The 114,953-nt window shown below is 51.5% G+C and overlaps 4 protein-coding genes across 4 annotated transcripts; 2 read left to right on the forward strand and 2 right to left on the reverse strand.

Moving 5' to 3' along the window:
* Positions 1–12,696: 12,696 nt before the first annotated feature.
* Positions 12,697–35,035, reverse strand: DUOX2 (dual oxidase 2). Its single transcript, XM_038750679.1, has 33 exons — positions 34,960–35,035; positions 33,273–33,359; positions 33,009–33,173; positions 32,508–32,695; positions 32,137–32,338; positions 31,788–31,954; positions 31,188–31,248; positions 30,879–30,975; positions 30,597–30,687; positions 30,288–30,390; positions 28,985–29,148; positions 28,616–28,791; positions 28,312–28,430; positions 26,622–26,759; positions 25,284–25,397; positions 24,109–24,311; positions 22,902–23,087; positions 22,522–22,747; positions 22,313–22,406; positions 21,872–22,071; positions 21,706–21,775; positions 21,245–21,328; positions 20,844–21,016; positions 19,847–20,077; positions 19,452–19,551; positions 18,182–18,231; positions 16,436–16,563; positions 15,980–16,133; positions 14,436–14,668; positions 14,105–14,263; positions 13,570–13,725; positions 13,085–13,213; positions 12,697–12,819 (listed from the first exon to the last, which is right to left on the reverse strand). The coding sequence occupies exons 1-33, from the start codon at positions 35,033–35,035 to the stop codon at positions 12,697–12,699; spliced, it is 4,647 nt and encodes a 1,548-aa protein (XP_038606607.1).
* Positions 35,036–37,245: 2,210 nt separating this feature from the next.
* On the forward strand, positions 37,246–66,271 carry DUOXA2 (dual oxidase maturation factor 2). The gene is made up of 6 exons (XM_038750680.1): positions 37,246–37,392; positions 47,491–47,548; positions 50,618–50,752; positions 56,875–57,088; positions 59,910–60,118; positions 66,057–66,271. Exons 1-6 carry the CDS (start codon positions 37,246–37,248, stop codon positions 66,269–66,271), a joined length of 978 nt encoding a protein of 325 aa, XP_038606608.1.
* An 824-nt stretch (positions 66,272–67,095) lies between these two features.
* LOC119931780 (dual oxidase maturation factor 1-like) lies at positions 67,096–74,054 on the reverse strand. The gene is made up of 6 exons (XM_038750681.1): positions 73,908–74,054; positions 72,557–72,614; positions 72,010–72,144; positions 67,971–68,184; positions 67,546–67,763; positions 67,096–67,358 (listed from the first exon to the last, which is right to left on the reverse strand). Exons 1-6 carry the CDS (start codon positions 74,052–74,054, stop codon positions 67,096–67,098), a joined length of 1,035 nt encoding a protein of 344 aa, XP_038606609.1.
* A 54-nt stretch (positions 74,055–74,108) lies between these two features.
* On the forward strand, positions 74,109–114,213 carry LOC119931781 (dual oxidase 1-like). The gene is made up of 35 exons (XM_038750682.1): positions 74,109–74,124; positions 76,934–77,005; positions 78,262–78,396; positions 81,158–81,241; positions 81,412–81,576; positions 82,015–82,202; positions 82,372–82,573; positions 82,756–82,922; positions 84,052–84,112; positions 84,252–84,348; positions 84,514–84,604; positions 84,864–84,966; positions 86,235–86,407; positions 87,615–87,790; positions 87,960–88,078; positions 90,339–90,476; positions 91,456–91,569; positions 92,551–92,750; positions 97,044–97,229; positions 98,578–98,803; positions 99,046–99,139; positions 99,362–99,537; positions 101,617–101,686; positions 101,902–101,991; positions 102,130–102,308; positions 102,982–103,212; positions 105,268–105,367; positions 105,556–105,605; positions 106,053–106,180; positions 109,612–109,765; positions 110,051–110,283; positions 110,432–110,590; positions 112,050–112,205; positions 112,486–112,614; positions 113,918–114,213. Exons 1-35 carry the CDS (start codon positions 74,109–74,111, stop codon positions 114,038–114,040), a joined length of 4,785 nt encoding a protein of 1,594 aa, XP_038606610.1. The 3' UTR covers positions 114,041–114,213.
* The last annotated feature ends 740 nt before the right edge of the window (positions 114,214–114,953 follow it).

Here is a 114,953-nt window from a genome sequence, read left to right on the forward strand (position 1 = left end):
TTAAGACTGTGAGCCCCCCGTGGGACAACCTGATCACCTTGTAACCTCCCCAGTGCTTAGAACAGTGCTTTGCACATAGTAAGTGCTTAATAAATGTCAGTATTATTATTATTATTCAATCTGTTGCCAAATCCTATCAGTTCTATCTTCACCACATCACTAAAATCCATCCTTTCCTCTTCATCCCAACTGCTCCCATGTCAATCCAAGCATTTATCTTATCCCGCTCTGAATACTGCAGCAGCCTCCCTGCTGACCTCCCTGCCTCCTCTCTCTCCCCAAGCCAATCCATACTTCACTCTGCCGCCTGGGTCATTTTTCTGAAAAAAATCATTCAGTCCATGTTTCCCCGCCCATCAAGAACCTCCAGTGTTTGCCCATCCACCTCCGTATCAAACAGAAACACCTTATGGTCGGCTTTAAAGTTCTCAATCACCTTGCCCCCTCACTGCTCTATTACAATCCAGTCCACACACTTTTCTCCTCTATTTTCAACCTACTCATTGTACCTCGATCTCATCTATCCCTCTGCCAACCTCTCTCCCACGTCCTGCCTCTGGTCTGAAACTCCCCCCACCCACTCTCAAAGTTTTATTAAAATCCCATCTCCTCCAAAAGGCCTTCCCTGACTAAACCCTCATTTCCCCTACTCTTTCTACTTCTGCATCACCCTTACACTTAATAATAATAATAATAATAATAATGGCATTTATTAAGCGCTGACTATGTGCCCAGCATTGTTCTAAGCACTGGGGAGGTTACAAGGTGATCAGGTTGCCCCATGTGGGGCTCACAGTCTTCATCCCCATTTTACAGATGAGGGAAGTTAAGTGACTTGCCCAAAGTCACACAGCTGACAATTGGCGGAGCCGGGATTTGAACCCATGACCTCTGACTCCAAAGCCCGGGCTCTTTCCACCGAGCCATGCTGCTTCTCACTTGTACCCTTTTTCCCACTACACCCAGCTCTTTCCATCGAGCCACGCTGCTTCTCACTTGTACCCTTTTTCCCCCTACACCCAGCCCTGCAACACTGAAGAGAAGCAGCGTGGCTCAGTGGAAAGAGCCCGGGCTTGGGAGTCAGAGGTCATGGGTTCAAATCCCAGCTCTGCCACTTGTCGGTTGTGTGACTTTGGGCAAGTCACTTAACTTCTCTCAGCCTCAGTTACCTCATCTGTTAAATGGGGATTAAGATTGTGAGCCCCACATGGGGCAACCTGACCACCTTGTATCCTCCCCAGTGCTTAGAACAGTGCTTGGCACATAGTAAGCGCTTAACAAATATCAACATTATTATTATTATTCATGTACATTTATTCATATTAATATCTGTTTCCCCCTCTAGACTATAGGCTCCTGTGGCCAGGGAACGTGTCTACTAACTCTGTTGTATTGTACTCTCCTAAATGTTTAGTACAGTGCTCTGCACACAGTAAGTGCTCAATAAATTCATACATTCATTCATTCAATCATATTTATTGAGCACTTACTGTGTGCAGAACACTGTACTAAGCGCTTGGGAAGTACAAGTTGGCAACATATAGACATGGTTCCTACCCAACAGTGGGCTCCAATAAATATGATTGATTGATGGATCCAAGGTCAGGTGTCAACTTATTGCCCCGTGTCCACTCGCCCTCCTCCCATCAATGGGAGTTGACTGAAGGGACCCAGATTTTTTCCAGGAACCAATTAAGGGCGGAGGGATGTTGTCATTTTCAGTGTATTGGGGCATTGGGAGGATCATCCACATGTTTTGTTGTCTGTCTCCCCCTTCTAAACTGTGAGCCCGTTGTTGGTTAGGGACCGTCTTTACATGTTGCCAACTTGTACTTCCCAAGCGCTTAGTACAGTGCTTTGCACACAGTAAGCGCTCAACAAATACGAATGAATGAATGAATGAATGAATGAATCAGGAGCCTTTAAGGTCCCCAGTTGAGGTTGGGATTGAGCTGGGCCTGAGTACTCCCAATCCACAGGGGAGTCAAAGTCCCAGATCAGATTTGGGTCCATCAATGACTCTGTGAAATCTGCCCCTCCCAGTGCTCCTCCCACCTCCCAGGAATCCTGACGGGGCAGTTGTCCCGACAGGCAGGTAGTCTGCGAAGGCCTCCCCTGGGATGATCCTTAGAGGAAGGGAACTCTAGGCTACACTCCGGGGCTTCCTCCAGGCCAGGGGAAAGGAAGCCGCGGTAACCCATCGTACTCTTCCAAGAGCTTTGAACAGTGCTCTGCACAGAGTAAGCACTCAATAAATGCCACTGATTGATTGAGCTGGTGTGTGTGTTTTACTTCAGCCTCCTTTTCCTCTTCACCAATCTCCGGAGCCTTGGGCAGGGCCAATCGATGATCAGTAAGTATTTCCGGAAGCAGGCTAGAAGGAGATGTGCCCATCAACCTTTGCCTCCTGTGAAAAATCAGAACAAATTTTCCTCCCACAAAGGTGGACAGGCCAACTGGCTCCAAACCACCCCGGGCAGTGATTTTGTCCTCAGAACAATGGGTTCTCCCACTTACCAGGCTCCTGGGTCTCTTTCTGGAGATAAGATGGCTGATAATTGCCCACACACCATCACACTTTTCTTTTTCCCTGACAGAAAGGGGCAAGAGTACAGTCAATATGCAAATAGCTTCCTCTCCCCTGCAATCCCCTGGGGTTTTCCAGGAGATCATGGGAGGCCTTAATGCCACAGCTGAGGGGAGAAACACCATGGTCTAGCGGGAAGAACGTGGGCCTGGGAACCAAAAAGACCTGGGATCTAGTCCTGGCATTTGCTGCACGACCTTGGGCAAGTTACTTCACTCCTCTGGGACTCAGTTACCTCATCTGGAAGATGAGGATTAAGACCGTAAGCTCCATGTAGGACATGGACTGTGTCCAACCTTCTTTCTGCCTCAGCACTTGGAACGGTGTCTGGCACGTGGTAATTGCTTAACAAATCAATCAATCAATCAATCGTATTTATTGAGCGCTTACTATGTGCAGAGCACTGCACTAAGCGCTTGGGAAGTACAAATTGGCAACATATAGAGACAGTCCCTACCCAACAGTGGGCTCACAGTCTCAAAGGGGGAGACAGAGAACGAAACCAAACATACTAACAAAGTAAAATAAATAGAATAGATATGTACAAGTAAAATAAATAAATAAATAGAGTAATAAATATGTACAAACATATATACAGGTGCTGAGGGGAAGGGAAGGAGGTAAGATGGGGGGGATGGAGAGGGGGACGAGGGGGAGAGGAAGGAAGGGGCTCAAATGCCATAAGAAAGGAGAACCTTTCCCTTCCCAACCAGGCTGGGATCCTGGAGAGCCAAGCCAGGGAGTCCTCCTTCGATCTTCCAGGAATTTTGACTGGATCCAGGGGCTGAGTTCTCTCTTGGCCTCAGAGATGGGGCACGGCCAGAATAAAACTGAGCTCTCCAGGGGTTCCTCTAATCTTTGGGTCATTGGTCCAGCCACACAACTCCTGGACACCACTTTCAGGCCTTGCCAACAAGTTTTAGCCTGCCCTCTGCCCTCTGTCCCTGCCCAGCCGGAGCAGCAGGAGCCTGGGGATGGACAGGTCAGGAGCTGGGCTTAGAATTTTCTTTAGGCTTACTCGTGGAAAGGGAATGCGTCTGTTACTGTTGAATTGTACTTCTTCAAGTGCTTAGTACGGTGCTCTGCACACAGTAAGCACCCAATAAATTTGATTGAGCGATTATTAAATTTGGAATCACAGCCGGGCCTGTGGACCGGTGCCCGGAGGAGGCGTGGCCTGGAGAGGGGAAGGAGGGAAAACTTCCTGCTGGAATTCATCATCAATCATATTTATTGAGCGCTTACTGTGTGCAGAGCACTGTACTAAGCGCTTGGGAAGTACAAGTTTGCAACACATAGAGACAGTCCCTACCCAACAGTGGGCTCACAGTCTAAAAGAATTAAGTGCTGCTCAGCACAACATCACCTGGGTTCATTTGGGAAAAAACGGCCAACGAGTTTTCCGGTTTGCCCCGTCACCACCCAAAGGTCCCCACCCCGGTTTCAGGCCAGCCCTTACCGCTTGCCCGCCTCCCTGTCCCCGGTTGACCTCATCCTCTTCCCTATCTCCCGTAAGCAGCCATAAGTAGCAGGATGAAATGGGGGTTAATAAAGTACCAGGAAGGGTGATCTGAACCCTGCAGATGATAAGGATGGCGGGCGGGTGGTTGGGATGGGGCTGGCTATGTGCAAAGCTGCACTTCCAGTGAAACCCGGGGGACCAGGGAGGGGCTGGGAGAGGAGAGCCACCTAAGTCCCAGGGAATTCCCAGCTCCTTGCATCTGGCAAGGCCCCAAAACATGTATATATGTTTGTCCATATTTATTACTCTATTTATTTATTTTACTTGTACATTTCTATTCTATGTATTTTATTTTGTTAATATGTTTGGTTTTGTTCTCTGTCTCCCCCTTCTAGACTGTGAGCCCACTGTTGGGTAGGGACCGTCTCTATATGTTGCTAACTTGTACTTCGCAAGCGCTTAGTACAGTGCTCTGCACACAGTAAGCGCTCAATAAATATGATTGATTGATTGATTGATTGAGAAGGGAGGGCAGGAGGTGGCTCAGAGCTGAGGCAAGTTCCCAGGCTAACCCCACAGAGAAGATCAGGGACGTGGTTAATGCGTGGTTAACCTGGAGACTCTCCGGTGGGAATCAACCAGCCAAGACCCCCTTGGGGCCAGAGCCCCAGGGTCCAGGGAGACCAAAGCAGGAGCTACGAAGTCCGCACACAGTAATCGCTCAATTAATACCATCGATTGATTGAGCTGCGGAAACCTTTTTTTCTTTCCAGCATCCTTTCTGTATTTTCTGACAACTTTCTCCTTGGACACAAAGTTGGGTCTTCCCCTTGTCCACCCTCTCCTCATAGGTTGGCTCCAAGCAGGGTGGGACCACAGGGGCCACTGGCACAGGGCCAGAATATTCTCGTCTCGTAACCTGGCCCCGATTCCGCCCCCTCCCCTTCTCCTTCTCCAGCCTGCTGCAGTCAGTGGGATGGGCAGGGTTAAAGTTGTGGAGGCAGGGTTGCTGCTTAGTACAGTGCTCTGCACACAGTAAGCGCTCAATAAATACGATTGAATGAATGAATGAAGTGAATCGTGTTTTGCTCTGCCTCTCTCCTATCAATCAATCAATCATATTTATTGAACATTCACTGTGTGCAGAGCATTGTACTAAGTTCTTGGGAGAGTACATTATATGGAGTTGGAAGGCACATTCCCTGCCCAAAAGGAGCTTACAGTTTGAAGAGGGAGTGAGGCACTAATATAAATAAAGACATTATAGATATGTACATAAGTGCTGTGAGGCTGAGGGAGGAGTGAATAAAGGGTACAAATCCAAGTACAAGAGCAACACAGAAGGGAGAGGGAGAAGAGGAAGTGAGGGCTTAGTGGGGGAAGGCCTCTTGGAGGAGATATGATTTTAATATGACTTTGAAAGTGGTCTGTAGGATACGAAGAGGGATTCAACCCACACATTCAATCCATCACTAAATCCTGTCAATTCCATCTTCACAACATCGCTAAAATCTGCCTTTTCTTCTCCATCCAAACTGCTACCACATTAATCTAATCACTTACCCTATCCTGCCTTGATTACCATTTCAGCCTCCTTGCTGACCTCCCTGCCTCCTGTCTTTCCCCAACGCAGTCCACACTTCACTCTGCTGCCCGGATCATTTTTCTACAAAAACGTTCAGGGCTCGTTTCCCCACTCCTCAAGAAACTCCAGTGGTTGCCCATCTACCTCCGCAGCAAACAAAAACTCCTCACCATTGGCTTTAAAGCACTCAATCACCATGCCCCACCACCTCACCTCGCTACTCTCCAACTATAAACCCTGCCCGCACATTTGGCTCCCCTGTTGCTAAACTTCTCAATGTACCTCGATCTCATCTGCCTCGCCATTGACCTCCCACCCACTTCCTACCTCTGGCCTTCCCTGACAAAGCCCTCCTTTCCTTTTCTCCCTCTCCCTTCTGAGTTGCCCTGGTTTGCCCCCTTCATTCATCCCCTCTCCCAGCCCCGTCGCACTCATGTACATATCCTTATTTTGTTTTGTTGTCTGTCTCCCCCTTCTAGACTGTGAGCCCATTGTCGGGTAGGATCTGTCTCTATATGTTGCCGATTTGTACTTCCCAAGTGCTTAGTCCAGTGCTCTGCACACAGTATGTGCTCAATAAATACGATTGAATGAATGAATCTGCAATTTATTCATTTATACTAATGCCTGTCTCCCCCTCTAGACTGTAAGCTCCTTGTGTGCAGGAATATGTCTGTTTATTGTTGTATTGTACTCTCCCAAACTCTAAGTACAGTGCTCCGCACACAGTAAGTGCTTGATAAATAGGATTGAATGAATGAAAGAATGTATTCACAGTCTTCTAGACGGTGAGTCCACTGTTGGGTAGGGACCGTCTCTATATGTTGCCGACTTGTACTTCCCAAGCGTTTAGTACAGTGCTCTGCACACAGTAAGCGCTCAATAAATACGTTTGAATGAATGAATATAAGGGAGGGCATTCCAGGTCAGAGGCGGATGTGGTTCAGGGTTCAGTGGCAAGATAAACAAGATTGAGGTACAGTGAATAGGTTGACCTTAGAGAAGTGAAGTGAGTGGCTGAGTTGTAGTAGAGAATCAGCAGAGATAAGATAGGAGAGGGCAAGGTGATTTAGTGCTTTAAAGTCAACTGTAAGGAGATTCTGTTGTGGATCGGAAACCACTGGAGGTTCTTGAGGGGTGGGGAAGCATGGACTGAATTTTTTTTTAGAAAAATGATCTGGGCAATGAAGTGAAGAATGGAGTGGAGAGAGACAGGAGACTGGGAGGTCAGCAAGAAGGCTGATTATTATTATTATCATTTTATTAATGGCATTTATTAAGCGCTTACTATGTGCAAAGCACTATTTTAAGCGCTGGGGAGGTTACAAGGCGATCAGGTTGCCCGACCAGGGGCTCACAGTCTTCATCCCCATTGTACAGATGAGGGAACTGAGACACAGAGAAATCAAGTGACTGGCCCAAAGTCACACAGCTGACAATCGGCAGAGCCGACATTCGAACCCATGACCCCTGAGTCCAAAGCCTGGTCTCTTTCCACTCACCCACACTGCCTGGCTGATGCAGTAGTGGAGGCAGAATAGGATAAGTGCTTGGATCAGCATGGTAGCAGTTTGGATGGAAGGGAAAGAGCTGATTTTAATGATGTCGTGAAGGTACAACCGATAGAATTTGGCAACAGATTGACAATGTGGGTTGAATGAGAGGGATGAGTATAGGATAACACTAAAGGTGACGGACTTGTGAGTCAGGGAGGAGGTCTGCAATGATGGGAAAGTCGGGGGAGGACGGGGTCTTGGTAGAAAGATAAGGAGTTCTGTTTTGGACATGTTAAGTTTGAGGTGTCAGTGAGACAAGTAGAGATGTCCTGAAGGCAGGAGGCAATATGAGAAGGGCAAACATCGGGGTTTGGGGATGTAGATTCAAGGACCTTACAGTCTAGTGAGGGAGGCTGACTTTAAAATACATTTTGGGGAAAGTGACAGGGTATAACAAGATGTACATAAATGCTGTGGGGCTGGGGGGAGTATCAAAGTGCTTAAGGGGTACAGACCCAAAAGCATAGGTGACACAAAAGAGAGGGAATATTGGGTAGGGAAATGAGAGGTTGGTAAGGAAAGGTTTCTTGGAGTAGAGGAGGAGAATGGCCTAGTGAGAAGCAGCATGGCTCAGTGGAAAGAGCCCGGGCTTGGGAGTCAGAAGGTCAGGGGTTCAAATCCCGGCTCCGCCGCTTGTCAACTGTGTGACTTTGGTCAAGACACTTCACTTCTCTGGGCCTCAGTTCCCTCATCTGTAAAATGGGGATTAAGACTGTGAGCCCCACGTGGGACAACCTGATCACCTTGTATCCCCCCGCCCCCCAGCCCTTAGAACAGTGCTTTGCACATAGTAAGCACTTAACAAATACCATCCTTATTATTATTATTATTAGTGGATAGAGCACCCAGGTTCTAAACCTGATTCTGCCATTTGCCTGCTGTGTAGCCTTGGGCAAGTCACTTCACTCCTCTGTGCCTCAGTTTCCTCATCGGTAACATGGGAATTCAATAGCTATGCTCCCTCTCCTTTCGACTGCTCCATATGTGTCCAACCTGAATATCTTGTATCTACTCCAATACTTAGTTCAGTGCTTGGCACACTGTAAGTGCTTAACGAGTAGCGTTATCATCATCATCATCATGTTTTAGTAGGTGATGACGGGAAGAGCGGTGGTCTTTAGGATATGAAGGGGGAGAGAGTTTCAGGCCAGAAGATGTGAGCAAAGGATCAAAGGCAAGAGATAGGAGATCAGGGTAGGGGAAGTATGTTGGCATTAGTGGAGCCAAGTGTGCCAACGACTGAGTATTTATTTATTTATTTTATTTGTACATATCTATTCTATTTATTTTATTTTGTTAGTATGTTTGGTTTTGTTCTCTGTCTCCCCCTTTTAGACTGTGAGCCCACTGTTGGGTAGGGACTGTCTCTATATGTTGCCAATTTGTACTTCCCAAGCGCTTAGTACAGTGCTCTGCACATAGTAAGCGCTCAATAAATACGATTGATGATGATGATGATGAGTAGTGGGAAGGGAGTGAGGTGAAATTGGAGAGGGAGAGCTGATTGAGTGGTTCAAACTGTCTGTCCTCTCTCCACAAAGGTTGGGTCCTGACTATTGATGAGTAGGGAAGCAGTGTGGCTCAGTGGAAAGAGCACAGGCTTTGGAGTCAGAGGTCATGGGTTCAAATCCCGGCTCCGCCAATTCTCAGCTGTGTGACTTTGGGCAAGTCACTTAACTTCTCTGTGCCTCAGTTCCCTCATCTGTAAAAGGGGATTAAAGCTGTGAGTCCCCCATGGGACAACCTGATCGCCTTATAACTCCCCCAGCGCTTAGAACAGTGCTTTGCACATAGTAAGTGCTTAATAAATGCCATTATTATTATTAGGGGAACTTTGGGGTTTTGCGTTCTCTTTTTTAAATGACATTTTTAAGCTCTTATTATTTACCAGGCACTGGGGTAGATATCAACTAACCAAGTTAGACACCTTCCATGTCCCACATGGAGCTCACAGCCTTAACCCCCGTTTTACAGATGAGGTAACTGAGGCAGAGAGAAGTTAAGTGACTTGCCCAAGGGCACGCAGCAGATAAGTGATGGAGCCAGGAATTAGAACCCAAGTCCTTCTGATTTCCAGACCCAAGTTCCTTGCATTAGGCCAAGTGCTCTTATCTGCCCATTCCCTTGGCCCGGCTCCCTGGACAGTGTCAGTCTGCAACCTCCTTGGATCTTAGAAACAGCGTGGCGTAGTAGAAAGAGCACGGGCTTGGGAATCAGAGGTCATGGGTTCTAATCCCAGCTCTGCCACTTGTCAGCTGTGTACCTTTGGGCAAATCACTTCACTTCTCTGTGCCTCAGTTACCTCATCTGTAAAATGGGGATTAAGACTGTGAGCCCCACATGGGACAGCCTAATTACCTTGTATCTACCCCAGTGCTAAAAACAGTACTTGGCACATAGTAAGCGCTTAACAAGTACCTTCATTATTCTCTACCCCTGTCCCCTTGCCAAAACACTTGTGTATTTTTGTACGTATTTATTATTCTATTTATTTTATTAATGATGTGTATGTATCTATAATTCTATTTATCCATTTTGATGTTATTGATGCCTGTCTACTTGTTTTGTTTTGTGGTCTGTCTCCCCACTTCTAGACTGTGAGCCTGTTGTTGGGTAGGGATTGTCTCTATCTGTTTCTGAATTGTACTTTCCAAGCACTTAGTACAGTGCTCTGCACACAGTAAGTGCTCAATAAATACGATTGAATGAATGAATGAATCTTAGAGGCTAATCTCTCAAGAAGCACACCCACCTCTGGGGAGATGAGGCTCTTCTAAAGGAAGAACTGAGCTCTCCTCAGAAAGACTTGGGTGTGCTCAACTCTGATAGTCGAGGATGTGACATTCCAGGAGGTCATTTCCTTCCCTTGGCTTCTTTCTCAGAGCCCACAAGAGGTGGCGGATGATCAGGCCCGGCCCGGGAGATTCATTCATTCATTCAATCGTATTTATTGAGCGCTTACTGTGTGCAGAGCACTGTATTAATCACTTGGGAAGTACAAATTGGCAACATATAGAGACGGTCCCTACCCAACAATGGGCTCGGAGAAAGATCTACGGATCTGTGCAGCCAGCCGGACACCCATCCCGGAGAGCAATCCCACAGAAGTTGTCAGAGGTGGAATTCCCAGCCTCCAATTCCAGCCCCTCGGTCCTCTCCCTCCAGTGGGGTCCACTGACCCCACTGCCCAGTCCACAGCTGAACTGTTGCTTGCCCCTAGGGCCAGCCTGGAGGTGGTTGGAGGGTGAGGAGTAGGAGCTGGGGCTGGGGAATTTGCTAAATTCAATAATTGGGCACCCTGATGAAGGGGAGAGGAGCTGGAGAGGGAAGGGGCAGTTCTCTGGGGCTGGGAGGGAGAGACTGAGTCCCCCACACCATACAGAGAGTCGCTGGTAGCCCCTCTGCTCTGCTTCCCGTTGTCCTGACCTCCACCAGGGCTGTGAAATCTCCAGATTCTGCAGAACAACTAGTGGGGTACGGGGATAGAGTGCTGGGGTCCCACCTGCAGAGCGGCCTGGGGGAGCTTGAGTTTATGTAGACGGTAATTCTGCGGCCCATGGCTCCAGCCCCGGCCCCAAGAGGGTGGGTGGGCTGCCCCGGGAAGGCTCCCCTGGCTCCCAAGGGGATGGGTTCAAGAGTGAAGGAGAAAGGAAGATGGAGGGGGAGAGAGGGTGGGAGCTTGGGGAAGCCGCACATTGCTTATATCTATTTTCTCAGTCAATCGTATTTATTGAGCGCTTACTGTGTGCAGAGCACTGTGCTAAGAGCCTGGGAGAGTACGATTCCCTGCCCACAACAAGCTTACAGTCAATTCTAATATATTTCTATTAATGTCTGTTTCCCCCTCTAGACTGTAAGCTCACTGTGGGCAGGGAATACATCTACCAACTCTGTTATATTGTACTCTCCCAAGCGTTTAGCACAGTGCTCTGCACACTGTAAGCGCTCAATAAATACGATTGTCGGAGAAAATAAATATAAGCAATGTTGAGAAGCAGCGTGGCTCAGTGGAAAGAGCACGGGCTTTGGAGTCAGAGGTCATGGGTTCGAATCCCAGCTCTGCCACATGTCTGCTGTGTGACAATGGGCAAGTCACTTAAACTCTCAGCCTCAGTTACCTCATCTGTAAAATGGGGATTAAGACTGTGAGCCCCACGTGGGACAATCTGATCACCTTGTATCCCCCCAGTGCTTAGAATGGTGCTTTGCACATAGTAAGTGCTTAACAAATGCCATCACAAATGCCATTGATTGCTCATGAAGATGTGTGTCCTCGTGTGTGGCTGTGGGTGTGTGTTTCAGGGAGGCCAGCACATCCTCGGGGAGTCTGCCTGACATCTGCAAGTGCAGGTCAAAGGGAGCCTGGGAGTGATTGGCTAAGTGGAGTTTGGGATGGAGGTTGCGGGCTGGGGTCTCCAGGTTGAGGCTATCATCCGAGCGGCATAGAGAGGGTTGGGGAGGGGATTCGTGGAAGGGGTCCCCATCGCTCCTGATGGAGGGAGGTGGCCGCGGGATCCGAGCAGAGTCCAAGATCAGCCCGCCCTTCCCCAGCCCCAGCCCCCCACCTATGGATTCTCTTCCCTCCCGCCTCCCTCCCGCCCTCCCCCCTTCCCCACGCCAGCCGTTCTGGAAGGTAGTGACCACTGCAAAGCCATGGAGTCTAATTGAACTTTATTTCATCCTCTTTTTCCTCCTATTCCTCCCTGTCCAGCTTTCTCTTGGTCCCTTTTGTCCTTCTTCCTTTTCTTTTCTTCCTCCCCTTCACCATTATTGTGGAGACAAAGATGGCCGATCTAGGGGGGTTAGCCCTTACTCCATCCCACCCTACGACTGGACACGGGTTGTCTCCTCCGCAAACTATCAGCAGGAGTTCCGGGGGGCCGGGTGAGGGGCGAGGCTGGGCAGGGCAAGGCCTCTGGAGAGCTTAGTACAGTGCTCTGCACACAGTAAGCGCTCAATAAATATGATTGAATGAATGATCCAGCCCAGCTTCTCCCCCTCCTCTGATGACTGAGAATCAGCATGCCCTAATGGAAAGAGCACGGGCCTGGGAGTTGGAGGACCTGGGTTCTAATCCCGGCTCTGCCAATTACTTGCCATGTGACCTCGGGCAAGTCTTCTCTTTGCCTCAGTTTCCTCAAGTGTAAAATGGGGATTCAATACCTGCTCTCCCTCCTGCTTCAGACTGTGAGCCCATGCAGGACAGGACTGTTTCTAACCTAATTGACTTGTAGCCACCCTACTGCGCAGAACAGTGTTTGGCACATAGTATGCACTTCCACGTCTTGTCTTATGCTGTCAAGTCGTTTCCGACCCATAGAGACTCCCCTTAAAAAGTACCATAAAAAAAACAAACAATGATTGCCCTTGAGTCCCTTCCCCACTGCAAGTCCAGGGCAATGCCCAGCAGAAGAGTCCCTGGGAGGGGGATGCAGGGTGCATGCCCTCCTCCCTTTCCTCGAGGATGTGGGAGGGTCAGCGGGAGCAGCCAGGGTGGGCGGGAAGCTCAGAAATTCTCGTAGTGGTGCACGAAGTGGGCTTGATCCTGCCGGTTGATGAGCCGACAGGCCTTCTCCACGTTCTTGGTCATGCCGGGGGGGCCACAGCTGAACACCCCGATCTTCGGCACCTGGAGGAATTGTGTGTTTATGTGTGTGAGGGAGGTTCCCAGACCTCCCCCATGCCAGAGGAACCCCGGTGCCCAGATGGTGGTGATAAGGAGGTGGGCAGGTCACGGGGTCAGGGCCCGAACTGAGGGAGGGGGCTGTGGCTGGGGGATGAGGATGAGAATCATGGAAGCTCGAGGATGGAAGGGGACCTGAGCGGAGCAGGGAGCCCAAGCCCCAACTCATCCCCTTCCTTTGGGGACCAGGGTGGGGGTATTGAATTCTGACCTGAGGGTGAACTTCTTGTAGGGAGCTGAAGAAGCGGTCAAAAGGCGGGCGGCCGAAGTGGGTGACGGAGCGGAGGCCCGTAAACAGGCTTCTGTTCAGCACCTTCTGGAAGTGGCGCTCACAGATGTACTGAGGAGAGGGGGAAGAAGTCAGGCCCGGGCCCGGGGCCAGAGGGCAGATGAGGACCAGGCTGGGAATGGGCCTGGGGGGTTGGGGTGGGGGTCAGAGGCTGAGCGCAGCCTCAGGGACAGAACGGGGGGTCAGACACGGGGACAAGGCCAGGAGCCAAAGATGGAGGGACAGAGGTGGGGGGGTGACAGATGAAGGGTCACAGCGGTGGGAACGGAGTTGGAGATCAAGTGGAGAGACAGAGCTGAGGAGGGGGGCGGACTGGGACAGAGAAGAGGGGAGAGACACAGGGATGGGGCTTGCGGGGTGGGGGGATCTGATCCTCTCAGACTCGGTGTCTCCCTGCCCAGCCTCACCAGCATGGTGGTCCTGAGGTCGAACTTCTCGGCCAGCTGGGTGATGTAGATGTGGATGGACACCAGCTCCTGCCGGTCGTTCTCCTCCACCTCGCGGATGATGTCGGCCAGCCACTCGAACTGCTTCTGCGTCCGCGTCACCCAGATAAAGTAGATCTGGAAGCACCGGTTCCCGCTCAGGCTCAGCTCGGGACTCCCACCCCAGGCCAAGTTCCCCCGTCCCCTCACCAGATCCCCCTTCCCGGCCCCCAGGAGAACAGAACCGACAGGCCCCAACAGGAGGACTGCCCTTCCCCTCACACCTCCAAATTTTCTCCCCCTTTCTGAGGTGCTCCAAGTCGCTTAGAACAGTGCTTTGCACATAGTAAGCGCTTAATAAATGCCATCATTATTATTATTATTATTAAGTCCGGGGTCATCAGCTCTGATTGACCAGTTGATACCCTGGCCAGAGGGGACGGGGGCACGTCTCTGCACCCCACGTATGTGTGTGTGTCTGTGTGTGTGATGGTGGCGGGGGGAGAGGAGGTCTTACCTTCTTACAGAGCATTTGGTTTCTGACTGATGACTTGAAGACCAGGTCTTTGAGGATGGAGGCGAAGGGGGTGACCCCGATGCCCCCGCCAACCAGCACTGACACCTCAAATTTGTGCCACTCCTGGTGGCCCTCTCCGAACGGCCCGTCCAGGTAGAGCTGAGGGAGAAGGACCCAGTCTGGTGCCCGGCCCGGCTGTCTCCCACCCAGAGAGGGGGTGGGAGACACGGAGGGGAAGGGGCCCTGTTACGCCCCGGGGCTGTTGGCCACACTGACCCCATCTATGGTCTTGCCTCCCCCCATCCCCATCCAGCCCCAGCTGTGGGGGCACCTTGGGGTATCTGGCACGATCGACCCCCTGGGGCGGAGTGTAGATCTCCCGCAGGCGGGTGGTCCAGGGCCCCGCGGCGCGGATGTGCAGGCTGAGTGTGTCCTCGTGGGGGGCGGAGGTCAGCGTGAAGGGGTGGTACTCCGTGGTGCCCAGCTCCAGGCAGGCGATCCGCACCCACTGCCCGGATTTGTACTCAAAGTCCTGGGGGCGCTGGAACTGTAGATGGGTCACACCTGGGGGTGGGCGAGAGGGACAGGGTAACAAGGAGAAGGAGACAGGCAGCAGGGGAGACCTTGGTACTGTGTGCTGGCTTAGCTCAGAGTAGGGACCGCCCACCCATATGCACACTTTTTTTCTTCAATCGTACTTGTTAAGCACTTACTACGTGCCAAGCATTGAACTAGAGAAGCAGCATGGCTCAGTGGAAAGAGCACGGGCTTTGGAGTCAAATCCCGGCTCTGCCAGTTGTCAGCAGTGTGACTTTGGGCAAGTCACTTAACTTCTCTGTGCCTCAGTTGCCTCATCTGTAAAATGGGGATTAAGACTGTGAGCCCCCCGTGGGACAACCTGATCACCTTGTAACCTCCCCAGCGCTTAGAACAGTGCTTTGCACATAGTAAGCGCTTAATAAATGCCATTAAAAAGAAAAAAACTGAGAGCTGTGATAGATACAAGAGAATGAGGTTGGATACAGTCCCTGTCCCATGAGGGCCTCACAGATTAAGTAGGGGGAATAGGATTTAATCCCCATTTTACAGAGGAGGAAACAGGCCCAGAGAAGTGAAATAACTTGCCCAGGGTCACACAGTGGCGGAGCTGGGATTAGAAGCCGGGTCCTTCTGACTCTCAGGCCCAAGCTCTGTCCACTAAGCCATGCTACTTCTCCCCCTTCCCCATTGAATCCTGCCTCTGAATCCCCTGGACTTTGAGAGGAAATAGGGATGGGGCAGAGGGAGATCCCGGGCTCCCTTCCAGAATCAGGTGGGCCGGTGACTCTCCCAGCCCCATGGCCAGGACAGATCCAGGCTCCTGCTTTAGGAGGTCATCTTATCTGACCCATGCCTTAAGGCAAAGGGGGGCCCTTGTTCTGCTCATGTGTTCTGAGTTCTTCAGAGAAGGCCAATCGAGCCTTCTCCTGCCTTCTGCTCCAGGGTTTCACAATTTATGACTAGAATGTCCTTCCAGGTGTCCAGTCCAAATCTGTCCTTCTACACCAGAGCCCAGTTCCTGCTGGGTAGAAACTTTGGGGAGGACCCTGCCAATTCCAGCCACTCAACCCAGGGAAGGGTTGTCACCAGGGAAACTCTCGTGGCTCACAGGCTCCAGGCAGGTGGAAGAGGGTACTTGGACAGGGACCCGATTTTTCCCCTTAGACCAGAAACTCTTTGAGGGCTGGGATTATAGTCTCCCGAGTGCTTGGTATAGTGCCCTGCTCCCAGGAAGCATTTAATAAATAGCACTGGCGAATCCCTCTCCTCTCTTGCAACAGCCGCCGCTCCTTCTCCTCTTCCTGCCACTGCCCGGTGCCCCCTCAGAGCCCGTACCCGAGGGCAGCAGCTCGGCCTTCACCACGCCAATCTCCACCTTCTTCCGGCTCAGGCTCACCAACTTGTCCCCACTGTAGATAAGCGCAGGGACCAGGAAGTAGATGTAGAAACGCGGCTGCTGGATCAGGGCGTAGCTGCCGTGGATGATGAGCTGGGAGACATGGTGCAGCCCAGAGTCACCCACTGCTGACCCCTGCCCTGGCCCAGACCCAGCCGCCCTCCAGCCCGGGACACAGGCAGTCCCCTGTGGGGGGTTCCAAGGGACCGTCCAGAATCCTCGGAGGGGACTCAGCTCAGGGAGGAATTAGAGCTGGAGGGCACTGGATCCCCAGGAGCTAATCCCCTGCAGTGGCTGGAGCCCGAAAGACATCCCTCAGCTCCCTCTCCTCACTTGGTCCCGGCCACCACACACTGCCACCCTGCTGCCCCTCATGCCCACGGGCGGGCACTCACCAGGACGTAGAGCAGGATGTAGAGGTGGTGGGTCAGCCAGAAGCCCCGGAAGCTGCGGCGACGGAAGTGGCGGGAGGCGAAGACGTACATGATGGCGAGGACAACGAGCAGGAGCACCCCGGTCATACCTGGGCCACAGGGGCCAGGGGAAAGGAGCCCTGAGCCAGGCGCCCGCACCCTGGAGCTCGACCTAGCCTCCCCCGCATCCTTCCCCTCACCGGTCCTGATGCTTAGGGCCGGGGACACCCTAACGGGAAGCTGGCTAACAGCTCTTCTGGTCCCGCTCTCCCTTCTCCCTGATCCCATCCCCGGCTCACTTCTTCCCTCTGATTTAATCCCCACAACCCTCGCTCGCCTCAACTCCCTTCCCCAGCCCTGCTTTCCTTCCCCTTTAAACCCAAACTGGTCTCCCCCCATGCCCTCCACACAGGAAGCTGAGGGGCAGGGAGCAAAGTGCTGGGGGGAGGCAACAGATAATTTAGGGGTATGGATCAGAGAGTTGCGGGGCAATGGTCAGAGAGCAGAGAGGGGCAGAGAGCGGGAGAAAAGGAACAGAGGGCTGAGGGGTAGGGAGCAGAGAGCTAAGGGGCAGGGAGCGGAGATATGACTTGGGGGGCCCAGAGGGATGGAAGTGGGTGGTAATCCAGGACTGGAGTGGGGCCTGGTCAGAGGCTATGGGGGTTGAGGTGGAGATGGGAGAAGATCTTGGGCAGGGAAGGATAATAATAATAATAATAACAATGGCATTTATTAAGTGCTTACTATGTGCAAAGAACTGTTCTAAGCGCTGGGGTGGTTACAAGGTGATCAGGTTGTCCCACGGGGGGCTCACAGTCTTAATCCCCATTTTACAGATGAGGGAACTGAGGCCCAGAGAAGTGAAGTGACTTGCCCAAGGTCACACAGCAGATGTGGAGGAGTCGGAATTCGAGCCCGTGACCTGACTCCAAAGCCCGGGCTCTTTCCACTGAGCCACGCTGCTTCTCTACGGCAACCGGAGGGACTGAGGCTGTAGAAGCTGTCTGGGCGTGGTTGAGCCCCCCGACCCCACAGAGGATTCATTCATTCAATCGTATTTATTGAGCGCTTACTGTGTGCAGAGCACTGTAGTAAGCACTTGGGAAGTCCAAGTCGGCAACATAGAGAGACGGTCCCTACCCAACAGTGGGCTCACAGTCTAGAAGGGGGAGACGGAGAACTAAACAAAACATATTAACAAAGTAAAATAAATAGAATAAATGTTTACAAATAAAATAAATAGAGTAATAAATACATACAAACATATATACAGGTGCTGTGGGGAGGGGAAGGAGGTAAGGCGGTGGGGAGGGGGAGGAGAGGATGAATGGCAACCAGAGGGACTGAGTCTTTTAGACTGTGAGCCCACTGTTGGGTAGGGACTGTCTCTATATGTTGCCAACTTGGACTTCCCAAGCGCTTAGTCCAGTGCTCTGCACACAGTAAGTGCTCAATAAATACGATTGACTGATTGATTGATTGAGGCTGTAGAAGCTGTCTGGGTGTGGTTGAGCTCCCTCCCAGCCCCCTGGCCCCCCAAGCTCACAGAGCCAGACCGCTGGGGAGTCCTGGGGGAGCCATTCAGAGTGGAAATTGCAGGTGGGAGCAGCGAGTCCCAGCCGTGCCCCCGACAGAATCTCGCTACGATTCCGGGTTAGGAAGAAACAGCGCTGCCGAGCCAGGGCCACTGGGCCAGTTGCCACCCCAGCCCCCGGCATGGCCTGTTACCTGGGACGGTTTGGAAGAACCACCAGTAGAACTTCTGGGGCAGCTGGGACCTGGAGAAACAATCATCATCATCGTCATCATCATCAGTCGTATTTATTGAGCGCTTACTGCGTGCAGAGCACTGGACTAAGCGCTTGGGAAGTCCAAGTTGGCGACATATAGAGACGGTCCCTACCCAACAGTGGGCTCACAGTCTAAAACAATCATAGCGACTGAGCCCTCGCTCGCACAGGAGAAGCGGGCCACCGCTGAACCCCACTCCAGGGGAGAGGGAATGGCCCGCAAGGGACACGTCCGAGGACAGAGAGCACGGGCTTGGGAGTGAGGAGGGTTTAATCCCAGCTTTGCCATTAACCTGCTGGGTGACTTTAATAATAATAATAATAATAACGATGGCATTTGTTAAGCACTTGCTTACTATATGCGAAGCACTGTTCTAAGCGCTGGGGGGGATACAAGGTGATCAGGTTGTCCCACGTGGGGCTCACAGTCTTAATCCCCATTTTACAGATGAGGGAACTGAGGCTCAGAGAATAATGATAATGATGGCATTTATTAAGCGCTTACTATCAATCAAGCAATCAATCGTATTTATTGAGCGCTTACTGTGTGCAGAGCACTGTACTAAGCACTTGGGGAGTACAAGTTGGCAACATATAGAGACAGTCCCTACCCAACAGTGGGCTCACAGTCTAGAAGGGGGAGACAGAGAACAAAACCAAACATACTAACAAAATAAAATAAATAGAACCGATATGTGCAAAGCACTGTTCTAAGCACTGGGGAGGTTACAAGGTAATCAGTTTGTCCCACGGGGGGCTCACACTCTTAATCCCCATTTTACAGATGAGGGAACTGAGGCTCAGAAAAGTTAAGTGACATGCGCAAGGTCACACAGCTGACAAGTGGCAGAGCCGGGATTCGAACCCATGACCTCTAGCTCCCAAGCCCGTGCTCTTTCCACTGAGACACGCTGCTTCTCTGTAGACTTTGAGCAGGGGAGTCTGGGCCTCCGTTTCCTCGTCTGTAAAATGGGCGGGGGGAAATGCCTGCTATGTGGAACAAGGACAGTGTCCTGCCAGGTAATCTTAAGCGCGGAGTAAGCACTTAAATATTATCATTATTAGGGGCTAGGAACTGGCTTTTTCCCAGGGCCCCCACCACCTCAAGTCCTTCCCTGGGGGCGGAAAGGGGTGCTGCCTTACAACGCCGGGAGCTAGGGAGTAAGGTGCGAGTCGCTCCTCCCTCCCATCTCCCTCCTCAGACTGACCCGTCGTTGAAGAAGACGTTGGGGAAGATACAGGCCAGCAGACTGAGTGGGCTGACGGAGAAGATGTACACGTTGACCACGTGGCCAGCACTGTGTAGGACTGCGGGGACAAAGAGAGGCGGCCGGCATCAGGGAGAGACGATGGAGACTAGAGTTAGAGACGGAGAGGTGGCAGAGCTCCTTGCCTCAAGCAGCAAGGGTTCAGGAGTGGGCCTTGACCCTCTCTCTGGGAACGGACATAGCTCGGGTCAAAGCAGCCCTCATCTCTGCACTCCCTCCCTCAGGGGCGGGTGACACCAGCCACCTGCCACCTCCCCGAGAAGAGAGGGAAGGGACGGGAAGAGGAAGGGAGGGAAGGGACGCGGAGAGGAGGGGACGGGAGGGTAGAGCCCTACTAGCCAGCACGACGGCCGCCATGGCGATCCAGCGGTGGAAGTCGACGGCGGCGTCGAAGGGCACGTAGAGGTTTAAGAAGGTCTCGCGCAGGAAGGTGATGAGGTTGCGGCACATGGTGAGCAGGATGTAGGAGAACATGAAGGACACGCTGGCCGCCGTGCCCCGCGACAGGATGATGCCCACGAACGTTGTGTCGGCGATACCCGAGGATGGCGAGGCGAACGCGTAGTCTGGGAATGGGGAACAAGAAGGGGGAGGTGGAGGGGTCAATCAATCAATCAATCAATCAATCGTATTTATTGAGCGCTTACTGTGTGCAGAGCATTGTACTAAGCGCTTGGGAAGGACAAGTTGGCAACATATAGACGGTCCCTACCCAACAGTGGGCTCACAGTCTAGAAGGGGGAGAAGGGTCAAAACACAGAAGGAAGTGGGGAGGGGTCAGAACAGAAATGGGAAGGGAAGGGGAGTGGGCTGGATGGCAATGAGAGGTAAACTCGGGGGCTTCTCTGGGACAAAAGCCAGCCCTCTCCAGCCTCTCCTCTTCCTCCTTTCCAAGGAGGGTGACCCAGGATGCCCTCTCACCTCAGTCCCTCACACCCACCCTGACTCAGCCTGTGCATCCCCCCCAATAATAATAGTAATAATAATTTTGGTATTTGTTAAGCACTTATTATGGGCCAGTCTACTAAATGGTGGGATGGATACAAGCAAATCGGGTTGGACACAGTTCCTGTCCCGCATGGAGCTCACGGTCTTAATCCCCATTTTATAGATGACATAGTGAGGCACAGAGATCTGAAGTGACTTGCCCAAGGCCACACAGCAGACAAGTGGCGGCATCAGAATTAGAACCCATGACCTACTGATTCCCAGGCCTGTGCTCTAGTCACTACTCCAAGCTGCTTCTATGCCAGCCCAGTTCCCTACACTGCTCCCGGCCCAGCCCATCCCACCGGTCCCGGCCTAGTCCACCCCACCCCTCCAGGGCCTCACAGTAAGCTCGCTCAACAAACAGGCCACAGCAGATGGCGGAGAAGATGGCCACACAGACGATGTGACGCCTGTAGTTCTCCACAAAGCGCTTGAACTGCTGGAGTCGCTGGTGTAGGCGGCCACGATGCAGTTTCTCCCGCCGTGCCTCGGTGTACAGCCGTGGAAGTGGAGGCCTGGATCCCAGGTGAGAAGGGAGGATGTTGGGAGGGTGGTCCCAGCCCCTTCCCCCATTCCCCTGCCCAGTGAGTCTCCCATGGCTGACCCCCACCCCATTACTTCCCAACTCACCAAGCCACCCTGGACCTGGTAGTTGAACCGGCCCCTTCCCCACTCTTCCCCGCCTCCCCTGCTACCCCAGAAGCTACCGCGCCCAGGGGAAGGAGGTGAGGCCAAGGACTCACTTTTTGCCAAACCTCTTCCTGAGCTCAGAACCACCAGTCTCCAGGCCCTTGGACGGCAGGAGGTCCTCCTCGGTGGGGGCAGTGCTGTCCATAAGGCAGATAAGTTTAATCCCCATCCCGGCTCCCCACTGAGGGATAGGGGAGGAAGAAGGGGCAGAATCCCCAGGAGCTGCATTGTGCCAGCCCACAGGGGCCTTGAACCCGGCAGAGAGAAATGAGGCATGGGGGAAATAGAGGTGGAAGTGGCCCCAGGTCCAGACCCTGTCCATCTCCAGCTTGGAGGGGTTGGGAGGGTGATCCCAACCCAGGGACTCTGGAGAGATGAGGGCATATTTGGCTGCTGTCTTGGGAACAAGTTGACTGTTTCCCCTTACCCGTAGGGGATCGAGGGGGGCTCAGGACCCTGAAGGAAAGACCCTCCCCTGCTCTTTCCCCTGCCCTCAGCCCCAGCAGACGCTCACCTTCCAAGCCTTCTGTGGGTGAGGAAGGAGATGCGGTTGTTAATGTTCTGCCTGAAGATGTCAGGATCACCTGGGGAGGGGACGGGAGGAGAGGCCCGTGAGTAGGAGAGAGGAGGATATAACCCCGGTCCCCGGCTCCCCAGCCCCCCAACCCCTCACAACAGGCCTCCAGCCCCCGACCTCCTGACACCTTTGATGCAGAGCTTGGTGAAGCGGAGTGCGCTGTCGTGGTCACGCAGCATGAAGTGGAAATTCTCCCAGGTCAGCTCCGTCCGGTCCTGGAAGCCGGACTCCCGGAACATGGACTCCACCACCTCCGCCAGCTGAGCCTTGGACAGGCAGTTATTGGAGATCTCGATGAAGGACCTGAGCCCGGGACGGGAGATCAGAGAGGTCATGGGGGTTAAGCGCTTGAGGGGCCAAGCAGGGGGACAGAAGAGACGTGGGGGCAGGTGAACATTGGGGCATTTTGGGAGGGGCAGCCTGGGTATGAAGGGGTCGTTTGTGGGTGAGGAGGAGCAAGGGGGGGCGGCTTGGGAGGGGAGGGGCAGGGAGGGGCAGACAGGGCAGGGAAAGGCCAGACAGGGGGTGATCAGGGCGCTCCGACCTCAGCATCCGGATGAACTCATCCTTGGAGATGAGTCCGTTCCCATCAAAATCGTACATCCGGAACATGAGCCGGGACTTCTCTTCCGGGGAGCCTGGATCGGGGTTGGGGGAAGGGGTCATCAGGAGAGGAGAGGTGTGCCTCCACCCCTGGGGCCATCCAAGGTTCTCCCCCACAGAGCCAGGATTGGTGAGTCCCGCCCCTCCCACCTTTCATGAAGACCGCCAGGATGTCCAAGAACTCGCGGAAGGAGATGTAGCCGTTGCCGTCCTTGTCGGCCAGAGAGAACATGGACTCCACAAACATGTCCTGGGGCTTGAGGCCCAGAGACTCGGCGAACTCGGCCCGGCTCAGCTCGCAGGCCAGCGCCTCCCTCACCTTCTGCGACGAGTCCTGGGGCAGGACCCCCGCGTCCGCCTGGTCAATGTCCAACACCTGGGGCCAAGGGAGCAGGCCCAGTCAGGTGCGGGGGGCAGGCTATCTGGGAGCGGGGGTCAGATGGGGAAGGAGACAGAGAACGGGAAAGGTGGGAGTGGGAGGAGGAGGCGCCTCAGCCGGGATCTAAGGCAGGCGACTGGACCCTGCCAACCTGAGCGAACAGGTGCCTGAAGAAGGTCTCCAGGAGGATGCCGCGCTGCTGCTTGGAGACGGCGGTCTGCAGCAGCTCCTGCTCCCGCATCTCCTGCAGCTGGTGGTGCAGGCCCCAGCGCTCGCAGTAGCCTTGTACATGCCGGAGGAAGATGCCCCGGTCCGTCTCCGAGTTAAACATCAGCACCTGAAGGCGGGGCGGAGCAAGTCCTGAGTGAGTGTGAGGGCCGGCTACCCTCCCAAGAGTGAGCGGTGGGGGCCCGGGGGTCTGGGGACCAACTGCTGTGGTGCCAACATGCCCCTCCCCGCATCACCTCGTTCTCGCCTGTCCCTCTGTCAACCCCTGGCCCACGTCCTCCCCCTTGGCCTGGAAATCCCTCCCTCCACACTACCGCCAAGCTCGCTCTCTTCCTCCCTTCAAAGCCCTACTGCGAGCTCACCTCCTCCAAGAGGCCTTCCCAGACTGAGCCCCCTTTATCCTCTCCTCCTCCCCAACACCCCACCTCTGCCCTACCTCCTTCCCCTCCCCACAGCACCTGTATATATGTTTGTACAGATCTACTACTCTATTTATTTTACTTGTACATATTTAATATTCTATTTATTTTGTTAATGATCAATCAATCAATCGTATGTATTGAGCGCTTACCGTGTGCAGAGCACTGTACTAAGCACTTGGGAAGTACAAGTTGGCAACATATAGAGACAGTCCCTACCCAACAGTGGGCTCACAGTCTAAGATCAATCAATCGTATTTATTGAGCGCTTACCGTGTGCAGAGCACTGTACTAAGCACTTGGGAAGTACAAGTTGGCAACATATAGAGACAGTCCTTACCCAACAGTGGGCTCACAGTCTAAAAGTCTAAATGATGTGCATCTAGCTTTAATTCTATTTGTTCTGTCGACTTGACACCCGGCCACATGTTTTGTTTTGTTGTCTGCCTCCCCCTTCTAGACTGTGAGCCCGTTGTTGGGTAGGGACCGTCTCTATATGTTGTCGACTTGGACTTCCCAAGCGCTTAGTCCAGTGCTCTGCACACAGTAAGCGCTTGATAAATACGATTGAATGAATGAAAGAATGAATGAATCACTCACTGGCTGGACTTTCCAGGGTAGGGGAAGGCTCAGGATGGGACCAAGGGCAGGGGTCAACTCCCGGAGTCCGGGATGGGGACAACAAGGGGGGGCAAGGCCGACTGCCCTTACCAGGTCGTATTCCTTGGGGATCTTGAGCAGCAGGGTCCGGCAACCCCGGTTGTTGGACTGGATGAGGTTGAGCTGCTGGGGCAGCCGGAGCTGGACGGACCGGAGCACGGCCAGCCGCTCATCCAGCACGCGCAGGCAGAGCTCCGGGAGGAACTGCAGGTACACGGGGTAGGTCCCCAGGCCCGGGCCGGGCCACTCCAGGGCTGTGGAGGTGGGAAGAGGAGGTGTGAGGGGCTGGGGGTGGCCCCACCAACGCTGCCCCCCACTCTGGGCTCTCTTCATATTTATACTCTATTTTATTTGTCATCATCATCATCATCAATCGTATTTATTGAGCGCTTACTATGTGCAGAGCACTGGACTAAGCGCTTGGGAAGTCCAAGTCGGCAACATATAGAGACGGTCCCTACCCAACAATATTTATTCCATTTATTTCATTTTATTAATATGTTTTGTCTTGTTCTCTGTCTCCCCCTTCTAGACTGTGAGCCCGCTGTTGGGTAGGAACCGTCTCTAGATGTTGCCAACTTGGACTTCCCAAGCGCTTAGTCCAGTGCTCTGCACACAGTAAGCGCTCAATAAATACGATCGAGTGAATAATAATAATGATGGCATTTATTAAGCGCTTACTATGTGCAAAGCACCGTTCTAAGCACTGGGGAGATTACAAGGCGATCAAGTTGTCCCACGGAGGGGCTCACAGTCTTCACCCCCATTTTACAGATGAGGTAATTGAAGCACAGAGAAGTGCTCTGCACACAGTAAGCGCTCAATAGATACGATTGACGATGAAGTGACTGGCCCAAAGCCACACAACTGACACAACTGACAATGGCAGAGCCGGGGTTTGAACCCATGACCTCTGACTCCGAAGCCCGGGCTCTTTCCGCTGAGCCACGCTGCTTCACCCGTTTTACAGAGGAGGTCACTGAGGCCCAGAGAAGTGACTGGCCCGAAGTCACCCAGCTGACAAGTGGCGGAGCCGGGATTCGAACCCATGACCTCTGACTCCAAAGCCCGGGCTCTTTCCACTAAGCCACGCTGCTTCTTTCTTTTGGGGACAACCTCCAGTTGCTCCACTCACTGGCCTCCCTGCATGGCCCCCCGTCACCATCCGCCCCCACCATCACCTGACTTTCCCCTCCAGCGATGCCGCCAGATGCCCCCTCCCTCACCTGGCACCTCATCTGAGGAAAGCTCCTTCTTCACGCTCAGCTTCCTCTCCTCCTGCAGTTTCCGGAACTCCCGGCTGCGGAAACGGGCCACTACCCAGGCGATGAGCAAGCTCACTGGTGGCAAGCAGAAAGGTGAGCCGTGGGAAGTCCGCTCCCTCTCCCCTCACCTCTGCCCACCGCACCTTCAGAGATGCCCCGAAAGCTCGAAGTAGCTCCAGCGTGCAGGCAGGGGACCAGCTGGGGAAGGGGCAAGTCTGGGAGTTGGCGTAGAATTGCACCTGTACATATGCTTGCACAGATTTTTTATTCTATTTATTTTACTCGTACATATTTACTCTCCTATTTATTTTGTCAATGATGTGCATGTATGTTGCCAACTTGTACTTCCCAAGCGCTTGGTGCAGTGCTTTACACGCAGTAAGCGCTCAATAAATACGATCGATTGATTGATTGATTGATTGAATAAATATGATTGAATGAATGAACGAATGAATTAAGCTTTAATTCTGTCGGTTCTGACGACTTGACACCCGTCCACGTGTTTTGTTGTCTGTCTCCCCCTTCTCGACTGTGAGCCCGTTGTTGGGTAGGGACCGTCTTTACATGTTGCCAACTTGGACTTCCCAAGCGCTTAGTACAGTGCTTTGCACCCAGTAAGCGCTCAACAAATACGAATGAATGAATGAATTTAGCTTTAATGCTGTGTGTTCTGACTTGACATCCGTCCACGTGTTTTGTTGTCTGTCTTCCCCTTCTCAACTGTGAGCCCATTGTTGGGTAGGGACCATCTTTACATGTTGCCAACTTGGACTTCCCAAGCGCTTAGTACAGTGCTTTGCACCCAGTAAGCGCTCAACAAATACGAATGAATGAATTTAGCTTTAATTCTGTCTGTTCTGACGACTTGACATCCGTCCACATGTTTTGTTGTCTGTCTCCCCCTTCTCAACTGTGAGCCCATTGTTGGGTAGGGACTGTCTTTACATGTCGCCAACTTGTACTTCCCAAGTGCTTAGTACAGTGCTTTTCACCCAGTAAGTGCTCAACAAATACGAATGAATGAATGAATTTAGCTTTAATTCTGTCGGTTCTGACGACTTGACACCCGTCCACGTGTTTTGTTGTCTGTCTCCCCCTTCTAGACTGTGAGCCCGTTGTTGGGTAGGGACCATCTTTACGTGTTGCCAACTTGTACTTCCCAAGTGCTTAGTACAGTGCTTTGCACCCAGTAAACGCTCAACGAATATGAATGAATGAATGAATGAATGAATGAATGAATGAATTGCCAGCCAAGCGCCCGGGCATGGAAGAGTGGGAAGCAGGGAGGAGAGGACGCACCTAACGGGAGACAGCAGAGGGCCACGATGGTGATTCCAAAACCAGGGCCGCTCCCCTCGAAGTAGTCGAACACCGTGAGGGGCGTGCACGGAGATTGGGTCGCGTTGGTGAGCTGCTGAGGCTGTGGGCAAGGGTCACCTGTGGGGAAGGGAGAGAAAGCGCTTAGTACAGTGTTCTGCACACAGTAAGTGCTCAATAAATACGATTGATTGATTGATTGAAAGGGACGTGGGGTCAGACCAGAGGCTTGGCCAGAGACCCTGACCCAGGATAAGCCACCCCGGCCCCTGGAGGATGCTCGGGGCCAATCCGTGAACTAAGGACAATTCTCGGCGCCCGGGCTCTTTCCGCTGAGCCACGCTGCTTCTCAATTACCAACCAAATCGAATACCGATCAAATACTGAGAAGCAGCGTGGCTCAGTGGAAAAAGCCCGGGCTTGGGAGTCAGAGGTCATGAGTTCAAATCCCAGCTCCGCCAATTGTCACCTGTGTGACTTCAAGTCACTTCTCTGGGCCTCAGTTCCCTCATCTGTAAAACGGGGATTAAGAGTGTGAGCCCCTTCTAGACTGTGAGCCCACTCTTGGGTAGGGACCGTCTCTATATGTTGCCAACTTGTACTTCCCAAGCGCTTAGTACAGTGCTCTGCACACAGTAAGCGCTCAATAAATACGATTGATTGATTAGAGAAGCAGCGTGGCTCAGTGGAAAACAGCCCGGGCTTTGGAGTCAGAGGCCGTGGGTTCAAACCCCGGCTCCACCAATTGTCAGCTGTGTGACTTTGGGCAAGTCACTTCACTTCTCTGTGCCTCAATGACCTCATCTGTAAAATGGGGATGAAGACTGTGAGCCCCACGTGGGACACCTGATCACCTTGTAACCTCCCCAGCGCTTAGAACAGTGCTTTGCACATAGTAAGCGCTTAATAAATGCCATCATTATTATTATTATTATTATTATTGATTGATGTGGGACAACCTGATCACCTTGTATCCTCCCGAGCGCTAAGAACAGTGCTTTGCACATAGTAAGCGCTTAACAAATGCCATCATTATTATTATTATTATTCCTGCAACCCCAACCTGCCCAGTGGGATAACCCTGAGGGAGGTTGCGGGAAGTCAGCCCCAGTTGGACTCTCCGGGCCCGCTGGTTGTGCAACAACTGGACCAAGAGGAGCCTTTGGAAAGGAGGAGAGGGATTAGGGTTAGAGTTGGCCCAAATCCCATCCTTGTGCCCACTAGAAAGCCTGCCGGGGATCCCGCACATCCTGAGCCGGGGCCCACTGCCTGGCTGGGCTCAAGTTGCCATCATCAATCATCATCATCAATCGTATTTATTGAGCGCTTACTATGTGCAGAGCACTGTACTAAGCGCTTGGGAAGTACAAACTGGCAACATATAGAGACAGTCCCTACCCAACAGTGGGCTCACAGTCTAAAAGGGGAAGACAGAGAACAAAACCAAACATACTAACAAAATGAAATAAATAGAATAGATATGTACAAGTAAAATAAATAAATAAATAAATAGAGTAATAAATATACACAAACATATATACATATATACAGGTGCTGTGGGGAAGGGAAGGAGGTAAGAAGGGGGGGATGGAGAGGGGTACGAGGGGAAGAGGATAGGCAGGATAGAGGACCCGGCTTCCCTGTCTCCCTCTCTCCTCATGCAATCATTCACCCTCGTGCCAGAAGAAGACGTTGGGTTGCAGGGCTCCGGGATCCACGCCGGTGACTGCCACGAGGACGTCGTGAAGGGATGTGTTCCTGATCTCGGCAATCTGTGCCTCGGAGAACAGCCTGGGGGGCAGGAGGCTCTGAGTGAGGAGCCCGGCTCCTCCGGAGGATGGAGGGCAGGGCCCGGGCACTGGGCAGAGCAGGGAGGGCACCGTGGCTGAGAGAGGGGCACAGCACTGGGGACACTCGGCAGAAGGCAGGAGGTCCGGGGCTGAGACAGGGTTGGGGGTCACCACGCCAGGACTCACCCGTTCCTTATGTTCTCAAACCAGTAGCGGTCCCCGTCCCGCAGCCGCACAAACTGGTCAAGGACGATGGCACTGAAGAGGGGCCCGGGGTCGCCCTGGCTCTCCAGCAGGCCCCCGGGCAGCAGCTCCAGCCGGGACAGGTCGTGGCCGTACAGGGCAAGCGTGGCATTCAGGACCTGGGCCCGGGGATAGAGTTAAAGAGGAGAAAGGGTGGTGCGGGGGGCTTGTACCCGGTGCCCTCCATGATCCTTAGGCCGGTCAACCCCTATCCTAGACTCCTCGACTCCACTCGGTGGAATGAGGGACCCTTTTGCACCCTCCCACCCAGCTCAGGGGTGTGGAGAGGAGAGAGAAGTTGGGAGGCCTGACCTCGGGGTCCACATTGGAGTTGAAGTCTTTCCAGGAGGTGAGAGTCTTCAACCCCATGGCTTCCAGGGCCTGATTGTAGCTGGGCAGCCCCAGGTCACGGCCTCGCTGGATGCTGCTGGCCACGTAGTCTGTGCGGGAGAACTTCTCAGGGCCAGGCCAGTAATCTAGAGACAAGTGCGGGAAGTTCAGCCTGGAGGGGGGCCGGGGCTGCAGTTCCCCTATTTATTTTATTTGGTTTATATGTTTTGTTTTGTTGTCTGTCTCCCCCTTCTAGACTGTGAGCCTGCTGTTGGGTAGGGAACATCTCTATATGTTGCTAATGTGTACTTCCCAAGCGCTTAGTACAGTGCTCTGCACACAGTAAGCGCTCAATAAATACGATTGAATGAATGAATGAATGAATCTAATTGGCCGGCCCTGATCTCCTCCTCAGGCTGGCCCCACTCTCCCTACAGATCTCCCCTCTGGTATTCAACTCCTCCTCTAACCCTTGCGACACTCTGCTTCCTCCACCTCACCCAAATAATAATAATAATAATAATAATAATAATGGCATTTATTAAGCGCTTACAATGTGCAAAGCACTGTTCTAAGCGCTGGGGAGGTTACAGGGTGATCAGGTTGTCATTCATTCATTCATTCATTTAATCGTATTTATTGAGCGCTTACTGTGTGCAGAGCACTGTACTAAGGTTGTCCCACATGGGGCTCACAGTCTTAATCCCCATTTTACAGATGAGGTAACTGAGGCACAGAGAAGTTAAGTGACTTGCCCAAAGTCACACAGCTGACAGTTGCGTTCTTCAAGCCACTGTCTTTCTCCCCCTCTAGACTGTAAACTCGCTGTGGGCCGGGAATGTGTCTGTTATATTGTTGTATTGTCCCAAGCTCTTAGTACAGTGCTCTGCACACAGTAGGTGCTCAATAACTACGACTGACTGACTCCTGCAGGAAGGCCTCCCTGATTAACTTCCCTTCCCACCGGCCTGGAGTGGCCCAGCCTTGCAGCTCTCAGGCCCATGGGACAAAGCAGGAACTTTGTGGACTGCTGTCTCACCCAGGAGCTAATTGTGTGTTCAAGTCCTATTCAGCCCCACAAACTGAAAGCTCCCAGAGGCCAGGGCCTTGTATTTCCTCTCCATGTCTGCCTTTGGAGCCAGTCCTGTGCCTGCACAGAGAAGTGCTCAGACCCCATGCGCTGGGAAAGCAAGGGCGGGAAAGGAAAAGTTCGGAGGCTGTACAGGGAAGTCAAAGCATGGGAGCCGTGCCCCCAGCCCTCCCCTCCGCAGGGAACACCACTCACCTCTCAGATCCTCAACCACGATGTTGTCCTCGCGCTCGGCGATCTGGGAGGACATGCCCAGCAGCAGCGCATCCACGGCCTTGGCACTGGGCAGGTTGGGGTTCTGGGTGGGACAGTGGCCTCAGGACTCTGGAGCCCCACATCCCAAAATCCCCTCCATCCCCATGGCCCCTTTTCCCTGCCAGAGGGAATGCTGTCTGCCAGGGTCTGCAACCCCAACCCCAGGTCTGTCGGGTGCAGCCCCAAGCCCACCCCGTCCACCCACCCGATCGTCCTCATCCTCCCCCAGCCAGCATCCCCGCCCCGGACCTGTCGGCTCCAGAAGCTGTTGCAGACACGCAGGGCTGGAGAGACGCTCCCGTCCTGGTTGGTGACTTCCTGGAAATGGCAGCTGACGTTTCTGAAATGGTGGGAGAGGGCAATGTACAGACTCACAAGCCTCTGCCCCAGCCCCTCACCCAAGTCCCACCCAGACTGGGGGCGGCCTCCCTGCCCACGGCACTTCTCTAGTCTGCTTCCTTGGAGTCCACAGAGGCTTTTTGGTACCCTGAGACTGGCCAGAGACGGCAACCCTCCTCACTCTTCCCCTACCTCATGTAGACCCCCGAGGGCACCATGGTGGAGGAGAACTGAGTCGCAGCTGCCAGGAACTCGGGGGAAATACTGGGATCCAGAAACGGCCGGTACCCTGGAGGCAGGAGGGGGTCATCCTGAGCCTCCAGGCGCCAGATGCCCCCAACCTCCCTGTTTCCCAAGCCCCACTCCCACCCCTCAGTTCCCTGACTTCCCTCTCCCATAATAATGATAATAATAATAATAATAATGGTATTTGTTAAGCGCTTAGTAAGTCCATCCCTTGCCCCCACCCTCAGCTTTTCATGAGTCCTCATTCCCCCTCACCTCCATATGGGGGTGGGCTTTTCTGCAGGAAGCTGGGCAGCCACTCATACAGAGCGATGTTCTGCAGTGGGGAGAAGGGAATCAATCAATCAATCGTATTTATTGAGCACTTACTGTGTGCAGAGCACTGTACTAAGCGCTTGGGAAGTACAAGTTGGCAACATATAGAGACAGTCCCTACCCAACAGTGGGCTCACAGTCTAAGGGAACAGTCTAAGTCTAAGGGAGTCACAGTCTAAGGGAAGGGAGGGGCTATGAGGGTTCGGGTCATAGGGTTTGATCGGGGGCTCAGGGTTACTGGAGGTGGTAGGGAACCCCGCCTGTTCCCTACCACCCTGTTCACGTAGCTGTGGAGCAGGAGGGTTGGGTTCCCTGGGATGGCCATGTTTTGAGGGAGGGGACCACCCCGGGGCTGGGTACATGTTTGGGATTCCTGTCCTGTGAGGCCATTCCCTGAGGTTGGGAGATTATGTCTGGGGGTCTCTGTACAGCGTGGGGTAATCTCTGGGCTTGGAAGGGCTGTGTCCAGGAGTCTCTGTCTGGTGGGGGTCACTCTTCTGGGCTGTGTCCAGGGGTCTGGGTGTCCAGGGCAGGGCTAACCTGGTAAGTGGCGATGACCCTCTTGCGGGCATGCTGGAACAGGTCCTCGTCCCCCCACTGAGGGTGGTCGCGTGCCAGCCGCTCTGCCCACCAGTTGTGGTAGCGGAACCAGAGGAGGCCGAGCGCCTGCAGGAACAGGTCCTCGTTCCCCCTTTTGGCCCCAAAGGCTGCCGGGAAAGAGGCCACAACTTACCCTGATCCGGCCCCAACCTGGCCACCACCCAGCCCCTCCCCGGCCGCCACGGTGACCTTTCCCAGCCCATGGCTGATTCTTAGCCCTCAACTGTCCTTCCCGCTCCGGCCCTCCTCATGACCCCCCTCCGGCCCCTTCTGCCCCACGTCCCCGCACCATAGATGCCCCGCGGCCCGCGCTGGCCCGTGGAGGGGTCGGGGGCTGTCCACATGAGGAGGGGTCCTTGCGTGTCCCTGGGGAAGTCCGGGTCCGGCCCGGCCGCCAGCTGGCCCCCAGAGAAGCTCCTCAGGGCGTCGCTCCAGGAGTGCGAGGAGCCGTAGATAGCGCTGCCGTCCAGCCAGCCGGTCACCTCGTTCACCTGGCCGGGGTGGGCGGGGGTCACCACCCGAGTGACACCCGCGCCTCCCCCGGCCCTAGGAGCCCCTGGCCCCAGCTCCACCCGGGATTTGTGAGGGAATGTGGTGGGGTGGGGAATAGGGGCGGTGGGTTGGGGGGAAGGCCTGGGGAAGCCCGGCCCCGGCCTCCACCTGGTCGCGGGGGTTGCTGGGACTCTGGCCGGTGTCCGGGTCCCACTGGCTCCGCTGGAAGGGCAGCACCACATCCCCGCTGCCGTCGGGGTCAAACACGGGGTCCCCGGCCGGGATGGGAATGTTGAGGAATTCGGCGGGGCAGCCGGGCTGCTCCACGCTCACCACCTCCGACAGCACGTGGTAACCTGGGGACGGGAGTCAGGCGGGGGTCAGCCACCGGCAGGGAGGAGGGGACGGAGCGCTGGGGCACCTCGCCGGCTGGCACTGCCCGGCCTCAACGCCGCCCCACGCTCCCAAGGAAGGCGGGTGGGTCAATCGTATTTAGTGAGCACTTTCTGTGTGCAGAGCACTGTACTGAGTGCTTGGTTGGTCCTACCTCTCAACCTTTCCCAGCCACACATGCATGCACACACACCCTCGGCTCCTGTCCATCTCCGGCCCCGGCAACTGGCCCTGCCCCTGCCCACCCAGGCTTGAGCCCCCGGCCCCGGTGCTCACCGAAGAAGACCCCCAGCACGGTGCGGTTGCGGAGCGAGGGCTGGCCGGAGGGGCCCCGCGTGACCGTGAGGCTGAGGTTGCGGGGGTTGGGCAGGAGCGGCTCCCCCAGGGCCTGGTAGACGCCATCCGCGTAGTTGGCGGGGACCAGGCGCTGCAGCCTGGAGCCTGCGGGGATGGGGAGGGTCGCCGGTGGGCCTGGCACGTCCACCCACCCTCCAGGACCCCGGAGACCCCCACCCACCCCTCAGCGCCAGCGCCCCTTACCCGCTTTTCCCCGCTCGTGGTGTCGCAGGTTGTTGTACCAGCCGTCGAAGCGCTGCACCTCCCACCTCGGGGCTGGGGCCTGGTCGCCTGTGGACACCACCACGGTCAGGGCGGGGAGCCCCGCCTGACCTACCCGACCTTAATCCCCCCCAAAGTTGGAAGGGCTCAGCCCCGCCGCCCGCCACGAGCCCACATAATAATAATAATGGCATTTGTTAAGCGCTTACTATGTGCCAAGCACTGTTCTAAGCGCTGGGGGGGTTACAAGGTGATCAGGTTGTCCCACTTGGGGCTCACAGTCCTAATCCCCATTTTGCAGATGAAGTAACTTAGAGAAGCAGCATGGCTCAGTGGAAAGAGCATGGGCTTTGGAGTCAGAGGTCATGGGTTCAAATCCCGGCTCTTGTCAGCTGTGTGACTTTGGGCAAGTCACTTCACTTCTCTGGGCCTCAGTTACCTTATCTGTAAAATGGGGACTGTGAGCCCCCCGTGGGACAACCTGATCACCTTGTAACCTCCCCAGTGCTTAGAACAGTGCTTTGCACATAGTAAGTGCTTAATAAATGCCATCATCATTATTATTATTAACTGAGGCTCAGAGAAGTGAAGTGACTTGCCCAAGCAGATATGTGGGGGGGCCAGGATTAGAACCCATGACCTCTGACTCCCAAGCCCGTGCTCTTTCCACTGACAGCAGGCCACCAGGCTGCCTAATAATAATAAACTCAACCTCCCCGCAAACACCTGCCTCAACAGGCTGGGCTGGGAAGGGAGACCCACCTGGGGATCCCAAGGGGGTGGACCGCTCCATGTCCTCCCATAAATAATAATGATGGCATTTATTAAGCGCTTACTATGTGCAAAGCACTGTTCTAAGCGCTGGGGAGGTTACAAGGTGATGAGGTTGTCCCACGGGGGGCTCACAGGCTTCATCCCCATTTTCCAGATGAGGTAACTGAGGCCCAGAGAAGTTAAGTGACCTGCCCAAAGTCACACAGCTGACAATTGGCGGAGTCGGGATTTGAACCCATGACCTCTGACTCCAAAGCCCGTGCTCTTTCCACTGAGCCACGCTGCTTCTCCCATCTTCCCGGCCTCCTGGCTTCCAGGCCTCCCAGTCTCCCAGCATCCCGGCCTCCCACTTTCCAGACCTCCCATCCTCCCGGCTTCCAGGCCTCCCATCCTCCCGGCTTCCAGGCCTCCCATCCTTCCAGCCTCCCATCCTCTGATCCTCCCGGCCTCCCGCTTTCCAGACCTCCCATCCTCCGGGCTTCCAGACCTCCCATCCTCCTGGCTTCCAGGCCACCCATCCTCCTGGCTTCCAGGCCACCCATCCTCCCAGCCTCCCAGCCTTCCAGCCTTCCGCTTTCCAGACCTCCCATCCTTCCGGCTTCCAGGCCTCCCATCCTCCCAGCCTCCCATCCTCCCGGCCTCCTGCTTTCTAGACCTCCCATCATCTGGGCTTCCAGTCCTCCCATCCTCCTGGCTTCCAGGCCTCCCATCCTCCTGCTTTCCAGACCTCCCATCATCCGGGCTTCCAGGCCTCCCATCCTCCCGGCCTCCCGCTTTCCAGACCTCCCGTCCTCCCGGCTTCCAGTCCTCCCATCCTCCCGGCCTCCAGTCCTCCTCCCCCATGGCCACGGTTCCCACGGGAAAGGGGCGCCCCCATCCGGCTCGCCCTACTCACTCGCCAGGCCCCGGCTGAGGCTCAGCAGCCCGCCTGCCAACGCCAGCATCAGCACCCCTGGTCCCCCGCGGAGCATCCTTAACCATAATAATAATAATAACAATTAATTGTGGCATTTGTTAAGCGCTTATTACGTTCCACGCACTGTACTAAGCGCTGGGGTGGATACAAGCAAATCAGGTCAGACCCAGTCCCCGTCCCACATGGGGCTCAAAGTCTTAATCCCCATTTTACAGGTGAGGGGACTGAGGCACAGAGAAGCGAAGTGACTTGCCCAAGGTCACACAGCAGACCAGTGGGGGAGGAGGGATTAGAACCCAGGTCCTTTTGACTTCCAGGCCCGTGGGCTATCTGCTAGACTACACTGCCTCTCTTGCCTCCGCCCCACCGAGGAAAGGAAATAATAAGAGGGTCCCTCCTGGGGGCGCCCGCTTGCCTTCCCTCCGGAGGGAAACTGAGGCAGAACTCAGGCGTCCGGGTCCCTTCCCTCCCTTTACGTCCCGAATAGTAATAACAATTATGGTATTTGTTAAGCGCTCGCTATGTGCCAAAGCACTGTTCTAAGCGCTGGGGTAGATGCGAGATAAATTGGACACAATCCCTGTGTCACATAGGGTTTACACTCTTAATCCCCATTTTGCAGAAGAGGGAACTGAGGCACGGAGAAGTGAAGTGACTCGACCAAGGTCACACAGCAGACAAGTGGCAGAGCCGAACGGTCCCAGCTGCTGAGGAGGGGACCACTGTTCCTGTGGATCGGGGTCCCCCGGAGGCCGATCAAGATCCGGCCTCATCTCCTTCCACATGAAACCCCCACCCTCCACTGTTGGGGGTCTCCTCTCTGTCACCTGTTCGACCTTTCCCTGTTCTAACAATAATAATAATAATAATAATAATAATAAATCAATCGTATTTATTGAGCGCTTACTGTGTGCAGAGCACTGTACTAAGCGCTTGGGAAGTACAAGTTGGCAACATATAGAGACAGTCCCTACCCAACAGTGGGCTCACAGTCTAAAAGGGGGAGAAAGAGAACAAAACCATACTAACAGAATAGAATAGAATAGATATGTACAAGTAAAATAAATAAAACAGTGCCCAGCGCTTAGAACAGTGCTTTGCACATAGTAAGCGCTTAATAAATGCCATTATCAATCAATCAATCAATCCATCGTATTTACCGAGGGCTTACTGCGTGCAGAGCACTGTACTAAGCGCTTGGGAAGTCCAAGTTGGCAACATATAGAGACAGTCCCTACCCAACAGTGGGCTCACAGTCTAAAACGGGGAGACAGAGAACAAAGCCATACTAATAGAATAGAATAGAATAGAATAGAATAGAATAGAATAGAATAGATATGTACAAGTAAAATAAATAAAACAGTGCCCAGCGCTTAGAACAGTGCTTTGCACATAGTAAGCGCTTAATAAATGCCATTATCAATCAATCAATCAATCAATCAATCGTATTCATTGAGCGCTTACTGTGTGCAGAGCACTGTACTAAGCGCTTGGGAAGTCCAAGTTGGCAACATATAGAGACAGTCCCTACCCAACAGGGGGCTCACATTATTATTATATCTGGAAAATGGGGATTAAGACTGTGAGCCCCGCGCGGGACAACCTGATCACCTCGTAGTGCGCGAAGAACAGTGCTTCGCACATAGTAAGCGCTTAACAAATACCACCATTATTATTATTATTCTGTCCGGATTTCGGTCTCTCCCGTCTCTGGGCCTCGAAATGCGCATTTCCTTCTCCCGGGACTGACTGACCTCCCTTGCCTCCGGCCTCCCTCCGTCTCGGGCCGGCGTCCGTCGCCTCCGGAGTCCAGTGCAGGTGCTGACTACTTGCTGGGTGGCACCTGCTAGCCACCCCTGGGGCGGGGCCCTCATTAGCCCACAGGCCCCTCCCTGTTCCCTGTCGCCCAACGAGGCCCGTCCCCCTTAATTATTCCCTTCCCCCTTCTTATTCCCTCTTGCAGACCCTGGGATTGGCCCAGTCGCGCTATAAAAGGAAAGAGTGGCGTTAGAAGGAGACTAGAGGCCCGACGCCTTCAACAGTGAAGGGGAGAGAGGGCAGAGTGTCCGGAGGTCTTAGTGCCAGGGAAGAGGGTCTCCCAACTGTGGCCTTTGTGCCCAAGGAGCCCCCCACCCCCGGCCGAAGAGGGGTTAGAGAGGCCAGAAAGGGAGGCCTCAAGTCTCTGGTCACTCCGCAGGTGTCCCCGGGGCCTCGACCTCCCTCATCAGTGCCTCGATTTCCCCGGTGCCTCGAGTTGGGACCAGTATGACCCTGTGGGATGGAGTCCTGCCCTTCTACCCGCAGCCGCGCCACCCGGCCGGTGTCCCCGTGTCCCTGCTCGTGGTCATCATCGTGTTTCTGGCCTTGGGTACCAGCATCCTGCTCATCCTTCCAGGCGTCCGAGGACGCGCGGTAAGAGACCCCCCTCCAACCCCTCCAACTCTCCGGGGGCTGGGAAGAGCGGGGGCTTTGAAGTCAGAGGGTCCTGGGTTCGAATCCCGGCTCTGCCAGTTGTCAGCTGTGTGATTTGGGGCGAGACACTTCGCTTCTTGTAGACTGTGAGCCCACTGTTGGGTAGGGACTGTCTCTATATGGACTTCCCAAGCTCTTAGTACAGTGCTCTGCACACAGTAAGCGCTCAATAAATACGATTGATTGATTGATTCTCTGGGCCTCAGTTACTTCGTCTGGAAAATGGGGATTAATGATAATAATAATAATGATGATGATGATATCTATTCTATTTATTTTATTTTGTTAGGACGTTTGGTTTTGTTCTCTGTCTCCCCCTTCTAGACTGTGAGCCCACTGTTGGGTAGGGACTGTCTCTAGATGTTGCCAATTTGTACTTCCCAAGCGCTTAGTACAGTGCTCTGCACACAGTAAGCGCTCAATAAATGCGATTGATTGATTGATTGATTGATTCTCTGGGCCTCAGTTACTTCATCTGGAAAACGGGGATTAATAATAATAATAATGATGATGATGATGATATCTATTCTATTTATTTTATTTTGTTAGGACGTTTGGTTTTGTTCTCTGTCTCCCCCTTCTAGACTGTGAGCCCACTGTTGGGTAGGGACTGTCTCTAGATGTTGCCAATTTGTACTTCCAAAGCGCTTAGTACAGTGCTCTGCACACAGTAAGCGCTCAATAAATGCGATTGATTGATTGATTGATTGATTCTCTGGGCCTCAGTTACTTCATCTGGAAAACGGGGATTAATAATAATAATGATGATGATGATGATGATATCTATTCTATTTATTTTATTTTGTTAGGACATTTGGTTTTGTTCTCTGTCTCCCCCTTCTAGACTGTGAGCCCACTGTTGGGTAGGGACTGTCTCTATATGTTGCCAATTTGTACTTCCCAAGAGCTTAGTACAGTGCTCTGCACACAGTAAGCGCTCAATAAATGCGATTGATTGATTGATTGATTGATTGATTCTCTGGGCCTCAGTTACTTCGTCTGGAAAATGGGGATTAATGATAATAATAATGATGATGATGATGATATCTATTCTATTTATTTTATTTTGTTAGGACGTTTGGTTTTGTTCTCTGTCTCCCCCTTCTAGACTGTGAGCCCACTGTTGGGTAGGGACTGTCTCTATATGTTGCCAATTTGTACTTCCCAAGCGCTTAGTACAGTGCTCTGCACACAGTAAGTGCTCAATAAATACGATTGATGATGATGATGATGATGGCATTTGTTAAGCTCTTACTATGCGCAAAGCACTGTTCTAAAGGTGATCAGGTTGTCCCACTTGGGGCTCACAGTCTTAATCCCCATTTTACAGATGAGGGAACTGAGGCCCAGAGAAGTGAAGTGACTTGAAGTGGAGTGAAGTGATTAAGACCGTGAGCCCCCCGTGGGATAACCTGATCACTCTGTAACCTCCCCAGCGCTTAGAACAGTGCTCTGCACATAGTAAGCGCTCAATAAATACGATTGATGATGATGATGATTGATTGATTCATTGATTGATTGATTCTCTGGGCTTCAGTTACCTCCTCTGGAAAATGGGGATTAATAATAATAATAATGATGGCATTTGTTAAGCGCTTACTATGTGCAAAGCACTGTTGTAATAATAATAATGGCATTCGTTAAGCGCTTACTATGTGCAAAGCACTGTTCTAATAATAATAATGGCATTTGTTAAGCGCTTACTATGTGTAAAACACTGTTCTAATAATAATGGCATTTGTTAAGCACTTACTATGTGCAAAACACTGTTCTAATAATAATAATGGCATTTGTTAAGCGCTTACTATGTGCAAAGCACTGTTCTAATAATAATAATGGCATTTGTTAAGCGCTTACTATGTGCAAAACACTGTTCTAATAATAATAATGGCACTTGTTAAGCGCTTACTATGTGCAAAACACTGTTCTAATAATAATAATGGCATTTGTTAAGCGCTTACTATGTGCAAAACACTGTTCTAATAATAATAATGATGGCATTTGTTAAGCGCTTACTATGTGCAAAGCACTGTTCCAATAATAATAACGGCATTTGTTAAGCGCTTACTATGTGCAAAGCACTGTTCTAATAATAATAATGGCATTTGTTAAGTGCTTACTATGTGCAAAGCACTGTTCTAAGCGCTGGATAATGGCATTTGTTAAGCACTTACTATGTGCGAAGCACTGTTCTAAGCGCTGGGGGGATACAAGGTGATCAGGTTGTCCCACGTGGGGCTCACAGTCTTCACCCCCATTTTACAGAGGGGGTAACTGAGGCACAAAGAAGTTAAGTGGCTTGCCCAAGGTCACACAGCAGACGTGCTCTGCACACAGTAAGCGCTCAATAAATACGATTGATTGATTGAGGCAGCGTGGCTCAGTGGAAAGAGCCCGGGCTTTGGAGTCAGAGGTCATGGGTTCAAATCCCGACTCCACCAATTGTCAGCTGTGTGACTTGGGGCAAGTCACTTAACTTCTCTTTGCCTCAGCTCCCTCATCTGTAAAATGGGGATTAAGACTGTGAGCCCCCCCGTGGGACAACCTGATCACCTTGTAACCTCCCCAGCGCTTAGAACAGTGCTTTGCACATAGAAAGCGCTTAATAAATGCCATAAAAAAGTGGCAGAGTCGGGATTCGAACCCTTGACCTTTGACTCCCAAGCCCGGGCTCTTTCCACTGAGCCACGCTGCTTCTCAGCGCTGGGGATTCCAAGGTGATCAGGTTGTCCCACGGGGGGCTCACAGTCTTCACCCCCATTTTCCAGATGAGGGAACTGAGGCCCAGAGAAGTGAAGACTGAGCCCAGACTGAGCCCCTTCCTTCCTCTCCCCCTCGTCCCCCTCTCCATCCCCCTCATCTTACCTCCTTCCCTTCCCCATAGCACCTGTATATATGTATATATGTTTGTACATATTTATTACTCAATTTATTTATTTTACTTGTACATATCTAATCTATTTATTTTATTTTGTTAGTATGTTTGCTTTTGTTCTCTGTCTCCCCCTTTTAGACTGTGAGCCCACTGTTGGGTAGGGACCCTCTCTATATGTTGCCAACTTGTACCTCCCAAGCGCTTAGTACGGTGCTCTGCACACAGTAAGTGCTCAATAAATACGATTGATTGATTGATTGATTGATTGAGGTAACTTGCCCAAAGTCACACAGCTGACAACTGGCAGAGCGGGACTTGAACCCATGACCTCTGACTCCAAAGCCCGGGCTCTTTCCACTGAGCCACGCTGCTTCTCATATTTATTACTCTATTTATTTTATTAATGATGTGCATATAGCTACAATTCAATTTATCCTGACGGTTTTGACACCTGTCTACGTGTTTTGTTGGGTTGCCTGTCTCCCCCTTCTAGACTGCGAGCCCGTTATTCTTTATACGTTGCCGACTTGTACTTCCCAAGCGCTTAGTACAGTGCTCTGCACACAGTAAGCGCTCAATAAATACGACTGAATGAACGAGTGAAACGGAGGCCCAGAGCTGAGCGGTGGGGTGCGTTTGTGCAAATCATCCCATCCCTGACGATCTCCCTTCAACGCGTGCGTGTGTACGTGTGCAAGTCACTTCACTTCTCCGTGCCTCAGTTTCCTCATCTGTAAAATGGAGATTGAGACTGCGAGCCCCGCAAGGGACAAAGAATGCGTCCAACTCTATTTGCCCCAGCGCTTAGTACAGTGCCTGCACACTGTAAGCGCTTAATATATGCCATCATTATTATTACATGTGTGCGTGTGTATGTGTTTGTGTGTCCCCGAGCACCCCGGAGTCGAGGACCCGGTCCATCCCAGCGCTTAGCATTTGTCTGTTGTGTGACCTTGGGCAAGTCACTTCACTCCTCTGGGCCTCAGTTTCCTCATCTGTAAAATGGAGATTGAGACTGCGAGCCCCACAAGGGACGGGGACTGCGTCCAACTCGATTTGCTTGTATCCACCCCAGCGCTTAGTACAGTGCCTGGCACATCGTAAGCGCCTAATAAATACCATCATTATTATTATATGTGTGCGTGTGTGTGTCCTCGAGCACCCCGGAGTCGAGGACCCGGTTCATCCCAGCGCTTAGTATTTGTCTGTTGTGTGACCTTGGGCAAGTCACTTCACTTCTCTGGGCCTCAGTTTCCTCATCTGTAAAATGGAGATTGAGACTGAGAGCCCCACAAGGGACAGGGAATGCGTTCAATTCGATTTGCTTATATCCACCCCAGCGCTTAGTACAGTGCCTGGCACATCGTAAGCGCTTAATACATGTCATGATTATTATTACATGTGTGTGTGTGTCCCCGAGCACTCCGGAGTCGAGGACCGTGTCCAGCCCGATTTGCCCGGTCCATCCAAGCGCTTAGTATTTGTCTGTTGTGTGACCTTGGGCAAGTCACTTCACTCCTCTGGGCCTCAGTTTCCTCATCTGTAAAATGGAGATTGAGACTGCGAGCCCCACAAGGGACGGGGACTGCGTCCAACTCGATTTGCTTGTATCCACCCCAGCGCTTAGTACAGTGCCTGGCACATCGTAAGCGCCTAATAAATACCATCATTATTATTATATGTGTGCGTGTGTGTGTCCTCGAGCACCCCGGAGTCGAGGACCCGGTCCATCCCAGCGCTTAGTATTTGTCTGTTGTGTGACCTTGGGCAAGTCACTTCACTTCTCTGGGCCTCAGTTTCCTCATCTGTAAAATGGAGATTGAGACTGAGAGCCCCACAAGGGACAGGGAATGCGTTCAATTCGATTTGCTTATATCCACCCCAGCGCTTAGTACAGTGCCTGGCACATCGTAAGCGCTTAATACATGTCATGATTATTATTACATGTGTGTGTGTGTCCCCGAGCACTCCGGAGTCGAGAACCGTGTCCAGCCCGATTTGCCCGGTCCATCCAAGCGCTTAGTATTTGTCTGTTGTGTGACCTTGGGCAAGTCACTTCACTTCTCTGGGCCTCAGTTTCCTCATCTGTAAAATGGAGATTGAGACTGCGAACCCCACAAGGGACAGGGATTGCGTCTCACTCGAATTGCTTGTATCCTCCCCATCGCTTAGTACAGTGCCTGGCACATAGAGAAGCAGCGTGGCTCAGTGAGAAGAGCCCGGGCTTGGGAGTCAGAGGTCGTGGGTTCTAACCCTGCCTCCGCCACTTGTCAACTGTGTGACTTTGGGCAAGTCACTTCACTTCTCTGGGCCTCAGTTACCTCATCTGGAAAATGGGGATTAAGTCTAGAAGTCCCCCTTCTAGACTGTCTCCCCCTTCTAGACTGTGAGCCCACTGTTGGGTAGGGACCGTCTCTAGATGTTGCCAACCTGCACTTCCCAAGCGTTTAGTCCAGTGCTCTGTACACAGTAAGCGCTCAATAAATACAATTGAATGGATGAATGAATAAAAGTGTGAGCCCCACGTGGAACAACCTGACTACCTTGTACCCCCGGCCCCCAGCGCTTAGAACAGTGCTAGGAACATAGTAAGCGCTTAACAAATGCCATCATGATTATTATTATTAACGAATGCCGTAATTATTACAATCAATCAATCAATCGTATTTATTGAGCGCTTACCGTGTGCAGAGCACTGGACTAAGCGCTTAGTGTCTGGCATAAAAGAGAAGCAGCGTGGCTCAGTGGAAAGAGCCCGGGCTTTGGAGTCAGAGGTCATAGGTTCAAATCCCGGCTCTGCCACTTGTCAGCTGTGTGACTTTGGGCAAGTCACTTCACTTCTCTGGGCCTCAGTTCCCTCATCTGGCAAATGAGAATGAAGACTGTGAGCCCCACGTGGGACAACCTGATCACCTTGTAACCTCCCCAGCGCTTAGAACAGTGCTTGGCACATAGTAAGCGCTTAATAAAGGCCATCATTAGTATTATTATTATGTAGTAAGCGCTTAACAAATGCCACAATTAACCTGCCTCGCCCTCCCGGCCCTTGAGGGACATGATCCCACGGACCAGTGGCTTGAGAAGAGGAGGGGAATGGGGGGTCCCACAGGCCAGGCCTCATCAAGCCGTGACCGAGGGCTGGGGCCGGTTGGGCGGACAGGCCCCGGACCGGCCGCGGGGCCGAAAAGTGCAAATAATAATAATATTGTTGGTATTTGTTAAGCGTTTACTATGTGCCAAGCACTGTTCTAAGCACTGAGGGCGATACAAGGTGATCAGGTTGTCCCACGTGGGGCTCACAGTCTTAATCCCCATTTTACAGATGAGGGAACTGAGGCACGGAGAAGTGAAGCGACTTGCCCAAGGTCACACAGCAGACATTCATTCATTTATTCTATTCTATTTATTTTATTTTGTTAATATCTTTTGTTTTGTTCTCTGTCTCCCCCTTCTAGACTGTGAGCCAACTGTTGGGTAGGGACCGTCTCTATATGTTGCCAACTTGGACTTCCCAAGCGCTTAGTACAGTGCTCTGCACACAGTAAGCACTCAATAAAGACGATTGAATGAATTACTCTATTTTATTTGTACGTATTTATTTTATTGTACATATTTATTTTATTTTGTTAATATGTTTTGTTTTGTTGTCTGTCTCCCCCTTCTAGACTGTGAGCCCACTGTTGGGTAGGGACCGTCTCTATATGCTGCCAACTTGTCCTTCCCAAGCGCTTAGTACAGTGCTCTGCACACAGTAAGCGCTCAATAAATACGATTGAATGAATTACTCTATTTATTTATTTATTTTATTTGTACATATTTATTTTATTGTGTATATTTATTTTATTTTGTTAATATGTTTTGTTTTGTTCTCTGTCTCCCCCTTCTAGACTGTGAGCTCGCTGTTGGGTAGGGACCGTCTCTCTATGTTGCCAACTTGGACTTCCCAAGCGCTTAGTACAGTGCCCTGCACACAGTAAGCGCTCAATAAATACGATTGAATGAATTACTCTATTTATTTTATTTGTACATATTTATTTTATTGTGCATATTTATTTTATTTTATTAATATGTTTTATTCTCTGTCTCCCCCTTCTAGACTGTGAGCCCGCTGTTGGGTAGGGACCGTCTCTAGATGTTGCCAACTTGGACTTCCCAAGCACTTAATACAGTGCTCTGCACACAGTAAGCGCTCAATAAATACGATTGATTGATTTATTCAACCGTATCCATTCATTCAGTCGTATTTATTGAGCGCTTACTGTGTGCGGAGCGCTTGGGAAGTCCAAGTTGGCAACATCTAGAGACTGTCCCTACCCAACAGCGGGCTCACAGTCTAGAAGGGGGAGACGGACAACAAAACAAAACATATTAACTAAATAGAATAAATATGTACAAGTAAAATAAATAGAGTAATAAATCTGTACAAACATATATACATATATACAGGTGCTGTGGGGAGGGGAAGGAGGTAAGGTGGGGGGATGGGGAGGGGGAGGAGGGGGAGAGGAAGGAGGGGGCTCAGTCTGGGAAGGCCTCCTGGAGGAGGGGAGCTCTTTGAGCGCTTACTGTGTACTAAGCGCTTGGGAAGTACAACTTGGCAACATATTGAGACGGTCCCAACCCAACAACGGGCTCACAGCCTAGAAGGGGGAGGCAGACAACAAAACAAAACATGTAGACAGGTGTCAAGTCATCAGAACAAATAGAATAAAAGCTAAATTCATTCATTCAATCGTATTTATTGAGCGCTTACTGTGTGCAGAGCACTGGACTAAGCGCTTGGGAAGGACAAGCGCAGATCATTAACAAACTGAATAGAATAGTAAATATGTACAAGTAAAATAGAGTGATAAATCTGTAGATTTATCTTCTAGATAGAGAAGCAGCGTGGCTCAGTGGAAAGAGCACGGACTTTGGAGTCAGTGGTCATGGGTTCAAATTCCGACTCCGCCACTTGTCAGCTGTGTGACTTTGGGCGAGTCACTTCACTTCTCTGGGCCTCAGTTCCCTCATCTGTAAAATGGGGATGAAGACTGTGAGCCCCATGTGGGACAACCTGATTACCGCGTGTCCTCCCAGCGCTTAGAACAGTACTTGGCACATAGTAAGCGCTTAATAAATGCCATTATTATTATTATTATTATTACAAACATATAGACAGGTGCTGTGGGGAGGGGAAGGAGGAAGGGCGGGGGGATGGGGAGGAAAAAGGGGACAGAGGCGGGATTAGAACCCACGACCTCTGACTCCCAAGCGCGGGCTCTTTCCACTGAACAACACTGCTTCTTTAGAGTAATAAGATTTATTGAGTAATAAGATTTATTGAGCGCTTACTGTGTGCAGAGCACTGTACTAAGCGCTTGGGAGGTACAAGTTGGCAACATCTACAGACAGTTCCTACCCAACAACGGGCTCACAGGCTAGAAGGGGGAGACGGACAACAAAACAAAACATATTAACGAAAATAAAATAAATAGAATAAATCTGCACAAATAAAATAAATAAACAAGTAAAATAGAGTAAACATATGGACAAAATAAAATAAATAGAATAAATCTGTACAAATAAAATAAACAAGTAAAATAGAGTAAATGTATTAACAAAATAAAATAGAGTAAATCTGTACAAATAAAATAATAAACAAGTAAAATAGAGTAAACATATTAACAAATAAAATAAATAGAATAAATCTGTGCAAATAAAATAAACAAGTAAAATAGAGTAAACATATTAACAAATAAAATAAATAGAATAAATCTGTAATAAAATAAATAAACAAGTAAAATAGAGTAAACATATGAACAAAATAAAATAAAGAGAATAAGTCTGTACAAATAAAATAAATAAACAAGTAAAATAGAGTAAACATATGAACAAAATAAAATAAATCTGTACAAATAAAATAAACAAGTAATATAGAATGAAAATATTAACAAAATAAAATAAATCTGTACAAATAAAATAAATAAACAAGTAAAATAGAGTAAACATATGAACAAAATAAAATAAATAGAATAAATCTGTGCAAATAAAATAAATAAACAAGTAAAATAGAGTAAACATATGAACAAAATAAAATAAATAGAATAGATCTGTACAAATAAAATAAACAAGTAAAATAGAGTAAACATATTAACAAAATAAAATAAATCTGCACAGTTAAAATAAATAAACATGTAAAATAGAGTAAACATATTAACAAAATAAAATAAATCTGTACAAATAAAATAAACAAGTAAAATAGATTAAACATATTAACAAAATGAAATAAATCTGCACAAGTAAAATAAATAAACAAGTAAAACAGAGTAAACATATTAACAAAATAAAATAAATAGAATAAATCTGTACAAATAAAATAAATAAACAAGTAAAATAGAGTAATAAGATTTATTGAGTGCTTACTGTGTGCAGAGCACTGTACTAAGCAGCGAAGCAGTGTGGCTCAATGGAAAGAGCCTGGGCTTTGGAGTCAGAGGTCATGGGTTCAAATTATTTCTGCTTAATTATTTAATTATGTATTATTAATTATTAACTAATAATTAATATTAATTATTGTTACTAATTGATTATTAATTATTTTAATAGTTTCTTATTATTTAATTATTATTAAAGAGCACGGGCTTTGGAGCTTTCATTCATTCACTCAGTTACATTTATTGAGCATTTCTTGTGTGCAGAGCACTGTACTAAGCGCTTGGGAAGTACAAGCTGGCGACATAGACGGTCCCCACCCAAGAGGTCATGGGTTCAAATCCCGGCTCTGCCAACTGTCAGCTGTGTGACTTTGGGCAAGCCACTTCACTTCTCTGGGCCTCAGTTCCCTCATCTGGAAAATGGGGATTAATGTGAGCCCCCCTGTGGGACAACCGGATCACCTTGTTATTTCCCCAGCGCTTAGAGCAGTGCTTGGCACATAGTAAGCGCCCAATAAATGCCATTTTATTCATATCTATTCTATTTATTTTATTTTGTTAGTATGTTTGGTTTTGTTCTCTGTCTTCCCCTTTTAGACTGTGAGCCCACTGTTGGGTAGGGACTGTCTCTATATGTTGCCAATTTGTACTTCCCAAGCGCTTAGTACAGTGCCCTGCACATAGTAAGCGCTCAATAAATACGATTGATGATGATGATGATGATGATGATCCCGCTCTTTCCCGCAGCGCTGGTTCTGGTTGGTGCGGATCCTCCTCAGCCTGTTCATCGGCGCCGAGATTGTAGGTGAGTGAACGGGTTGGCCTTCCCAAGCGCTTAGTACAGTGCTGTGCACACAGTGAGCGCTCAATAGATACGATTGGTTGATTGATTGATTGATGAGAGCGCCAGAGGGACGGCTAGAACGCGTGTGAGGTTTCATGCGAGTGTGAGAGGCCCTCTGAGTTAGACCTGGGTTCTAATAATAATAATGGCCTTTATAATAATAATAATAATAATAATAATGGCATTTATTAAGCGCTTACTATGTGCAAAGCACTGTTCTAAGCGCTGGGGAGGTTTCACGGTGATCAGGTTGTCCCACGTGGGGCCCACAGTCTCAATCCCCATTTTCCAGATGAGGTCACTGAGGCCCAGAGAAGTTAAGTGACTTGCCCAAAGCCACACAGCTGACAAAAGCGCTTACTATGTGCCAAGCACTGTTCTAAGCGCCGGGGAGGCTACAAGGTGATCAGGTTGTCCCACGGGGGGCTCATAGTTTTAATCCCCGTTTTATTAAGGTCACTGAGGCACAGAGAAGTGAAGTGACTTGCCCAAAGTCACACAGCTGACAGTTGGCGGAGCCGGGATTTGAACCCATGACCTCTTGGGTGGGACCGTCTATGTCGCCAATTTGTACTTCCCAAGCGCTTAGTACAGTGCTGTAAACACAGTAAGCGCTCAATAAATACAACTGAATGAATGAAAGCTCCAAAGCCCATGCTCTTTAATAATAATAATAATAATAATAATAATAATAATGACCTTTATTAAGTGCTTACTATAATAATAATAATAGCATTTATTAAGCGCTTACTATGTGCAAAGCACTGTTCTAAGCTGCTGGGGAGGCTACAGGGTGATCAGGTTGTCCCACGGGGGGCTCACAATTTTAATCCCCGTTTTACAGATGGGGTCACTGAGGCACAGAGAAGTGAAGTGACTTGCCCAAAGTCACACATCTGACAGTTGGCGGAGCCGGGATTTGAACCCATGACCTCTTGGGTGGGGACCGTCTCTCTATGTTGCCAGCTTGTACTTTCCAAGCGCTTAGTACAGTGCTCTGCACACAGTAAATGCTCAAAAAATACAATTGAATGAATGAAAGCTCCAAAGCCCGTGCTCTTTAATAATAATAGTGGCATTTATTAAGCGCTTACTATAATAATAATAATGATAGCATTTATTAAGTGCTTACTATGTGCAAAGCACTGTTCTAAGCGCTGGGGAGGTTACAAGGTGATCAGGTTGTCCCACGGGGGGCTCAGTCTTCACCCCCATTTTACAGATAAGGGAACTGAGGCCCAGCGAAGTGAAGTGACTTGCCCAAAGCCACACAGGTGACAAGTGGCGGAGCCGGGATTTGAACCCATGACCTCTGACTCCAAAGCCCAGGCTCTTTCCACTGAGCCACCCTGTTAACGCGGTTCCGCCGTTTGGCTGCTGGATGGCCTTGGACAAGTCACTTGTCCGTGCCTCATTCATTCATTCAATCAATCAATCGTATTTATTGAGCGTTTACTGTGTGCAGAGCACTGTACTAAGCGCTCGGGAAGTCCAAGTCGGCAACATATAGAGACGGTCCCTACCCAACAACGGGCTCACAGTCTAGAAAGGGGCAACAAAACAAGTAGACAGGTGTCAATACCATCAGAATAAATAGAATTATAGCTATATACACATCATTACAGCGAAGCAGCGTAGCTCAGTGGAAAGAGCCCGGGTTTTGGAGTCAGAGGTTATGGGTTCAAATTCCTACTTGTCCCACTTGTCAAATCTATTCTATTTATTTTATTTTGTTAGTATGTTTGGTTTTGTTCTCTGTCTCCCCCTTTTAGACTGTGAGCCCACCGTTGGGTAGGGACTGTCTCTATATGTTGCCAACTTGGATTCCCAAGCGCTTAGTCCAGTGCTCTGCACACAGTAAGCGCTCAATAAATACGATTGATTGATTGACTGACTTCACCAACTGTCAGCTGTGTGACTTTGGGCAAGTCACTTAACTTCTCTGTGCCTCAGTGACCTCATCTGTAAAATGGGGGTGAAGACTGTGTGCCCTCCGTGGGACAACCTGATAATAATAATAATAACAATAATAATAATAATAATAATGGCATTTATTAAGCGCTTATTATGAACCTGATCACCTTGTATTCATCATCAATCGTATTTATTGAGTGCTTACTGTGTGCAGAGCACTGTACTAAGCGCTTGGGAAGTACAAATTGGCAACATATAGAGACAGTCCGTACCCAACAGTGGGCTCACAGTCTAGAAGGGGGAGACAGAGAACAAAACACATTAACAAAATAAAATAAATAGAATAAATATGTACAAATAAAATAAATAAATAGAGTAATAAATCCGTACAAACATATATACAGGTGCTGTGGGGAGGGGAAGGAGGTAAGTCGGGGGGGGATGGGGAGTGCTTTGCACATAGCAAGCTCTTAATAAATGCCATCATTATTATTATCATTAATAAAATAGAGTAATAAATATGTACAAATATACACACTCAGTTTCCCCATCGGTAAAATGGGGGTTTAATACCTGTTCTCCCTCCTACTTTGATCGTGAGCCGTATGTGGGGCCGGGACTGAGTTCAACGGGACTTAATAATTATAATTAATTAAGCGCTTACTATGTGCCAAGCGCTGGGGTGGCTACTGGCAAATCGGGTTGGACACAGTCTCTACCTCAGCGCTTAGTACACTGCTTTTAGACTGTGAGCCCACTGTTGGGTAGGGACTGTCTCTCTATGTTGCCAATTTGTACTTCCCAAGCGCTTAGTACAGTGCTCTGCACACAGTAAGCGCTCAATAAATACGATTGATGATGATGATGCTTAGCACGGAGTAAGCGCCAAACAAATACCACCATTATCGACTTGTATTATCGACAAGTACCGACTTGTACGTCCCAAGCGCTTAGTCCAGTGCTCTGCACACAGTAAGCGCTCAATAAATAGGATTGATTGATTGATTGATTGATTGTGAGGGTGTGAGTGTGAATCTTGCGGGAGGATGAAGGGATCTGTTGGTATAGGAGGGACAGGCCTGTTCGGTTAACGCCATATATCCTGTCCCCCCACAGCGGTGAATTTCAGCGCGGAGTGGGCCGTGGGCCGGGTCAGCGCCAACACTACGTACAAGGCGTTCAGTACAGCACGGGTGAGCGTGGACGTCGGGCTGCAGGTCGGACTGGGAGGCGTCAACATCACCCTGAAAGGTGAGGGGGTGGCAGGGGCCTGGGGACAGTGGGATGTAGAGGGGCGACCATTCATTCAATCAATCGTCTTTACTGAGCGCTTACTGTGCGCACAGCACTGTACTGAGCGCTTGGGAGAGTGAGGTCACTGAGGCCCAGAGAATAATAATAATAATGATGGTATGTGTTAAACGCTTCCTATGTGCCGAGCACTGTTCTAAACCCTGGAGTAATCAGGTTGTCCCACATGGGGCTCACAGTCTTAGTCCCCATTTTACAAATGAGGTAACTGAGGCACAGAGAATGATAATAATGATGATCATCATCATCAATCGTATTTATTGAGCGCTTACTATGTGCAGAGCACTGTACTAAGCGCTTGGGAAGTACAAATTGGCAACACATAGAGACAGTCCCTACCCAACAGTGGGCTCACAGTCTAAAAGGGGGAGACAGAGACCAAACATACTAACAAATTAAGCGCTTATTATGTGCCAAGCACTGTTCTAAGCGCTGGAGTAATCAGGTTGGCCCACGTGGGGCTCACAGTCTTAATCCCCATTTTACAGATGGCATAACTGAGGCCCAGAGAATAATAATAATGATGACGGCATTTGTTAAGTGCTTATTATGTGTCAAGCACTGTTCTAAACCGCTGGGGTAATCAGACTGTCCCACGTGGGGCTCACAGTCTTAATCCCCATTTTACAGATGGCATAACTGAGGCACAGAGAATAATAATAATGATGTTGGTATGTGTTAAATGCTTCCTATGTGCCAAGCACTGTTCTAAACGCTGGAGTAATCAGTTTGTCCCACGTGGGGCTCACAGTCTTAATCCCCATTTTACAGATGACATAACTGAGGCACAGAGAATAATAATAATGATGACGGCATTTGTTAAGCGCTTACTACGTGCCAAGCACTGTTCTAACCGCTGGAGTGATCAGGTTGTCCCACGTGGGGCTCACAGTCTTAATCCCCATTTTACAGATGACATAACTGAGGCACAGAGAATAATAATAATAATGACGGCATTTGTTAAGCGCTTACTACGTGCCAAGCACTGTTCTAAGCGCTGGGGTAATCAGACTGCCCCACGTGGGGCTCACAGTCTTAATCCCCATTTTACAGATGACATAGCTGAGGCACAAAGAATAACAATAATTATGACGGTATGTGTTAAGCACTTACTATGTGCCAAGCACTGTTCTAAGCGCTGGAGTGATCAGGTTGTCCCACGTGGGGCTCACAGTCTTAATCCCCATTTTACAGATGACATAGCTTAGGCACAGAGAATAATAATAATGACGACGGCATTTGTTAAGCGCTTACTATGTGTCAAGCACTGTTCTAAGCGCTGGAGTAATCAGGTTGTCCCACGTGGGGCTCACAGTCTTAATCCCCATTTTACAGATGAGGTAACTGAGGCACAGAGAATAATAATAATAATGATGGCATGTGTTAAGCTCTTACTATGTGCCAAACACTATTCTAAGCCCTGGGGTAATCAGACTGTCCCATGTGGGGCTCACAGTCTTAATCCCCATTTTACAGATGACATAACTGAGGCACAGAGAATAATAATAATGATGACGGCATTTGTTAAACGCTTCCTATGTGCCAAGCACTGTTCTAACCGCTGGGGTAATCAGACTGTCCCACGTGGGGCTCGCAGTCTTAATCCCCATTTTACAGATGACATAGCTGAGGCACAGAGAATAATAATAATGACGACGGCATTTGTTAAGCGCTTACTATGTGTCAAGCACTGTTCTAAGCGCTGGAGTAATCAGGTTGTCCCACGTGGGGCTCACAGTCTTAATCCCCATTTTACAGATGACATAACTGAGGCACAGAGAATAATAATAATAATGATGGCATGTGTTAAGCTCTTACTATGTGCCAAACACTGTTCTAAGCCCTGGGGTAATCAGACTGTCCCACGTGGGGCTCACAGTCTTAATCCCCATTTTACAGATGACATAACTGAGGCACAGAGAATAATAATAATGATGACGGCATTTGTTAAACGCTTCCTATGTGCCAAGCACTGTTCTAACCGCTGGGGTAATCAGACTGTCCCACGTGGGGCTCGCAGTCTTAATCCCCATTTTACAGATGACATAGCTGAGGCACAGAGAATAATAATAATGACGACGGCATTTGTTAAGCGCTTACTATGTGTCAAGCACTGTTCTAAGAGCTGGAGTAATCAGGTTGTCCCACGTGGGGCTCACAGTCTTAATCCCCATTTTACAGATGACATAACTGAGGCACAGAGAATAATAATAATAATGATGGCATGTGTTAAGCTCTTACTATGTGCCAAACACTGTTCTAAGCCCTGGGGTAATCAGACTGTCCCACGTGGGGCTCACAGTCTTAATCCCCATTTTACAGATGACATAACTGAGGCACAGAGAATAATAATAATGATGACGGCATTTGTTAAGCCCTTCCTATGTGCCAAGCACTGTTCTAAGCGCTGGAGTGATCAGGTTGTCCCACGTGGGGCTCACAGTCTTAATCCCCATTTTACAGATGACATAACTGAGGCACAGAGAATAATAATAATAATGATGGCATGTGTTAAGCTCTTACTATGTGCCAAACACTGTTCTAAGCCCTGGGGTAATCAGACTGTCCCACGTGGGGCTCACAGTCTTAATCCCCATTTTACAGATGACATAACTGAGGCACAGAGAATAATAATAATGATGACGGCATTTGTTAAGCCCTTCCTATGTGCCAAGCACTGTTCTAAGCGCTGGAGTGATCAGGTTGTCCCACGTGGGGCTCACAGTCTTAATCCCCATTTTACAGATGACATAACTGAGGCACAGAGAATAATAATAATGATGACGGCATTTGTTAAGCGCTTACTACGTGCCAAGCACTGTTCTAAGCGCTGGGGTAATCAGACTGTCCCACGGGGGGCTCACAGTCTTAATCCCCATTTTACAGATGAGGTAAATAAATAAATAAATAGAATAATATGTACAAATAAAATAAATAAATAGAATAATAAATCCGTACAAACATGCATACATATATACAGGTGCTGTGGGGAGGGGAAGGAGGTAAGGCGGGGGGGATGGAGGGGTCAACGGTTAGGCTGAGAGAAACAGCATGGTTTAGTGGAAAGAGCACAGTCTTGGGAGTCAGAGGTCGTGGGTTCTAATCCCGCCTCCGCCAGCCGTCAGCTGTGTGACTTTGGGCAAGTCACTTCACTTCTCTGGGCCTCAGTTCCCTCATCTGGAAAATGGGGATTAAGACTGTGAGCCCCGCGTGGGACAACCTGATTACCCCAGCGCTTAGAACAGTGCTTGGCACATAGGAAGTGCTTAACACATACCATCATTATTATAATTATTCTCTGTGCCTCATTTACCTCATCTGTAAAATGGGAATTAAGACTATGAGCCCCACGTGGGACAACCTGATTACCCCAGCGCTTAGAACAGTGCTTGGCACATAGTAAGCGCTTAACACATACCATCATCATTATTATTATTCTCTGTGCCTCAGTTACGTCATCTGTAAAATGGGGATTAAGACTGTGAGCCCCACGTGGGACAACCTGATTACCCCAGCGCTTAGAACAGTGCTTGGCACATAGTAAGCGCTTAACACATACCATCATCATTATTATTATTCTCTGTGCCTCAGTTACGTCATCTGTAAAATGGGGATTAAGACTGTGAGCCCCACGTGGGGCAACCTGATTACCCCAGCGCTTAGAACAGTGCTTGGCACATAGTCAGCGCTTAACACGTACCATCATCATCATTATTATTATTATTATTATGTATATATGGTTGTACATATTTATTACTCTATTTATTTATTTATTTATTTATCTTACTTGTACATTTCTATCCTATTTATTTTATTTTGTTGGTATGTTTGGTTCTGTTCTCTGTCTCCCCCTTTTAGACTGTGAGCCCACTGTTGGGTAGGGACTGTCTCTATGTGTTGCCAATTTGTACTTCCCAAGCGCTTAGTACAGTGCTCTGCACATAGTAAGCGCTCAATAAATACGATTGATTGATTGATTATCATTCTCTGTGCCTCAGTTACCTCATCTGTAAAATGGGGACTAAGACTGTGAGCCCCACGTGGGGCAACCTGATTACCCCAGCGCTTAGAACAGTGCTTGGCACATAGTAAGCGCTTAACACATGCCATCCTTATTATTATTATTCTCAGTGCCTCAGTTACCTCATCTGTAAAATGGGGATTAAGACTGTGAGCCCCATGTGGGACAACCTGATTACCCCAGCACTTAAAACAGTGCTTGGCACATAGTAAGCACTTAACAAATGTCATTATTGTTATTATTATTATTATTATTATTATTATTATTAATGGTTTATCCATCAAACAAGTTGATCCCATCAGTTATTCTTTGCCAGGCCGGTTCTCTGTGTCTCCCAATGCTGCTCTGCTCCCTGCTGACAGGTTTGTTCCTTTCAGGGAGCATCACCTGCCGCCAACCTTGACCTTTCCCCCCGGTCTCTGATGAATAAGATAATAATAATAATAATAATAATAATAATAATAATAATAATAATAATAACATTTATTAAGCGCTTACTATGTGCAAAGCACTGTTCTAAGGGCTGGGGAGGTTACAAGCAGCGTGACTCAGTGGAAAGAGCCCGGGCTTTGGAGTCAGAGGTCATGGGTTCCAACCCCAGCTCCGCCAGTTGTCAGCTGGGTGACTTTGGGCAAGTCACTTCACTTCTCTGGGCCTCAGTTATCTCATCCGTAAAATGGGGATTAAGACTGTGAGCCCCCCCCCACCGAGGGACAACCTGATCACCTTGTAACCTCCCCAGCGCTTAGAACAACGCTTTGCACAGAGTAAGCGCTTAATAAGTGCCTTTGGGCAAGTCACTTCACTTCTCTGCACCTCAGTTATCTCATCTGTAAAATGGGGATTAAGACTGTGAGCCCCCCCGAGGGACAACCTGATCACCTTGTAACCTCCCCAGCGCTTAGAACAGCGCTTTGCACACAGTAAGCGCTTAATAAATGCCTTTGGGCAAGTCACTTCACTTCTCTGCGCCTCAGTTATCTCATCCGTAAAATGGGGATTAAGACTGTGAGCCCCCCCGAGGGACAACCTGATCACCTTGTAACCTCCCCAGCGCTTAGAACAGCGCTTTGCACACAGTAAGCGCTTAATAAATGCCTTTGGACAAGTCACTTCACTTCTCTGCGCCTCAGTTATCTCATCTGTAAAATGGGGATTAAGACTGAGTCACGCATGGGACAACCTGATTACCTTGTATCTACCCTACCGCAGCGCTTAGAACCATGATTTGCACATAGTAAGCACTTAATAAATGCCATTATTGTTATTATTATAAGGTGATCAGGTTGTCTTAGTAAGTACTTAATAATAATGGCATTTATTAAGCGCTTACTTAAGGGCTTACTATTGAGCCCCTTCCTTCCTCTCCCCCTCGTCCCCCTCTCCATCCCCCCATCTTACCTCCTTCCCTTCCCCACAGCACCTGTATATATGTATATACGGTTGTACATATTTATTACTCTATTTATTTATTTATTTATTTTACTTGTACATTTCTATCCTATTTATTTTATTTTGTTGGTATGTTTGGTTCTGTTCTCTGTCTCCCCCTTTTAGACTGTGAGCCCACTGTTGGGTAGGGACTGTCTCTATGTGTTACCAATTTGTACTTCCCAAGCGCTTAGTACAGTGCTCTGCACATAGTAAGCGCTCAATAAATACGATTGATTGATTGATTGATTGATTGCAAAGCACTGTACTAAGCACTGGGGAGATTACAAGGAGATCAGGTTGTCCCACGGGGGGCTCACAGTCTTAATCCCCATTTCCCAAATGAGGTATCTGAGGCCCAGAGAAGTGACTTGTCCAAAGTCACACAGCTGGCAAGTGGCAGTGCCGGGATTTGAACCCACGACCTGTGACTCCAAAGCCCGGGCTCTGTCCGCTGAGCCACGCTGCTTCTCCATGGAAGCCGGCCGTGCTCGGCTGAGCTCCTTCAACCCCCTCACACTCACCCAAATGCAACCCCGTGCTTACAGTGCGAAAGAGGCAGCGCCAGGCCCCCACACCCCGTCACCCAAGCTCTTCGCTCCCGCCGCAGGGACCCCCGTGCACCAGCTGAACGAGACCATCGACTACAACGAGCGGTTCGACTGGAGTTTCGGGGAGAACTACGAGGAGGCCTACGAGGCCGGGCTGGAGAAGGGGCTGCCGGACCCGGTGCTCTACCTGGCCGAGAAGTTCTCGCCGCCCAGCCCCTGTGGCCTGCACCGACAATACCGCCTGGCCGGACACTACGCCTCGGCCACCCTCTGGTGAGCCCCCGGGGTGGGGGGCCCAAGGGCGAGGGTCCGCAGACACGTGGCCATGGCTCGTCTCCACGTCCACCACCCCTGGTGGAGCTGGGGTCATCATCATCATCATCATCAATCGCATTTATTGACCGCTTACTGTGTGCAGAGCACTGGACTCAGCGCTTGGGAAGTACAAGTTGGCCACATATAGAGAAGCGGCGTCCGGGCTTTGGAGTCAGAGGTCACGGGTTCAAACCCCGGCTCTGCCGATTGTCAGCTGTGTGACTTTGGGCCAGTCACTTCACTTTTCTGGGCCTCCGTGACCTCATCTGTAAAATGGGGATTAAGACTGTGAGCCCCCCCCACCGTGGGACAACCTGATCACCTTGTAACCTCCCCAGTGCTTAGAACGGTGCTTTGCACGTAGTAAGCACTTAATAAATGCCACCATTATATAGAGACAGTCCCTACCCAAGGGACTCACGGACAGTCATCATCATCAATCGTATTTATTGAGCGCTTACTGTGTGCAGAGCACTGGACTAAGCGCTTGGGAAGTACAAGTTGGCAACATATAGAGACGGTCCCTACCCAACAGCGGGCTCACAGTCTAAAAGAGGGAGACAGAGAACAAAACCAAATGTACTAACACAATAAAATCAATAGAATAGATATGTACAAGTAAAATAAATAAATAAACAGAGTAATAAATATGTACAAACATATATACATCATCATCATCATCATCAATCGTATTTATTGAGCGCTTACTATGTGCAGAGCACTGTACTAAGCGCTTGGGAAGTCCAAATTGGCAACATCTAGAGACAGTTCCTACCCAACAGCGGGCTCACAGTCTAAAAGGGGGAGACAGAGAACAAAACCAGACTAACACAATAAAATCAATAGAATAGATATGTACAAGTAAAATAAATAAATAAATAAATAAATAGAATAATAAATATGTACAAACATATATACATCATCATCATCATCATCATCAATCGTATTTATTGAGCGCTTACTATGTGCAGAGCACTGGACTAAGCGCTTGGGAAGTCCAAATTGGCAACATATCCAACAGTGGGCTCACAGTCTAAAAGGGGGAGACAGAGAACAAAACCAAACGTACTAACACAATAAAATCAATAGAATAGATATGTACAAGTAAAATAAATAAATAAATATGTACAAACATATATACATCATCATCATCATCAATCGTATTTATTGAGCGCTTACTATGTGCAGAGCACTGGAGTAAGCGCTTGGGAAGTCCAAATTGGCAACATCTAGAGACAGTCCCTACCCAACAGCGGGCTCACAGTCTAAAAGGGGAGACAGAGAACAAAACCAAACATACTAAAATAAAATAAATAGAATAGATATGTACAAGTAAAATAAATAAATAAATATGTACAAACATATATACGTCCTCATCATCATCATCAATCGTATTTATTGAGCGCTTACTATGTGCAGAGCACTGGACTAAGCTCTTGGGAAGTCCAAATTGGCAACATCTAGAGACAGTCCCTACCCAACAGCGGGCTCACAGTCTAAAAGGGGGAGACGGAGAACAAAACCAAACAAACACAATAAAATCAATAGAATAGATATGTCCTAGTAAAATAAATAAATAAATAAATATGTACAAACATATATACATCCTCCTCATCATCATCATCATCAGTCATATTTATTGAGCGCTTACTATGTGCAGAGCACTGGAGTAAGCACTTGGGAAGTCCAAATTGGCAACATCTAGAGACAGTCCCTACCCAACAGCGGGCTCACGGTCTAAAAGGGGGAGACAGAAAACAAAACCAAAGAGACTAACACAATAAAATCAATAGAATAGATATGTCCAAGTAAAATAAATAAATAAATAAATATGTACAAACATATATACATCCTCATCATCATCATCAATTGCATTTATTGAGCGCTTACTATGTGCAGAGCACTGGACTAAGCGCTTGGGAAGTCCAAATTGGCAACATCTAGAGACAGTCCCTACCCAACAGCGGGCTCACAGTCTAAAAGGGGGAGACGGAGAACAAAACCAAACAAACACAATAAAATCAATAGAATAGATATGTCCAAGTAAAATAAATAAATAAATAAATATGTACAAACATATATACATCCTCCTCATCATCATCAATCGTATTTATTGAGCACTTACTATGTGCAGAGCACTGGACTAAGCGCTTGGGAAGTCCAAATTGGCAACATCTAGAGACGGTCCCTACCCAACGGCGGGCTCACAGTCTAAAAGGGGGAGACGGAGAACAAAACCAAACAAACACAATAAAATCAATAGAATAGATATGTACAAGTAAAACGCTTAGCACAAGCGCATACATACAAGTACATACAAATATATTACTCTATTTATTTATTTATTTTACTTGTACATTTCTATCCTATTTATTTTATTTCGTTAGTATGTTTGGTTTTGTCTCCCCCTTTTAGACTGTGAGCCCGCTGTTGGGTAGGGACCGTCTCTAGACGTTGCCAATTTGGACTTCCCAAGCGCTTAGTCCAGTGCCCTGCACACAGTAAGCGCTCAATAAATACAATTGATGATGATGAGGAGGATGTATATATGTTTGTACATATTTATTTATTTATTTTACTTGGACATATCTATTCTATTGATTTTATCGTGTTAGTACGTTTGGTTTTGCGTAGTAAGCGCTCAATAAATACGATTGATTGATTGATTGATGATGATAAAATAAAGAAAGAAATGGAGTAATAAATCTGTACAAACATATATACGTATATATACAGTCCTCACGGCCCGACCCTCTTTTTCCGGCCTTTCCCCCCGTAGGGTGGCATTCTGCTTCTGGCTCCTGTCCAATGTGCTGCTGGCCATGCCGGCCCCCCACTACGGCGGCTTCACCTTGCTGGGGGCGGCCACCTTCCTCATCTTCGCCATCCTCGCCTTCGTCTCGGCCTCGGCCACCTGCCCGCTGCGCCTGGGCCCCGCCGCCCTCACCACCGGCTACGGGGTCGCCTTCTGGGTCACGCTGGCCACCGGTGAGGGCCGGGTGGCCGGGGGGGGGGCTCTTTTTTTAAAAAAAAATAAGATATTTTTTAAGTAAGGTAAGTAAGGTTAAGCGCTTACTACGGGCCAGAGTCTGTACTAAGCGCTGGGGGAGCCAATCGTATTTATTGAGCCCATATTTAGACTGTGAGCCCACTGTCGGGTAGGGACTGGCTCTATACGTTGCCAATTTGGACTTCCCAAGCGCTTAGTCCAGTGCTCTGCACATAGTAAGCGCTCAATAAATACGATTGATTGATTGTGTGGCTCACTGGAGAGAGCCCAGGCTTGGGAGTCAGAGGTTGTGAGTTCTAATCCCGGCTCCACCACTTCTCAGCTGTGTGGCCTTGGGCAAGTCGCTGCGCTTCTCTGGGCCTCAGTTACCTCATCCGTAAAATGGGGGTGAAGACTGTGAGCCCCATGTGGGACAACTCTATTTATTCTTCTCTTAGACTGTGAGCCCACTGTTGGGTAGGGACTGTCTCTCTATGTTGCCAACTTGTACTTCCCAAGTGCTTAGTACAGTGCTCTGCACATAGTAAGTGCTCAATAAATAGGATTGATTGATTGATTGATTGATTGAGCGCTCAGTAAATACGAGTGAATGAATGAATGAATGGTATTTATTTTACCTGTACATATTTACCATTCTATTTATTTTCTTTTGTTAATTTTTGTTGGCCATCGCCCCCTTCTAGCCTGTGAGCCCGCTGTTGGGTAGGGACCAGCACTAGATGTTGCCAACTTGGACTTCCCAAGCGCTTAGTACAGTGTATTTATTTTATTTTGTTAGTATGTTTGGTTTTGTCTCCCCCTTTTAGACTGTGAGCCCACTGTTGGGTAGGGACTGTCTCTATATGTTGCCAACTTGGACTTCCCAAGCGCTTAGTACAGTGCTCTGCACACAGTAAGCGCTCAATAAATACGATTGATGATGATGATGATGATGCTCCGCACACATAAATATGATTGAATGAATGAATGAATGGTATTTATTTTACTTGTACATATTTCCTATTCTATTTATTTTATTTTGTTAATATGTGTTGTTTTGTCGTCCGTCTCCCCCTTCTAGCCTGTGAGCCCGCTGTTGGGTAGTCACCGTCTCTATATGTTGCCGACTTGGACTTCCCAAGCGCTTAGTACAGTGCTTTGCGCACACAAATTTATTTTATTTTGTTAGTCTGTTTGGTTTTGTTCTCTGTCTCCCCCTTTTAGACTGTGAGCCCACTGTTGGGTAGGGACTGTCTCTATATGTTGCAAACTTGTACTTCCCAAGCGCTTAGTCCAGTGCTCTGCACACAGTAAGCGCTCAATAAATACGATTGATGATGATGATGATGATGATTGAGCACTTCCTGTGTGCAGCGCACTGTACTAAGCACTTGGGTCTCTATATGTTGCCAACTTGTACTTCCCAAGCGCTTAGTACAGTGCTCGGCACACAGGAAGCGCTCAATAAATACGATTGATTGATTGATTGATTGGGAAGTACAGGTTGGCAACATACGAGATGGGTAGATACGAGACCATTGAAGAAGCAGCATGGCAGAGTGGATAAAGCACAGGCCTGGGTGTCAGAAAGTTATGGGTTCTATTCCTCACTCCCCCACTGGTCTGCTGTGTGACCTTGGGCAAGTCATTTCACCTCTGTGCCTCAGTTTCCTCATCTGTAAAGTGGGGATCATTCATTCATTCATTCAATCGTATTTATTGAGTGCTTACTGTGTGCAGAGCACTGGACTGAGCCCCTTCTTTCCTCTCCCCCCTCTCCATCCCCCCGTCTTACCTCCTTCCCTTCCCCACAGCACCTGTATATATGTATATATGGTTGTACATATTTATTACTCTATTTATTTATTTATTTATTTTATTTATTTTACTTGTACATTTCTATCCTACTTATTTTATTTTGTTGGTATGTTTGGTTCTGTTCTCTGTCTCCCCCTTTTAGACTGTGAGCCCACTGTTGGGTAGGGACTGTCTCTATGTGATGCCAATTTGTACTTCCCAAGCGCTTAGTACAGTGCTCTGCACATAGTAAGCACTCAATAAATACGATTGATTGATTGATTGGACTAAGCGCTAGACTGTTAGCCCTGGGACTTTGTCCAGCCTGAAGATTTGCTGGTAGCCATCCTAGCGCTTAGTACAGTGCCTGGCACTTAGTAAGCACTTAACAAATACCATAATTATTATTAGTGGTTTAATCGGGTTGGACACAGTCCATGTCCATACAGCGTGGCTCAGTGGAAAGAGCCCGGGCTTTGGAGTCAGAGGTCATGGGTTTGAATGCCGGCTCCGCCACATGTCTGCTGTGTGACCTTGGGCAAGTCACTTTTAACTTCTCGGAGCCTCAGTTTCCTCATCTGTACAGTGGGGATCATTCATTCATTCATTCGTTCAATCGTATTTATTGAGCGCTTACTGTGTGCGGAGCACTGGACTAAGCGCTAGACTGTTAGCCCTGGGACTTTGTCCAGCCTGAAGATTTGCTGGTAGCCATCCCAGCGCTTAGTACAGTGCCTGGCACATAGTAAGCACTTAACAAATACCATAATTATTATTAGTGGTTTAATCGGGTTGGACACAGTCCATGTCCATACAGCATGGCTCAGTGGAAAGAGCCCGGGCTTTGGAGTCAGAGGTCATGGGTTCAAATGCCGGCTCCGCTACGTGTCTGCTGTGTGACCTTAGGCAAGTCACTTAACTTCTCGGAGCCTCAGTTCCCTCATCTGTAAAATGGGGATGATGACTGTGAGCCCTGTGCGGGACAACCTGATCACCTTGTATCCCCCCCAGCGCTTAGAACAGTGCTTTGCACGTAGTAAGCGCTTAACAAATGCTATTATTATTATTATTATTAGCATAATCAGGTTGGACACAGTCCATGTCCCACATGGGGCTCACAGTCTTGATCCCCATTTTACAGATCAATCAATCGTATTTATTGAGCGCTTACTGTGTGCAGAGCACTGGACTAAGCGCTTGGGAAGTCCAAGTTGGCAACACATAGAGACGGTCCCTACCCAACAGTGGGCTCACAGTCTAGAAGGGGGAGACTGAGAACAAAACAAAACGTACTAACAAAATAAAATAAATAGATATCAATCAATCAATCAATCAATCAATCGTATTTATTGAGCGCTTACTGTGTGCAGAGCACTGTACTAAGCGCTTGGGAAGTACAAGTTGGCAACATATAGAGATAGTCCCTGCCCAACAGTGGGCTCACAGTTTAGAAGGGGGAGACAGAGAACAAAACAAAATGTACTAACAAAATAAAATAAATAGAATAGATATCAATCAATCAATCAATCGTATTTATTGAGCGCTTACTGTGTGCAGAGCACTGTACTAAGCACTTGGGATGTCTGCTGTGTGACCTTGGGCAAGTGACTTCACTTCTCTGTGCCTCAGTTCCCTCATCTGTAAAATGGGAATTAAGACTGTGGGCCCCACACGGGACAACCTCATCTCCTTGTGTTCCTCCCAGCGCTTAGAACAGCGCTTTGCACATAGTAAGCGCTTAACAAATACCAACATTATCATTATTATTATTACAAGTTGGCAACATATAGAGACAGTCCCTGCCCAACTGTGGGCTCACAGTCTAGAAGGGGGAGGCAGAGAACAAAACAAAACGTACTAACAAAATAAAATAAATAGAATAGATATCAATCAATCAATCAATCGTATTTATTGAGCGCTTACTGTGTGCAGAGCACTGTACTAAGCGCTTGGGAAGTCCAAGTTGGCAACACATAGAGACGGTCCCTACCCAACAGTGGGCTCACAGTCTAGAAGGGGGAGGCAGAGAACAAAACAAAACGTACTAACAAAATAAAATAAATAGAATAGATAATCAATCAATCAATCGTATTTATTGAGCGCTTACTGTGTGCAGAGCACTGTACTAAGCACTTGGGATGTCTGCTGTGTGACCTTGGGCAAGTGACTTCACTTCTCTGTGCCTCAGTTCCCTCATCTGTAAAATGGGGATTAAGACTGTGGGCCCCACACGGGACAACCCCATCTCCTTGTGTTCCCCCCCCAGCGCTTAGAACAGCACTTTGCACATAGTAAGCGCTTAACAAATACCAACATTTTTATTATTATTATTACAAGTTGGCAACATATAGAGACAGTCCCTGCCCAACTGTGGGCTCACAGTCTAGAAGGGGGAGGCAGAGAACAAAACAAAACGTACTAACAAAATAAAATAAATAGAATAGATATCAATCAATCAACCAATCATATTTATTGAGCGCTTACTGTGTGCAGAGCACTGGACTAAGCGCTTGGGAAGTCCAAGTTGGCAGCACATAGAGACAGTCCCTACCCAACAGTGGGCTCACAGTCTAGAAGGGGGAGGCAGAGAACAAAACAAAACGTACTAACAAAATAAAATAAATAGAATAGATATCAATCAATCAATCAATCGTATTTATTGAGCGCTTACTGTGTGCAGAGCACTGTACTAAGCACTTGGGATGTCTGCTGTGTGACCTTGGGCAAGTGACTTCACTTCTCTGTGCCTCAGTTCCCTCATCTGTAAAATGGGGATTAAGACTGTGGGCCCCACACGGGACAACCCCATCTCCTTGTGTTCCCCCCCCCAGCGCTTAGAACAGCACTTTGCACATAGTAAGCGCTTAACAAATACCAACATTATTATTATTATTATTACAAGTTGGCAACATATAGAGACAGTCCCTGCCCAACTGTGGGCTCACAGTCTAGAAGGGGGAGGCAGAGAACAAAACAAAACGTACTAACAAAATAAAATAAATAGAATAGATATCAATCAATCAACCAATCGTATTTATTGAGCGCTTACTGTGTGCAGAGCACTGGACTAAGCGCTTGGGAAGTCCAAGTTGGCAGCACATAGAGACAGTCCCTACCCAACAGTGGGCTCACAGTCTAGAAGGGGGAGGCAGAGAACAAAACAAAACGTACTAACAAAATAAAATAAATAGAATAGATATCGATCAATCAATCAATTGTATTTATTGAGCGCTTACTGTGTGCAGAGCACTGTACTATGCATTTGGGATGTCTGCTGTGTGACCTTGGGCAAGTCACTTCACTTCTCTGTGCCTCAGTTCCCTCATCTGTAAAATGGGGATTAAGACTGTGGGCCCCACACGGGACAACCTCATCTCCTTGTGTTCCCCCCTCCCCCAGCGCTTAGAACAGCACTTTGCACATAGTAAGCGCTTAACAAATACCAACATTATCATTATTATTATTACAAGTTGGCAACATATAGAGACAGTCCCTGCCCAACAGTGGGCTCACAGTCTAGCTACGTACAAGTGTAACTGAGGCTCCTTTGGAGAAGCCGTTTAACTTCTCTGTGCCCCATTTTGCAGTCGAGGCGACCGAGGCACGGCGAAGTTAAGTGACTTCTCCGAAGCCCCGCAGCAGACTGGCGGTAGAATCTGTAGGGGAACCCAGCTCCTCATCAATCGTAGTTATTGAGTGCTTACTATGTGCAGAGCACTGTACTAAGCGCTTGGGAAGTACAAGTTGGCAACATATAGAGACGGTCCCTGCCCAACAGTGGGCTCACGTTCTAGCTACGTACAAGTATAACTGAGGCTCCTTTGGAGAAGCCATTTAACTTCTCTGTGCCCCATTTTGCAGTCGAGGCGACCGAGGCACGGCGAAGTTAAGTGACTTCTCCGAAGCCCCGCAGCAGACTGGCGGTAGAATCTGTAGGGGAACCCAGCTCCTCATCAATCGTAGTTATTGAGCGCTTACTATGTGCAGAGCACTGTACTAAGCGCTTGACTGATTTCCAGGCCCGTGCTCTAACCGGTAGGCCTCGCCGCTCTGCACGGGGGGTGCCGCGGGGGACCACCGTCGCGGACTAGGCGGTTCTGCCCGTGCCACCGACCCTCTCTCCGCCACCCCCTTCCCCAGGGCTCCTGTGCTTCCTGCTGGGAGGAGCCGTGTTGGGTCTCCACTGGGCACAACCTCGCACCCTGCGCACCTTACTGGACCTGAGCAGCGAGGACCAAGGGGGGGAGGCCGAGGCGCCGCTGCCCCGCACCTACAGCAACCCGCTCTTCGTGCCCGACCGGACGGGCGGCGGTGGGGCCGCCACTCCCGACATACGGCTCGACGTGCGCCTGTAGAGGATGCCCCGAGCGGGGACTTGCACCCACCTGCGGGGCCCGACGGGAACGGGATTGGACGTGTATGGGACGCGGCCCCCTCCCAAACCACCGCTGGTCGGGGGTCCTGCTCCCTGCCTGGGCAGACGGGGGCTGCCCGGAGGGGTTGTGTCATGGGGGGAGTGTGGTAATAAAAAATATTTTTGTACTTCTCAACCCCGGTTGAGCTCGGCCGGTTTGGAGGGGAAGGGAGGGTGGGAGAAAGCGGAGAGGGAGAAGGGGGACAGGGCGAGAGGGAGCGAGGGAAGACCCGAGCCCGCCTGAACCCTGACCCCTGACCCCGTCTCTCTAGGAAGCAACGCCTAGGCCTTCTTTAGCTCATGGGGCGGCTCCGGAGGGTCGGCCTTTCTCTGAGCCGGCCCGGTGGGGTGGGCTGAGCCCCCCTGCTCCACCTGTCCTCGACCCTCCTCCGCCACGCAGAGATGTACAGCGCCAGGATGAGGGCCCTCGTGCCTGCCTTTATTGTCATTGACCCCATCCGCCCGATTTCTCTTCCACCAGGTGCTGGGGTCCGGGCTGGAGAAAAGGGGGAGCCTTAATAATAATAATAATAATAATGACATTTATTAAGCGCTTACTATGTGCCAAGCACTGTTCTAAGCGCTGGGGAGGTTACGAGGTGATCAGGTTGTCCCAGAGGGGGCTCACAGTCTTCATCCCCATTTTCCAGGTGAGGGAACGGAGGCCCAGAGAAGGGAAGTGACTTGTCCGAAGTCACACAGCTGACCTGAACCCGTGACCTCTGCCTGATCCCAGGGGTTGGCGGATGGGCCCGGTCCGAGACGCTAAGGGGAACTGCCAGGGGCGAGGGAAGGGCCGGGACTGGGAGCCGGGCCGGGCGAGGAGCTGGGGGAGGAGCTGGCGGTGGGCTCGTCCTCCTCCAGGAGGGCCTCCGACAGGGCGATGTCCAGCACGGGCCGGTAGCGAGGGCTGGGCCTTCCCACCTCGGGTCGCCCCACCTCGCTCTGGTTGAAGAAAATCTTGAGTCTGTCCGGCCTTGTCCGGTTGAGGACCATCACCGCCAGGCCCAGCCCCAGGCAGAGCAGCCCTGGGCGGGACAAAGGGCACAGGCCTCACCCTCAGGGCCTTCGCCCCCTCATGCGACCCCCCAACCGGCTGGGTCCCTCCCGCCTCCCCGCGGGCCCAACGACCTGGTCCTTGCCAGGGTGGGGAAAGAGGGCACCGGCTGGGCGGCCCGCAACACCCCCACTCCCCTCGCCCGGCCGGTCTCTCACCCGTGAACAGCGTGAGCCAGAAGGCGGTGCCCTGGTGGGTTTGCAGCGTGGCAGGGCCCAGGCGGAGGAGGCATGGGGGTGTCAGGGCGGTGGCCGTGGAAAAGAAGAGCAGCGACAGGAGCAGGAAGAGGCCCGTGGCCAGGAGCATGTGGCCACCGTAGACCAGCGCGGGCATGCACAGCAGGACGTTGGCCAGCAGCCAGCACAGAAATGCCATCCTGGAGGAGGGAGGGACCGGTGTACGGCGGCGTGGTAAGAAACACTTAAACCGGATCCCCTCTTCACTTGAGGCCAAGGTTCAGTGGTGGCCTTGTTTCGGAGAAATGGTCAGCACGGCCCCGACGACCCCAAACGCGGCTGGGCAGACCTGAGAGGCCGGACCCCTCGCCCCCCAGGTCCCCCCAGCCCCCTCCCCAGGGTCTCACCAGAGTGTGGCCGAGGCGTAGTGTCCGGCCAGGCGGTACTGTCGGTGCAGGCCGCAGGGGCTGGGCGGGGAGAACTTCTCGGCCAGGTAGAGCACCGGGTCCGGCAGCCCCTTCTCCAGCCCGGCCTCGTAGGCCTCCTCGTAGTTCTTCCCGAACCGCCAGTCGAACCGCTCGTTGTAGTCGATGGTCTCGTTCAGCTGGTGCACGGGGGTCCCTGCGGGAGCGGGGAGGGCGAGTGAGGGGTTATGGGGTTTGGCTCTGCACGTTTCCTCCGGCCCACGTCATCCCCCTGGCCTGGAATGCCCCCTCTCTGCCCATCCGCCAAGCTAGCTCTCTTCCTCCCTTCAAGGCCCTACTGAGAGCTCACCTCCTCCAGAAGGCCTTCCCAGACTGAGCCCCCTCCTTCCTCCCCCTCTCCATCCCCTCCCGCTTTACCTCCTTCCCTTCCCCACAGCACCTGTATATATGTTTGTACGGATTTATTACTCTATTTATTGTACTTGTACAGATCTATTCTATTTATTTTATTTTGTTAATATGTTTGGTTTTGTTCTCTGTCTCCCCCTTCTAGACTGTGAGCCCACTGTTGGGTAGGGACCGTCTCTATATGTTGCCAACTTGGACTTCCCAAGCGCTTAGTCCAGTGCTCTGCACACAGTAAGCGCTCAATAAATACGATTGATTGATTGATTGATTCACGGTGTTCGACTGGGGATGTGTCTGGGGGTGTATGGTGTGTTTGTGTCGCGGAGCTCAGCCAACTCAGCCTCTTCCCATCTATCTCAACGGGGAAGCAACATGGCCCTGTGGATAGAACACAGTCCTGGGAGCCAGAAGGACCTGGGTTCTAATCCCGGCTCCGCCACTTGTCTGCTGTTTGACCTTGGGCAACTCACTTCGCTTCTCGTGACCTCATCTGTAAAATGGGGATTAAGACTGTGAGCCCCATGGGGGAGAGGGACTGTGTCCAACGCAGACTGAGCCCCCTTTGTCCTCTCCTCCTTCCCCTCCCCACAGCACCTGTATATATGTTTGTGCAGATTTATCATTCATTCATTCATTCATTCAATCGTATTTATTGAGCGTATTTATTGAACAAATACCATAATTATTATTATTATTTTTAGAGACCAGGGCAAAGCTCAAAGCTGGCGGCAGGTGATGTTCCCTGTAATGAACAAACCTGTCGGCAGGGGGCAGAGCGGCACTGGGAGACGCAGAGAACTGGTGTGGCGGCAGGGGGCGACAAAGAGCAGCAGGTGACGTCATGTTTGTCGGATTAACGCATGCTCATTCATTCAATCGTATTTATTCAGCGTTTACTGTGTGCAGAGCTTATTTACTTGTATCGATAGTTTGTCTTCCCCACTCTAGACTGCGAGCTTGTTGTGGGCAGGGAAAGTCACTGTTTTTGTTGTATTGTAATAATAATAATGATTATGGCATTTATTAAGCGCTTACTCTGTGCAAAGCACTGTTCTAAGCGCTGGGGGATACAAGGTGATAATAATAATAATAATAATGGCATTTGTTAAGCGCTTACTATGTGCAAAGCACTGTTCTAAGCGCTGGGGGGGGATACAAGGTGATTAAGTTGTCCCTCATGGGGCTCACAGTCTTAATCCCCATTTTACAGATGAGGTAACTGAGGCTCAGAGAAGTTAAGTGACTTGCCCAAGGTCACACAACAGACATGTGGTGGAGCTGGGATTCGAACCCATGACCTCTGACTCCAAAGCCCAAGCTCTTTCCACTGAGGATGGGGTTGTCTATCTATCAATCGTATTTATTGAGCGCTTACTGTGTGCAGAGCACTGTACTCAGCGCTTGGGAAGTACAAGTTGGCAACATATAGAGACAGTCCCTACCCAACAGTGGGCTCACAGTCTAGAAGACTGTAGAAGAAGAAGAAGAAGAAGAAGAAGAAGAAGAAGAAGAAGAAGAAGAAGAAGAAGCGTGGCTCAGTGAAAAGAGCCCGGGCTTTGGAGTCAGAGGTCATGGGTTTGAATCCCAGCTCCACCACATGTCTGTTGTGTGACCTTGGGTAAGTCACTTAACTTCTCTGAGCCTCAGTTACCTCATCTGTAAAATGGGGATTGATTGTGAGCCCCACGTGGGGCAACTTGATCACCTTGTATCCCCCCCAGCGCTTAGTACAGTGCTCTGCACATAGTAAGCGCTTAACAAATGCCATCATTATTATTATTATTATTATTGTTAAAAAGGCTGTAGAAGAAGGTTGTCCTACGGGGGGCTGACAGTCGTAATCCCCATTTTACAGATGAGGTAACTGAGGCTCAGAGAAGCTAAGTGATTTGCCCAAGGTCACACAGCAGACATGTGGCAAGCGCATAACAAATACCATAATTATTATTATTTCTTTTTTAGAGACCAGAGCAAAGCTCAAAGTTGGCGGCAGGGGATGCTCACTGTAATGAACAAACCGGTCGGCAGGGGGCAGAGCGGCACTGGGAGACGCAGAGAACTGGTGTGGTGACAGGGGGCGACAAAGAGCAGCAGGTGACGTCATGTTTGTCGGATTAACGCGTGTTCATTCATTCAATCGTATTTATTCATTCATTCATTTAATCGATCAATCGTATTTATTGAGCGCTTACTGTGTGCAGAGCACTGTACTAAGCGCTTGGGAAGTACACGTTGGCAACATAGAGAGACAGTCCCTACCCAACAGTGGGATCACAGTCTAAAAGGGGGAGACAGAGAACAAAACCAGACATACTAACAAAATAAAATAAATAGCATAGATATGTACAAGTAAAATAAATAGAGAAATAAATATGTACAAACATATATACATATATACAGGTGCTGTGGGGAAGGGAAGGAGGTAAGGCGGGGGGATGGAGAGGGGGAGGAGGGGGCGAGGAAGGAGGGGGCTCAGTCTGGGAAGGCCTCCTGGAGGAGGTGTGCTTTGCACACAGTAAGCGCTCAATAAATGCCATTATTATTATTATTATTATTATTATTATTATTATTATGTGCTGAGCACTGTTCTAAGTGCTGGGATAGATACAAGGTGATCAGGTTGTCCCACGTGGGCCTCACAGTCTTAATCCCCGTTTTGCAATTGAGGTAACTGAGGCACAGAGAAGTTAAGTGACTTGCCCGAAGTCACACAGCGGACAAGTGGCAGAGCCGGGATTAGAACCCACGACATCTGACTCCCAAACTCAGGCTCTTTCCACTGAGCCACGCTGCTTCCCCTAATCAGGTAATCAGGTCATCCCACGTGGGACTCACAGATGAGGTCCAGATGAGGTACCTGAGGCACAGAGAAGTTAAGCAGCTTGCCCAACGTCACCCAGGAGACAAGTGGATTAGAACCCACATCCTGTGACTCTCAAACCCGTGCTCTTTCCGCTAAGCCACGCTGCTTCCCAAGGGCTTAGTGTAATGCTCTGTAATAATAATAATAATAATAATAATAATAATAATAATAATGGCATTTAAGCGCTTACTATGTGCAAAGCACTGTTCTAATCAATCAATCAATCATATTTACTGAGCACTTGCTGTGTGCAGAGCACTGTACTAAGCGCTTGGGAAGTACAAGTTGGCAACATATAGAGACAATCCCTACCCAACAGTGGGCTCCCAGTCTAGTTCTAAGCGCTGGGGAGGATACGAGGTGATCAGGTTGTCCCACGGGGGGCTCACAGTCTTCATCCCCATTTTCCAGATGAGGGAACTGAGGCCCAGAGAAGTGAAGTGACTCGCCCAAAGTCACCCAGCTGACAGTTGGCGGAGCCGGGATGCATGCAGTAAGCGCTCAATAAATACGACTGAATGAAAGGATGAACACTGTGTATTCATTCATTCAATCGTATTTATTGAGCGCTTTCTGTGTGCAGAGCGCTGGACTACGCGCTTGGGAAGTCCAAGTCGGCAACGTGTGGAGGCGGTCCCTACCCAACAACCGGGCTCACAGTCAAGAAAGGGGCGACCAAACAAGTAGACAGGTGTCAAAATCATCAAAACACACACACCAACAATTGCCAGGCCCCCGCCGCCCCCTCACCTTTCAGGGTGATGTTGACGCCTCTCAGCCCGACCTGCAGCCCGACGTCCACACTCACCCGTGCTGTACTGAACGCCTTGTACGTAGTGTTGGCGCTGATTCGGCCCACGGCCCACTCCGCGCTGAAATTCACCGCTGCGGGGGACAGGTAAGGTGAGGGGCAGGTGGGAGCGCAGCGAGGGGAGGGAAGAATAACAATAATGATAATGATGGCATTTATTAAGTGCTTACTCTGTGCAAAGCACTGTTCTACGCGCTGGGGTAGAAACAAGGTAATCAAGTTGTCCCGCGTGGGGCTCACAGACTTAATCCCCATTTTGCAGATGAGGTAACGGAGGCACAGAGAAGTGAAGCGACTTGCCCAAAGTCACACAGCTGCCAAGTGGCGGAGGCGGGATTTGAACCCATGACCTGTGACTCCAAAGCCCGGGCTCTTTCCACTGAGCAATGCTGAGAAGCAGCAAGGATGCGTGTTACGGGAGAGAAGGTGCGGAAGAAGGCCCGGATCGCGGCCCGTTGGTCCCCGGCCTGCTCCGTCCCTACTCACCCAATGTGGCGGCTCCAATGTAGAGGCTGATCACGACACGCAGCAGCCAGAACAGCCTCTGAGGATGGGGATGAGGGATAGGAGGGAGAGAGGGCGGGGAATCAATCAATCAATCAATCAATCGATCAATCGTATTTATTGAGCGCTTACTGTGTGCAGAGCACGCGCTTGGGAAGTCCAAGTCGGCAACATATAGAAACAGTCCCCACCCAACAGCGGGCTCGCAGTCTAAAAGGGGGAGACAGAGAACAAAACCAAACATACTAACGAAATAAAATAAATAGAATAGATATGTACAAGTAAAATAAATAAATAGGGGAAGCCCGGGGTGGTCAGAAAGTAGCCTATTCCCAGATTGCCCCCTCTCCCAGAGTCGCCCCCCACTCTCGGCCTGCTCCCTCCTCCTCAAGCTGCTTGTTCCCTTCAGGTCCCACATGTCCCGGGATTGATCCGGGATGTCTTTGGCTCAGAAAAGCAGTGTGGCTCATTCATTCAATCGTATTTATTGAGCGCTTACGGTGGGCAGAGCACTGTACTAGGCGCTTGGGAAGTACAAGTTGGCAACATACAGAGACAGTCCCTACCCAACAGTGGGCTCGCAGTCTTGAAGGGGGAGACAGAGAACAAAACAAAACATGTTAACAAAATAAAATAAGTAGAATAAATATGTACCAGTAAAATCAATCAATCAATCGTATTTATTGAGCGCTTACTGTGTGCAGAGCACTGGACTAAGCGCTTGGGAAGTACAAGTTGGCAACATATAGAGACAGTCCCTACTCAACAGTGGGCTCACAGTCTAGAAGGGGGAGACAGACAACAAAACCAAACATATTAACAAAATAAAATAAATAGAATAGATATGTACAAGTAAAATAAATAGAGTAATAAATCCGTACAAACATATATACATATATACAGTGTTGTGGGGAAGGGAAGGAGGTAAGGTGAGGGGGGTGAAGAGGGGGAGAGGAAGGAGGGGCTCAGTCTGGGAAGGCCTCCTGGAGGAGGTGAGCTCTCAGTAGGGCCTTGAAAGAGCCCGGGCTTTGGAGTCAGAAGTCATGGGTTCGAATCCTGGCTCTGCCAACTGTCAGCTGGGTGACTTTGGGCAAGTCACTTCACTTCTCTGGGCCTCAGTTCCCTCATCTGTAAAATGGGGATGAAGACTGTGAGCCCCCCGTGGGACAACCTGATCACCTTGTAACCTCCCCAGTGCTTAGAACAGTGCTTTGCACATAGTAAGCGCCATTATTATTATTATTATGTCTTATACTCCACAGGGATGCCCCACACTGCCCCGTGATGCCCCACAGTGCCCCGGCCTTGCCCGAGCTGACCAGGCGGCTCTCACCGACTTGCCCCGGATGCCCGGCAGGATAGTGATGAAGGTGACCAGCGCGGTCAGGAAGACGGCGGCGGTGACGGCCCAGGTAGTGTCCACGGGAAAGACCGGCTTGGGGCCCGTGTAGAAGGGGAAGGTGTTTCCGAAGGCGGGCATCGTGGCACCTGGGAAGAGCTGCACCCCGGGGACCCCGGATCAGCCTCCAGGCCGATGCCAACCCACCTTGGTCTTGCCCACCTGTCCCCTCCTCCCTTGCCCCCTCTCTCCGGTGTCAGCCGTCGGGGGCACCGGGCTCCCCCATTCCCGCTCTCCGGGCCTCAGCCATCACACCTCCCCTCCTCTCCCCGACACAGTCCGACCCACACACAGCTCTCTCTCTCCCTTTCACACACGCAAACACACACATATATTCACACAAACACACACTCACACACGCACCCCTACAGAATCACCTAGGGAGCTGATGCACCCGCAGACACAGATTGCTAAATTACGGATACACAACTAATTCACGTGCGGACCACTAGAAGGCTGATCCAGGGTAAACCAGGCTGCTGCTATTTATTTATTTCACTTGTACATATCTATTCTATTTATTTTATTTTGTTAGTATGTTCGGTTTTGTTCTCTGTCTCCCTCTTTTAGACTGTGAGACCACTGTTGGGTAGGGACTGTCTCTAGATGTTGCCAACTTGGACTTTCCAAGCGCTTAGTCCAGTGCTCTGCACACAGTAAGCGCTCAATAAATACGATTGATTGATTGATACACAAACACACACATCTAGAGAGCTCTCACACACACAGAGTCACCAAGAGAGCTGACACACGACAACTAGGCTGCTGATGCACACAAGAAAAGCTAGAGACTGCTCTGGGAGCGCACACACCTAGGGTTCTAATCCCGGCTCTGCTACCTGTCTGCTGTGTCACCTTGGGCAAGTCACTTCACTTCTCTGTGCCTCGGTTACCTCATCTGTAAAATGGGGATTAAGACTGTAAGCCCCAAGTGGGACAGCGACTACGTCCAACCTGATCACCTTGTATCTGCCTCAGCACATGGAACAGGGCTCGGCACGTAGTAAGCGCTTAACAAATACCGTCATTATTATTATTTGAGAGAGCACTGATACACCCAGTCAGCTTCAGGGCTGATACACACACAGGCACAGAGGGTTAAACTGTTGATACACATGTACTTATATATTATTATATATAATTATATAATATATAATACATATAATACATGCATAATATATATAATATTTTATAGCATATTAAATATTTAAATATATTTGTATTATATAAATATAATATATAAATATAATATGATATAATAATTATTATAATGTATAATATAATATAGTATATTATATAGTCTATGTATATGTAATATATAATATGATATATGGTATATAATATATGATATATAATATAATATGTAATGATATATAATATAATATAATATAATATAATATAATATGATCATATATATAAAATAACAATATAATATATTATGATGTATTATAATGTGCACATATAATTATAATTATTATTATATAACAATAATAATAATAATGGCATTTATTAAGCGCTTACTATGTGCAAAGCACTGTTCTAAGCACTGGAGAGGTTACAAGATTATCAGGATGTCCCATGGGGGGGGGCTCATAGTCTTAATCCCCATTTTACAGGTGAGGTAACTGAGGCACAGAGAAGTGAAGTGACTTGCCCAAAGTCACACAGCTGACAATTGGCGGAGCCGGGATTTGAACCCATGACCTCTGACTCCAAAGCCCGGTCTCTTTCCACTGAACCGCGCTGCTTCTATAGGTAGCTAGACTGCTGATAGAGACACATAAACACATACAGAGCTAGAGCGCACGTACACAGTAGAAAGCGGATACACACAGACACATTCATTCAATCGTATTTATTGAGCACTTACTGTGTGCAGAGCACTGTACTAAGCGCTTGGGAGGTACAAGTCGGCAACGTACAGAGACGGTCCCTACCCAACAGCGGGCTCACAGTCTAGAAGGGGGAGACAGACAACAAAACAAAACATGGAGACAGATGTCATATAGATAGCTAAACTGCTGATACACACATATATAATTAGGCTGCTAGTCCAGGGGAAACTAGAAAAACTGCTGATAGAACGCACACACACACACACACTCACACAGACACCTAGTGATGACTGATAAATGCCTGGTTATCTAGAAAACTCTTTCATGTGCAGACACAGACCTCACACTCAGAATCACTGAGAGAGTTGACACACCTATACATGCACCTCCAGCGCTTAGAACAGTGCTTTGCACATAGTAAGCGCTTAATAAATGCCATTATTATTATTATTATTATCATTTTAAACACAGTCAAATAAGTTGCCACGAACACTCAGTCATCCACCCATGCATGGATTCAGGAAGACAGGCGTACATAGGCACACGGCCCACACTGCACCCTCTCTTGAGGCTCTCCTGTTTTCACTCAAATTTCTGCCCACCCAACCCCGGGGGAGGAGGGTTCCCTCCCGTATCTGCTGGGAAACTGAGTCTGAAGCCCCCTCCCCTGGGTTCGCCCCGGATTCTTCCCCCGTCGCCAAGTTTCTTCCCAGTTCCGAGAGCCTACACCTTCCGTCCCCTCTGGATCTTGCCATCCCAGTAAGGGGTGCCAAGGGTGGGGAAGGGGATTCCCCGGATCCCAGCTTGGGCAGAGGATGGGGGGGCCGGGGCTTGGAGCATTCCCTCCCCAACCACCTCCCGTTCCCTTCCACGCCAAACAGTAGAGATCCAAATCTGGGCCTGGATGGGGAGAGCCAGGGTGGGGAGTGGGGTTTGCACCCAAGACAGGCTCTGGCCTAGCCCCCTCCCCAGCCCTCGTGTGTCCGCAACCTCACCTCCCGCGCTCCGGGCCCTTGTGTGCCTCGCCGGGCTTCCCACGGCCCGGTTCCGCCCGGGTTGGTTCCACCCCTGATCCAGGCCGCGCCCTCCCCTCCCCACCCTCTTTATGCCCCCACCTCCCCACAGGAGCTCAGAGCCGGAGCCAGGCCGGAGCAGGAGCCGGAGCCGCCGTCGGGGCCCGGGACTGGGCGGCCAGAGGTCAGTGCCTGGGCCATTCCCAAGGAGGCGACCACCCTTCGGCCCCTTCCCTTGCCCAGGGGCTTTTCTCCTTCCCTCCCCCAGCCCTGCTCTCCCAAGGAAAGTCTCTCCTGGGACCCTGGGGTGCCCCCCACTCTGAGGGCAGAATCTAGAACTCAAGAGAGCCACGGGGAAACGCCTGTAGACCCCCTGTCGACCCCTCTAACTGACCACCCCAACCTGGCCCAGCCCCTGGGCTCACTTCCAGTTGGGCCAGTCTGACCAGTGCCTATCCTTTTTCTCACCATCCCCGGACCTCACCCCCCCCAACAGCCCTGAAAAGCTTCAGCTCCTCCCCGCCCCCTGAATCAGAAGGGCTGGTGGGGGGCAGTGAATAATAATAATTATGGTATTTGTTAAGGGCTTACTATGTGCCAGGCACCGTACTAAGAGCTGGGGTGGATACAAGCAAATCCGGTTGGACGCAGTCCCTGTCCCACGTGGGGCTCACAGTCTTAATCCCCATTTTCCAGATGAGGTAACTGAGGCACAGAGAAGCGGAATGACTTGTCCAAGGCCAAACAGTAGACGAGTGGCGGAGGCGGAATTAAAACCCAGGGCCTCCTGATTCCAAGGCCCCAGCTCTTTCCACTAGGTCACGCTGCTGTGTGAAGGAGCAGGGCATCCTCGGGTGCGGGGTGGGGAGAGACGACCCCATCCCTCCCAGCCCCCGTCTGCCAATTGGTTCTCTCCCATCCCCTTATCCATCCCTCCTCCACCCACCTTCCCCGGGTTGAAAAAAGGAAGGGCCAGGCCCGTGGAGAAGGGCTTATCTCCGAGCCCGCCTGCCAACCCTGGCTCAGAAGGAGGAGGGCAGAGCCCCTCTGCTCCTCCCTCTGCGGTTGACCACCCTGGACTCTGGCCTCGGACTACTTGCTGCCTCAGTTTCCCCTCTGCCCCGCTTGGTTTGCTCTGCTAGGCAAAGTAGGCAGGAGTCACAAAGGAGGAGTCAGTACCTCACCCCCGAGGAGCCTGAACCCCCAGGATTATAGCACTCCCCCCGCTCCATGGAAGTGGAGCCAGAGGGGATGCTAGTAGAAGGGAAGGAGCCCGGGAAGGAGTGGGAGAGGGGTAACAGAGGGGTAAATGCCATTATAAGTAAAACAGGCTTACTTCTGTCCCCATCCGAGTTATAGCTAGCTAAGGATAGACAGCTTTCTGATACAGTAAATACCCACAGGAGCCCCAGCCCCTAGCTCTCCTCCTGCCTCCGCTAGGACCCTCTTCTTTGACCCTCTACTTCCAGGTTCTCCACGGTGAATCACACAACCAGAGTGAAGTCATGGTCCGCGGAGGTGGCTGGAACCTGCTGCTAGCATGGATCTTCTGGGCTGGCCTTGCTAGCCCTGGGGGTGAGTGCTTACTATTGTGGGGCAGGAAGACGAGGGGATCCCAGAATTCAGAGATTCCCTCCTCTCCCTACCCCTCATAATAATAATAATAATTATAATGGTATTTGTTAAGTGCTTGCTATGTGCAAAGCACTGTTCTAAGTGCTGGGAGGTTACAAGGTGATCAGGTTGTCCCGTGGGGGGCTCACAGTCTTAACCCCATTTTACAGGTGAGGGAACTGAGGCACAGAGAAGTTAAATGACTTGCCCAAAGTCACACAGCTGACAATTGGCGGAGCCGGGATTTGAACCCATGACCACTGACTCCAAAGCCCGGGCTCTTTTCCACTGAGCCATGCTCATCCAACCTGGCATCTCCCCCTGCCAGGCCCCCCTACCATTCCTGCCCCTCCATTCATTCATTCATTCAGTCGTATTTATTGAGCGCTTACTGTGTGCAGAGCACTGTAATAAGCTCTTGGGAAGTACAACTTGGCAACGTATAGAGACGGTCCCTACCCAACAGTGGGCTCACAGTCTAGAAGGGGGAGACAGAGAACAAAACAAAACATATTAACAGAATAAAATAAATAGAATAAATATGTACAAGTAAAATAAATAGAGTAATAAATACATACAAACATATATACATATATACAGGTGCTGTGGGGAAGGGAAGGAGGTAAGGCGGGGGGGATGGAGAGGGAAATGGGGTTATCCATCTCCTTTCCCCACTGGATTCACCTAGCCCTGAGCCATGCAGCCAAGCAGGCAATGGGAAGAAGAGGATCTGGGGATCAGAGTGTGCTCTGCACACAGTAAGCGCTCAATAAATACGATTGATTGATTGATTGATTGATCAGAGTGTCTGGGTCCTGATGAGTTGGCCCTGGGGTACAGAAGTGAGCCCCAGCCTGGGTTGGAGGAACACGTATGTGAGACCCACCAGACCAGGTCTCACCAACCCCCTGGGTCTCCCTGGCCTGGTGGGAAAGGCCTGGCTTCCCACCCTAGGGGTCCCAGGTGTAGCCTAGGTTGGGAGGTGTCCAAGAGGGCACATAAAGGCAGCTGGTGGGACTGGGCTGGCCTAGGCAGTGCCAGGGAGACTTAGAGGGGCCTGTTAGAGCCACGATGGCTAGGCCTCCCTTGCTCCCTTCCCCAGACATCTGTTAGGACAGAAGATGTCCATCTGTCAAACCTGGAGGCGGGAGGTTGGACCAGATAACCCCTGGACTTCCAAAGCATCAGGAATTTCAGCTCCTCATTATTCACCCCTTTCTGATGCTCTGCTGCTCCTTCCCCTCAACCTGCTCCCTGGGACCCTTCCCTATCACCTTGAGCTGCCTCTGCATCCATCACCTGTCCCCCCACCCCACGTCCCCATCCACTGGTCTGCAGGAATCGCTGGGGAGCCAAGGCCTGAGGAATCAATCGATCAATCAGGGTTTTTTATTGAGCACTTACTGTGTGCGGAGCACGGCACTGTTTGAGAGAGTATACTGCAACAGAGGTGGTAGACACCTTCCCTGCCCACAAGGAGCTTATGGTCTAGAGGGGATGGGGGTGGGAGGAAGGATCCTGTAGCCTAGAGGAGGTACCCATATGCGGTGGGGAGAAATCCTCTCCTTTGCTATCAGTTAAAACCCAGCACTGGTCCTGCCAGGCACAACCCAGATCGGCGGCCCGTCATTTATTCATTCAATTGTATTTATTGAGGGCTTACTGTGTGCAGAGCACTGTACTAAGCGCTTGGGAAGTACAAATTGGCAACATATAGAAACGGTCCCTACCCAACAACGGGCCTGCAGTCTAGAAAGGCCCCAGGCCCGCCTGGGAACTGGGAGAAAAGTCAGACTAGGGGCAGAGGTGTTTCCGTGCCTTTCACTCCCCCCAACCCCACTTTTTTTTTGATGGCATTTGTTAAGTGCTTACTATGTGCAAAGCACTGTTCTAATCGCTGGGGAGGTTACAAGGTGATCAGGTTGTCCCGGGGGGGGCTCACACTCTTCATGCCCATTTTACAGATGAGAGAACTGAGGCACAGAGAAGTCAAGTGACTCGCCCAAAGTCACACAGCTGACAATTGGCAGAGCCGGGATTCAAGCCCATGACCTCTGACTCCAAAGCCCGGGCTCTTTCAACTGAGCCACGCTGCTTCTCTAGCACTTCCCGGGGTTCTAGACTGTGAGCCCACTGTTGGGTAGGGACTGTCTCTATATGTTGCCAGCTTGTACTTCCCAAGCGCTTAGTACAGTGCTCTGCACACAGTAAGCGCTCAATAAATACGATTGATTGATTGATTGATTGATTGGGGGACTGCCTCGGCTCGGCCCCAGAAGGAGAGTTTCTCCGTCCCTACCCTAGGCAGAGTTGGGCCTACGGTATCATTTCCCAGGGAGGGTACAGTTTCTGTTTCACTGCGGGTGCGGTGGAGGGGACGGGCCCTGCCCTCAACCCTTCCCCAGTCCCCTGCTCCTTGGTCCCTCTGTTCTTTCATCATCAATCGTATTTATTGAGCGCTTACTGTGTGCAGAGCACTGTACTAAGCGCTTGGGAAGTACAAATTACCTGTCTTTCCTGTCAGAGACCCCCTGTCTTGGTGCCAGCCCCTTCCCTTACCTCGTTCTCCCTGCCTCACTCTTCCCCACCCCTCCTCTCCTCCAAAGCACCCTCAGAAGCGTGATTTTGGAGTGGAGGGAAGCCCTCACCTCCCTGGGCCCTGGCTTTCCGGCTTGGTGCCCATCTGCCGCGACCTTGCCCTGATCCCATCCTGTCCCCACAGGTTCCGGGGACCCCATCTCCTGGGAGGTGCAGCGCTACGACGGCTGGTTCAATAACTTGGGCCAGCACCGCTGGGGTGCACGGGGTATGTAGGCCGGGCCGGGCCGGGCCGGGCCAGACCAGGTGGACCGACCGAGGCAGCCGAGGAGGGGAAGGGGGAATGCAGGGCACTGCTATGGTAGCCGGGGGTCTCCAGGGGTCCTGGAGGGTGGGTGGATGTGCCAGGCCCACCGGTGACCCTCCCCATCCCCACAGGCTCCAGGCTGCAGCGTCTGGTCCCCGCCAACTACGCGGATGGCGTCTACCAGGCCCTGGGGGAGCCGCTCCTGCCCAACCCCCGCAACCTCAGCCTCACGGTCACTCGAGGCCCCTCCGGCCAGCCCTCGCTCCGCAACCGCACCGTGCTGGGGGTCTTCTTCGGTGAGCGCCGGGGCCAGGGGCTCAAGCCCGGGTGGGCAGGGGCAGGGCCAGATGCCGGGGCCGGAGATGGACGAGGCAGCTGCAGGAGCCGAGGGTGTGTGTTTGTGCGTGTGTGTGTGTGTTTGTGCGGGAGGAGACGGGTGCGGGAAGCCGGGAAAGGCTGAAGGGGTTAGCCGGACCTGCCTTCTGGGGCATGGGACGGCATCGAGGCCAGGCGCTCGGCCCCCGGGCGGTACCACCTGGCGTGTCAGAGCCCGCGAGATGCCCCGCGCCCCAACACTCCCCGGCTCCTCCCCGGTTGCCAAGGAGGTGAGCAAACCAGGAGCAAAACAGTGCAGTCATGGGGTGGAGTGGAGGGGACCCTGGTCATGGTTCCTACGTCGCAACCCCAGGCTGACCACCCCCTCCTCACTGCCCCCGCCTGACCCCCGTCCCCAGGTTACCACGTGCTGTCGGAGGTGGTGAGCGTGGAGCAGCCCGGCTGCCCCGCCGAATTCCTCAACATCCCCATCCCGGCCGGGGACCCCGTGTTTGACCCCGACGGCAGCGGGGATGTGGTGCTGCCCTTCCAGCGGAGCCAGTGGGATCTGGACACCGGCCGGAGTCCCAGCAACCCCCGCGACCAGGTGGAGGCCGGGGCCGGGCTTCCCTGGGTCTTTCCCCCAACCCATCGCCCCCATTCCCCACCCCACCGCATCCCCTTGCAAATCCCGGGTGGAGCTGGGGCCAGGGGCTCCTGGGGTCGAAGGAGGTGCGGTTGTCACTCGGGTGGTGACCCCTGCCCACCCCGGCCAGGTGAACGGTGTGACCGGCTGGCTGGACGGCAGCGCTATCTACGGCTCCTCGCACTCCTGGAGCGACGCCCTGAGGAGCTTCTCTGGGGGCCAGCTGGCTGCAGGGCCGGACCCGGACTTCCCCAGGGACACGAAAGGATCCCTCCTCATGTGGACAGCCCCCGACCCCTCCACGGGCCAGCGTGGGCCGCAGGGCATCTACGGTGCGGGGACGTGGGGCAGGAGGGGCCGGAGGGGGGTCATGAGGAGGGCCGGAGCGGGAAGGACAGTTGAGGGCTAAGGGTCTGCCATGGGCTGGGAAAGGTTACCGTAGTAGCCGGGGAGGGGCTGGGTGGTGGCCAGTTCGGGGCCGGATTAGGCTCGGTTGTTGCCTCTCTCCCGGCAGCCTTCGGAGCCAAGAGGGGGAACGAGGACCTGTTCCTGCAAGCGCTCGGCCTCCTCTGGTTCCGCTACCACAACTGGTGGGCGAAGCGGCTGGCACGCGACCACCCGCAGTGGGGGGACGAGGCCCTGTTCCAGCATGCCCGCAAGAGGGTCATCGCCACGTACCAGGTCAGCCCTGTCCCAGTCATGTGGACCCCTGGACACGGCCCCCTCAGGCCCAGGGAGTAGCTCCCACTGGACAGAGAGCCCAGACACTGTCATCGCAGAGAGTAGACCTCCACCAGACAAGGACCTCCCAGACACAGACCTCCATTCATTCATTCATTCATTCATTCATTCAATCGTATTTATTGAGCGCTTACTGTGGGCAGAGCACTGTACTAAGCGCTTGGGAAGTACAAGTTGGCAACAGATAGAGGCAGTCCCTACCCAACAGCGGGCTCCCAATCTAGAAGGGGGAGACAGACAACAAAACAAAACATGTGGACAGGTGTCAAGTCGTCAGAACAAATAGAATTAAAGCTAAATAATAATAATAATGGCATTTATTAAGCGCTTACTATGTGCAAAGCACTGTTCTAAGTGCTGGGGAGGTTACAGTGTGATCAGGTTGTCCCACGGGGGGCTCACAGTCTTCATCCCCATTTTACAGATGAGGTAGCTGAGGCACAGAGAAGTTAAGTGACTTGCCCAAAGTCACACAGCTGAGCCGGGATATGAACCCGTGACCTCTGACTCCAAAGCCCGGGCTCTTTCCAATGAACCACGTAGCTTCTCACACATAAATGCCCATCATTAACAAAATAAATAGAATAGTAAATCTGTACAAGTAAAATAAATAGAGTAATAAATCTGTGCCAACATATGTACAGGTGCTGTGGGGAGGGGAAGGAGGTAGGGTTGGGGAGATGGGGAGGAGGAGAGGAAAAAGGGGGCTCAGTCTGGGAAGGCCTCTTGGAGGAGGTGAGCTCTCAGTAGGAGGAAGAGAGCTAGCTTGGCGGATGTGTGGAGGAGAGTAGCCCCCACCATACAGGGATGCCTGGGCGCAGCCCCCCACCCTGAGAGAATGGCCCCCAAAGGATAGGAACCCCAAACATGTACCCTATCCTTGGGGGAGCCCCCTGCCTCTAAACGTGACCATCCCGAGGGTACCTGCCCCCCGGCTCCACAGCTATCAGAACATGGTCACTCCAGGGACCATCAGAGTCCTACACTTTCTCCAGTGACCTTGAGCCCCCACCCAAACCTCACGACCCTAAACCCTCTCGACTCCTCCCTTCCTTCCTCCCCGCTGCAGAACATCGCTCTCTATGAATGGCTGCCCAGCTTTCTGCAGAGAAGCCCACCCCCATACGGAGGTGAGGGGAGAATGAGGACTCATGAAGAGCTGGGGGTGGGGGCAAGGAAAGGGGAGAGGGAAATAAGGGAACTGAGGGGTGGGAGTGGAGCTTGGGGAGCTGGGGTCTGGTGGCTCAGGGTGACCCCCCTCACCTCCAGGATACCGGCCATTTCTGGACCCCAGTATCTCCCCCGAGTTCCTGGCGGCTGCGGCTCAGTTCTCCTCCACCATGGTGCCCTCGGGCGTCTATATGAGGTAGGGGCAGAGCGAGGAGTACCCTGGCCAGTCTCAGGGTGCCACAAAGTCTCTGTGGACCCAAAGGAAGCAGAGCGGGGAAGTGCCATGGGCAGGGAGGGGCTTGGGCGAGGGGCTGGGGAAGAAGCTTGTGCGTCTGTACATTGCCCTCTCCCACCATTTCAGAAATGCCAGCTGCCACTTCCAGAAAGTCACCAACCGGGATGGGAGCGTCTCTCCAGCCCTGCGTGTTTGCAATAGCTTCTGGAGCCGACAGGTCCGATGCGGGGACGCTGGCCTGGGGAGGAAGCGGGCGGGAAGGCGGCCAGGTGGAGGGTTGGGATTGTACCCAGCTGATCGGGCCTGGCCTGGGTGGGTCTCTCCGCCATGGGTCCAGCAGGGCAGGGCTTGCCGGGGGGGCTTCAGGCTCTGATAGACAGTGTCCCTTCGAGTGAGGACAGTGGGATCCAGGGAGCTGAGGGGATTCTGGGCCGTGGGGCTCCGGAGTCTGTCCTGAGGCCACTGATCCCGCCCAGAACCCCAACCTGCCCGGCGCCAAGGCCGTGGACGCGCTGCTGCTGGGCATGTCCTCCCAGATCGCCGAGCGGGAGGACAATGTCGTGGTCGAGGATCTGCGAGGTGAGTGGTGTTCCCTGCTGGGGAAGAGCTGGGGACATGGCTCCCGGGTCTTGACTTCCCCATACGGCCTCCTTCCCCGCCCTTGTTTTCCCAGCCATTCACATGGGGTCTGGGCAGTTCTCTGTGTGGGCTCAGGACTAGGAAATCCAAGACCCTGGCCTCCGGGAGCTTTCAGTCTGTGGGGCGGCACATTCATTCATTCATTCAATCGTATTTATTGAGCGCTTACTGTGTGCAGAGCACTGTACCAAGCGCTTGGGAAGTACAAGTAGGCAACATATAGAGATGGTCCCTACCCAACAATGGGGCTCACAGTCTAGAAGGGGGAAACAGGCAACAAAACAAAACATGTAGACAGCTGTCAAAATCATCAGAACAAATAGAATTGAAGCTATATGCACATCGCTAACAAAATAAATAGTAAATATGTACAAGTAATAAATACATTAATAAATCTGTACAAACATATATCCAGGTGCTGTTTGGAGGGGAAGGAGGGAGGGCGGGGGGGGGGATGGGGAGGAGGAGAGGAAACAGGGGGCTCAGTGTGGGAAGGCCTCCTGGAGGAGGTGAGCTCTCGGTAGGGCTATGAAGGGAGGAAGAGAGCTAGCTTGGTGGATGTGCACATGAATTCATTCATTCATTCATTCAATCGTATTTATTGAGCGCTTACTGTGTGCAGAGCACTGTACCAAGCGCTTGGGAAGTACAAGTCGGCAACATATAGAGATGGTCCCTACCCAACAATGGGGCTCACAGTCTAAAAGGGGGAGACAGACAACAAAACAGGTGTCAAAATCGTCAGAACAAATAGAATTAAAGCTCTATGCACACCATTAACAAAATAAATAGAGTAGTAAATATGTACAAGTAAAATAAATAGAGTAATAAATCTGTACAAATATACACAAGTGCTGTTGGGAAGGGAAGGAGGTAGGGCTGGGGGATGGGGAGGAAGAGAGGAAAAAGGGGGCTCAGTCTGGGAATGCACAGTAAGACGAGAGCCCACAACAATGCCCTCAGAGTTTCCACTCTGTCTCGCAAGCCTGAAAGTTGGAGTACTGGGCAGCTCCAGGCTTCTGGGAGGGGAAGTTAATCAGGAAGGGCTTCCTGCAGGAGGTGGCTTTTTAGATCGACTTGAAGGTGGGAAGGCCGCGGTTGGGTGAGGTGGAAGAGGCAGAATGGAGTGGAAAGGAGCAGTGGGTCAGAGCGGGCTGGGGCTGGGCTGGAGCCAGGCCCACTTGGACTCCCCTCAATCCCAACTCCAGATTTCTGGCCGGGACTATTGAAGTTCTCCCGCGCGGACTATGTGGCGAGCTGGCTGCAGCGGGGTCGTGACCTGGGACTGCCGTCCTACAGCCGGGCCCGGGCCGCCATGGGGCTGGAGCCTCCCACTCGCTGGCAGAACATCAACCCCAAGCTTCCCCGTGGGAACAACATGGTAAGTGAGGGGCTGGAGGACCGGGGGGAGGGCGGGGGGCCAAGGGTTGAGCACTGAGGGAGGGGCTGCACAGTCAGCTCTTCTCATCCTTAATAATAATAATAATTGTAGTGTTTGTTAAGCGCTTACTACGTGCCAGGCACTGTACTAAGTGCCGGGATTGATACAAGGGAATCATGTTGAAAACAGTCCCTGCCCACATAGGTTAATCCGCGTTTTACAGATGAGGTAACTGAGGCACAGAGAAGTTCGTTCATTCATTCAATCGTATTTATTGAGCGCTTACTGTGTGCAGAGCACTGGACTAAGGGCTTGGGAAGTACAAATTGGCAACATAGAGAGACGGTCCCTACCCAGCAGTGGGCTCACAGTCTAGAAGGGGGAGACAGAGAACCAAACAAAGCATATTAACAGAATAAAATAAATAGAATAAATATGTAGAAAATAAAATAAATAAATAGAGTAATAAATACGTACAAACATATATACATATATACAGGTGCTGTGGGGAGGGGAAGGAGGTGAGGCGGGGGGGGATGGGGAGGGAGAGGAGGGGGCTCAGTCTGGGAAGGCCTCCAAGTCATCATCATCATCATCATCAATCGTATTTATTGAGCGCTTACTGTGTGCAGAGCACTGTACTAAGCGCTTGGGAAGTCCAAGTTGGCAACCTATAGAGACAGTCCCTACCCAACAGTGGGCTCACAGTCTAAAAGGGGGAGACAGAGAACAAAACCAAATATACTAACAAAATAAAATAAACAGAATAGATATGTACAAGTAAAATAAATAAATAAATAGAGTAATAAGTATGTACAAACATATATACATATATACAGGGGCTGTGAGGAGGAGAAGGAGGTAAGGTGGGGGGGATGGGGAGGGGGAGGAGGGGGCTCAGTCTGGGAGGGCCTCCAAGTGAAGTGACCTGCCGATTATGTTGCCAATTTGCACTTTCCAAGTGCTTTGTACAGTGCTCTGCACACAGTAAGCGCTCAATAAATACGATTGAATGAATTGAATGAATGAACGAATTTGCCCAAGGTCACAGAGAAGACACGTGACAGAACTGGTATTAGAAGCCAGGTCCTTCGGACTCCCGGGCCCGTGCTCTATCCATTAGGCCAGGCTGCTGTTCTGGTCCTTGGTCAGTGACCGTGAGCCCTGCTGCTGACCGCTGCCCTTCCTCTCCTGCCCCGGGGCCCAGGTCCTGGAGGCCACAGCTGCCCTGTACGGCCACGACCTGTCCCGGCTGGAGCTGCTGCCCGGGGGCCTGCTGGAGAGCCAGGGCGACCCCGGGCCCCTCTTCAGCGCCATCGTCCTTGACCAGTTTGTGCGGCTGCGGGACGGGGACCGCTACTGGTTTGAGAACACAAAGAACGGGTGAGTCTTGGCCTGCCCGGCCGGCAGGCAGGCAGATCCCCTGCCTTCTGCCGAATGTCCCCTCTTCTCTGCCCCTCTTTCAGTCACAGCCCCCAGCCCTGCTCTGCCCAATGCCCGGGCTCTGCCCTGGAGGGGCCGAGCCCCCCACCCATAGCCTCCTGCCCCCCAGGCTGTTCTCCAAGGCGGATATCGCCGAGATCAGGAACACGTCCCTTCACGATGTCCTGGTGGCGGTCACCGGCGTGGACCCTGGAGCCCTGCAACCCAACGTCTTCTTCTGGCTTGAGGGTGAGTGACCACAGAGTCAGGGCCGGAGGGAGTGGGGTGGGGTGGGGATGCGGACTCTTGGGAGTTGGGACAGAGGATCCTGCTCGCAGCTGGCTCTCCCAATCAATCAATCAATCAGTCATACTTCTAGATTGTGAGCCCGTTGTTGGGTAGGGACTGTCTCTATTTGTTGTCAACTTGTACTTCCCAAGCACTTAGTACAGTGCTCTGCACACAGTAAGCGCTCATTAAATACGGTTGAATGAATGAATGAATTTATAGAGCATCCACTTTGTGCAGGGCACTGTACTAAGCATTTGGTAGAATACCCCTTCCTTCCTCTCCCCCTCGTCCCCCTCTCCATCCCATCTTACCTCCTTCCCTTCCCCACAGCACCTGTATATATGTATATATGTTTGTGCATATTTATTACTCTATTTATTTGTTTATTTATTTATTTATTTTACTCGTACATATTTATTCTATTTATTTTATTTTGTTAGTATGTTTGGTTTTGTTCTCTGTCTCCCCCTTTTAGACTGTGAGCCCACTGCTGGGTAGGGACTGTCTCTATATGTTACCAACTTGTACTTCCCAAGCGCTTAGTACAGTGCTCTGCACACAGTAAGCGCTCAATAAATATGATTGATGATGATGATGATGATGATACAATATAACAGAATTGGTAGACGTTCCCTGCCCACATCGAGCTTATTCATTCATTCAATCGTATTTATTGAGCGCTTACTGTGTGCAGAGCACTGTACTAAGCACTTGGGAAGTACAAGTTGGAGTTTATAATCTAGAGGGGGAGATAGACATTACTATAAATCAATAAATTATGGATTTTTTAAAAATGGTATTTGTTAAGTGCTTACTATGTGCCAGGCACTGTTCCAAGTGCTGGTATGAAATAATCAGGTTGGACACAGTCCCTGTCCCACATGGGGCTCACAATCTTAATCCCCATTCTATAGATGAGGTAACCGAGGCACAGATAAGTGAAGCGACTTGCCCAAGGTCACACAGCAGGCAAGTGGCGGATCTGGGATTGAACCCAGGTCCTGCCGTATCCCAGAACTGTGCTCTATCCATTAGGCTACACTGCTTCTATGTCCATAAGTGCTGTGGGACGGAGGGAGGGTTAAATAACTTCTCTGTGCCTCAGTTACCTCACCTGTAAAATAGGAATTAAGACTGTGAGCCCCCCGTGGGACAACCTGATCACCTTGTAACCTCCCCGACGCTTAGAACAGTGCTTTGCACAGAGTAAGCACTTAATAAATGCCATCATTATTATTAATAAAAGGTGCAAATCCAAGGGCAGGGACAACACGAAGGGAGTGGGAGAAAAGGAAATGAGAGCCTAGTCAGGGAAGGCCTCTTGGAGGAGATGTGCCTTCAACGAGGCTTTAAAGGTGGGGAGAGCGATCGTCTGTCGGATGTGAAGAGGGAAGTCATACCAGGCCAGCGGCAGGATGTGGCCGAGAGGTCTGCGATGCAATAGGCAAGACCCAGGTTGTGGTAGAAAATCAGAGAGGTAAGGTAGGAGGGGGCAAGGTTATTAAGTGCTTTAAAGCCGACCATAAGGCGTTTCTGTTTGATGCGGAGGTGGATGGGCAAACACTGGAGGTTCTTGAGGAGTGGGGAAACATGGACTGAATGTTTCTGTAGAGAAACGATCCGGGCAGGAGGGTGAAGTACGGACTGGAGTGGGGAAAGACAGGAGGTTGGGAGGTCAGCAAGGAGGTCGGGCTCACAGTCTAGAAGACTGTAGAAGAAGAAGAAGAAGAAGCGTGGCTCAGTGAAAAGAGCACGGGCTTTGGAGTCCGAGGTCATGGGTTCGAATCCCGACTCCACCACATGACGGCTGTGTGACCTTGAGCAAGTCACTTAACTTCTCTGAGCCTCTTACCTCATCTGTAAAATGGGGATTGATTGTGAGCCCCACGTGGGGCAACTTGATCACCTTGTATCCCCCCCAGCGCTTAGAACAGTGCTCTGCACATAGTAAGCGCTTAACAAATGCCATCATTATTATTATTATTATTATTATTAAGAAGGCTGTAGAAGAAGGTTGTCCTACGGGGGGCTGACAGCCGTAATCCCCATTTTCTTTTAGACTGTGAGCCCACTGTTGGGTAGGGACTGTCTCTATATGTTGCCAATTTGTACTTCCCAAGCGCTTAGTACAGTGCTCTGCACATAGTAAGCACTCAATAAATACGATTGATGATTGATGATGAGATTGATGCCCTCACTCCCATCTCTCTCTTTGCAGGAGACCCCTGCTCACAGCCAGGGCAGCTCACCAGTGCAGACCTGCCCTCCTGCGTGCCCCTCACCGTGCTCGACTACTTTGAGGGCAGCGGATTTGGTTTTGCAGTCACGATCAGCGTGCTGTGCTGTCTCCCGCTGGGTGCGTCCACCTGGGGCCGTTCCCCTCTCCGCTTGCCCCTTTCTTCCTGACCCTTTCTCTGCTTCCCTTCTTCTCTCATTCATTCATTTATATTTATTAAGTGCTTACTGTGTGCAGAGCACTGTACTGAGTGCTTGGGAAAGAACAATACAACAATAAACAGTGACATTCCCTGACCACAACCAGCTCACAGTCTAGAGGAGGGGAGACAGACATCGATCCAAATAAATAAAATTACAGAATTATGCATAAGTGCTGTGGGGCTGGTGCGGTGCAGGGAGAGCGAAGGGAGCAAGTCAGGGCGATGCAGAAAGGAATGGGAGATGAGGAAAAGCGGGGATTATTCTGGGAAGGCCTCTTGGAGGAGATGTGTCTTCAATAAAGCTTTGAAGGCGGGGAGAGAAATTATCTGTTGGATTTGAGGAGGAGGGTATTCCAGGCCAGAGGCAGGACGTGGGCCAGGGGTCGGCGGTGAGACAGGTGAGATAAGGGGACAGTTAGAAGGTTAGCATTAGAGGAGCGAAGTATGTGGGCTGGGTTGGAGAAGGAAAGAAGCGAAGTGAAGTAGCAGGGGGCAAGGTGATGGAGACTTTTAAAGCCAGTGGTGAGGAGTTTTTGTTTGATATGGAGGTGGATAGGCAACCACTGGAAATCTTTGAGGAGGCGGGGTGGTGGCATGTTCTGAACGTTTTTGTAGAAAGATGATCCGGGAAGTGGAGTGAAGGATGGACTAGAGTGAGGAGAGACAGGAGGTTGGGAGGTCAGCAAGTAGGCTCTCCTCCTCTTGTGCTTCCTTCTCTCCCCTCCCTTTGTTTCCCTTCTTCTTCCCCCGCCCCCTGCATCATCTCCTCTCTCCTTTTCTCCCTTCCCATCTCCTCCCCTCCCTTCCATCCGCTCCCCTCTTCTCCCCTCCGTTTCTCTCCACTTCCTCCCCTCCCTTCCCTGTCTCCTAAACCTCCTCCTCTTCCCACCCCTCCAGCCAGTCTGCTCAGCGCCTGGATTGTGGCCCGGGTCCGACGGAGGAATTTCAAGAGGTTGCAGGACCAAACCCGCCAGAGCATCCAGTCAGAGAAGCTGGTGGAGGGTGTGGAAGGTGGGGCCATCCAAGCAGTCGGTCGCGGGGTGTGGAAGTTGAGCTTGTGCCCTCCCGGGGAAAAAGTGGGGTGTGTGTGTGTGTCAGGGGTGTTTGAGCTTGGCACTGAAGGGTTTCACCCAGGTCCCTCCCCAAAGTGTGAGACTGCTGCTATCTCCTTCTGTCCTTCCCCTTCCCAAACCCGCTTTCTTGGCCCCCTGACCTGTGGGCTGTGTTTCCCCCTGACCATGCCCCTCCATGACCTCTTCTCCCTTACTCCCTTAGGACACTCTCCCCCTCCCCACAACTTCCCCAGGCCCGAAGGATCAGGCCCAGGGATGGGGGAGAGAGCAGCTCCTCGAAAGTGGGAGGGTGGCTAGGACCTGCCCCTCACTCAGTCGGTCAAATTAATAGTATTTATTCAGCGCTTATGCACGCAGAGCACTGTACTAAGAGCTTGGGCGAGTACAATGTGACAATATAATAATGATGGTATTTGTTAAGTGCTTACTATGTGCAAAGCAGCGTGGCTCAGTGGAAAGAGGCTTCGGAGTCAGAGGTCATGGGTTCAAATCCCGGCTCTGCCACTTGTCAGCTTAGAACAGTGCTTTGCACAGAATAAGCACTTGATAAATGCCATCATTATTATTATTATTATTATTCTTGGGTTCAAATCCCGGCTCTGCCACTTGTCAGCTTAGAACAGTGCTTTGCACATAGTAAGCACTTGATAAATGCCATCATTATTATTATTCTAAGTGCTGGGAAGGTTACAAGGTGATCAGGTTGTCCCACGGGGGGCTCACAGTTTTAATCCCCATTTTACAGATGGGGTAACTGAGGCACAGAGAAGTTAAGTGACTTGCCCAAAGTCACACAGCTGACAGTTGGCGGAACTGGAAATAGCAGATGCGTGCCCTGCCCGCAATGACCTTAAAGTCTAGAGACGGTAGTGGAAACTGTGCGGTCCAGCGGGGCCCTGACTTTCCACTGTCCCCACAGCCCTGGAGTGGCAGGGCCGGCGGGAGCCCAGCCGCCCCGTCCTCCTGAACGTGCAGCCCGGACTACTGCAGGTGCTGGATGGGAGGCTGGCCGTACTCCGGTCCATCCAGCTCCGGCCGCCCCAGCAGGTCAACTTGATCCAGTCCAACAACCGGGGACGCCGGACCCTGCTGCTCAAGATACCCAAGGAGTACGACCTGGTAAGGGCTGTCACTCATTCATTTATTCCATTCATTCATTGCAGAGAACTGTACAATACAAAAACAAACAGGCACAGTCCCTTCCCTGTATATATGTATATATGTTTGTACATATTTATTACTCTAGTTATTTATTTATTTTACTTGTACAGATCTATTCTATTTCTTTTATTTTGTTAGTATGTTTGGTTTTGTTCTCTGTCTCCCCCTTTTCGACTGTGAGCCCACTGTTGGGTAGGGACTGTCTCTATATGTTGCCAATTTGTACTTCCCAAGCGCTTCGTACAGTGCTCTGCACACAGTAAGCACTCAATAAATACGATTGATTGATTGATTGATTCCCACAACGATCTGACATACTAGAGGAGGAGACATTCATTCATTGAATTGTATTTATTGAGTGCTTACTGCGGGCAGACCACTGTACTAAATGCTTGGGAAAGTACAATACAACAGTAAACAGTGACATTCCCTGCCCACAGTGAGCTTACAGTCGAGAGCGGAGGAGACAGACGTCAATACAGATAAGTAAAATTACGGATATGTTCGAAAGTGCTGTGGACGACTTGACACCTGTCCACATGTTTTGTTGTCTGTCTCCCCCTTCTAGACTGTGAGCCCGTTGTTGGGTAGGGACCGTCTTTGCATGTTGCCAACTTGGACTTCCCAAGCACTTGGTACAGTGCTCTGCACACAGTAAGTGCTCAATAAATACGATTGATTGATTGATTGATTGATTGGAGCTGGGAGGTGGGAAGAGCAGAGAGGGCAAGTCAGGGTGACGCAGAAGGGATTGGGAGATGAGGAAAAGTAGAGAGAGCTGGAGGTTGGAAGGTCAGCAAGGAGGCTTTCCTCCTCTTGTGCCTCCTCCTCTCCCATCCCTTTGTTTCCCCGCTTCTCTCCCCACCCCCTACATCATCTCCGCTCTCCTTTTCTCCCTTCCCATGTCCTCCTCTCCTTTCCATCCCCTCCCTTCTTCTTCCCTCTCTTTCTTTCCACTTCCTCCCCTCCCCTACCGGCTCTCTAAGCCCCCTCCTCTCCCTACCCCCTCCAGCCAGCCTGCTCATTGCCTGGATTGTGGCCTAGCCTGGGAAGGCCTCTTGGAGGAGATGAACCTTCAATAAACCTTTGAAGGGTGTGTTGGAGAGGGAGAGTAATATGAATAAATAAATTACAGATATGTACATAAGTGCTTTAGGAGTGGGAGGGGGGATGAATAAAGGGAGCAACTGGGGGTCACCCCACTCAGCCAAAGTCACATGGGAGGGAGCAAGAGGCTACAGATTCTGCCCCTGTTGCAGAGCTTGTCCTTGTGGCCCCTCAGCCAAACATGGGCTTCTTTAAAAGCCTTCCAAGGAAAAGCCTCCCTGGAAGAAAACAGGCCATCGATCGAGCTAGAGAGTATCAGTGCAAGGCAAGTATCAGGTTAGCATTCTACCCGGCAGCTTTCCAGAAGCCAAAGTAGGTTTGGAATGTAAATTCCTCAACGAAGCAAGGGTTTCTCAACGATTACTGGTTTAAATGACGTTTCAAAGGAAGGCTTTTGAAGAAAAGATAAAGAGGAGAGTCAGCTGTCTAGGTTTCCTGGGAAGGAGTGAACAGTGTGAACCGGAGACCAGTGCTTAGATAAAGACAACAGGAATTAGGCAAGAATGAAGATTGTCATAAAAATAGACTGAGTGAACAAACAGAAGGGAGGTTCTAAAGGAGCAAGAAGGGTAAGTGTTAATTAAACAAGAATGATAGAATTACCACGGGGACCAGCAGAGTTGATGGCGTGATAAACCCCTTGAGGACAGAGATCATGTTCGACATATTGTATACTTTACATATTGTTTTGTTTCGTTGTCTGTCTCCCCCTTCTAGACTGTGAGTCCACTGTTGGGTAGGGACCGTTTCTATATGTTGCCGACTTGTACTTCCCAAGCGCTTGGTACAGTGCTCCGCACACACAGTAAGCGCTCAATAAATACGATTGAATGAATACTTTCAAATGGCTAGTACAGTGTTCTGCTCAATTCCTGCTCCACCACCTATCCGCTGTGTGACCTTCTTTGTGCCTCAGTGACCTCATCTGTAAAATGGGGATTAAGATTGTAAACCCCATGTGGGACACAGACTGTGTCCAACCTGATTATCTTGTATATACCCCAGCACTTAGTAGACTGGTGTCCCCTGCTGCCCCTGACCAGCAAACAGCGTGGCTTAATGGACAGAGCACAGGCCTGAGAGACAGAAGGACCTGGGTTCTAATCCCGGCTCCTCCACATGTCTGCTGTGTAACCTTGGGAAAGTCAATTCACTTCCCTAGGCCTCAATTACCTCATCTGTAAAATGGGGATAAGAGTGTGAGCCCCATGTGGGTCATAGACTGTGTCCAACCTGATTATCTTGTATTCATTCATTCATTCAATCATATTTATTGAGCACTTACTGTGTGCAGAGCACTGTACTAAGCACTTGGAAAGTAAAATTCAGAAACAGATAGAGACACTCCCTACCCAAAAACGGGCTCACAGTCTAGAAGGGGGAGACAGACAGCAAAACAGAACAAGTAGATGCAGCGTGTCTCAGTGGAAAGAGCACAGGCTTTGGAGTCAGAGGTCATGAGTTCAAATCCCTGCTCCGCCAGTTGTCAGCTGGGTGACTTTGGGCAAGTCACTTCACTTCTCTGTGCCTCAGTTACCTCATCTGTAAAATGGGGATTAAGACCGTGAGCCCCCCGAGGGACAACCTGATCACCTTGTAACCTCCCCAGCGCTTAGAACAGTGCTTTGCACATAGTAAGCATTATTAAGTAGACAGGTGTCAATACCATAAAAATAAATAGGATTATAAATATATGCACATCATTAATAAAATAAATAGAATAATAAATATGTGCACATATGCACTAGTGCTGTGGGGAGGGGAAGGGAGTAGGCTAGAGGGAGGGAGGACAATGGCGAGGAGAGGAGGAGCAGAGGAAAAGGGGGGGCTCAGTCTGGGAAGGCCTCCTGGAGGAGGTGAGCTCTCGGTAGGGCTTTGAAGGGAGGAAGAGAGCTAGTTCGGCAGATGTGTGGAGGGAGGGCATTCCAGGCCAGAGGTAGGACGTGGGCCAGGTGTCGATGGTGGGACAGGCGAGAACGAGGCCTAGTGAGGAGGTTAGCAGCAGAGGAGCGGAGTGTGCGGGCTGGGCTGGAGAAGCAGAGAAGGGAGGTGAGGTAGGAGGGGCAAGGTGATGGACAGCTTTGAAGCCAATAGTGAGGAGTTTTTGCTTTATGCGAAAATTGATAGGCAACCACTGGAGATTTTTGAGGAGGGGAGTGACATGCCCTGAGCATTTCTGTACAAAGATAATCCAGGCAGCAGAGTGAAGTATAGACTGAAGAGGGGAGAGACAGGAGGATGGGAGATCAGAAAGGAGGCTGATGCAGTAATCCAGTCAAGATAGGATGAGAGATTGAATCAGCAAGGTAACGGTTTGGATGGAGAGGAAAGGACGGATCTTGGTGATGTTGCGGAGTTGAGACTGGCAGGTTGGTGATGGATTGGATGTGCGGGGTGAATGAGAGAGAGGAGTCAAGGATTCATTCATTCATTCATTCAATCATATTTATTGAGTGCTTACTGTGTGCAGAGCACTGTACTAAGCGCTTGGGAAGTCCAAGTTGGCGACATATAGAGACGGTCCCTACCCAACAACGGGCTCACAGTCTAGAAGGGGGAGACAGACAACAAAACAAAACATGTAGACAGGTGTCAAGTCGTCAGAACCAATAGAATTAAAGCTAAATGCACATCATCAGAGAAGCAGCGTGGCTCAGTGGAGAAGAGCATGGGCTTTGGAGACAGAGGTCATGAGTTCAAACCCCGGCACCAGCAATTGTCCGCTGTGTGACTTTGGGCAAGTCACTTAACTTCTCTGTGCCTCAGTTACCTCATCTGTAAAATGGGGATTGAGACTGTGAGCCCCATGTGGGACAACCTGATCACCTTGTAACCTCCCCAGCGCTTAGAACAGTGCTTTGCACATAGTAAGCGCTTAATAAATGCCATTATTATTATTATTATTATTATCATGTCTGTTTTACTTGTTGTTGTTATGATGATCATGATGATCTGGGCCACCTTGGGGTTGGCTGTCATTTTTCCCCAGGTTGACTAGGAGGAGCGAATGGGTCTTTCTAACCCTCTCTGCCCACATCCCAAGGTGCCCATCCGCTCCAGCACTCAGTAGAGTGCCTGGAACATAGTAGGTGCTTAACAAATACCATTAAAAAAAAACCTCTCTCTCCCCTCTCTCGGTCCCAGGTGCTGATGTTGAAGTCGGAAGCGGAGCGGCAGGAGCTGTTACGGTACCTGTGGGCGGCCCTGAAGGAGAGCGGCCTGCCCTACCAGGAGTGGGAATTGCGGGAGCAGGAGCTGCTGCGGGCCGCCGTGACCCACAAGCAGAGGGGCCTCATCCTGGAGACCTTCTTCAGGCACCTGTTCTCCCAGGCAAGGGGGTCTCAGCCGGAGAAGCCGGGCCCAGGCCTCTGTGTGGTGTGTGTGTGTTTGTGTGTGCGCACGCATGCCTGAGGGTGTGTGCTTTGGAGTCCGTGAGCCTCTTTTTGTGCATGTGGAAGGGGGTATGAGCGAGAGGGTGCAGGACTCGTGTGTGTGTGTGTGTGTATATGTGTGTTTGTATGTGGGTGATTGTGTGTGAGTGCAGGTGTGTGAGTATGTGTGTGTGTCCGCTGAGGAGCAGGATGCGAGAGAGGGGTGGGCAAGCTAGGAACAGAAGCGTTTGTTCTCTGTCTCCCCCTTTTAGACTGTGAGCCCACTGTTGGGTAGGGACTGTCTCTATATGTTGCCAACTTGTACTTCCCGAGCGCTTAGTACAGTGCTCTGCACACAGTAAGCGCTCAATAAATACGATTGATGATGATGATGGTTTGTCTTGTGGCCAGTGGCGGTGGGCCTGGCTTGGCCCTTCCAGAGCCCTAACGTGGGTGGGCTCCAGGACATGGCTCCTCCCCAGCACCCTCCCAACTCCTTCCCAAATCCCTGGCAGACCAGCTCAGCCCAGTTCAGCCCTCGACGCCCCAGTTCAGCAGCCATCCAGGAACTGCAACCTAATAATAATAAAAATTATTGTTATGGTACTTGTTAAACGCTTGCTATGGGCCAAGCGCTGTTCTCGGCACTGGAATAGGTACAAGTTCATTCATTCATTCATTCATTCATTCAATCGTATTTATTGAGCGCTTACTGTGTGCAGAGCACTGGACTAAGCGCTTGGGAAGTCCAAGTTGGCAACATATAGAGACGGTCCCTACCCAACAGCGGGCTCACAGTCTAGAAGGGGGAGACAGAGAACAAAACAAAGCATATTAACAAAATAAAATAAATAGAAAAAATTTGTACAAATAAATAGAGTAATAAATACGTACAAACATATATACAGGTGCTGTGGGGAGGGGAAGGAGGTAAGGGGGGGATGGGGAGAGGAAGGAGGAAGTTAATCAGGTTGGACACAGTCCCTGTCCCACATGGCGATCACACTCTTATCCCCATTTTACAGATGAGGTAACTGAGGCCCAGAGAAGTGAACTGACTTGCCCAAGGTCACACGGCAGACTAGTGGTGGAGCTGGGATTAGAACCCAGGTCTTTCTAAATCCCAGGCCTGTGTCCTTTCTACTAAGCCACGCTGCTTCCCCTGATCCAGATCCCCAGAAAGGGTCTTCCTCGACCTACCTCTCCCTGCCTGCCCCTGCCAGAGTCTCTTCCTCCCCTGTTTCAAGGCAGCCTGGCTTCCTGCTCCCTCGCACCCAGACTGACCGGGCCTGCTCTCTCGGTCCCAGGTGCTGGACATTGACAAGGCGGACGCGGGGGCCCTGCCCCTGGACTCATCGCAGAAGGTGAGGGAGGCTCTGGCCTGCGAGCTGAGCCGGGCCGAGTTCGCCGAGTCTCTGGGCCTCAAGCCCCAGGCCATGTTTGTGGAGTCCATGTTCTCTCTGGCCGACAAGGACGGCAACGGCTACCTCTCCTTCCGCGAATTCCTGGACATCCTCGTGGTCTTCATGAAAGGTGAGGGGTGGGGGGGGGGGGTGGGGCTCACCAAGCCCGTCTCTGTAGGGGAGAACCATGGGCAGTCGTCATCAATCGTATTTATTGAGCGCTTACTGTGTGCAGAGCACTGTACTAAGCGCTTGGGAAGTACAAATCGGCAACATATAGAGACAGTCCCTACCCAACAGTGGGCTCACAGTCCCTGGGGTGGGGACACACCTCTCCTCTTCTGATGACCCCTTCCTCCAACCCGGATCCAGGCTCCCCGGAGGAGAAGTCCCGGCTCATGTTCCGGATGTATGATTTTGATGGGAACGGGCTCATCTCCAAGGATGAGTTCATCCGGATGCTGAGGTCGGAGCGCCCTGACCACCCCCTGTCTGGCCCCTCCCTGCCCTTACCCACCCAGGCTGCCCCCCCTTGCTCCTCCTCGCCCAAAAACGACCCCTTCATACCCAGGCTACCCCTCCCGAAATGCCCCAGTGTTCACCTGCCCCCAGGTCTCTTCTGTCCCCCTGCTTGGCCCCCCAACCACTTAACCCCCATGACCTCTCTGATCTCCTGTCCCGGGCTCAGGTCCTTCATCGAGATCTCCAACAACTGCCTGTCCAAGGCTCAGCTGGCGGAGGTGGTGGAGTCCATGTTCCGGGAGTCCGGCTTCCAGGACCGGACGGAGCTGACCTGGGAGGATTTCCACTTCATGCTGCGTGACCATGACAGCGAGCTCCGCTTCACCCAGCTCTGCATCAAAGGTGACAGGGGATCGGGGGCTGAGAGCTGGAGTATCTGGGTGTAAGAGTCTGATGGTCTGAGGCCCTGGGCTGGGGGCTGGAGAGTCAGGGGCTGGGTATCACTGTGGGCAGCTGGTAAGAGGTAGGTAGTGCCAGTAGCCTGCGTCAACCAGTGGTGGGGTCTGAGGTGATTGGGCTGGGGGAAAAATAAAGGAAGGGGGACCAAGAACAATAGTGCCATCCTGGAGTGGGTGGGCAAACCGTTCCTTGATTCTGTTTCACCCAACTCTGGGTCAAAGATCAATCAATCAATCAATCAATCGTATTTATTGAGCGCTTACTGTGTGCAGAGCACTGCACTAAGCGCTTGGGAAGTACAGGTTGGCACTTGTACAACAACGGGCTCACAGTCTAGAAGGGGGAGACAGACAACAAAACAAAACATGTGGACAGGTGTCATCAGGATAAATAGAAATAAAGCTAGATGCACATCATTAACAAAATAAATAGAATAGTAAATATGGACAAGTAAAATAAATACAGTAATAAATCTGTACAAACATTTATTTGTACAAGGATTCCAAACTTATGTTGACCCTTCCTATATTTATCAGTGCCACCTCCTGCTCCTAGAAAACCCTTCTCTTTGATTCCTCCCGCTTAGAGGACAAATGTCTGCCTTCGTGATACGCACTCAGAGTTCCCATGTGAAACAAAATTTTCTTGACTTTTTCGGCCTTGACACATAGACCTAGATTGTCTTTTGTGTGGCAGAGCTCTGAGTTTACATCAGGCAAGGAAAAATTACATTGGTGTTAAGCCAAATCTCTTTGGGAAATGGGCCATCCCCCAACAATCTAGATTGATGTGACACACTTGGTGGTGGTGCAGGAGCACATTTTAGCAGCATCTAATAAGGAACATTTGTTGTATAGACCAGAAGGCCAAACAGAGTGCTGCCAGGAAACAAGAAGTGAGTTACTGTACAGGTAGGGAGACATGTACTTGAGGGGAAGCCTTTAAAATACTCTTCTTTAATAGAGTTTGACATAGTGATTTAAAAAAAAATGGATAGAGATTAGGCAGTTTGGAAGGCCCTGGCTAGAGGCATTAAACATTTTGTCCTACATTTCCAGAAACAAAACTTCCTCTGCAGTGGTAGCAGACTTGACACCTGTGCACATGTTTTGTTTTGTTGTCTGTCTCCCCCTTCTAGACTGTGAGCCCGTTGTTGGGTAGGGACCGTCTCTATATGTTGCCAACTTGTACTTCCCAAGCGCTTAGTACAGTGCTCTGCACTCAGTAAGCGCTCAATAAATACAATTGAATGAATGAATGAATATACAGGTGCTGTGGGGAGGGGAAGGAGGTAGGGTGGGGGGGATGGGGAGGGGGAGAGGAAAAAGGGGGCTCAGTCTGGGAAGGCCTCCTTGGAAGGTCAGGAGGACTGGCTCCCCGCTTCCCGAAGCCCATCCCCTGGGGCAGGGAAATTGGGTGGGGGGGAGAGAGTTCAGCCCCCTCAAATGGGAAAGCAGCCTAGGCAGCTGGGCCTGGGGGGAAGGAGTGTCAGAGCCCATCAGGCCCTTCCCACCTTCCAGAGTTCAGATGGAGTGGTGTCTAAGACAGGGTGGCGGGGGCACCATGGTACAGAAGGGGGCAAAGGACAGCATTGGAGCCTGGCTCTGCCTGTCCTGCCCCATCCCACCTCAGGCTCGGGCTCCTGTCGGGAACGTGTCAAAACCCAACCCGGCCTCTCCCAGGATTATGAGCGTCGCAGTAAGCGTTTGGGCCGGAGCAGCCCGCTGCCGGGTCAGGGAAACGGAGGGAGAGGAGGGATGGCTCCAGGCAGGTGGAAGGGGAAGGGAGGAGAGGGGAGAATCAGTGGCTGGCTGCTTGAATTCGGGCCAGGGAAGTGCAGGAGTCTCGGGCCGAGCCCCTCCGATGATGCCGGCTACCCCGGGCCCAGTCCCTCTGCCTCTTTGGCCCAAGCGGCCATCACTGGGGCAGCCCGGCCAGCTGTGACCAGCCCTGACAGCTCCCTGGCAGCCAGGCAACTGTGGAGGGGGGCACCCAGCTGAACGGCCCTTGCCCTGCCTGCAGGCGTCGAGGTCCCTGAGGTGGTGAAGGACTTGTGTCGGAGAGTCTCCTTCATCAGCCAGGAGAAGATCTAGTAAGTGGGGTTGGGGCCCAGCCAGGAGGGACTGTGGGGAGGGTGGTCCAGCTGGCCCAGGGGAAAGCCAGGAGCTCCAGGCCTCCATTTCTGAGCCCTTGCCTAGAGGAGAAAGGGGCCTGTTGGGAGTTTCTGTAAGGAACTCTGGACCCGGCCCCCTCCCCACCTCTCCCTGCCCTGGGGTCCGTCCGAGCCCTCACTCAGTCTCTCTGCAGTGACCCGCTGCCCCAGTCGTTGGTACAGAAATGCAAGTGTCCCACGAGCTCAGACCCCCCGCACGAGGGACGCAAGAGGTTTGGCAAGAAGTGAGTCTCCCCTCCCTTCATCCCCTGGGCGGAGGGGGTGGAGCCACCCATCTTGGGGACAGTCCTGGAGGCCGAGGCGGGGAGGGTGGGCTGGGCAGGGGGGCCGGGAGCAGCCGATGATGGCAGGCCCGTCTCCAGGGTGACGTCCTTCCAGCCGCGGCCCTTCACCGAGGCCCGGCGGGAGAAGTTCCAGCGTAGCCGCTGGCACCAGGCAGTGCAGCAGTTCAAGCGGTTCGTGGAGAACTACCGACGGCACATTGCCTGCACCGCCATCTTCTTCGCCATCACCGGCGGGCTCTTCCTGGAGAGGGCCTACTGTGAGTGACTGCCCAGGCATATTGGGGGAGACACCTAAGGGGCTACTGTAGTTGACAGCCCAGGCTTACTGGGGGTGGAGTCCCCGGGGAAGGGTCTAATGCAAGTGACTGCTCAGGGGTGGGGCCGAGCCTGAATAAAAGCCTGGGGTGACAACCCAGGCATCCCAGAGGGAATAGTCTAGGTGACAGTCTGAGGGTGGGGCACACTGGGAGAGACAGCCTGGAAGCAGGGATTTTCTGAACAACACCCAGGGGGTGAGGTCTAACTACCCCAGGGAGCAATGGGGAGGGGGGCTTTCGGGGCATGAGCGGCCAGGGGCATACTGGGAACGACTTGCCTGCTGTGTGACTTTGGGCAAGTCACTTAACTTCTCTGTGCCTCAGTCACCTCATCTGTAAAATGAGGATTAAGACTGTCAGCCCCACCTGGGACAACCCGATAACCTTGTATCTCCTCCGGCATTCAGAACACTGCTTGGCACATAGAAGGTGCTTAACAAATACCATCATTATTATCATTATTAATAATGACAGTCCAGGGAAGGAGGTCTCTGGGGCCCATCGGGACAGACAGACCAGGGGGTAGGATTTGGCCCACGGGGGAGGCCTCAAACCCCCCATCCAGCCATGGTCAGCTCCATCTCGACCCTCCTCTCGGCCCCCACTACCACAGACTACGCATACGCCGCGCACCACTCGGGCATCACGGACACCACCCGGGTGGGCATCATCCTGTCGCGGGGCACGGCGGCCAGCGTGTCCTTCATGTTCTCCTACATCCTGCTCACCATGTGCCGCAACCTCATCACCTTCCTGCGTGAGACCTTCCTGAACCGCTACGTGCCCTTCGACGCCGCCGTCGACTTCCACCGCCTCATCGCCTACGCCGCCGTGGTGCTCACCGGTAGGGCTTCCGATTCCGGGGAAGAGCAGGACCTACCCCGAAATCCCTGTTCCCCGGTCCTGCCCAGAGCTCAACGGCTCTCCCACAGACTCTGGGGCTGGTGATGGGGCTCCCCATGCCAAGAGGTTGTGAGATCCTTCTACCCCCTTCTTCCTTCTCCTTTCCCCAGACTGGGGGTGTTCCTCTTCTCACTGGGGGCTGCGACCTCAGGGCTGGGGGTGAAGGCAGTTACCCTCTGCTCCAAAGAGAGAGGCGAGGGGCTGAGCCAGGAGCCACAAACCCAGCCCTGCGAAACTATTCCTTCTCCTCCTCTTTCTCTTCCTCCTCTCCTCTCTCCCCTCAGAAATGTGCTTCCTGAGAAGGGAGGCTGGGAGAGGGGAGGAATGGGAAGAACTTGCTCGGACCAAACCCTAGAAACCCTCCCCTGGGCTTCCAGTGGTGGAAACTTTGGCTGTGAGACCAAGCCAGCGCCTTTGGTGGTCCCTGTAGCTCAGTCCAGGAGCGGCGGGATGGGGGCATGCCTCTTGGGGGACGGGGTGGAGTGGGAGGGGAGGGGAGAAGGGGAGAAGGGGAAGCGGGAGGAGGAAGGAAGAGGGGAAGGGGAAGGAGTGTGAAATGAAGACAGAGCTGGCGGGAGAAGAGAACTGAGCCAAGCAAAGCGTGATTGATTGTTCATTTCTGTAACAGCTTAAAATGTCCTTTTCCTGCACCCTGATTGGCAAGGCTCCAGGGATCCTTTTGGCCAGAACCCACTTTCTTCCAACTGGCTCCAAAATGTCCTGGGATTAATCGTCCACAGGCTGCAAGAAGGGGTAACTGGTGGAGCCTCGAAAGAGTCAGGCGACCCATGGGTCCTGCGGGTCTTGAGAGCCTGGAGCTGAGCCAGGCCGATTCCTTGACCCCAGTGCAAAGCCCTGGTTTCCAGAATAAAATTCTCCTCCAAATGGGTAGACTCCCACCTCTCAGCCTGCTTCTGGCTGGCTGAGGCCCGAGCATACCTGAGTTAAATAGCAGCCAGTCAATTGCATTTATTGAGGGCTTACTGTGTGCAGAACATTGTACTAAGCACTTGGGAGAGTACAATGTGACAGAGTTGGTAGACACATTCCCTGCCCATCACAGATTAGCACGAGTCACCCAGCCTCCTGCGGATGGACTGCCCCATCTGAAGCAGTGCTCAGTCAGTCAGTCAGTCATATTTATTGAGCCCTTACTGGGAGCAGAGCACTGTACTAAGCGCTTGGCAAAGAACAATGCTACAATAAACAGACACATTCCCTGCCCACAACGAGCTTACGGTCTAGAGATGGAGACAGACATTCATATAAATAAATAAATTACAGATATGTACACAAATACGTATTGAGAAGCAGCATGCCCTAGTGGATAGAGCACGGGTCTGGGAATCAGAAGGACCTGGGTTCTAATCCTGGTTCCACCACTTGACTGCTGTATGACTTTGGGCAAGTCACTTAACTTCTCTGGGCCTCAGTTACCTCATCTGCGAAATGGGGATTAAGACTGTGAGCCCCATGTGGGGCAGGGACAGTGTCCAACCTAATTAGCTTGCATCTACCCCAGTGCTTAGAACAGTGCTTGACATATAATTTTATATTATATGTCATATTTATTTATTTTATTTTGTTAGTATGTTTGGTTTTGTTCTCTGTCTCCCCCTTTTAGACTGTGAGCCCACTGTTGGGTAGAGACTGTCTCTATATGTTGCCAATTTGTACTTCCCAAGCGCTTAGTACAGTGCTCTGCACATAGTAAGTGCTCAGTAAATACGATTGATGATGATGATGATATAATAAGTGCTTAACAAAGACCATCATTAAGTGCTGCAGGGCTGGGAGGGGGGATGAATAAAGGGAACAAGTCAGGGTGATGCAGAAGGGAAGGGGAGAAGAGGAAAGGAGGGCTCAGGGAAGGCCTCTTGGAGGAGACGTGCTTCCAATAAGGCTTTGAGTGGGGGTGTCCCCCCACTCCCGGCCTGGGCCCCGGAGGGCAGAGCTTCCCTCTCCAGCCTCACCCCTGCCGGCTCTGTCTCTGCAGTCCTGCACAGCGCCGGCCACGTAGTCAACGTGTACCTGTTCTCCATCAGTCCGCTCAGCGTCCTCGCCTGCCTCTTCCCCCACCTTTTTCATAATGACGGGTGAGGAGGTGCCCCTGGGGGTGGGGAGGGGGCTCTGGGGCACCCTGGGACTTCATTCAACCTACCCACCCGCTCCTAAACTCCTCTGGGGAGTGGGAGAGGAAGAACAATGATGACCGTGGAGGTTTTTCCCCGCCCTCCCGCCCAGCACGGTGACCCTTCCTCCTTTATTCCCTGCTCCCCGTCAGGTCTGAGCTGCCCCAGAAGTATTCCTGGTGGTTCTTCCAAACAGTCCCAGGTAAGTTTACCCCGTCCCTGCCCACCCACTGCACTGACTCCAGAGATGTCCAGGCCTGCTGGGCTTCAGTTTCTATCAGAGACATGAGAGAATGGGTCTGACCCCTGTGGGCAAGGAGGGGGTGGGGTGGGTTCGGAGGATCACCAATCAATCAATCAATCAAATCGTATTTATTGAGCGCTCACTGTATGCAGAGCACTGTGCTAAGCGCTTGGGAAGTACAAGTTGGCAACATATAGAGACAGTCCCTACCCAACAGTGGGCTCACAGTCTAAAAGGGGGAAGTGGAGTTTGATGGATGGCATCAGGATGGCACCAGGAAAGCGGAGTTTGATGGATGGTATCAGGGAGAGTGATGGTGACAGATGGGAATGGCGGTGGATGGTGACAGTGACGGGCGGTGACCAAGCTCCGCGCTGCCCCTGCCCATCCTCCGTTCCCACTCAGGCCTGACGGGCGTAGCTCTGCTCATCATCCTCGCCATCATGTACGTCTTCGCCTCCCGCCACTTCCGTCGCCACAGCTTCCGGGGCTTCTGGCTGACCCACCATCTCTACGTCCTGCTCTACGTCCTGGTGAGTGCCCTCCCATGGATATGCCTTATTGCCCCTCCTGGCTCTGGACCCCCTCTTGCTTCCCTCACCACCTGGTACCCCAGACCCCAGGCAGGATCCAGTCAACCTGAGAAAAAGAGAGTGCCCCCCACAAAACACACACTCTCTCTCTCTCCATCCCATCCACTCTGACCCCTCGACTCTTTTTCAGCCAGCTCCATGCCCAACCTGGTGGTTCCCCACTATGAGTCTCTGGATTCTGGCCCCTCAGGGACCATGCCAGGCAGCAAGTTGGCTCCCAAATAATTTTTTAGAGGAAGTTCTTTTTGAGCTGGCGAATCTCTGAGCAAAGCAGGCCACCAGGACCAGTTTACGCTCTGGTGTTGGGGCTGGGAAGCCGAGGAGGGAAGGGGTGGAGGCCCCACTGGTCCCACTCCAGAAAGTCAGATGCCAGTTCATCAGTTGATTGACAGGCTTTGCCTCTCAGCCCCAGCCCCCCCACCACCGCCCTGATGCCCTGGGCTGGCCGGCAGGACCACCAACTGTCAATTGGGGGTCACTTGGGACAAACAGGGGGTGGTCTGCAGCTGCCCTCAGTCAGCCCTGCTACCTTAGTCTCCAGAAGTCCAACCTAGCACTGGCCTAGTGAATTGGGTTTTGTTACAACAAAACCTGCCCATTTCTGAGCTGCTCACTGCTTGTTTTTTGTTTTGCTTTGTTTATTTTGTTTCAACTGGTATTTATTAAGCTCTTACTATGTGCCAGGCACTGTTCTAAGCCCTGGGGTAGTTATAAGGTAATCAGGTTGGACACAGTCCCTGTCCCACATGGGGCTCAGAGTCTTAATCCCCGTTTTACAGATGAGGGAACTGAGGCCCAGAGAAGTGAAGTGACTTGTCCAAGGTCACGCAACAGACAAGTGGCGGAGCTGGATTAGAACCCAGGTCCTTCTGACACCGAGGCCCGTGCTCTATCCACTAGACCGTACTGCTTGTTCCCGCACAGGCCCCCTGCTGCGGCCTTAGATAAAGCCTGCCCGGGGAAGTCCAGGGGCCTGGGGCCCACCCAGCCTGGCGATCAGCTTTGGTGACCCCCGGACCCTCCGGTGGGCAGGGCTGAGTGGCACCACCTGCCCCTCCCTGCTCCTCCTTCCTGGACCTCAGAGCCCAGACAGCTGGGTCTCTCTTGCCCAAGAGAGCTTCACAGAATCCCCCACACACCCTTCACAGTCTGCCCTGCCACCCTCCTGCTGCAGTATAATCCCATCCACCTGGATCCGCTCTCAGGGGAGATGGAGACAGCTGGCTGCCATACTTAACCTGGTTCCTCCTCCCCTGAGCTCCTCTGCCCTTTAGAGATCCCTGCCACACCCCTCCTTCCTGGGAACACGCGCTTAATCCTCCCTCCTTTCCTAAGAACAGGAGGGCCCTGGACCAGTGCCAGTTTCATCGCTGCTACTGGCGGAAGGCAAAATCTGGTTATGGGGGGCTCTGGCCTGGAGTTCGGTTCTCTCGGTTTGGAAACCCCTTCTGCACCCACCCCTCCCTCCTTTCCGGCTGCTTGCTTTTCCCTGCTGGACTCTGCAGGATTTGGGGGCTGGGGGGAAGGAGGGGGGACCTCCCACCAAGGGTAGAGTTGGGGCCTGCCGGGCCCCTGGAGTGAAGGTGTGGAGAGCCAGGGCCGGCTGCAGCTTCAGGATGGTGCTCCCTCTAGGCTGGAAGCTCTTTGAGGGCAGGGAATGTGTCTGTTATATTAGATTGCACTCTCCCGAGCGCTTAGTGCAGTGCTCTGCACACCGTAAGCTCTCAGTAAATATGATTGACTGACTCCCCAAGAATGGAGACGGGTTTGGGCGTGGGGAAGACCCGCTGCAAGCTGGGCAGAAAAGAAACTAGTGAACCCCAAGCCAGTCTTGGAGTCACCGGTGTAGTTTTGTATTGACACCCAAAACCAGTCCAGGCCTGAGAACCTCAACCAGGCCCGGCAAAGAGGGCCTGTGAGATCATCCTCCTTCGGCTGGGCCCAGCCCAGGCCCGGGAGGACCAGGGAAGGCACAGAGGAGAGAGCTGGAAGATGACTCAAGGTTTGACAACTAAGACCTAGGTGGAAAGCTTTAAACTTTGGGATTGTTCAGTCCAAAGAGGAGGAGGCTGAGGGGCCCCGTGGAACCTGCCTTCAGGTCCTGGAAGGGCTGTCACCCAAAACAAGAAGAAATGGGTTGACACTGCAGCATGAAGGATTTAGGTTGGACTGGAGGAAGAATTTCTGGCCAGGGTGGTTTGTCAGAACTTGGGAAGGTTAGTAAGAATGATGATGACGATGATGGTATTTGTTAAGTGCTTACTATATGCCAAGCATTGTTCTAAGTGCTAGGGCGATGATGATGATGGTATTTGTTAAGCGCTTACTATGTGCCAAGCATTGTTCTAAGTGCTAGGGTAGATACAAGGTAATCAGGTTGTCCCATGTGCAGCTGACAGGATGATGATGATGATGGTATTTAAGTGCTTACTATTTGCCAAGCATTGTAGGGCGATGATGATGATGGTATTTGTTAAGTGCTTACTATGTGCCAAGCATTGTTCTAAGCACTAGGGTAGATACAAGGTAATCAGGTTGTCCCACGTGCGGCTGACATGATGATGATGATGATGGTATTTAAGTGCTTACTATATGCCAAGCATTGTTCTAAGTGCTAGGGCGATGATGATGATGGTATTTAAGTGCTTACTATGTGCCAAGCATTGTTCTAAGCGCTAGGGTAGATACGAGGTAATCAGGTTGTCCCATGTGTGGCTGACAGGATGATGATGATGATGGTATTTAAGTGCTTACTATATGCCAAGCATTGTTCTAAGTGCTAGGGCGATGATGATGATGGTATTTAAGTGCTTACTATATGCCAAGCATTGTTCTAAGTGCTAAGGCGATGATGATGATGGTATTTATTAAGCGCTTACTATGTGCCAAGCATTGTTCTAAGCGCTAGGGTAGATACAAGGTAATCAGGTTGTCCCATGTGGGGGTTCACAGTCTTAATCCCCGTTTTACAGATGAGGTAACTGAGGCACAGAGAAGTTAAGTGGCTTGCCCAAGGTCACACAGCGGGCAAGTGGCAGAGTCGGAATGAGAACCCACGTCCTCTGACTCCCAAGCCCGTTCTTAAGCAGCCCAAGAAGAGGGCCCTGGGATTTCCTGCTCCGGACACTTTGAATTGTGTCACCAGAGGCTGCGGGATGAAAAACCCTTGGGACCTTAGTACAAGCGCTTAGTACAGTGCTCTGCACATAGTAAGCACTCAATAAATACGATTGATGACCCAGGGAACCAAATGACGGTGGATCGGAGCCCTCTGAGTCCTGCTGCATTGGGGCCCGGGCTGGAGGGCGGCTGGGTCTGGGGCAGGGCAGGGGTCGGCAGTGGGTGATTCTGGGCTGCACCGTGTCTCCCAGCTCATCATCCACGGCAGCTACGCCCTGATCCAGCAGCCGCGTTTCTACATCTTCTTCCTGGTCCCGGCGCTCATCTACGCGGGGGACAAGCTGGTGAGCCTGAGCCGGAAGAAGGTGGAAATCGGCGTGGTGAAGGCCGAGCTGCTGCCCTCAGGTACACCAAGGACCAGCCAGGCCTGGAGGGTGGGGGGCCAGCTGGCCTAGGCCGCTGTGCCGTCTCACATGTGTGGGTTGGGGTGTGGAGGGGAGGATAATGGGCTGGACTCTACTGGGGCAACCGGCAGCTCCTGCTGCCCGACAGTTCTCGGGGAGGCTGGACGGGGGTCCCCAGCACGTGGGACGGCTCTGCAGTGTCCGGTCCTTCTGAGAGGGCATGCCCTACCCGGGAAGGTGCCACACCAAAGACGGCTCTGCCCTCTCCCCTCTCCTCCCCCCTCAGGCGTGACCCACCTGCAGTTTCAGCGCCCCCAGGGCTTCGAGTATAAATCCGGGCAGTGGGTGCGGATCGCCTGCCTGGCACTGGGCACCACAGAGTACCACCCCTTCACTCTGACCTCCGCCCCCCACGAGGACACGCTCAGCCTGCACATCCGTGCCGCGGGGCCCTGGACCACCCGCCTGCGGGAGATCTACACTCCGCCCCCGGGGGCCGACAGTGCCAGATACCCCAAGGTGCCCCCACAGCCGGGGCTGGGCAGGGGGAGGAAGGACCTGGGTTGGGTGGTGAGGACCATAGATGGGCTCAGCGTGGCCATAGGTGGGCCCCTTCCCCTCCATGAGCCAGCCGGGGCGGTCACCGGACTGGGTCCTTCTCCCCCAGCTCTACTTGGACGGGCCGTTCGGAGAGGGCCACCAGGAGTGGCACAAATTTGAGGTGTCAGTGCTGGTCGGCGGGGGCATCGGGGTCACCCCCTTCGCCTCCATCCTCAAAGACCTGGTCTTCAAGTCATCGGTCAGTTGCCAGCTGCTCTGTAGGAAGGTGAGACACCCCCACCATCCTCCCTTCCCCATCCACGCCCCATCCGTGGGTGGAGCTGCATTGGGAGGCATCTGCGAAATGGGTTGGGCTCTTCTGACTTGCCCCAGAGTTGGGGAGTGGGGGGCAAGGGTAGGGAGGGGCAGCCCACCGAGCCGGGTTGCGGGTGCGGGGGGGGGGGGGATGGAAATGACAAGGGTCCCTGATATTGGCCCCATGGGTTGGTGGAGGAGATTGGGGCATTGAGGATGGCTGAAGAGCATCAAGTGGAAGGCCCTAGATGGGAGCTGGGTGAGTGAAGCAGCAGGCTCTGGTGCCCGGAACGCCCCTCCCCTCTGTTTCCCAGCCCCCAGCCCCCAACCGCAACCCCTCACCCCCCAGCCCGGGCGACAGGTCTCTGCTCGTCTGCCCGGCCTCGTGGGTGAGTCACGGGCACAGGAATGCGGTGGCGGGCAGAGACACAGCCCATTGTTCTGGGCCAGGCCAGGCAGCACCCTGAGGGTGACAGACGGAACCCCCACCCCTCCAACGGCCTTCCTCCTCCTCCTCCTCTCCCTCCCATCCTCCCCCCAAACCCCCTCCCTACTGGGGCGGGAAAAGGCCTCCACTCTGGTGACTGGCAGCGCCATCTTCAGGAGCAATCGTGGGCATGGGGAGGGACGGGGCACGTAAGCTGGACCTGGAGGTGGTAACAGTAATAATTGGAATATTTGTTAAACTCTTACTATGTTCCAAACACTGTTCTAAGTGCTAGGGTAACCAGGCCAGACCCAGTGGGGTGGATAGAAGCAAATCCAGTTGGACAGTCCCTGTCCCTCATAGGGCTCACGGTCTTAATCCTCATTTTTACAGATGAGGTAACTGAGGCACAGAGTTGAGTGACTTGCCCAGGGCCACACAGCAGACACGTGGAGGAGCGGGGATTAGAACTCACGTCCTCTGACTCGCAGGCCCGAGCTCTTTCCAATAGGCCATGCTCCTTATTTACTAAGTATTTACTGTGTGCACAGCACTGTACTAAGGGCTGGGAGAAAATTCACCAGTGGGAATTAGACCTGACCCCTGGTTCACAAATAATAATATTAATAATAATGATGGGGTTTGTTAAGCGCTTACTCTGTGCAAAGCACTATTCTAAGCGCTGGGAGGGGGATACAAGATGATCAGGTTGTCCCACGTGGGGCTCACAGTCTTAATCCCCATTTTACAGATGAGGTAACTGAAGCTCAGAGAAGTTAAGTGACTTGCCCAAGATCACACAGCAGACATGTGGCGGAGCTGGGATTAGAACCCATGACCTCTGACTCCCAAGCCCGGGCTCTTTCCACTGAGCCACGCTGCTTCTCATGGAGATGGATCTCAGATGGAGGGCAAGGGCTGCTGGGCCTCCCCATAGAGGTCTGGTGGGATGGCGGGGGGAAGTCAACCCGGGGTGGGCCTGAGAGGGAGTCGGTGCTTCCAGATCTACTTCATCTGGGTGACGCGGACGCAGAGGCAGTTCGAGTGGCTGGCCGACATCATCCGCGAGGTGGAGGAGAATGACCGGCAGGACCTGGTGTCCGTCCACATCTACATCACCCAGCTGGCCGAGAAGTTCGACCTCAGGACCACCATGCTGGTGAGGCTGGGCTGGGGGACACCAATCTGAGGGGTTCAGACTGTGCCCGCAGCCCCATCCAGTCTGTCCCTCCACATGACCTCCAGCTTCGTCCCCTGTCACCCCCCACCTCTGTCCCTCCGCTCCCGGCCTTGTCCCCGTATCTGACCCCCGTTCTGTCCCCGCGACTGCGCTCAGCTCGGTCTCTGCCTCTGAACCCCCACCCAGCCCGGTTCCCAGACAAGTCCCCACCTGCCGTGCGGCCCCATGCCCAGGCCTGACCTCCGCCCCTTTCCCTCAGTACATCTGTGAGCGCCACTTCCAGAAGGTACTGAACAGGAGCCTGTTCACGGGCCTACGCTCCGTCACTCACTTTGGCCGCCCGCAGTTCGTCCCCTTCTTCAGCTCCCTGCAGGAAGTTCACCCTCAGGTGAGTCTCCCCTTCCCCTGTGGTGGGAGAACAGTTGTGGGGAAGGAGCTGTGGCACTGAACTTTGTGTCTGGGAAGCCACATTCCCCAGTTCCTTCGTTGACCACTCCACCCCCAGCCCTGGAGATCCAGGGGGGTCAGTTGATTGCAAACCCCTTGGGGGTAGGGACTTCCTCCTTTACTTGGCCCAGTGCGTTGGTCAGAGCAGCCACTCCGCTGATGCTGAGGACAGGACTGATGACAGGTCCTGGGTCTGGGCTGCTGTGGTGGGCTCTGAGACCCCCCTCGGGTAGCCATGGCTCATTAAGCAGTGACCCCGTCTGGAGGAGGGTCAGAAGCCCCCAGGTCAGGGCCAATCTTGGCCCAGCCACTTAATAATAATAATGATGGCATTTGTTAAGCACTATGTGCAAAGCACTGTTCTAAGCACTGGAGAAGTTACAAGGTGATCAGGTTGTCCCACGGGGGGCTCACAGTCTTAATCCCCATTTGACAGACGAGGTAACTGAGGCCCAGAGAAGTTGAGACTTGCCCAAGGTCACACAGCTAAGTGGCGGAGCCAGGATCTGAACCCATGACCTCTGACTCCAAAGCCCAGGCTCTTTCCACTGAGCCAAGCTGTTTCTCTTCACAGCACACTTGTCTGCTGTGTGACCTTGGGCAAGTCACTTCACTTCTCTGTGCCTCAGTTACCTCATCTGTAAAATGGGGATCGAGGCTGTGAGCCCCATGTGGGACAAGGACTGTGCCCAACCTGATAAACTTATACGTACCCCTGTGCTTAGTACAGTGTCTGGCATATAGTAAGCACTTAAATATTGCAATTATTACTACCCAGAGCAGGGCCCCCTCTCTACCCCACACATCAGTCTTGAGGCTGGACAAGCTTTGGTCACCACTATGCTACCCTCTTGCTGGCTGCCCAAGCAGCTTTTCATTGTGCGTTTGGGAATGTGTTGGGGCTTGGGAGCAGTAGGTTGGCTTCAAGGAGCTCCTAGGATGGCAAAAAACTCAATCGGGGGGAGGCTTTTCCAGTGTGAGCAAGGTGATGGCCAAGCTCAGGCAGCTGTGGGAAACAATGGCTTTGCCTCCACAGCTGGAACCCAGAGGGCACCAGCCCTCCTGGGCAGTACATGCTTTGCACATAGTAAGCGCTTAACAAATGCCATCATTATTATTATTCCATCCACTGGACAGGGAGAACTGCCCCTTGTGTCCCAGATTCATGTCTCTCTGGCCCACTCCTTTCCTGGGAGCTGCCAGGCCTCTCTGACCTGGTCCCTAATCCAGCCTCTCCCCTCCAGGTGCGGAAGATCGGGGTGTTCAGCTGCGGCCCGCCCGGTATGACCAAGAACGTGGAGAAGGCCTGTCAACTCATCAACCGGCAGGACCAGGCCCATTTCTTCCACCACTATGAGAACTTCTGAGTCTTCCCCACGGAGCAGCGCAGTAGGGCTGTTGGGCCTCGTGTCCCCCTGGCACTTGGGGATTGTCTGCAGCTGGCATGCAGACAGGTTTGGGGCAGGTGCCCAGAGCTCTAATCAATCTCCACTATGCCAGGCTGGGGGGTGATTGGGTGTTGGGGGGGTTCCAGTAGCGGTCTTGGGGGTGGGTAGTGGTACCACCCCCCCACTCGATGCTGTCTGGGCCAGCTGAGGAGCGGGACAGAAACCCGCATTCCTTTGTCCCCAATCTGAGGGGGTGGAAATGCCCCCTTTGGTGGGGAGCAGCTGGGGCTTGGATCTTGGCATTGGTGGGGACTCGAGGTCACTCTCTTCTCCCCACCCCAAATCTCTTTCCTCCCTAACCGCAGACTGGGGCCGGGCAGGAGTGGGGCGAGGCAGTCCAGACTGTGGGGAGGCTCTCTGGTTGCCAGAGCCACAGCTCTGCCCCGCCGCAGGGGCTGGGCTTCGAGGGTATGAGAATCAGATCAGCCGGGCTCAGGGAGCGCGGGGCCTCAGTGTGGGTAGTGGCTCAGCCCTGGCCCTGTCCGGTTCAAACTCATTCACCAACAGAGAGGCAAGACCCTTCTCCTGTGCGGCCCACTTCTCCGGAAAGGCAATCCTGGCCCTGTTCTCTGAAAATAAAGCACTCCTCCTCTCTAAATTCACTTCCTTCCTTTCCATCATGGATGGCTCCCGGGCCCAGGTTGGCCCACCAGGCCACCCCAGGGAGGTACCAAGTAGGAGCTGAGGGCTGGCCTGAATGCCCTCCCTGCTCCCTAGGACCCTCTGAGGGTAGGTGGAAGGAGCTAAATCTGCTCCCGTTAGAAATTCCCCACCTCAATCTATACTAGCCCAGAACAACCCAGAGCTTGGCAGCCTGGTGAGGAAGGCCCAA

Source organism: Tachyglossus aculeatus, chromosome 8 (assembly GCF_015852505.1).
Source record: "Tachyglossus aculeatus isolate mTacAcu1 chromosome 8, mTacAcu1.pri, whole genome shotgun sequence".
NCBI lineage: Eukaryota > Metazoa > Chordata > Mammalia > Monotremata > Tachyglossidae > Tachyglossus > Tachyglossus aculeatus.

Bases quoted from the DNA above. Each gene is read 5' to 3' on its own strand.
- LOC119931781 (XM_038750682.1), top strand. The intron at 90,477-91,455 runs GTGCGTCCACCT...CCACCCCTCCAG, and splicing joins GCTGTGCTGTCTCCCGCTGG to CCAGTCTGCTCAGCGCCTGG. The intron at 98,804-99,045 runs GTGAGGGGTGGG...ACCCGGATCCAG, and splicing joins CCTCGTGGTCTTCATGAAAG to GCTCCCCGGAGGAGAAGTCC.
- LOC119931780 (XM_038750681.1), bottom strand. From the start codon at position 74,054: ATGCCCGCCTTCGGAAACACCTTCCCCTTCTACACGGGCCCCAAGCCG. The intron at 68,185-72,009 runs GTGAGGGGGCGG...CCGCTCCCGCAG, and splicing joins CGTCAACATCACCCTGAAAG to GGACCCCCGTGCACCAGCTG. The intron at 67,764-67,970 runs GTGAGACCCTGG...TCCCTCCTCCAG, and splicing joins TACGCCTCGGCCACACTCTG to GATGGCATTTCTGTGCTGGC.
- DUOXA2 (XM_038750680.1), top strand. From the start codon at position 37,246: ATGACCCTGTGGGATGGAGTCCTGCCCTTCTACCCGCAGCCGCGCCAC. The intron at 47,549-50,617 runs GTGAGTGAACGG...GTCCCCCCACAG, and splicing joins CATCGGCGCCGAGATTGTAG to CGGTGAATTTCAGCGCGGAG. The intron at 50,753-56,874 runs GTGAGGGGGTGG...CTCCCGCCGCAG, and splicing joins CGTCAACATCACCCTGAAAG to GGACCCCCGTGCACCAGCTG.
- DUOX2 (XM_038750679.1), bottom strand. From the start codon at position 35,035: ATGCTCCGCGGGGGACCAGGGGTGCTGATGCTGGCGTTGGCAGGCGGG. The intron at 26,760-28,311 runs GTGAATGATTGC...CCTTCCCCACAG, and splicing joins CGTCTTCTTCTGGCACGAGG to GTGACCCTTGCCCACAGCCT. The intron at 22,072-22,312 runs GTCGGAGCGCCC...TCCCGGGCTCAG, and splicing joins GAGTTCATCCGGATGCTGAG to GTCCTTCATCGAGATCTCCA.